The 144,179-nt window shown below is 45.3% G+C and overlaps 1 protein-coding gene across 2 annotated transcripts; it reads right to left on the reverse strand.

The window, feature by feature from the left end:
• Positions 1-7,241: 7,241 nt before the first annotated feature.
• On the reverse strand, positions 7,242-76,029 carry LOC138530914 (zinc finger protein 574-like). Of its 2 annotated transcripts, none has more exons than XM_069640951.1 (2): positions 75,947-76,029; positions 7,242-10,369 (listed from the first exon to the last, which is right to left on the reverse strand). In XM_069640951.1, exon 2 carries the CDS (start codon positions 10,291-10,293, stop codon positions 7,351-7,353), a length of 2,943 nt encoding a protein of 980 aa, XP_069497052.1. In that variant the 5' UTR covers positions 10,294-10,369; positions 75,947-76,029; the 3' UTR covers positions 7,242-7,350. The 2 variants fall into 2 exon arrangements, with proteins under 2 accessions (XP_069497052.1, XP_069497053.1); XM_069640952.1 differs by lacking the exon at positions 75,947-76,029 and adding an exon at positions 75,643-75,908.
• Between the last annotated feature and the right edge of the window lie 68,150 nt (positions 76,030-144,179).

Here is a 144,179-nt window from a genome sequence, read left to right on the forward strand (position 1 = left end):
GATAATTTGGAAAAAAATTCCGAATTGAACTAGCATTTCAGTCAATTTGAAAACATTTCAGTCAATAAGAGTGAAGGGGTTTAATCAGGATGGCTTCACTGCCGCTTGCAAATTAAGCTTGGCAGGCAGTGTTTTATAATGGATTTCTATGGAATCTGCTTGCTATTTACCAGGTGCACATGCAAAGCTTATTCAATAGGAATCCACTGGTTTTATGCCTGCACCATTCAGGCATAAAACCGATTGCTCTTCCAAGACGGAAGAAAGCAAAGCAGAGATACAAACTATGCTTTATTCCCCTCTTACACCTGGGAAAGGCATGAAAATGCAGCAGAGCAATAAATGGAGGCATAAAGGTGCAACCCCCTGACAGATATGGGGTCATTTATAGGAAGAGGCTGGCCTCATGGGGATTCCCCTACCTGGAGGAAATTAATTAGCACATGTTTAAAAAGAAAAGAAATTACTTAGCATGTATATTTTGGTGATGTTTCACAGTCATTACGGTATGTGACTACATAGTGCATGGAATGGAGATTAAATAATGCAGAGGTGTGTTATATTTATTATCTGTAGAGTATACTTTATGTACCATGTAACTGCTGGGGCAGACATTTTAGACCCCCTGAGATGAGGTCACGGATACATTCCAAGCCAGTTCTCAAAATTGTCCCTTTGTTCATGCTGTAGAATGTTCTATAAATGGAATGCTTAAGCTGTGTGGACAGAGGAGAGAAAAGAGACAGTTAGGGCGTGAAGGGGTGAAGCAGTCTTCATTTATTTACCCTCATTGTGGCTCTGCTAGAGCATCAAAATATTCCTTGCTCTGGTTTCATTAGATTTATTAATCACTAGGTCTTTGCTTCATTGACCACAAGGGATTTTTTTTAAGCCTCATGTTATGTTATATCGGTTCAAGATAATAAGGCAAAGGACATGCACATAAATGAAGATAAGGAGCGGTGGGAAGGGGCGTGTTAACTCCTTTAATTCTAGACGGCAACTGACGAAACTTTTGGCGGGAGCCCCGCCAACCCCATGTCTATGTGCCTACGTGCTCGGCATGGAGAGAGTGCTCTGTCCTAATTAAACAGAGAACAGAGAGAGGGGACGCTACATCTCCCCTTTGCTTCAACAATAAACTTGACTTTACCCCATCTCTTCTATCCATCTTGTGGGTCTCTGTAATTTTCTTTTGGGAGGGCTGCGAATCACTGGGAGGTGATCGTTCCCCTCACTATCACTATTGTCTGTGTCCACATCAGCGTCCATGAAGCCGGAGCAACTATCGGAGCCATCATCAGATGAAACACTCACTTCACTCGGCAGTGTGGCTTCACTTTCCAGTCGTTTGAAGAATGAGGAGTTACGGGTGATCGTACCTTGTGATCTTGCTGCTGTCACCATAGATCCCTTAATGTGGGTGACTATCATGTGTTGCGGGCTGAATGCTGGTGTCTCCTTGGACCCTTGTGCTTGACGGTCTAGTACTTGATGCCAAAGGCATATTTCTGGTTCCTTTGCCCTCCTCCTTGCATCCGCATACGTTTTCATTTTTTCCTTACCTTCTCTGTCCTTCTCTCTCGCCTTTCGTTCAGTGTCAGCGGATGTTTCGCTTGTACTTGGGTGCGGGATGTTGGTTCTGACAATTCTGCCGAACATGAGTTTTGATGGGCACACTCCTGTGGAGCTGTGAGGGGTGTGTTCCGATAGTTCCGAAGTAGGTTGCAGTTCGCTTGTATGAATGATCCTCTGGCGATGGAGCATATTTGTAGGATGCATTTCAGGTTCACCATAAAGCGGTCCACGATGACATTCGACTGTGGCCATAATGGGGTAATCTTCCAGTGTTGCAATCCTAGATGTTCGGCGAACATTCTGAATACTTGTCCACTGAACGGTGGACCATTCTCAGACTTTACAACTGTTGGGATGCCGTAATTAGTAAAAGTTTTGTCCAGAGCTGGAATGACAGCATGTGCTGCCGTGGAGCGTATCAAGTGTAACTCTGGGAACCGTGACATCTAATCCATGATTACCAAGACGTGCTTGCCGTTGGGAAGGGGCCCAAAGATGTCGACTGCTACTTTATTCCATACTTGAGTCAGTATGGCTGTCATCTTTAGAGGTTCTGGGAATGTGTGCAGGGAGCAACCGCCTTGCACATTGTACACTTGCCCCAGACTTCTTCCATTTTCATGTCCATTTGGGGGAACCACACCTTTGTCCGCAGTTGTCGTTTGGTGGACACTATTGTATCCGGTGCAAACTAGATCCGATGACTCGGTCCTGTAGTGTGTGTGGGATCACTATCCAGTCTTCCTTTAGCAATAGACCTTCCGGGGACAGTGACGGGGCATGCTTCAGGAGATTAAATGTCCAAAGCTGTTTCGGTACTTGCTCTGATAGGGTCGTTTCCATTTGTTTTGCGTCATGCCATCAGCCGGATGATACTCTTTTTCTGACTATGAAGACATGGTCCTTGTTTAGACTGTGCAGGAGTTCTGGAATGGCGAATGACTTGGGAAGTGCGTTGCTGATGATATAGTTGACGTATTGATCTGCCTTGCAAGACTGTGATTCATCTTTTGCGGGCAGAGTTTATCTTGATAGGAAGTCTGCCGGGTTGGTTTCTTTTCTGGATCAGTGCAGAATTTTGAAAGAATAGTCCTGGAGGTGGAGGCAATGCTTGGGGGCATTTTTGCAATATATGGTCACGAGGGCTTGATGGTCTGATGATGGTGAAGTTTTGTCCATACACAAATGGGTGGTAGTTCTCACACGCCCACACTATGGCTAAGCTCTCCTTTTCTGGCTGTAGAGTACGCGCATTCTGCCAACGATAGGCTATGGCTGGCATATGCTACGATTCGGCGTGATTCAGCCTAAGGAGAGCCGGGCTTGAATTGCATAAGGATTGCTCCTAGCCCGACTGGACTCGCATCGACAGTCGGTTCTGTTTCCAGGTGTGGGTCACAGTATGCCATGGGGTGGGGAGGCTTGTGAGGAGGAGCTGCCAACGTCCTTGTCCCGACATGCTGTGGCGTTTTCTCTGCAAGATGCACTGACTTTGGGGAATGGTGCACGCAGACCACGTGATAGAAGGAAGATGCAGACTTGGAAGCACATAGAGCATGTGCCTATGCGGCTGTAGCAGGTGGGTGCAGAAAATCCCCTGCTATGTGCGTGTTGTGAAGTGTTTGCACGGATGATCCCTCGTTGCAGAGAATGGTGTTGCGATTCCAATGCGCTGTTTATTTTTGCAGATGTGAGGTGCTGATCACTCACTTTTATTATGGCAGGCGTGCAGATGATTTCTCCGGGGTGCTGGCACTTCTCACACAGCAGCGGGACATCTGCAAGGGCTCCGCCAAGAGCGGTTAGCACCATGGCAGGCTGGAGCACAGTGCGCGTCTTCATACGATGCACCTATTTGTTCAACACCGTGTCGTCAGCGTTATATAGGTTCAAGATCATAAGGCGAAGGACACACACATAAATGAAGACAAGGAGCTGCGGGTAGTAGCGTGTCAACTTTAATTCTAGACGGCAACTGCCAAAACCTTTGGCGGTAGCCCCACCTACCCCATGTCGAGCCTAGGTGCTCGCCATGGACAGAAGACTTGGTCCTCATTAAAAACAGAACAGAGAGGGGACGCTACACCTTAGATTAAAACAAAATTCGTGAGGTGGGTCATTTCCTATGACACCACAGTGACCCGAGATGAAAACGGTTGCAATGTACTGCTGTTGCCAGCGCCTCTCAGACCGGCGTGGCTTTGGCTGAAGAAGGGTGTGGCGCTTGTCCATCTTTGGCATAGTGCCATCCCATGCTACATGGCACGTGTTGTTTCGGTTCTTTTTCACACAGAGGAGGAAGGTTGCTGCCAGTCACCCCGGTATGGTGAACCGCACCCTAGTAGTGCCGTTGCAGGCGCATAAATCTAGTGAGTGATCACACGTTTCCCTTGTTCTACGGAAGATAGGGCTGGACTGCGGCACTAGACGGTACAGAGGGACAGAACTTCAAAAAGGGGTCAATGGATACCCGGCAAGTGGCGGTATGATCTCCTAGGGAGTTGTATTTATTCATTCTTAAATAAAGTTCACCCTGCAAGCTTGATAGCCCTCATTTCAGGGTCTATAAGAAAACGGTTCATTCACTGGGAATTTTAAAAGTATAAATACTGTTTTGTCTCCACATTACCTGCAACTTGCATCTTGTTGTTCCGGATTCCATTTAGGGGTTTATTTACTTTTTTGGAGCACACACCTTTATCAGGTTCCCAGATGGAGCTGGGATGACGTCAAATTAGGCCCATTATGATCAAAAGAGGTCGCCTATCTATTAAAGGGTATTTTTCATGTTAAAAAAAAAAATCAGACTGAGGCAGGCGTCAGTTTTATTCAACTTCATATAACAGACCTAATTGGATGTCAGTTTAGACACCTCAGAGCAGCTATAAGACCATTGACTATTTGATTATAACAGTGTCACAACTATCAACTGTGGTGTGGAGTGTTCTCACCTTTGGCTTCACCCTTCCTTAAGGCGACATGGATAAAATAAAAATAAAACAGGGCCGGCTATATGGATTGCGACTGGCAATACATCAGAGTTTGATGCTTCACCCAGATACTGTTATGGTAAACTGTTTTGGTTTTCCCATCTCAGCTGTTGCCCCAGCATTGAAGACTCCTCTTCAGGAACCATTCCTCTCATCAGGGAGTGTTGTTGTCCAGGGCCATTTATGGAACACCCTCATCCCTTCTCTGCAGCAACTAACTGTAAAGTGTGCAACATTTTATTTTACTCGTGTGGGCCTCAATGAGTCTATCGAATGGCATAAAATTAAATGAACTGCATCCTCCCAATGCGAGTATTGTTTGATTTGAACACTGTAGACACATAGGAATATGTATGCTAATTAATGTGCCCGCAAACGAGGAGAAGAGTTGTGCATCTAAGGGATGTCTCTATTTACAGACGTGACGGCACCCGTATCATGTAAGTTTCCATCTGTTTTTTCGTTCGCTGTATAGAACAGCAACTGAACCGCACTATTGATCACACTGTTGTGTGTAGAACTCGAGAAGGCAAACAACAAGAAAAACGGACTACTGCTTGTAAGCAGCTTTTGAAGCTTTTAATAACAGCACTGGTAAGATGGCGGTCACAACTGCAAACACAGCATTTACTGCAGACGTTCGTAACTGCAAGTTCGAACGGGAAACTTGAATGGGCAGAAAGAAATGCACTGCGCCCATATGGATGAGGATTAACTAACGTGAAAATCCTCCCTCTGGTAAGCATCTTGATTGGGGTTTTGTCATTTTTGAGTAGCACTAAGGGGCGAGTGACTATTCTGTTAAAATAAACATATTGGGAAGTGAAGCCCACATCTCTAACTGAAGGCATTTCTTTTGCCTGTTCAGTTTTTCAGGGAATCAGTACTGTATCGCCCGTTGGAGGCCCTGTGCCCCTTTGATTTCATCTGAGTTTAGGAAGAAACCAGGAGGTTGCAGCAACATGCTTACGGTAAGCTAGAGTGCTGTGTGTGAGTATAATGTGGGAAATGCCCCCAGGGCCAATATGCAAAACGCAAAATTAATTTCCCCCCCGGGCCGGCATTCTCCAAGAGTCGTGAGATCTCCAAGCCCTTGGTTTCTGCTTTTTGAATAGTGTTTGTACATCTAACTAAGGCGGAACCTCCAATGGGTTAGTGAACTGTGGCAGGAGGTTTTATAGCAATGCGCTTGTAATGTTTGGTCGGTTTTTTTAGGTCAGTTTTTTTGGGTGATTTTTTAAATGATATGAAATTATATAAGGTGCGCCCAGCGGCAGTGTGTGTTCTTTGGGCTCTCCTTTAAATCTGACACACAATTTCTGTATTATTACAGATTAACCTGCCTAATTAAGTTTGGGACCTGATGGGACTGGCATATTTCGAAATTCCAGTACATGGTTGAGGACTTAACCACAGAGCCTTGAGGTAAATAATTAATTTTCTGCCTCCAGGTAGACGGAATAAGACTGTCTTTTCAATATAAATGTAAATGTACACAATGGGCTAATTTTCTCTCCTTTTTGTTTTTATCTCCCCACTACCAGCATACCCACCTGTGCAAAACAGTATCAAGACCACATTTTTTTTAGTGTTCTTAGAAGTTATGTCAAGGTCGAAGTGACAAATAAAGCTTTGTTCCTCCTGAAGAAAGTTCTGTACTAAATCTGTAGAACTGAAACATGCCGAGGCAAAAGACTAGTAACGATTAGTACTAGTTATATGTGTGTTTTTTCTATCTATTTGAAAACCGGCGAGGGATTATTGTCTCACCTGTATATGTTATTGTAAACTTTCAGGTGGTTTTTTCTGAAGTCAACTTGACATCGGTGTTGAATAATTGTAAAGGAATATTGTAAAATCAATCAGTTATTGTCACAAGCACTTTGTCCTTGCTTTTTTAACAAATATGTTCTGACTTTTTTTTTTTTTTTTAGACTGAATAAAATTTGATACATTTCTTGGAGTTCCGTTAAGGAGTGTGGGTCTTTCTGGTTGTGTGGGGGGAATTTTACTTTGTTCTCTATATTTTGATTTTGATACACCCTTGTATATACAAAGTATTAAAGAAGGGGGTTTCCCTTTTATATATGGATATATTTTATTTTACACCACCCTCGCACTCGAACTGATGTAAGTATGTTTTTGTCTTTGCATTTTTTTGTTCAGTTTTATTATATAGGCCAATTTTTAAAGTAACTACGAACGAAGTTAGTTAACTCTCTATGCATGCATTAAAAGGTTATTATCTGTGAAATTAAATGTATTATTAATCTAAATTAGAAAACTGGCCTCCTCGCTCCTTAACCTAGGAAGTGAGAGACTGGTTAGGAAAGCATTACACTTCACTGTTACGTCTCCATTTTACACGCTGTCCTATATAAAATGACCCCCTCAGTGCTTTTCCACATCAGGGTTTGAGTGCAAAGACCCAGGATAGTACATCTGGAAAAGAGCCTACATTCTGAACACCATTGTTCCTACCATACCATTTAGGTTAATTGCTTTCACACCTTCACAGAGAAGGCTAAGAGTAAATACATTATTGAACACAAAGACCGATCGTCAAGAAAAAAAAAAAACACAGTTCCAATTTGCTTTCCATGAAAAAGAAACAAGTGCAAACACTTCCTCCGGATGCAGAAGATTCATCAATAAACAAAGAGAACATGTACAAACAGTCCTGTGCTCTCAACTTTATTTACAATCAACGAGGAAATAACGATTAGTCTCAAACTGCTGCGTCATCTGCAATCAAAGTCATAAATAGATGTTGTGAACCTCCTCACACAAACTCATTAACCTGGATATTCTCCACTTGAACATTCTCCACTTGAAGGCTCCCATCCAGTGTGGCCTGGTAGATCTCAATGGTCTCTGCAAGTGGAATTGGCTCACTGGTTTCAATGATGGCTATGGTCTCACCAAACTCATTGCACATGATTGTCTGCTGAGGCTGTGGTAGAGGCTCCTTGTGTGTCTTTCTATGACTCCGTAGGTTAGATTGGGTTTTAAAGGCCTTGCCGCAATACTGACAACTGTGTGGCCGCTCACCAGTGTGGATGCGCCGGTGCTCTACCAAATGCATGGACTGCACAAACCGCTTGCCACACTCATCACACTTATAGGGCCGCTCCCCTGTGTGTAGGCGGCGGTGCTCTCGAAGGTGAGTAGCCTGTCGGAAAGCCTTGCCACACACGGGGCAGGGGAAAGGCCTCTCATTGGTATGCGTACGGTGATGCAGTTGCAGACCAGAAGCGGCCACAAATGTCTTGTCACACAATCCACACTGGTGGGGCCGGGCTCCCAAATGCCTCTGCTGGTGGCGGGACAGACCACTCTGGCTAGAGAATGATTTGCTACACTGGTGACACTTGAAAGGGCGCTGACCTGCATGCACCAGTTTGTGCAAAGTAAGATTGGATTGCGAGTTCATCCGCTTGCCACATATGGAGCATTCAAAGTGCATCTTTTGGCTGCAGTGATGCTCTTCCAGCTTGGCGAGGTGGACAAAGATGGCCCCACAGTGCTTGCAGTGATGTGGTTCCTTACCCAAGTGACTGAAGCGATGTAGCTCCAGTAGTCTTCTGCGGAGGAATGATTTATCACACTCTTTACACTTGAAGGGAAGCTCACCAGTATGACTGTACAGGTGTAAGGCCAGCTTGGATGCACGCGTGAATGCGAGCCCGCATTCCTTGCAGGGGAAAGGGCTGGTGCCATCATGCACAATGCGGTGCTGCTGCAGGTTAGATGATTGAGTAAATGTTTTGTTGCAGATATCACACTTGTATGGCCGTTCACCTGTATGGATCAGGTTATGCCTCATCAGGTTGGCCAGCGAAGTGAAAGTCTTGCCACACACTGTGCATTGGAAGGGCCGTTCGCCTGTGTGGATGCGCATGTGGTTTTTGACATGCACCAGCTTCTTGAACTTCTTTCCACAGAGGTGGCACTTGTGTGTCCTCTCGAGTATGTGCACAACCCTCTTATGGCGCACCATGCGGATGTGGGTGGAGAACTCTTTCTCACATTGCGGACACTTGAAATACTTGTCAGACTTGCCATTTGCCGTTTGATGGCGTAGTTCTTCATTCAAGCCAATCACCTGCACGATATTAGGTGCAATCACCTTGGAAAGAGCAGGTGTACCTTCCTCTTGAGTGGGGCTTTCAATGGCATCAATGGCTGTACTGTCAGCCTCTGCTCTAATTGGGGTAACAGGGGATGGTTGGACTGCTGCTGCAGGCACCTCAATGTGTGTTTTTGACTTCTCAGGTGGGACACCACTCTTGCCTAAGTGAGTCCTCCGATGGTATAAAAATTTGGTCATATTGCTAAATGTCTTGCCACACTCACAGCGATGCAGTGGATCAGGGGTGTGAGTTTTCCGATGCAACATGAGGGTCATCTCTGTGCCAAAGCCCAAGCCACAATCAACACAGAGGTAGAGAGCTTCCCCACTGTGTATCCTCATGTGCTGCTCCAGAGATGCAGCCTTCTTGAAAACCTTGCTACAGTTGGGGCATTCAAAAGTGCCATTAACATGTGCCTTCTGGTGTGCTTGTAGGCGGGTTGCAGATGTAAATAGTCGATTGCAATGTGTGCAGAGGAACTGTTCTGAGGCATGGCACTTTTTGTGCTTCCTCAATTCATCCAATGAACTGAAGGACGCCTTGCAATATGCGCATCTGGAGACCCGTTGTGTCAGGCTTCCATCTTCCCTTATGGTCTCCCAATGACTGCTTGAAAGTTGCAGCCTTTGCTGCGAGTTGCAGAAAAACCCTGAATATCCATTCTCACTTCTCATGGCCACATTTTGTTGTCCTTCATGGGTTGTTGACAAAAATGCCCCCAGCAGCTGAATTTCACTCTTTAGGTCAACCGCTTCATTACTTTCCGGTAGAGTACACTCCCCACTTTCTTTCTCCATCTCCAGAAAGTGGGTTCCCTGGTGGGCTAGTAACTCCTCAGGTGTTTGGAACAGGTGTGTGCACTCCGAGCACTCGTATGGATACATTGCCAGTGGTGCAGGTTCCTGTTTAAATTTGTTTATCTCACAAACATATTCCTGCGTTTCTGGGAGAATTGCCTCTCTGTTCTGCTGATCTTCACTTTGGGTTACCTTTGCGACAGCTGGAGCCTTCTCATTTTGAACATTGTACTGGTAAAGCGGAGTTGGCACAAATGAGGTTTGCTGATCTTCTACCACACCATCCGATGTACCATAGGTCTCCTGACACTTATAGGCATGGTCGCCCACAACCACATTCTGCAGATTGACCAGTCCACTGTCGATCTGAACTATGATATTTTGTGCAGGCTCTTTGGTGTGGGCTCTCTGGTGGGTTAGCCAAACCTCTGGAGATGTAAAGAGGGCTTTACACTCACAGCACTGATAATGTATCTGGCTGCTGAGGCTGTTCTTTGAGTCCTGTTGGCAGACCTGCTGGAAGCTTACTCTTGTATGCGATTCTTGGTGCTGCAGCAGCTCATTGGGAGTTACCACAAATTGCCCACATTCCAAGCACCGGTAGTGGTTTTGCTCTGCAAGACCTTTAGGCTGGATGATATTTTCAGCAGGGCTTTTCACGTCTGTGATGTGTGCAGTTTCCCCGATGTGGTCTTGCTGATGCAGGAGCACTTCTTCCAGAGTATTGTAGAGCGTGCCACATTCGGAGCACATGTACTGGTGCAAGAAAACAGGGTCCTGGGTCTCCTCTGCCATTGCTGCGCTTCTCTGCCGTCCACTGCATGCCCACAAAGGATGGTGACACTCACAAGCAGTCAAATAACATTGACCCCTGTCACAAAAAGAAAAGAAATGTGCGAATGAACAAAATATATTGCATTACACACCCAAATAAATCGACATTTGAAATTTCATGCTAAATATCTAGCTCTTGCCAAGCATTTTGCTTAGTAAAGAGTTTTGTCCCAGCATTATTTGTGTCATCCTCTCTATTCAGTGCGAGAATTTTCACAACAATGTAATTCTGCTTCCCCTGCTGCCAATCGGTTGCTAGTGAGAAACACTGCAGATCATTTAAATCTCCACTCGTCAAACACATTAGAACAGCAGTCCTTAGGGTTGTCAAATCACCATCCCAACTGCCCATGAATGCTCATTTCTGAGCACTGCAATGTCAATTGATAACCCAAACCCCCCAGGCTTATCAGACCTTCTAGTCATGAAGCAGTGTGACAATTTTGGGCAAAGCAGGTTGACAAATGGCCAGGCTGCTAAAACGAGAGTAGATGGTCCATGCATCTATTACATTTATTTGCCAGATAGGCCCATCAGTCACTTCCTGGAGAGCAAAGTGGTATTTGAAAACAAAAGTTACTTCCATGCGACTTCCAATTCTTACTTCCATGACACTGCCAGTGCATCCATTTAACACCATTCGGTCCTTATCATACCCGCAATGTTTACAGGCAAAACAGACTCATCAACAGTGGACCTTATGCATGCCTGTGTTACGTTTAAATAATTCAGCTCACGTGGTTATTTTGATCCCATTCGACAAAATGCTGCACATAAAACGTGATGACGTGACCAAACATGCAACTTCACAATATCAAGGTAAAAGAGTTACTTTCTTTTATTTATATACAAGGAAGAACAATGCTCTTTTGTTCACAAAAGAACCTACAACAGACAAGATATCAGAGTTACAATGGGATGAGTTTGAGTGACATCCTAACCAGGTTTTGGAGCAGAGGAGTAGCCAGGATTGTCTAACAAGTGGGTCCTGAAGCTAATGTAGTTGGGCCCAGCGAGTGAAAGACAGTGCTGCTGAGTGGGTATTTACAGATTTGGGCTGGGCCTTGCCGGCTCAGCCCCTACTGTATATACGCCTCTGTTGTAGAGGGGAGTAAATGGAACATTCACCGGGGACAATACTTGTGTGGACCTACGTAGATTAAGGACAATCAACATTAGAAATTTTTAAGTGCAAATAGGCAGTATCACTAGCTGTGTTAGGGATGCGACTATAGTGGAGGCAGAGAAACTGAGGTGCAAAGGCAGTTTAGAGCTTGAATGTAGATGAGAGGTAGGGAAGAGAATTCTATGCAAGTGGAGCAAGAAGAGAGAAAGAGCGGAAGCGAGTGAAGCACAGGGAGTGCGAGGTGCCAAAAGGGGTAGTCAAGGAGGCAGAGCAAAGATTACAAGATGGTTTGTAGAGTTGGAAAGATGAGGATAGATACAGTGGTGCCTTACCGTGGATAGGTTGTGAACCAGGAGAAGAAATTAAAATCTGTCCCCTTTTTGCATCTTCAGCCATTCAGCCTGGTGACAGTAAAAGGAAGTAGGTGTGAAGTGAGGGAGGAGTCCTGGTTGCAAAGTTAATGATCTTGTCAAAAGGACAGAAAGCATAGTTGGGGAGACCGAATAGGACGCTGGCATAGTAGTCCAGTTTAAAGAAGTGTTTTTAAGAAATGCTTTGCAGTGTTGAAAAGAAGGAAGTGCCTGATTTTGCTATTTGAGGCAAACTGCTGTTGCAGTTTTGGAGATAAAAGTAGAGACAGTGTTAGAAGGGTCATAGACAACACAGAGGTTTCTACCTGTAGCTGAGGAGGAGTACGGGAGAGTGTCGGCGGGAGGTAGATATGTGGGGGAAGAGTTGAGAGATAGTATTTGGCAGGGAAGAAGAGCACCTCTGTGTTGGTACAGTTTACCATCAGAGTGTGCAAAGCCATTCAATATTTAATGAAGGAGAGACAGCTGGACATTTTGACAGAGAGTTCAGGAAAAGAAAAGATTTGGGTGTCATCCACGAAGAGTTGGTATGTGAACCCAAAGGAGATAAATGCACCAAGAGCAGAGGTATGGAGTGTAAAGATGAGAGGACCCAAGACAGAGTATTGTGGAACACTAACAGTTAGAGGAGTGAGTTGAGAAAAGCCCCATCTACCTCAAATATGAATTGCATTATAATATGTGTTCCAGCATTTCCAGGATCATATGCCAACAATGGCATTTGTATAATGCTGACCTTAGATGTGACACTACTTCTTCTAAACCACTCAGAATCCATTACAAAAGACCTGTAAATGCACCCACTTCGTTAATAAAAATCTGATATCCTCCAACAATCTGATTCCCAATCACGATTATTAACCATCAAAAAGGCACTTCTCTGTGCTAAGGGTGCTCCTCTTCTGCCAATATGTTAAAGGAGACGCTTTCTATCATCCTATTTCTGGGTGATTCATGCATTTCTATGATTTTGCCAGATGCTTAACTGATCAGGTTGTCTACACTTTATTTTGCCCATGTGTAAAGTTGCATGTGTATCAAACCACAAAAGTGACTTATTGTGTATAAATCTGACATTAGGAATTGTAATGTTAAATCCCCAGTTTCTCTGCATTCAATGAAGCTCTACACCAAGGTACACATTTATGCACAGTAGTACTTGAAGTTGTGCAGCCACACTGGAGGAGACACGTTTGCTCCTCAACACCTTTGCAATGTGAAATGATTTGGCGTCAATTTTTACAGTCCGATTCTCCTAAAGTGATGAATGAATTCATTCATTGGCAGGTATCCTTTTAAATATGTACATTCATGCTTTGAACTGATGGCTCGATCGGCTGTGTGAAAAACATGAAGGTGTCTCCCTAGCTGGTCCCCGGGGATCTACCATCCAGGTGGCCAGGACACAGCCATCGCTATTCGCTATTAGATCCAGTTCCTGGGCGTGGACCAGTAAGGGAGGATCACCTGGATGGGGGGCCCTCAGGAAGTGGGAGACCGACGGGTGAGACGCGGTATCCCCCTTCCTTCAATATCCCTTCCCCATTCTACTACATAGGACATTCGAAAACACTGCCCCCCCCCCTTTCCTAACACAAACACTTTCGCACAATGGAATAACGTAAGAGCTGTTTACCTGGCATGTCCCAATACAAGGGTCAGACAATTGATGAGAATTACGCACACCTGATGGCCCTTCCCCACAGGGATAAAAGGTGGAGTAAGAAGAAGAACACAGTACGAGCAAGGCAGACCACACAACGAGACAGCTATCCAGATATGGTAGTTCAAAAGGAGGAGAAAGACGGCAAATATCGAGAGACTGACGAGGAGAGACACAACCTTGCCCTTTTTGACAAAACCCCACGAACCCTCTGCTCAAAGAAACACAAGACCGAGAACAATAGCACAAGTGTGCTGCAGCAGATGTCAATGCTACATGGAGCGTATCAACACCGATAATCAGGAGCAAGGGAGACTCCTGCTTCAGTGGTACCTGCCTTGACTCCAGTAAAGAGGAACGCCAAGCGGTTCATCACAGCTGGTAAGTCGAGGCGAGAGGCGACAAGAACCGGGCTGTGGTGAATGAAAGTCGCAAAGTGAGAGAAGTTTAAAAGAACTATAACATTGTAAAGGAGGGACCAGCTGCAAAAGGGGACTGGTACCACGTGGGTGCTGCTCCGAGAAATCATGGTCAATTCCCGTCTGAGTGAAACTACAGATACCAGAAGGCCGTAGGAGAGGTGGTCAAAGTGGTCATACAGGAGGTCAAGCAAAATCCCTGTACAGTCAAAAGCCTTTGACCAAAGAACTATAACGAAAGTAAGGGAAGGGAATCCCGTGAACATTGAAAGTATAAGTGAATGAAGTTGGCAAGAGGGAACCTGGAAGAGGGATGCGGACGAGAAGGGAGGAGAGTCTAAAGTCCCAAGAAACAATGTTTTGACAAGAGTGAACCCGGCCGAGGCATGTCCACTGGAACTGTTTAAAAAGACATCAAGATTTGTAAAGGAAGGAAAAGCCATAGTGAAACCAGTGGAGGGAGGCTGAAAGTTAAGAGGTGTCTGAGCCCAGAATAGGGGAACCCAGGGGTGAAGAATCCTCACCCTAAGTGAAACCAAGAAACAAACTTTCATTTTGCTGAAGGACCTTTTGCTTTGTTGTTTAAACACATCAGGCCCTAGAAGGCAATAGACTTTCAAGGGAAACGAGACTTGGCCATCGAGGCTCCCGATAAACTGGAACAGAACTATCGACTCGTGCTAAGGAAGCACGAGTGTGTGCAGTGCTCCAAGAACCCACCTTACCCCGTGCTCAAAACATGGGGAAGGGAGTCCCAAGCTACCGCATCCCGACATTATTTGGAAACACTTTCTTTCTTTTCTTGAGAACTATCGCATACCCCTTTTTGTATTAGTTGTAAGGTTAGACAATAGGTTTCTTAGTATAGGCCCTTTTTATTGGATCTATGTGATGACTGCGCTGCCCGTAATGCTGCCGACGAAAATGATGACTGCAATTACGGCACAGCACAGTGATCAGATAGATCATTTCTGCCTGCCTGCCCCGGCCTGCATTCCCCAAAACCACAACTCCCCCCACCACTTACCTTTACTGTGGAGCACTCCTTTGTGCGCCGATGGCATTCTTGTACCCCTGCGGCATCCGCTCCTCCCACTTACATGGGGCAGTGCTGACGGCGCAGGTCCTTTCTATTTTTCTTTTTTATCTCAGACACCGCCGCAACCCCTTGCCCCCGTTACTGAGCCCAAGGAGAGCAGGGGACACCCTTGCAACCCTGAGGGTTTGGGGGTCGGGATTTCGGTACCATGCTCCGGCGCAATTGTAGTACTGTCACCACATTGGTAGGGACAATATGGTACAATTCCTTTTTATTTGAAACAACACCACTAGGACTGCTTTATATTTCATTTGATGGTCGTCGCTTGCTCAGATCTTAGATTTAGCTTTAGTTTAGCCGTTTTTCCACCCTGCAAACATTGTTTAATAAACAACCTTGAACTGTGATCATTTGCCTCTGTTGCCACCATGAGTTCCTTACAGTTTGTACACAAAAATAAAATATTCAGCTTGCGTTCATTGTCTTTTTCCATCTATTGATTTGATGGTGGATTTGATTTGATGTTTGGTCATTGCACAGTTTCCTTTTGATATAATTGTACTTGTGGTAGTATTTCATCTATGTCTATTCGGATGTCTCATTTCTTATTTGGATATCTGTCCCTTCCAGGATATCAGGTAGTAATATCCCTATATATATGGTCGCTGTATATAATGTCGCCGGGAAAAGGTTTGGCGACAATATATAGGTGACCATATATATAGGGACAGGGGCAGGCGGGGGTTGCAGGGGTGTCCCCCGCTCCCCATGAAAAATTAAAAAGGGTTTGGGGTTGCAGGGGTGTCCCCCGCATGTTCCATTTAATAATGTCCCCACAAAAACTGCAATTTTTCGGCAATTTTTTTGCATGCCGATATTTTTGAGGGGACATTATTACATGGAACCCTTCCCGCTTTGTACTAATTTAAATGCATGTCGGTGGTTAGGTGCACCATGTTGAAAATGTGTCAGATGGGTAGTCATTGGCAAAAATGTGTTTCTCTCATCACTTTGTAGAAACTCAGAATGATTGTAATATATGCACATTTTGCTATAGTTTGTGACACATATTTTTTGTTTTTATTCAAAGCACTTGAATCAGGGATTTCCCCAAAACGTGTGATACACTTTATTGGGCTTTGAGATAATACAAAGAATTCACTGCTAACAAATGGGCCTTTATATTTTGTGTAAAATACAAACGTCCAATGTTGTCTTAAGTGCGTGTGCTACCTTTAGCGAAGAAACTGGGGTAGCTCTTTTCTAAAACGCATCTCGATCTCTGTGCTTTCCAGAGAGTAGGGGAATAACATGAAACTAGCCAGCTTTCAAGGGCTTACTTTGGTTGCCATGTGCAGAATAAAGAACAGAATGGATGTCCTGCCCTTTGCAAATGGATATGGAAAATTTTCGGCACCGGAACTCAGGTAGCATACCTGTTCAGACGGAGCCTTTCCTTCTATCTCGGAGATGCTCTGCACTGGTGCCAAAACACTGGGATGTGCACATCCTCTTTGCTGGAATCCATAAGCCATGGACTCTCTTCACAATCCAGGAGTATTCCTATGTTTTTTGTTTGCATTTTGCTGACAAGTCTTTTTACTATTCTTCAGGGGAATGCGCTAACGTTCCAGGAATATTGAACACTTTGTTGGAACCTGCGTTTCTGCAGTTTAACATAGCAGTCATCTCTCTCTCTGGCTATAGTGAAAAAGATTCCATCACTCAGCTATAGTCAGAAGGTTGTTATCAAGCATGCATACTTCATTACCCTATTCTTGCAGACTCAGTGAACGCTCAGGACGACAGCTACGGTAGAGTCATGCAGTCGTCCCATTACTCGTATTACAATTTGTGATGAATCAATGGTGTCATCGCTCCTTTCCCGGCTGTGATCTCTCCCCATGTGGCCAGGGGAGATCAACTGCTACCTGATCCTGACCCTGGGGGCGGGTTATTGAGGGAGGATCACATGGGGGTGGGAGGGTGGTGGGGAGACCGACTCCGGGGGAGTAGCAGGGTACCATTGTACGAGACATGGGATCCCCCCTTTTCTTTTGAGGATATGCTCAGTTTTCTGGTGTAACCCTCCCCCCCCTATCCCTTTCCGGACCTCGTTCCCTCCTCACTCCCGCCCCCGTCCGGATTGGTTCGTCCAACAAGCGGTATAGTCCAAGGCCCTAGGCCACTACACACACGCAAATCCAGCAATCCATTGCTGTGTCCTCCTCGAGGTAAGCATCTCGTTTCAGAGGCCCTGATATTTTACTTTGGTTTGTATTTTGCCTACCGTGTGGGATAAAGTTCCATAGAATGCGCTTGTGTAACCCTGCCTGCCTCCCTCTCCCGTTCCGGTCTCATTTCAGACGCCCTGATATTTTAATTTCGATTGATTTTTTTACGTGTGGGGTAAAGTTATACAGAAAGCGCTTGGTAAGCGTCTCATTTCAGAGGCCCTGATATTTTACTTTGGATTGTATTTTGCCTGCTGTGTGGGCTAAAGTTCTATAGAAAGCGCTTGGTGTGCCTGGTGTAACCCTCGCTCCCGCCCCCTTCCCTGATTGGTTAATCACTGCTCTTAACCCACCATCCTAGGGCAGCCCCTGCAGCTTAGGGCCCAAGGCAAAGGGCGGCTCCCACAGTAGCGGCTCCAGACAGTGTCTGCAGGCGTCAGCAGGGGAGGCCAGGTGCCAGCCACTAACACATACCAAACCAACATTACTTTCAACCAACCCCTCCTCTCAGCGGCATATAACAATGAGACAAGCGCTATAGGTCCTTTCACCTAGTGTCAGATCGCTGCACTGAGCTCTAAGAGAAGAACCAGCAACGCCCACACCAGAGTAGCCGGGTGCATCATCATACTCCAAGCACCCACCCACCCAAACAGTCAATTACGAGATGGCTGCTAAGGCACAACCCCACCAGCAAACCAGCAGCAGCAGCCGGCTGCAGTACCCTGACATGACACACAAGGAATAGACTGCCGTCAACCAGCATCAACAGATAAGGTAGGAACACAAGTTACAACCTAGACAGATAATATTCTACAATATACAGGACTCTCAAATCTAGGCGTGTTCTCTCCTGTACTCAAACTGCATTGTGAGAGCTAGGCTGCTCCCCCATTGCAAGGCATTCACAGGTGAATGTTGCCCCCTGGACCCTCTTGGACCCCATTTGTCCTTCTTGAATCCTACCAACCCCCGATCAGTGTCTGGAACCTAGGTGTTTCGGTTGCTGCCTGCCGTTCTGTGAAACCGAGGCCTCTCCCATTGTCTAGGTGCCTCGAATCTTAGTGTTGCGGTCGCTGCCTGTCATTCGTTGAAACCTAGACCTGTCTCTCATTTCTATGTGTCTCGAAATGTAGGTGTTTAACTACTGCGTGCCACTGCGTTGAAGCCTAAGCCAGTCTCCCTTCATCTAAGAGTAAGGAATCAAGGTGTTTAATAATAACTTGGTACTCACCGAATCCTAGATCACTCCTCACCCTCTGATATCCCAAATATAAGAGTACTATCTCTTTTGTAAACCACTGGTGAAACCTAGGATCCCCACTATCTTGTCATCTCAAACCTCTAGGTATTCCATAAGTACTAGCCATAACTGATTCCTATGCCCCCCCCACGCCCATGATCACCCAGCAGACACTAATAGCTAGTAATTACTACCATAGTTAACCTGCACCTCATAACTCCCCTTTACCAACCAGCCAGATGACAAACGCCTAGTACTCCCATACCTCCCTAGACAGCCCTCCCACAGAAAGAGGAACACCCCAACCCAACCGACTGAAATGGCAGCCACCCTCGGAGAGCATCCAGGATTTGCAACACAAGAGGAGAAACTCAACACTATAATAGCACAAGGCAGAGCAGGTGGGTAACTGGCCCTATAAACGCAATACCCAGACGATCTCTCACTACCGAAGACCCAAAATGCCCAGCTGCAGAATCGGACGCCGACAAAGAGTACAGGAACATGGAACAACTACTACAGACACACAAACTCATCCGCCGGCAATTGATGCTGCCTTCAATAGAAAACAAACCTCACCAAATAATAACATCAACAGAACAAACCTTGTCAGAGAAAGATCCTTATACCTTACACCGTACCACGCAACAACCGCAGAAGCTCAATATTTCAACGATATGGACCCAAGAAGAGAATGGAATGATACCGAACCATGCACTCCATATATCACAAGAACAGAAGGGCACTACCGATATCCACATCAAACCATAGGAGATGACGAAGCAGTAGAAGTCAACAATCGAACCATCAATTTAACAGACCGATTCAACGAAGAAGCAGCCTCCACAGAACCTCAACCAACCAGCATTAACACAGAAACACCCCAAAGGAACACCCACAAATCAAAAAAGGTAACAACAAATAAACAGTACCACAACAAAAGGATCCATTGCAATCTAATCAACGGAAGGTCAATATCCAAACATGCCACCAAAATCTATGACCTATGTGGCGGAGGTATCGACATCTTATTCGTAACTAAAACATGGCTAGATGAAAATTACAAGATCACTCTTAACAGCTGCCAGCCTGATAATTTCAAATGTGTCCAAGCAAACAGGAAAACCAAAAGGTGGCGGTCTGCCAATAACCCACAAGAAACAACTAGAAATTAAACTGGAAGACCCACTAAACATCAATAACTGCAAATTTCTAATCCTTCGCCTATCAACAAACCCCAGAACAAACCTTAAATTCATACTGGTCTATAGACAACCAACTTTCTGTAACACTTACCTTGGACTCTGCGGGGGTGTAATTCCTTCTCAGCCAGAGGATCTGTTATTTGGGCACTTTTGGGATTCGTTTTCTGTGAAAACTACAATAACAACAATAGAACTACTACAATTTCTATTTTGCTGGGAATTTTTCTTTTATAGCAGTGCGCCTCTGAGAATCCTTCCTTTCTCACCTGGGTTTATGTTTTTTGGAGCTCTCCATCCTGTATTCTACAGGGGCGCGTTGGTATGAATACGTTTAACTTGAAAGGCTGCAGTGTTCAAATGATTCTTGTCAGAATGATGTCCTTGCTTTTCTAGAGTTATCTTCGGAAGTATTTGTTGAAAAAATATGATAGTTCGTTAGATTCTGAGCAGTCCCTGTGTTGGAGAGATCTTTCCTTCTAATATGTTCCCTTTTAACCTGCAGGTTCTTGGTTCTCAGAAAAAGTTAATGGCTGTGGAATGGCTGCAACTATACTCGGTTTGAGGAAATGTTTAACAAACTTAAGTTCGTCTTAACTGAGTAATTGCAGCCTTCAGAGACGAGCGCGGTAATAACTTAGCGAAGAAAACTTGAAATACATTCGGACGATGCAGGGTCTGCTGAGGAAACTTCTGAATGAAGGCACTGCGACCGCAAACGAAGACTGCTGCGAAGAAGATGCTGCGGCTGAGAAGGAACTGCGGACAAAAGATGCAGAGACTACGAAATAAACAGCTGACTGAAGAAACGCTTCGGTAAGTCTTTTCAAAAACAAAGAAATTCTGTTGATTTTCTGTGGAAACTAATGTCTTTTTTTTTTTTACAGGTTCTCTCAGGGGATCGCCGGTAGCGTTACCCGCTATCCGCGGAGAAGACGCAAAGCGAGCACTCCAGCGGAGGTGGGGCTTAAGTAGCTCCCTCTGCAATAGGTATATTATGTGCTGAAAGTTAACAATGGACTTGGCGGCGGCCATGTTGAGTGTTTGAAAACCAATTTAAGCGCTATGTGAGCCTATGGGTGCAATGCTATGAATGAGACAAATGCCATTTGTGCCAGGCTTGTAGCCGCTGTTGACCCACTGACTGATGTGAAGTTCCTTGCTTCCCTGGTATGCCTGAATGGGAACTGTGCTCCTTTACTGGGATCATGACACTTACAATGCAAACTTCATAGATGCCTTCACGGAAGCAATCACCAACCTAGCCATTGAGCACAATCACCAGATTATCCTTGGTGACTGCAACATTTGGTTTGATTAAGAAACCACTAATACACAAACATCTCCAGCCAGCCAACTAGCAACAATGAAATGACATCAACTAGCCAAAGTAGCCACCCACACAGCAGGAGATACACTAGACACAATCTTCGCAAACAAAAAACTCATTACGACGATGCCACCAATTCAGATCTAGAGCGACCACCTCATCATTCCCTTCGTAATCACGCTGGCCACACCAATAATCAAACAACAGGACAAGCCACCGACCATCATGAAAAGAAACTGTAGGACTATCAAAAATTGCAACTTAAGTGAACTACTGGAAATTAGCAAATGCAAGAAACAACTATGGACAAAGCTGACCTGGACAAAATTACTTCACAACAACAATAGACGAGATTGCCAAAGAAAAATCCCATCGCGCAAAAGAGCAACGGCAAAATGGTTTAAACCAGTGAAAAGGAAAAATTGGAAACTTGAAGTAGAATGAGGATCAAATATGATTGCAGAAAGAAATTCAAACTCCAACATATCAGCTCATACAAAAAGGAAATACTACGACAACACCGAATCTTCAAAGAACCAAATACCCAAAAAGAACTCTTTAAAATCAAAAACGAAATGAAAAAAGCCACCTGGCTGCAACAATACTCAAATGCCATTGGACAAGCTATGCAATGATCTTGCAGACCATTTCAAAAACAAAATCAAGACCATACAAAGCAGACCATGCAATGATAATATGCAACCCACCCATCCCTACGAGGAACGCCCGAACAAACTTCGAAGCTTCCTCAAATAACAGTGGAGATATTCGTCAATCTGGCAAACAAAAGCAACAAACTTCGAAGCTTCCCCCAAATATCAGTGAAGAAATTCGTCAAACTGGTAAACAAAAGCAACAAATCAGTTTCCCCACAGATCCCTGCCCCCCAGACGTATACAAATCAATCCTCTCACAAGGAACACCCATGCAATACTACAGAAACATCTTCATCCAATCAATCTCAACAGGGAAAGTGCCACACTCCTTCAAAATAGCATACATCAAGCCGCTCTTCAAGGACACAGCAGGAAATGTGGAGGACCTCTCCAACTACAGACCTATCACCGACATCCTCTACCCAGCTAAATTGCTGCAAACATACATATAGAAAACTACACAATTTATAGAAGAGCACCACCTACTGGACCAAGCACAAGTAGGCTTTAGACTGATGAGAGGAACAGAAACAGCATTTCTCTCACTTTGGAATGATCTAAAGACAAACGCAGACTCAGACAAGAGTACCGCGCTGATACTTCTGGACCTCTCCACGGCATTCGACACAGTTAACCACGATATCCTCATCATGAGACTGGAAGAATTTGGAATCACGGATCGCGCCATGCTATGGATCAAATCCTTCCTAACAGAACAAAAACCATATGGATCAAACCTTTCAAATCCAGCCCAAGAGAGTTCTTGTGTGAAGTACTACAAGGATCATTCTTCTCCCCACTATTACTCAACATCTACTTGTCTCAACTAATCAGGATCATTAAAAAGACACAGCTCACCTGCTACAAATACGCTGATGACACACAAACAGTTTAGAAAATACAAAACGCACAAGAAGAAAACCCACAACATTGGAGAACTGCCTTTGTGAAATCTACAACTGGATGAACTCAAACTGCCTCAAACTCAACCCGGGAAAAACAGAAATTATGATCGTCACAAAAAACGGAGAAGACAACCACTACATCCCTGGCCAACAGAACTTGGCCCAACCCCAGCTCCATCGTCTGGGAGTCTTGATGGACAACAAACTTACCCTAGAGCCACAAGTAAATGCTGTAATCAAGTAATGCTTCTTTCTCCTGCGAGCAGTAAAAAGGATCCTACCATTCCTGTCATTCGCTAACACAACACTCACTGTCTTCACTCTCGTCATTTCCAGAGCAAACTACGCCAATAGCCTGTATCTGGGCATGCCAGAACAACTAATAAAACTCCAACAAATACAAAATGCGGCAGCTAGACTGGTAAATTTGACACCTTCGATGTCCTACTGACAGTGACACAAGCATTTACGTGTATTTATGCACGCATTTCATCATCACATTACGTCCTCCTGGACATTATCACCTGAGATATCTGCATACTTAATCGAGTGCGGGGCAAGAAGCCGGTTCTCTTCCAGCTGCTCCTGCGCCATTGCTTGGTCACATTTACTACTTTTTGGAGGTATGACTAACCCTCACCTAGTGTGGTCCTGTTTTATTGGCACTTTGGAGAATAGTTAAGATATTGACGTGAGCTCTCTTGTTTCAGAGCCAACCCCAAAGTTATGGTCAAGAGTTGGAAGAGGCTTTGAATTTCCTTTATGGAATTTTGAGTATTTCATGGGTGAGTCCTGAACAAATGTATAAGTACTCTCTTAGACATGCATATAGGTATGATTTAAATCTAAAAAGGTACTCTATGTTCTTTAGGCTTTTTATTTTTCAGAACGAAAACAACAGCTGGGTCACAATAAGGTTTTAAACCTTGAAACACCAGATTAGTAGAGCGTTATCTCTTACTTAGTTAGTTTTTGTGTTGTGTTGATTAGTAAATTAGCTAATAGATCTTATATTTATTATCGTTGGGAGGCAGTCTACAGTTGCCTGAAGATGGACATAGTTTCAAAACGCGCAGCTAAGTGATGAGATGGGGCAGTAATAATAACTGATAGCTGCTTGGAGCTATCATTCTGTACTTATCTTATATTGAGGCCTTTTTGTGCCATTTTTGATCGAATGGTTACTGTATGGATGTAACTTTCAAGATTTATAACAATTGTTTTGCATGAAGATAACTATGTGATCTTTTTTGATTGATTGATTATTTATATAGTGCCTATACACAATGTGTTTCAAAGCGCTTCAAGGAGGGAGGGAACATAGGAAAATACAGTTACATTCAGTAAAAGTCCTTGAAACAATACAGAATGTGATAAATAACTATCGTAATAGGCCTGTCGACATTTCTGATAGTGCAAGTGCATAGAACAAGTAAGGCAAGAGGTAATAGAAAAGAAGGAGAACAAAGCAAGCAGTAACATTACTATGTCTGACGACAATTGATGTAGTGCAGGAGGTATACAAGAGGAGGGGTGGGGGGGACGAGGGGATATGAGTGGGGAGAAGGAGATGAACAAGGCACGCTACTGAGCACATTTGTCAGTGACAAATTTAAAAAGCAGGGATGGGGGGAGGAGGGAGAAGAACAAGGGGGGAGGAGGGGAGACAGACAAGCTGCTATCAAAAGTCAAGGGAACAGATGATAAGAGTAAGTGCTAGGAGGGGGAATGCTGAGCTGAGGGAGAAATAGGTAGGAAGGGAAGTAGGAAGATAGTAGAAGAGGAGGGAATTATGGAGGGGGGAAGGGGTAGAAGGCAGGTAAGGGGGGCAGGGGGATACACAGAGCCAAAAGGGGGGGGCAAGGCAGGGTAGGGGCACGGGGGCACACAGACACTCACGGGGGGCATGGGGGCACACAGACACTCACGGGGGTTGGCAATCTGGTGTACAGTGGTGGACAGGGGTAGACAGGGCCTTAAGATCGGGCCTTTGGGGGAGGGCCGGCCAAGCCTGCCGGCCTCCTCATTGGCCAAGGTGTAGAGGGCCAACACCAATCCTGGGCCCCATACACACACCAGCCCTAGCACTCCGGTGCATAGCAGGCACACACGGCCATCTTGAAATGGCAAGTAAGCAAGAAAACGAAATAGCGCACACCCAAAAGGTGACAAAGCGGAGCGTTAACAGGCTTCAAAAGTAGCACAAAGTCAAATGTTGCTGAGCATCAGGTCCATTACTACAATTGTGTACCTTCATTTCGTTTTTCTGCACAGGACGTGTGCCACTGGCCGAGGACCTGGGGATGCATGCCTGCAGCATGGAGGTGCACCCAGTGCACTGCGAGGCATCAGATGGTAGGAGGGAGAAAGGAGCAGCAGCCGCTCCGGCGGTCGTTGCAAGAGAAAGAGAGCAGAGATGGGGGAACACATTGCATGGGGCCAGGATCAGGCCTTTGGGGGAGTGCCGGCCAAGCCTGCCGGCCTCCTCATTTGGCCAAGAACTATGATTTGATTTATCACGTGTGAGAGGTGAGGTCGTCCTTTTGCTGAGGACTTCCATATAAAGCCCTTCGGCGGACATTTACTGCTAGATCTTTGTTATAACTATGTTCTGTTTGCATCAAATTGGTACTCACTGTGCATTGGCATTGCTGATTTGTATTAGTGACACTATGCTGGCTGATAGTTTGCATTTTAAACAATAGAATGCTGCTTCTCGCGGTCAGTCCTCTTTCTGTGTCTGCTGGGCGTTCTCACGCCTCATTATAGCTCCTTCCCAGCATTTATGTGCCGGACTGAGCACCCGCGCAGTGGATGACCACAGTGGCGCACCGTCAGCCTGCCAAAGGCCGTGCTTAAGGCAAGCCCGTCTGTGCCCAGGCTGGGCCCTGGATGCGGTCAGGCGCCAATACTCCCTCTTATGGATGCTGTTTTTCATGGCATGAGCTTCTTGCTTTGGCCCCAACAGCTTCTGTCTTTCCCACAAATTTTAAGACACAGCCTGTTCTCGGGCCACTTCCTCTAGCACAGGCACGCCCACTCTGAATAGCCCGTTAGTGAATGTTCGTTCGCTGACAGCACATGATCAGGTTTGTAGGGATTTGTTAGAAGGCCACTGGCCGGATTTTGTTTTCATGTCTGAAACTTGGCTGGGCCCTCACTCGGAGCTCACCATTGTTTAATTCCTCCCTCACAATTATGATATACTGCGCTGTGATCGCAGCCCCCCTCATGTCGATGGGGGGTTTCTGTTTTTAAATCTAATTTTGAAGCATATCCTATTCAGCTGGAACAAGGTTTTGATATGGATGGGATTGTGATTGGGATTCCCCTGTCCGCCACAAACACTCTATACGTTCTCTTGATTTATCGCCCGCCCGGGAGTTTCCTCGGTTGGTTGCTTCACTCCACCAGAAATATTCCAATTTGGCTATTGTAGGAGACTTTGATCTTCCTACTAATAAAACCAGTTGCTGTCTGGGCAAACAATTTATGATCTCTATATCCGAGGTGGGCTTTTTCAGCTGATCACTTTCCCTACTCATCAACTTGGGAACACTCTTGACCCTATTTTTGCCCTACCCACAGCCATGTCGGTTTTCCAGGCACTGCCCATTATTTGGTCTGATCAGTGGGTGATACCTTTCTCTTTCACCACAGTGGTTTCCCCTCCTTCTCACCCTCAGCAGTTTGCTTTGAAACGAGGATGACATACTGTTTCCCTTCCCAATCTCTCCTCTTTGATCCTAAAATACTGCAGTAAAGTTCCTGGGTGCACTCTGTGACAATTTCTCAGACACGTATATTGGCGGCTGATGCTCTTGTGCCTTGCAAGCGCTGTCTGGTTAGGACCCACCGGTCTGAGCCTTGGTTCACTGCAGAATTAGAAGACCTGAGACTTCATCGCAGGCAGGCTGAAAGGAAATGGAGGTCAGCATATTTGTTGGATGACAGTGTCTCCTTTCGCTTGGTCACTCTTGAATATCATAAAGCTATTAGGGCTGCTAAATAAATACTTTAGCACTAAGGTTGAACAAGCCATTAATCACCCCGGAGACCTATTTGCATCGTTCAATCCCGATCGGTGCAGGCTAAGCCCCAGTGCAACTCTCCTTCATTGCGTTTTGATGAGAAGATAGCTACCATCCGCAAAGTTATTGATACTTCTCCTCCTTCGGATGCACAGTCTGTACCTTATTCTTGTCCATCTACTCCGGTATATACTCGAGGGTCTCAGTGGTCTTCCTTTCCAATGTCTTCTGACAAGGAAGTGTTGCGGCTCAAGTCAGCTTCACCGAATTATACTATCCCGCTTTCTGTGTTAAAGAATATCTCTAATGACATTGCCTCATGGCGGCCGTTAATGACTCTTCTCTATTTAGGACCATTCCCGATAATTTTAAGCATGCCTTTGTCATCCCGCTGCTTAAGAAGCCAGACCCGGATCCAGCAGTGCGGTCTAATTTTCAACCTACTTCTCTGCTTCCGTGCCTCATGAAATTACTTGAAGCCTTGTTGTCCCCCTCTTCTCAGCAGCTTTTTGAAGTCATCTGGCTTCTTAGACCACTTTCAATCCGGCTTTCGCCCTAGTCTCTATTGTGGACGACCCGACTCGCCTGGTTGATGGGGGGGCTGCTTTTGCTCGATCTGTCTGCAGCATTTGACACCATTGATCACCCTACTCTGATCAGCCGGCTTACCTCGGCACACCTTTCTGGTCAAGTTCTGGCCTGGTTCTCCTCTTTTTTGATGGGGCACTCTCAATCTGTTCCTCTCCCTCCTTTCTGCTCTCAGTCGATCCCTCTGCTTTGTGGTGTCCCCCAGGGTTCCTCACTGTCCTCTACCCTATTCAATCTCTATAATCGACCTCTTTTGCATATTATTCATGCCTTTGGCTTCTTGTGTTATCCTTACACCGATGCTAATCAAACCCTTATGCGGCTGGATCTGGATCTTACTCAACCTGAGACCGCCGATTGTCTGAGGAATTGCCTTCAGGCTATTGGCAATTGGATGGCGTCGAAGTGGCTCAAGCTCAATGGAGAAACAACAGAGATGTTGGTGGTGGGTACTGCATCACCCTTGTTGTTTTGGATTACTGAGTTTTGGCCTGAGAGTCTTGGTTTGTTTCCCCATCCAGTCTCTTCGGTTAATGACCTCAGCGTCAAAATCTCAGCCTCTCTATCTATGGCCGTTCAAGTCTCCCTCGCTTGTCAAAAAGCACATTTTAAACTTTGGACTCTTCTGAAAGTCCTGCCTTCCATTCCCCAGAAGTACCATGCACCAGTGGTCTCCTCCCTGGTTATCAGCAATATTGATTTTTGCAATGCTTTGTATCTTGCCCCCCTGAGACATCTGCTCCAGCATCTCCAGCTACTGCAAAATTCGAGGGCCAGGTCCATTCTCCAGCCTCCTTTTGGTGCCTGTATGACCCGCTTCTGCACAAACTTCATTGGCTCCTAGTTGAGCAGCGTATCAGATTTAAGTCATTGGGCCTCATTCCTAGTATGGCGGTAGGGGGTTAACGGCACCGGTAAGGATGCCAGTGCCGTTAACCCCCTACTGCCACATTCCGAGGTTCCTTAGCAGGTCCCACCAGGAGCGGCTGGCCTGACGAGCCGTTCTCAGCGGGACCCGTTAAGGGACCTTGGAGCTAACATTATTAGCTCCTTCCCCCATTCCCATTGAGCCCTATGGGGGCTCAAATGGGAATGGGGAATGGTTTTCTGAATGGGGACTTACCGGGTCCTCCAAGGTTGGAATGACCCGGTAAGTCCCCATTCAGAGACACCAGACCCGGTCCCGGGTTTGGAGGCAGCCATGGTGCTAACAGCACCATGGCTGCCTCCAAACTTGGAACGACCCCCATTGTGTTTGGTTCATAAGGCTCTCTATAAACTAGGAGCTGAGTTTCTCCAGGTGACATTTTGTATTTACAAACCTGCTAGGTCGCTCCGCTCACAAGCCTTAGAAGACCATTCAGCCCCCAAGGGCTAGGCTTGCCCGAGTCGGCCTTCACACCTGCTCAGTGGCGGCTTTAAAAAAGCATTTTAAAATGCTGAGAAAGCCTGGAATCTACTTCCTTTCGCCTTGCGTAACATCGAGCATCATCTGCCCTTCCGCCGGGCGCTGAAAACCTCTCTCTTTTAGTTCCGTTGCTTTGGTCTGATCGTACCTCGTTGCTCTAGCGCCAAGAGGCCTCCAGGCTTACGCTGCACTTCATAAGTGCTATTAAGATAAAATAAGATTTACATTGATAATACTTAATTAATATTTGATTTCTGAGCACAGTAAAGCTTTTATTTATACAAAATTTGGACTACCTGAAAAAGTCACTTAGCAGAGAAAGTTATAGTAGTGCTCTAGATTGAAAATGTTAGTGAGGAACATTGGAGAGAGAAGAAGAGGACATGAAGAGAGAAAGTGGTTGAAGGGGGCTGTGGGGTGTTTATGCAGCATTAATAAAAGAATCTACACATTTCAACAGCGTGCGTTACTTACTGTAAGTGGCGATGAGTGACCCCCCCTATGAATCCACACGTCCATCGACAGTCCGGGAGATGCGAGTACAATGCAGGCTCACCAAAGCAGCAAAGACAGAGGCCGAGATATAGCACAACCCAGAATTCTGCAATCATGTAAGCACAACCAACTGCAACCTTGTGCCAAACAAACAGGTTGTTTACGAAAATAATTGCTATAATTAGATTTAAGCAGTGAGGAGCGTACAGCCACTGTTCCAGACCATTGAACTTCAGAAGAAAGACCCTCCGACACGTGGGCAACATGAAGGGCAATGCCTTCAGTAACAAGCAGTTGCCAAGCTATTAGCAACAACAACCACGGCATAATGTTTGTCTTCTGTTCATCCCCAACATACACTTCCCCTCCCATCTTTTCTGTTGCTGCACTTGCATGCTCCGAATTGTCTCTTGACCTAGTAGGAATAATACTGTTGTCTTCTTTCCCTTTCCTGTTCATTCCAATCTTTCACCTCCCCTCTTCCCCCTCTCTCCTCCCTTCTGTTACTGCACTTGCACGCTCTGAATTGCCTCTTGACCTAGTAGGAAGGTTACTGTTTGTCTTATATCCTGTTCAACCCCATTCTTGACCTCCTCCCCCACCCCCTTGCCTCTGCATTCTTGTTACGGCACTTGCACAAACCGATTTTCTCAAGACCTAGTGGGAACGTTATTGTTTTTTTTTCTCCCCTGCAACTCCCTTGTCGTGATGCGCCTTGAATCACCTCTTGGGTGTATAGGTGCATTATAAATACCCAATAAATAAATTAAATAAATGTGTTATGTGCGTAACAAGTAAAGTTTAAAAGGCACTCGCAGTGTTATTAGCACCGAGTAGACAAACTACACATAAATAGGAGCACAGCATTGAAAAATGAATAGAAGCACATCATCAGCAACCATATTGAAGTAATAAGTGTAACATACTGAGGCAAAGGACAATAACATAACAAGGGTACATAACTGTCATACAGTGGAATCAGGTGACACACGAATACAGAGAAAACATGCAAAACATATCAGCATCAACATTCTTTCCTTTTTCACAAGATGAACCATCAATACCTTTGAGGAAGTGGAAGAGAAGCTTCGAGCACTATGTTCAGGCAGTATATGGATCCAACTATGCCACAGAAAGAAGACACAAAAAATCACTATTGATCCATTGTCTGGGAAACGTAGGACAAGAACAGTTTGAGAATGAACCCACTTTAAGTGAAGTTGAAGCGCATGGGTTAAAAGAATATGAAACCTTTATTTAGATGCTTGACAAGCACTATGAAAAGAAAGTGAGAGTACTTCTAGAGCGTTATCATTTTGGCAAAAGGAATCAACTGAAAAATAATTTGGAGAACGGCATAACTGCACTAAGGGGACTAGCATCCTCATGAATTTGGAGACAATTTGGAAGAGAGATTAAGAGATCAATGTATGTTAGAATGTCATGAGAGAAAAGTATGCGCTGCCTTGTGGTCCAAGGGCAACCCAACTCTCGATGAAGTCATAAGAGTTGCAAAACAAGTTGCACGCACAGAAATGTATGTAAAAGAACTAGAAAAGAAGTATACCTCAATAGTTCATCAGAATTTTAGCTGTCCAGGGAAAACAAATGTTTGATAATAAGAGAAATCCTGTAAGAAAAAACAAAATAAGAATGAAAGGCCTGAAGGAATTGAGAGGAGATGCTACAGATGTGACAGCCCCTTCCCTTTTTCAAATAAAGATCAATGTCCTGCATTGATATGATATGATTTGACATTTCTAACGCGCCTATACACAAGTGTTTCAAGGCGCGACGAGGCAAGGGAGGGGAACAAAGGAGGACGTACAACGATCTTACTAGGCCAGGTGTCATTCAGATTGCGCAAGTGCATGGGAAGGGGGCAGGGACAAGTGCCGTACATGGAAAAAGATGATAACAGGTAGTAATGGCCAACAAGTGGCAAGTGCCAGGGTAAGTGCATACATCAGGTGTCAAGGGCTGGTAGGGGGACTGTAGGGATACAGAAACAGTCCCCAAGTGCATGGGGTTGCCAGGTGGGCAGTGCAGGAGTGTGACGCTGGCAGGGGAGGGACCTGGGACCGAGATCAAAGGGTGTCCAGGTAGTCAGTGCAGTTCCGGTTACAGCCAGGGGGTCAGCAGAGGAGAGAGGGAGAAAAGGCAGAAGATTTTGAGGCGCTTCCGGAACCGGAGATGGTTCTCCTCAAGTTTAAGGGAGGCTGTTCCAGAGGGAGGCACCAGCCGAAGAAAGATATCTACCACCAACTCGTTGCTTGGAGAACCGACTGACCCTGAGGGAGTTGGAGGCGGATGAGCGAAGAGCTTGAGAAGGAAGATATTTAGGAAGCGAGAGTTGAAGGTATTCGGGCCCCAGAAGGCCTTGTGGACGATGCAGAGGGTTTTGAACTTAATCCTCGCAGCCACTGGGAGCCAGTGCAGAGATTTCAGTCCTGGAGAGATATGATCCCTGGGCTTGAGGCAAAGGACAAGTTTTGCAGTCCTGTTCTGGATAAGTTGCAGAGGGCGGAGAGTAGAAGCAGGCAGATTTAGAAAGAGGCTGTTGCAATAGTGAAGCCTAGAGAGAACCAGAGCTCTGGAGGCAGTGAGCTTCTGGGGGAAGGAGAGGAAAGGAAGAATACATCCGAGGATTGTTTTGAAAATAATATGCAAAAAATGGACCAGGAAGGGACATTTAGCCCAATGCTGTCGCACTACAACATCATCAATGAACTGCATTGAGGAACTATGTGAAGAACTAGATGAGTCGGTTTACGGAGTGGAAGACCTAATGGAAACGAGAAATGGGAATATTGATGAGAACTGTGAAAAACCTGAGGGTTTTTCTCTACCTACTTCCTGGGGATACTCCATTCAGGTGGCAAGGGCACGGCCATCGCTGTTGGATCCAGAATCTGGGGGTGGACAAGCGAGGGAGGATCACCTGGGTAGAACGTCCTCGGGGATTAGAGGATGGGAGAAATCCGAAGGTGAGACATGATATCCATCTTTTCCAACAACCCCCTGCCCGAAATTCCCTCTGGCTGCATGGGCGACTACGAGTCCTATCCCGTTACCCGCTACCCGTTTGCAACACGTACCAAGATAAAGGGGAGGCATCCGAGAACAGGGAAAACAATAAAACAGTACCCAGTTTTCTGCAACAACATGTTTATCCCCCCTTTCCGGACAGTAATTTACACGATTTACCCACAATCCTGGTGGAACACTACGGATCCCAAAACACCCCCTCCCAATTTCCAACAAACACTGGGAAGAAGAGGCGACAGAGCAGTGAGGATTGCATCTGAGAACCACATTAAGAAACAGAGGGAAGACTGCTGCCCACCACCACTAGGCTCTACCTCTAATAAGGCAAGGCACCGTCAGGCAATCAATCACAACCATGCACACCTGACTTCACTTGACTGCCCAACAAGGTATAAAAGGTGTAGTTTTACAGAGTGAGGGGAGCACGCTGGGGATGCAGACTGGACCAGGAGAGCCAACAAGCAGGGGTCTGGAGAGTCCAGAAGGAGAGCGGAGTAGCAACGCCCTGGCCAGGTGTCCAGGAGGGACTACAGCATGGCTAGGGAGCCGTGTCTCCAGAGGGCCAAAAAGGGCAGACTGCAGTCTGCTGGCCGTGTACAGCCAAGTGCTTGTTTCCCTAGGCGTATTGATAGAGCCCAGATGTCAGAGGGGGCAGTGGACGAGACCCTGACTCAACGCTGTGTGAAGCGGAACCCTAGGTGGCCAACACGCAACCGGTGAGTTTCACAAATTCAAATTGAAACTCGGTATGCGTGTTAAGTGAAAGAAAACATTGTAGCAAGTTAAAATCTCTCAAGATCACTGAAAGTAAAAGAAAAAGATGCTGCTGAGGGGGGCTAGCGAAGTGGGAGCAAAATGTCAAAATTAATGACATAAAACCCACAAACAGACAAGACAAACAGACAGACGCCAAGTAGAAGTGAGACCGAACTGCATTGTAAAACAAGGAAAAGAGGAGAAAGCTTAAAGAAAGTGAAATGCATTATGGTACTGGTAGTGAAAAGACAAATCAAGAAAACATTTAAGAAATACCTCTGAACTGTGAAACGAGCAATAAGAAAGAGTAACAGAGTGGTCCTGCGAGGCGAAGTTGCACATTCGAAAGTCTCTATAAATGTTCTGAGTTGAAGTGTATTACAGCGGGAACCAAAGGAAAGAAAGTAACTGTGATCCAGAAAGAAAGTTGAATGAGTGAAAAGTAATGCATGTGAACTCTGCAAAAGCCAAGAGGGCAAAGTGAAGAGAAAAAAATACCAAGAAATATTGCTGTTGCATATCAACTTTGAAAAAGGCCAAGAGGGCAAACTAAAGAGAATAAGAACTACAAGTACCAAGAGGCATTGGTGTTGCAAGATGAGGAAAACTGAATTGTTGAAAGAGAGGTAGAAGTGGTCATGCAGAGTCCATGTAAAATCCTTGCAGTTTCGAAAGTCTTTGACAGTGAAAAGACACCCAAGATAAAACATGGAGAAGGGATCCCTCACGAAGAGAAGGACAGGCTTGAAGCCGGCAGAGAGAAGCCTGTCCAGAACCATGAGAAATTGAGAAAGTGAATGTGAACAAAGAGACAGGCTCGAGCCCGGCAGAGGAAAGACTGCCTTGAATTTCAGGAAAGTGAAGGTCAAAACTAGAACTGTGTATCGATGAGAAGGCATACGTGGCCGAAGGAAGTGATTGAACTACTACAAGCTTGAAGGCCAAGCCTGAACTGTTGAATTGTACCAGTAAGCCAAAGTGTGCAACACTGACAGAACTTTGCCATTCACCTCTCCTTCGTTAGAAACTATCTAGACCCCGTGGTGCTGAACGTAGGGCAGAGAGTTGTTACTTAAGCCATTATGACATTTCTGTTGAGACACTATTTTCTTTTTGTATTCCCTGAACACATTTGTAATTTTGAGAGGGAGTGCAAGGTTAGTTTTATTTAGTATAGGCCTTTTTATTTTGACTAAACTGACTTAGACTTGTTTGTTATTTGTTTAATGGTCGAGACCACTCCCATTCTAGAGTTAGGGCCAGTTAGGAATTCTCCCAACCCAACCAAAACACCAAATAAAAGGTTTTTGAAACTTGTACCTATTGTGTCTGTGTGTACTGTTGATACCATGCCTTCCTTACAAGGACATAGATACCTTAAAACCCATGGCAATGATTAAAATGGCAAAGGAAAACAGAAAGATGGTCATGGCCAAATACACATTAGTCCCAAAGAAAACATATGATATATAAAGCAAAAGGAACAAAGACATTAAATTGCATACATATAAATACTGTAACTTAGGGAGGAAAAGTTATTGATATAAAAAGGATGGTTCTACGCTGAATTGGAGTTCTAAAATCCTAAAGCAGTTGGGAAGGTACCTGGATCGCTCAAAGGAATGCACCCCTGCTCAGTTGGTCTCACCAAAGAAGACTCAAAATAAAGTTAGACCCTAATGCTGTTGAATCGGAGTTCATATGTGAGTCACATACCGAAACACCAGAAAAAGGTGTAGATGCGAGGTAAATATGTGAGGTAAAAACGACAGTGCGCGAACAGAGTATATTCAGAGAAAAGTTTGAATGTCTGAAAGGATTCGCATATCACATAAGAGTAAAGCCTCATGCTATACCAGCAGTACGCCAAGTTAGGAGCGTTCCTATAACAATATGCAAAGAAGTCAAAAAGGAATTAGAGAACATGGAAAGGCAAGGCGTTATTGAAAGGATAGATTCTGTAGAATGGGCATTTCTAATAGTAGTTGTGAGTAGTTTACCGCAAAGTAAGATTGTGTATAGACCTATGATCATATAATAAATGCATAGTAGCAGACAGACACCAGTTACCTAACATAATGGAGCTAATATGGACATTGGGAAAGGCACACATATTTTCCACTTTGTACCCAAGAGTTGCCTATCATCAAAGAATGATTCTTTTGGTCCTTTTGTATGTCTGTGTAAGTGTGTACAAGTTTGTCGCAGATTACCGTTTCGCTTAACCGTTTCGCTTAAATGCGAGCATAGGTTTACAGGCTAGTGATCCCTACTGTTTGACTAGGTGGCAGTTCTTATTAACTATTTTCTTAATAGCGCTACTTATGGGGCTAAATGTAGTCATACACACACACACACCAATCTTTTATTTTCAGGTTTCAATTGTTTTGTAAGACACACATCTCAATCAGTGTGCGCTGCCCTATTGTAGTTGTCTGACAATTTTTTTAGGGTAGCCTGAATATCCAGGAGAAATCCCACGGTCTCGAGCATACATCCAGAACATACAGCTTGAGACATGTAATCATTGAGTGAATCCAAGCATGAGCATTACATGCTCCAGTATAGAATACATAGGGGTGGACAGAGCAATGTTGGTAATAGGACTTTTTTTATTTATTATCTTTTATAGATGAGGCACCAACACAATAAGGCATAGAAGTGGGGCACAGCAGGGCACCCATTTTTGTCCTGACGAAGATTGGAGACAGCTGAGGGCCAGAGCACAAAGGCCTGCATATTCCAACTGAAACACGCGTCGACAATATTTGTTGTGTAATAGAAAGACACATCTGTAGAGCTATGGGGTGTATTCGTACCAATGAATAATTGTTATCAAGTCCTGGCTTCAGGCAGGTCAATATAGAAAATGTGCATTGAATGAGAAGTATGAATGAGGGGGTGAATGATTACACCTAATCAAGTAGGTTGAATTGAGTTGGGGCTACATGTATTTTTAGAATGTTTTTGTAGATGCTTGCACAAATTGTGATATTACCAGGTTTCTTATGAATTGTGTATCGAAATAATTATGTTATTTTTTTGATTAACCCTGGTCAGATGTTTCTACAAATAGTTTGGTTCACAGCCTAGGGTCTCCGCCCATTGTTGTTTATATATCTGTAAAGAAAATGTTACAAGAACAGACTGTAGGTGAAATGGAATTATGCAACTTAAGTGTGAATCCCTTCTAAGAGTAAAGGATGAATTACACATGGAAAATAATCTTGTTCCAAAGGGCCCCTGCATAATACCACCAAAGGGTGGGAGACAAAAAGAAACAGCACATGAAGGTCATCAAGGCATGACAAAAACTAAACAAAGAATCAGGCAAGATTACTGGTGGCTTGCCTGTGATGTTGAAATTGAGTGAGTAATTGGAGAATGGATATCATGTGAACCAAGTGAGAAGGCATGCATTTCACAATGAAATCCCACGACTGTTGCGCACATACCGAACATGCCATGGGAAAGGGTAGGACTGGCCATAGTTGGACCCATTAAAGGGAAGGAGACACAGCAGTATTGTACTAATAGACATGCTCATGAGGTGGCAAAAAAGAAACATTGTGCATAATCTTTGCACAAGACATCATTACATTTCTCTGCAAAGTATTTAAAAGAGGATATCCCATGTTAATACTTACAGACAATGGAGCACAATTCAAGTCCTCAGAAATGCAGCAGTATTTAAAGAACAATGGTATAGAACATCACGCTAGTTAGATATATTACCCTGAAACCAATGGCATAGTAGAGGGATTCAATCGGGTTATTAACTAAACCATTCAAGGTGCTTTAACAGGGATTAGTAGCACAGGGGACCCCGTTGGAGGAAGCAGGGTCCTCTACAGGAAGAGCAGCAGCTAGAGCACCCACAGTAATTGTCCAACCACCAAGTAGTGTGCCATTGGCAGCCCCTGAAAGATTTTCAGGGGATCTGAAGAAATTTATGATGTTTTTAACACCGTGTAAGTTACATTTTTTGTGTAAACCTTCAGCATTTGAGACTATCCAAGCTATGACTGCATTTGTAATATCATATTTGTCAGGAGATGCGGCAGCTTGGGCTATGCCATTGGTACAGAAGGATGACCCGTTATTATATCACTGGGACAATTTTTGGGCGGAATTTGGTCGATTGTTTGATCACAGGGAAGTTTCTTTAGCACAAGACAAAGAGTTATTGGCGTTAAAACAGGGTACACAAGATTTGGTTTCTTATGAAACACAATTCAATAGGCTGGTCATTGAAACAGATTGGCCAGAAAATAAACAGACAGTTCTGTTTTATCAAGGTTTAAAGGGAAGAATTGAAAGATGCCATGGCACAGGTGGAGCCCCAACCCAGTAATTGTACGGCCATGATTGATTTGGCGTTAAGGTTGGATCATCGGATGAATGAGCGCAAAGGAGACAGGAAAAGACCAGAGGTGGTACGGTTTGTAAGATTGGATAGAGGAAAAATCAATAGAAATGGAGAAGGAGAACCAATGCAGATCGGAGGAGTTAGAGGTCCACTATCGGTAGCAGAAAGGGAGCAGCGAAAAGCTAATAATTTGTGTCTATACTGTGGGCAACCAGGGCATTATATCCGTACTTGTCCAAACACACCAAAGAAGGCTACTGGCGGAGAAAAGAACAAGGGGGAGTCGGGAAAGGGATTGAGCCGGCCTTAGGGGGAACTCAGGTGTCAGTCTCAGTTGTAGGAAGGTTCCCCACTTGGGTAGCAAATACTACACAAAAGGGTAATTCCCATTTGTATATTTTGGCAACGTTGTTTTTTGCATGTACAAAACAGAGGTGTCAGCTATAGTGGACTCTGGGACAACCTGGAATGTCATTGACATTAGTTTAGCTAAAAGGTTGGGGTTACCATTGAGAGAAAAACGCAGGTGGAAGGGGTGCAGTCGGTGGATGGTTCTCCTTTAATTTCAGGGCCCATTTGTCAGCAAACTCAACCTATAAGAATGAGATGTGAGTCAGGCCACATGGAAAAGAGTGTACTGGATTTCATAGCAGCACCCCAGTTTGGTCTTTTTTGGGCATTCCCTGGTTAACACAGCATAATCCAAGGATTGATTGGGTTACTAGAGAGGTTTTTTTGAGAATCAGGAACGTATGGGCCATATGGAAGAGGAGTTGGGCCCTGCTTTATTTTTGGCAGACCAGCCATCTGCATCTAAGGTTGTGGGGGCTGTGGGATTAACAGTTCCTGATCAATATCAAGATTTTGTGAATGTTTTTGATAAAGGTGGAGCAGAGAGATTGCCGCCCCACAGACCCTATGATTGTGTAATTGAGTTAGAACCAGGGGCTAAATTGCCTTGTAGTAGAATATATGCGTTGACAGAAACAGAAAATCAACATCTTCGTGATTACTTGGATGATATGTTGAAGAAGGGATTTATTCGTCACTCCACGTCACCAGTCTCATCCCCATAGTTTTTCGTTCCAAAAAAAGGAAGGAACTCTTGGAACATGCACTGATTACCGCACTTTGAACAAGGTGACGGTAAAGAATAGATATCCACTACCTTTAATTTGAGGACTGCTGGATCAGGTAAAGACAGCAGTGGTTTACACAAAACTTGATTTACGAGGAGCATATCATTTGATTCGTGTCAAAGAAGGGGATGGGTAGAAAACTGCATTCCAGACCAAGTTTGGTTTATTTGAGTATTTGGTTATGCCTTTTGGTTTATGTAATGCTCCTGCGGCTTTTCAGTATTTTATGCAGGAGGTATTGAGTGAGTTTTTGGACATTTTTGTTATTGTATATATTGATGACATTTTGATTTACTCCACTTCAAAAGAACTGCATGTGAGCCATGTGAGGGCTGTGCTGAAAAAAATTGCAGGACTATCAGTTATACGTAAAATTAGAAAAATGTGCCTTTCACACCACACAGGTGGAGTTTTTGGGGTTCATATTGACTCTGAAAGGAATAATCATGGACAAAAGTAAGGTACAAGCAGTTCTTGATTGGCCGACACCCCAATGCATTAAAGATATTCTGTCTTTTTTGGGTTTTGCAAACTTCCATAGACGGTTTAATACCAATTTCTCCCAGACTATGGCACCTATAACGAAATTATTAAGAAAGGCAACAAACTTTTGTTGGAATTCAGAAGCTGAAAGGGCTTTTCAAGAATTAAAGAAGGCGTTCACGTCAGCACCAGTATTACGGCATCCTGATCCTGAGAAAATGTTTTGGTGGAAACTGATGCATCAAATGTGGCGGTGGGGGCAGCGTTATCTCAAAAGGATCACAAAGGGGTTTGGCATCCAGTGGCATACTATTCAAGAAAACTCACTCAATGTGAGCAAAATTACTCCATCATCGATAAAGAACTACTCGCTATTAGAGCGGCCTTTTTGGAATGGAGACATTATTTACTGGGAGCAAAGCATCAGGTGTTGGTGATGACAGACCATAAACATTTACAGTATTTCAAGACAGCCCAAAGATTGAGTCCCAGGCAATTAAGTTGGTCTCAATATTTCAATGAGTTTAACTTTGTGGTGACCTTCAGGCTGGGGAAAAGAAATGGAAAAGCAGAAGCCTTATCCCGCCAGCAAAATCTAGAGAATATTGTGACTGAGGTAAAGCCCATAATTCCAGCAGAAAGGGTGGTTGGAGCTGTGGTGACCAAGTTATTGAATCAAGTAAAACAGGAAATGAAGAAGCAAAGAAATCGTGATTGGGGAGTGAATGAGCCTTTGGCAACTATCAGAGATAAGATTCCCTATTATGATGGACGATTATATTTGCCCACCTTGGATGTACAAAAGAAAGCACTACATTGGTGCCTTAATTCACCCTTGGCAGGTCATTCGGGCAGTAAAGACACAGACTCTGGTAGAGAGATATTTTTGGTGGCCCAATCTGAGACAGGATGTACATAAGTATGTGCAAAGATGTGAAACATGCGTACGAAGCAAGGCTGATCACACGAAGAAAGTAGGGCTACTTAAATCATTGCCTACTCCAGAGAAAGTATGGACGCATATATCCATGGATTTTATCACAGATTTACCTCCGGATGACCAATATGACACCATATGGTGCGCCTTCTGGTACACACTTTTGGTGCGCCTTCTGTCAGATGCTAGGAATCAATTGTGCCTTGTCCACGAGTTACCATCCTCAGATGGATGGGCAGACGGAAAGGGTTAACCAGACGCTTGAACAATACGTACGCTGTTATTTACTTGAAGGTATGGAGTCAGGGGTTCAGGCGTTATGGTTAGCTGAGTTCACTTACAATAATACAGAGCATGCATCATTGGGGATGGGTCCTAATGAGTGTTTGTATGGGCAGGTACAGGAAATGTTGCCTGAGCAGTTACCTGAAGTGAAGAACCTGCCAGTACTCCAGGACAGAAAACAATTGCTTATGAACATCAGACAGAAGTCTCGAGACAATCTCGAACAGGCAAAGGCACAATATAAAATATATGCAGACAGAAAAAGGAGGAAGGGGCTCAGTACAAGGTGGGGGATAAAGTATGGTTGTCCACACAGAATTTACCCTTAATTGGATCTCGCAAATTTGCCCGCAAGTTTATTGGACCCTATGAAATTGTGCATTGTGCGTCAGACGTTGCTGTGAAATTACGATTGCCTAAAACCTTAAAGATACATCCAGAATTCCATGTGCGTTTGCTTAAACCCGCAGTGCCTGGAACACCTGTGCAGAGACCTACAGCCATTCACAAGGAGGGTCAGACAGAGCATGAGGTGAAGACAATTTTGGACTCAAGGAGAAGACGGCAAGGTTTGTGGTATCTAATCCAATGGGCGGGTTATGGACTGGATGATTGTTCTTGGGAACCTGCCAGTTCGGTTAATGCTCCACGCCTGGTAAGACTGTTTCACGTACAACATCCTGAAAAGGCAGGTCCTGGGAAGAGCCGTGGGAGATGGGGAAGGAGGTTTATGGTGCATAAATGAGGTTAAAAACTACATTCCCCAGTAGGCATTGGGACAATGTGTAGTTTGAGGTGCGTGCCACTCGCCAGCTACTAGTAATCAGTAAGGCATGTATAAACGCCCATCCACCCGTGCTCCGGTGCTGATGATTAATGTTGGAGAGCACGGGCGGTGGCGGCGATGCTGGCACCGGGCTGAAGGCAAGTTCGGACAGGCAAAACGAAATGCTGGAGGAGACGTTGGAAGTAAACGTCGGGTTGCAGCGGTGATGAAGCTGGTGAAACTTTTTCCGCTCATGTCTTTCGGGTCCGGGGCAGCCGCAGGAGGCGCCCGGACAGCCAGTTAAGTGTTCATTGAATTTGGCTGATGTGTGAAATGATTCTGTTAATGTTCGGTGATTAAGGCGACTATTCCATTTCATTTACGGCTGCACATCGTTTGGGTCCGGACGTCCTCAGGAGGCGTCCAGACAAGCAGTTAAGTACATTCTAGGTTTCCTTGGGATTAGGATATTGTTTCAGAACCGGTTGGGTGTTTGCCTGCAGACTTTTCCAAAACTAGCACCCATGGGTCAGAGTTTATTTTGAGGGGCTATGCTACAAAAAATAGCTTTACATACTCACCTCATGTGAATATTCCCATGCTGTGTAATGTTACGTTTCATGTTCTGTGCTTTGGTAGCCCCATTAGGGGCATGTGTCTCAGTCCTCATCATGGCCTGCCAATTATACGTGCGTGCCATATGTTTATACAATGTTCTATGTTAAGGGTAACCAAAACTGGTTATTGAGGTTGTGCTTTCATTTCAGTAACTAATACTAAGTTCCATGTGTTATGTACTGTGTTTGTGAGTTCATAGGAGTTAGGTCATGCTCTACGAGTTAAAGTGTTATGCCAAGATTTAGGAGTACATGGTAGAATTTCAGAGGTATTAAGTCAGGAATTGTTGGGTTAGGCATAAGCTGTGTTTTAGGTTTTTTCCTTCATGTATGTATATGTTTTTTCCCTTCCTTCCCTTTGTCATTCCATCCCCTTTCCCTAACTCTGTCTTCCCCCATTGGCTGCCGCGTGGCTTCCTGTCTTGTATACATCAGGTGCCCGTGCCAACCACGGTGGGAGGGTCGATCTATTCGGCTTCTGTGGTTCGGGAGAGGGGATTGATGATCTACTCCCTAAGCATTATTGATACTCCCTTTCTTGCCAAGTACTGTCATGAGGAAGATACCTCATTTCGGAATGTGGGTCCCAGACCCTGCTTTCCCTTCCATTTCATTCTGACTAACTTGGCTCCCTCTCTCGCCAAGTACTGTGTGGGAAACCTGAAGGCGTCTCATCCGCTGGTCCCCAGAGATCTGTCGTCCAGGTGGCCAGGAAATGGCCATCGCTATTGTATCCAGTACCTGGGGGTGGGCCAGTGGGGGAGGATCACCTGGGCGAGGGGTCTTCGGCAGGAGGACACTGAGGGTTGAGACGCGGTATCCCCTTCCCTGCAACACCTTTTCCCCATCTTATCCTGCAGGACATTCAGAAGCTCTACCCCCTTTTCCCACACAAACACTTTCTTACACTGTAACAGACAACAGACTAACACCAGAGCCATTTACCTGACATGCCCCAACACACAGGTCAGGCAGAGTCAGGCAATTGACAATAAACACGCACACCTGATGGCCCTTTACCTTCACCACAGGGATAACACTTCAAGCAAGGCTGAACGCACGAGGAGACAGCTACACCAAACCAGCAGTTCAAACGGAGAAGAAAGGCAGCGAGACCTGGAAGGACGACAAAGGGGGAATTGCCCTTTTCAACTCATGTCCACGAAACCTCCGAGAAGGGAAATCATAAGACTGGGAGTTACAGCAGGTGTAAGAACAGCAGGTGTCAATGACACACAGGGGCCTCCTGCATCGAGAACGCAGGCGGTGAGGCAAGCTGGCTACCGTGGTACTATCCTTCACTCCAGAGATCAGAGAAGCCAACGGGTTCAGTACAGCCGCTAACTCGGAGGAAACAGATTGGAAACCAAACTGTGTTGAGCCCAAGATTGCAAGTAGCAACATTTTTGAATGCCAGGAATTCACAAAGCAAAGTACTTGTGTGTATGTTTGAACTTTAAAGAAAGTACAGTTGAGGTCCAGGTGCAGAGAGGTCCGGCGCCACGTGGGCGCTCATTCAAAAGTCTGTTTCGAAATTACAAGAACCAGAAGGCCCTAGGAAAGGGTGGCATAAGGCGTCACAATCGTCCTACAAGGGTTACATCAAATTCCTTGCACAATCGAGAGTCTCTGACCTGTTGCCAAAGGAAAGCTAGGGGAAGGGAACCCCGCCTTCCAATAAAGTTGTGAACTGTAAATTGTGGCAAGTGTGAACCCGACAGAGGGATGCCGAGAGAAAGCCAGGAGAAGGAAAACCTTGCATTCTGATGAAAATGAGCAATGCATGAACTGTGTTAAAAATACATAAACTGTGTTAAAAATACATAAACTGTGTTAAAGAAAGGCCATAGTGAACCGACAGAGGGAGGCCCAAACTGCGAGAAGGATACCAGCCCGATGGAGGGAGATCCTGGGGGCGAAGAGCAATCGCCACAGGTGCAAGATCACTGAGAGAACTTTTTGTTTGTCATTGTGAAAAACCAGAGGCCTTCTAAGCAAGAGACTTTTGCAAGGAGTCTTAGCCTCTGAAGGTTTTTGATTTGTATTTTGTTTATTTGTATAGCGCACAAGGCCCGAGGGCAACCGGGCGCATTATTTAGTTACAGTCAGCTTACATAGAAGTATTTACATTTAGAATATACAAAATATACATGTGACATAATGAAAGGTATACAATTTACAATATACAAGTGACATAATCAAAGGTATAAAATTTACAGGATACGGCAGAATGCAATGGCAAAGACATAAAAACAGCCTGTGGTGTCATAGAATATTGTTACAGTTTATAGTCATCCTTAGTCGCGGGTGGATAGCCAAGCTTTGGCATTACGCTTGAAGGCAGTGAAGGAAGGTTCAGCTGTGAGTGGGTTGGATAGTGTGTTCCACAGCTTGGCTGCTAGGACAGGGAAACTGCGACCTCCAGATTTTTGGAGGTTGAACCGTGGGATGACAAGGCAATTAGTGTGTGTGCGCTTCTGAGAGGTCTCGCAGCTGAGTGCGAGGTGAACCTGTTGGAAAGGTAGCTGGGGGCTAGGTTAGCGATACTTTTATGTGTGCGTGCCAAGGCTTTAAGAGAGACTCTTTCGGTAACTGAGAGCCAGCGAAGGCTCCGTCTGTATTCGGAGATATGTGCAGTTCTAGGAAAGTTCAGGGCCGCTCTAATAGCGTTGTTTTGGATGATTTGAAGTTTTCTGATATTACATTGGTTAGTGCCCAGATAGAGGGCATTGCAGTAATCGATTTTGGAGAGGACAAGAGTCCTGGCTAGAGTTGTGCAATTGGCAGGAGACAGAAAAGGGTGGCAAGCTGTGATAAGCTTGCATGTGTAAGATGCGGCTGAAGAGACTGCATTACTTTGTCTGGATAGGGAGAGGGAGGAATCAAGATAAATACCTAATGTCTTGGTGGGCTTGGCCACTTTGATGGAGTTACCATTGATGCCGAAGGACTTGAATGAGGAGTCAAGTTTACTGAGTTTTTGGGGTGAACCTAAGATGAGGAGCTCAGTCTTCTCGTCATTTAAACACAGTTCATGCTGCGACATCCAGACCTGGATGACTTGATAAATGGTGTTGATAGCTAGGGAGTCCATTTTGTGGTCACCCGTGATGGGAATAACTATTTGGGAATCGTCAGTGCAGTTGGAGTACGTGACGCCCATACGGTCCAGTATGTCAAATAGAGGTTTTGTGAAAACGTTGTAGAGTGTCGGGGACATACATGACCCTTGGGGGACACCACATGTGACTGGGGAAGGTTCAGCAGTGGCAGAGGGGGAGAAGACCCTCATAGATCTATTGTCCAGGAATGATGTAATCCAAGCTGTGGCTTTCTCTGAGAAGTTAGCCGCTGATTTAGGTGGTGGCAGAGGATTCGATGATTGACTAAATCGAATGCTGCGGAGAGGCCTAGAAGGAGTAAGAGAGCCAGTTTTCCCTTATCTTTTAAGTCTTCTATTTGTGTTTTTAAATCTAGTAACAGAGTTTCTGTGCCATGGCGAGGGCGGAAGCCTGGATGCCTAAGACCCAGAAGGTTGTTGGAGTCAAGATAATCTTGGATCTGCAGGTATGCCGCTCGATCGAGAATTTTTAAAAGAAATGGCACTGTGGTGATAGGTCTGTAGTTGGTAGGAGTGTTAGCGTCCAAGGTAGGTTTTTTCAGTAAGGGAATAACCCAGGCGTCCTTGAGGTTGTCATGGACGATCCCCGACTTGAAGGAGGAGTTTATGAGTGTAGTGGTGAAAGGCGCCAGGTGCTGTGAGGCCTCCTTGATAATAGTGGCAGGGCAGGAGTCACCCTGACAGTTAGAGGGCTTAAGACTGTTAATGATGTGTTCAACTTCAGAAATAGAGAGGGGCGAGAAGCAGAAGGGTTGCTGAGGTGCAGTATTCGGTTTGTAGTTAGCCTGTGCTATAAAGGAGTGTAGACTGGTTTTTTTTTCTCATTGATTTTGGTTTGGAGCATAGTAATTTTTCCCAAGAGAGCCTCTTGAATGTTTGTGCACCAAGCGCTGTCTTTGGAGCAGGTGTCTGGAGGAGTAGCAGGGGATTCCAGTTCCTTTCAAATTTTGAATAGCTCCTTGGTGTTGGATTGGGCCTGTTCAATACGTTTATTGTACGTTTCCTTTTTAGCAGCCAGTATGGCTTCTTTGTAATTTAAAGTGGCTAGAGCCATGCTTGCTTTATTGGATTCTGTGGGGTGGCTTCTCCAACGAGTTTCAAGCGTCCTTTTCCTTACGTAGGGTTCTCAGCTGAGGCGTGACCAGGTGTTAAGGTGAGCCCAGGGTTTAGGTTTCCGTATCTTTGAGGGGGCGATAAAATCAAGTGCCTTTAGCATAGTCTGATTGTAAGCGTCGACCAGGAAAGTAGGGTCCGAACATGCAGAGGCAAGATCATTGAGGGTGGGGAGGATGAGTGGGATAAGTTTAGCACCCGTTATGTTGCGCTTGTTCCTAGTGGACGTGGCAGGTGCTATGTTAGGGATGCGGTGAGTGATTTTGGTGGGGATGCTAAATGTGATAAGGTGATGGTCAGTCCAGGCACATGGTAAATTGGAGTTGACCTTAGAATCACAGTTAAGGTCAGCTATCCAATCTAGGATTCTGCCCTTAGCATGAGAAGGTGCGGTGACACGTTGTGTGAAGCCTAGATTGAGTAGTAAGCTGTTGACATCATGGGCCAATGCATCGTTAGGGTCAGAGGCCTAAATTGAAATCACCTAGTACGATGATTTGTGAGGTAGTCTTGGTGTTTTCAGACAGGGTGTGGGCGAGATCCTCAGTAAAGGTAGATATGGGGCCAGGGGGCCTGTATATGATGTGGATGGTGATGGTCTGGTTAGGAGAGATGGCGAGCTTCGCTGTGAGGGATTCTGCTGATTTGAATTGGCAAGGAGTGGAAAGCCGGAGATTCAGCACGGTTTTGTGGATAATAGCTATACCTCCGCCTTTAGTTTGAGCAGTGTTACGGTAATTTCTGATGATTGTGTATCCTTCAGGGAGTGCAAGGGATAGAAGGGGTCCTGAGGCAGCATGGAGCCAAGTTTCAGTAACAGCTATGAGGTTGAGGTCATGAGTAGTGACAAGATCCGCCATGTCAAGGGCATGGGCCGTGAGAGACCTGGAATTGATCAATAATGCATGTTGAGGGTTGTGTATTAACCGGTGAGGTGCATGCATCAGGGGTGGGTACTAGCGAAGGTGTGTTCGAGGAAGGTGTGTTCGAGGAAGGGATGTCCATGGAGGGGATAGGCGTATGGTGATAGGTAACAGCTGTATGCTTGATGTCAGATAGTTTGGCAGGTTGGGCCCTGCTAGAGCGGTGGTAAAAGGTGTGGGGAAGTCTGGACCGTAGTCTAGAATTTCTCAATGAGACAGAACAAGGTTGGTTGGGTGTAGGTTTCCTGGCGAAGTCATGTAGGCAAAGAGCTGGGTCGTTGATGTAAGGGTTGGTCAGAGGGCCGTCCATGGTTGAGTGAAAAGGGAGTTGTTGGTGTAAGTTGACAATATTACCCCTAGGGTGTTGTATGTGCATAGTAGGGTACGTGTACAATATGTGTTGGGAGGCACAGAAGGGTGACAAAAGGACGTGTGTGTAGTTCTGTAGTGGAGCTGCTATGGGGGTGTTGCGGCTGGGTAATGCTGAGTCTGTATGTGCAATAATAGTGAACAAGAGGCAAAAGCCAAATTAACACAGAATAAATGCTGCCCTCTGGGGATGCATAATAGCAGGGGAGAGGGCAAGAGGGTTATCAGTTACTCAGTAAACGTGCACCCGGCAAATGAAGCGTGTGGTGCCGTGTCCGTTTCAAAAAGACAATGTAATGGGCACATAGCAGTTCAGGACAGTGGGAATATGTTCAGCAGGCAAATAAGAATTCAATAAGGCAGTGCATTGGGCACATAGCAGTTCAGGGCAGTGGGAATATGTTCAGCAGGCAGATAAGAATTCAACAAGGCAGTGCAGTAGGCATCAAAGCAGGTCTAGGCGACAGGCTAAATCACGCTATTTATGATCTGCATGCACATGGGCATACGCCACAGTCAAGGTGTTCACACGGGACGATATTGTTGAACTGAACTGTGAACCTTGTGCTGATGAGGCCAAGGAGTGTGCTGTGCTCGAGAGACACGCCTTGTCCCATGCTTCAAATGTGGGGAAAGGAGACACAGCCATACCATCCCGACTTGGTGAACACTTCTTTCTTTTCTGGTGAACATTATCCCACACTCTTTTTGTAATTAAGTGGTAAGGATTGGCAATAGGTTTTTTAGTATAGGCCCTTTTTATTTGACAAGACGCCAATAGGACTGCCTTATTATTTGATGGTGGTAGCTTGCTCCCATTTTAGGTTTAGGATTAGATTAGGTGTTTTTCTCAACCAGTATAAAGTTCAATAAACAACCTTGAACTGTGATCACTTGTGTCCGACTTTACTGTTGCCACGCTGAGTTCCTTAGATATGGTGTCAGGAGCGGGATGTGACTTAATTGAAACACATTGGCGAACCCTGCAATTTCAAAAACATAGTCATCGAGCTTCTAGCCCTTCGTTTGCCACAAAAGAATGGATAGGTTTCGATATTTGTAGCAGTAGGGAAGCTATCATTCCTCCTGGGAAAAGAGGAATGGTTCCAACCAATTTGGTTCCGATAGCCCCTCCAGGGTGTTACATCAGGTTAGCCCCAAAATCTTGCCTAGCATGGAAGTTCGGTATAGACGTTTTAGCAGGCGTCATGGACCCGGACTTCCGAGGAGACGTAAAGGTTCTCTTACAGAATCTTGGCAAAGTCCCATTTGAGGTACATCGTGGGGATAAGATTGTTCAGGGAATTTTGGAAAAGGCATTATTTCCTCACTTTCAAGAAAAGTGAACCAGATAAAATGGCAAGAGGCACATTAGGCTTTGGGGAAGCAGATAAACCTTCTGATACTGAAGGCACGAAGTGAAAGGAACCCATCACCTATCCCGATCTAGCCTTTGTCCAGCGAACGATCCTGCTCTGGCTGAAGCCTTCTTGCAGGCTATTCCGGAAGAAGAAGGTACAGAAAAAAGGAGCCCCTTTTTCTTCTTAAAGCTGGGATTGCTGTATAGGAGGGAAATTCCAACCGAAGGATTGATAAAGATGCAGTTGGTGATCCCCAGGACACACCGAAAGGTTGTACTGGAAATCGCACATTTGCATCTTACCGGGGGTCACTTAGGACAAACAAAAACCCAAGCGCACATCAGTGGGAAATTTTATTGGCCAGATGTCTATGCCGATATAAAGACCTTTATCCAGACGTGTGAAATATGTAAATGAAAAACTGGCACACATGTCCACTTACCTGCCCCTTTGAATCCGTTACCAATCATAGAAGTCCCTTTTTCCAGAATCGGAGTGGACACTATTGGACCTCTAGAAACATCCAGATTAGGCAAGAAGTATGTCCTAGTAATTGTTGATTATGCCACTAGATAACCAGAAGCATTCACAATGCTAAATAATACCACGCAACAAATCCTTAAACACCTCCCACCATATTTTTCCTGGGGTGGCTTTCCCAAGGAAATATTGACTGATCAAGGTTCAAATTTTATGAGCACTCTCATGGCAGAGGTCAAAGAGCTACTCCACATTATCACCCTAAGGACTTCTGTGTACCACCCCCAAACCAATGGCTTGGTAGAAATATACAATAAAACTTTCAAATTAATCCTGCAGAAATTAGTAGCTAAAGACGGGAAAGATTGGGACTGAATGATCCCATGGGCACTTTTTCACAGTGAGGAAAACCCCACAAGCCTCTACAGGATGTTCACCTTTTGAATTACTTTATGGCAGAGAGACCAGAGATGTCCTGGACATGCTCTGGGAAATCTGTGAGGAGCAAGAAGAGGCACCCATTCCCATCTTGCAGACCGCTACACGAACGCGAGAACATATGAGACTTGTCTGAGATCTAGTTAGCACTCATATGAAAAAAGCCCAAAGTCAACAAAAATCCAACTACTATGAGAATGTGAGCTTAAGATCATTTTCTATAGGACAATAAGCATTGGTCCCATTACCCACCTCAGAAAACAAGCTTGTTTCTAAATGGCATGGGGCCTATGAAATAGAACAAACAGGAATTTGCACTTCTAAAGTAGCCCAACCGGACCAAAAACAAAAAGGTCCATTTATATCACGTGAATCTCATAAAAGAGTGGAAAGAGAACCAGTCAGCCACCCATGCAAAAGTACTATCTTGTTTGGTTCCAGAAGATATAGACAACTTTGGAGTAATACTTCGTGAGTGGTCTACCCAAAAACAAAAAGATCTAAAAGATGTAATCACATCCTCCCCTGATGTATTTTCAGACAAACCAGGAAGAATCAAAGGCACTTAACCACTTTATCCTAACGCCTAAGGGAAAAGAGGTCAACTTAAAACCTTATAGACTCCCGGAGGCCTGTAAACAGATAGTGGTCGAGGAAGTAAACAAAATGCTGCAAGCTAATATCATTGAACCCTCGTCGAGCCCATGGCCCTCCCCTATCGTGTTTGTCAATAAACTTGACCGTTCCTGGAGGTTCTGTATAGATTTCCGTCAAGTCAACGCGATATCCGATTTCAATACCCATCCCATGCCATGCCATGCCATGCCATGCATCTGTGACGTAATCGATAAACTCGGAGCAGCCATCTTTCTATCCACCAAAGAATTATCAAAAGGGTACTAGCAGGTACCAGTGTATGGGCCAGATAAAAGAAAAGGCAGCATTTTCTACACCTTTAGGGCTGTTTCAATTTAAAGTCCTCCTTTTTGGCTTAAACAGCGCACCAGCCAATTTCCAATGCCAAATGAATAAAATCTTACGCTCCTATTCCGACTTCTGTGGAGCTTACATTAAGGATATTCTAAAGTAAAATCTGCGAAGACAATCTTTTCCACCTTCACGCTATTATGAAAATGCTCAGACAAGCCGGCTGAACTGCTAATCCATCTAAATGCAGATTGGCACAATCGGCCGTAAAATATCTGTTTTTTTGTTGTTGTAGGGAACAGGAACGTATAGCCCCAATGTGAGAAAGTGAGAGCCGTCCGAGATACACCTACACCCAAAACTAAAAGGGATCTGCGAGCATTTCTATGGTTTATAGGATATTACTGTAGGGTTATCCCTAATTTTTCAGACGAAACAGTGAGGCTGACCGATAAACTTTAAGAACACCGAACCTCAGAATCTTCAGTGGACTGAAGAGGATGATAACACCTTAAAGAAAACTCGGTGCTAAAACCCAATCCTAAAAGGTAGTAGACTCCTCCAAAAACGTGATATTGCAGACGGACACCTCCCTTACTGGATTAGGAGCAGTCCTATCTCAAGTTTGCGATGGATAAACATCCTATTCTCTTTACGAGCCACAAACTTCTTCCCTCTGTGCTTGAATTAGAGGTCCTGGCCATCAAGTGGGCCATTATCCATCTGAGATACAACCTCTTAGGAAGAACGTTTACATTAGTCACCGATCATTCTGCACTAGTTTGGATTAGCCAATGCAAAGACTCAAACCCACGTATAATGCAATGGTTTCTATACCTGCAGCCCTACTGCTTCACGGTGGAACACTGGAAAGGAAAAGCCCAGGGGAATGTAGATTTCCTGTCCCGGTTCCCCTGAGAAGCAGATGCGGCCACAAAGCATGGAGGAAGAGTATGTGAGAAACCTGAAGGTGTTTTGCCCGCTGGTCCCCGGAGATCTGTCGTCCAGGTGGACACGGCCATCGCTATTGGATCCAGTTCCTGGGGGTGGACCAGTGGGGTAGGATCACCTGGGCGAGTGGTCTTGGGGAGTGCAAGTGGGACACTGAGGGTTTAGATGTGGTATCCCCTTCCCTGCAACGCCTTTTCCCCATCCTACCCTGTAGGATATTTAGAAGCTCCACCCCCCTTTTCCCACACAAACACTTTCTTACACTGTAACAGACAACAGACTAACACCAGAGCCGTTTACCTGACATGTCCCAACACACTTGTCAGGTAGAGTCAGGCAATTGACAATAAACATGCACACCTGACGGCCCTTTAGGTTCCCCACAAGGACAAAAGGCAGAGCACGAAAGCACACTTCGAGCAAGGCCGAACGCACGAGGAGACAGCTACACCAAACCAGCAGTTCAAACGGAGAAGAAAGGCGGTCAAACCTGGAAGGACGACGAAGGGGGAATTGGCCTTGCCCTTTTCAACTCATGTCTGCGAAACCTCAGAAAGGGAAATCATAACACCAGTAGTTACAGCTGGCGTATGGAGAAGCAGATGTCAACGGTACACGGGGGCCTCCCGCATTGATAACGCAGATGGAGAAGCAAGCTTGCTACCTTGGTACTATCCTTGACTCCAGAGATCAGAGAAGCCAACTGGTTCAGCACAGCCAGTGAGTCAGAGGAAACCGAACTGTGTTTAGCCCAAGGTTGCAAATAGCAACATTTCTGAATGCCAGGAATTCCCAAGACAAAGAACTTGTGTGTATGTTTGAACTTTAAAGAAAGCACAGTTGAGGTCCAGGTGCAGAGGGGTCTGGCACCACGCGGGCGCTCATTCGAAAGGCTCTGACCTAGACCCGTTTTGAAACTACAAAAACCAGAAGGCCCTAGGAAAGGGTGGCGCAAGGCATCAGAGTGGTCGTACAAGAGTTACGTCAAATCCCTTGTACAATCGAATGTCTGTGACCCGTTGCCAAAGGAAAGCTAGGGGAAGGGAACCACCCTTTCCAATAAAGTTGTGAACTGTAAATTGTGGCAAGTGTGAACCCGATCACAGTTAAAGGGTGTTTATTAAACTGTCTAATGGGTGAGAAAAAAGCCTAATGTAAACTTAAAGCTAAGATGGAAGCAAGCTAGGACCATCAAATAATAAGGCAGTCCTAGTGGCGCCTTGTCAAACAAAAAAGGGCCTATACTAAAAAAAGAATATTGCCAATCCTTAACACAAAGCTACAAAAAGAGTGTGGGATAATGTTCACCAGAAAAGAAAGAAGTGTTCACAAAACAAAGTCAGGATAGTATGGCTGGGTCTCCCTTCCCCACGTTTTAAGCATGGGACAAAGCGGGACTTCTGAGCACAGCACACGCCTGGCCTCTCCAGCACGAGGTTCACTATTCCATTCAACGATACCAGGACTAGGGGTGTCACGGTATTAGTTTTATGACGGTACGATAACCTTCTTGCCAAATGACGGTATATTATGGTTATCGCGGTATAGCAGGTGGAGTTAACTAATCTTAACAAATATTTTCTAAAAGGTCATAAATTGTCAGATTTATCAACACAAACAAAACCAGCCACCCAGGGCCAGAATTGGGCTTTTCAACATTCTTTCCACTTAAATGCCACCCCTTGCTTCCACCAAACACACGTGTGGAGAGGAGGGGAAGGGGGGGGGGGGGTGGGAAGCCCTGCTGCAACTGGCAAAGCAAACTGAATAGCTTTTCTTAAGTGGTCATTTAGGCTTATAGCTCCCCCACTGGATACTGGTGAAGATGAACATGTTGCCATTTTGATAGCCTGCATGCCACAGATGAATGGAGGCTGATGGTAGTATAAGCTTGCGTGTACGTGTACACACACACACACACACACAAACACACACACACACACACACACACACACACACACACACACACACCCCCCCCGTTACAGCCTTTAGTTTACTTGCGGGCCAAAGGGTGTTCAGTAATCACGGACATGTTACCCTTTGGTATAGCAACAGGGAATACCCACAGAGAGAATTTCGCAGTGTGATTTATTATATGTAAATTCAATGATAGAACCAAGGAAATCCCCCCATTGTCATATGTTTACCAAACATTATCCATTATAAATATATAAACCCCAAAGCCACCAACCCAAAGTAAACCCTTTTCCTTCTTGGCACTGTATTTATTCTTCCTATTGCTAACATTGATTTTGTGTCAGGCATGTGTTGTTTATGGAATGGCATTAAAAACTGCTCCAACGGAAACTACTTGGCAGACGGCACACCCAACAGTGCAAGACCAAGACTGCGCAGCACTTGCTTGCTGCAGCCTTTACAAATCAGATTGAAAACAACACTTAACGGTATAAGCAGTATACCGGTATAAACAATGTGGCGGTTATTATTGTTCAATTAAGTGGTTCACGGTATCTTTAACGGTATACCATTATACCGTTACATCCCTAACCAGGACCTTCAGGGGCCAAGTCTCTTGCCTTACAAGGCCTACTGGACCAAAATAACAAACAAACAAAAGTTCCCTCTGTAATATTGCACCGTGGGTGATTGCTCTTCGCCCCTTGGATCTCCCTCCGCCAGCCTTGGATCCTGCTTGCAACTTGGGCCACTCTCCGTCTGGTTCACTACGGCCTTTCACTCTTAACACAATCTTCTCAGGTGTATCAGATCTCATCCCAATCCGCAGACATCCCTCAAACGGGTTCACATTTGCCAATTTCACAGTTCGCTTTGTTTTTATCGCATTCAGGATTTACTTTCTTAGCTTTTCCCCTTGCCTTCCCCCTGTCGGGTTCACTTGGCCATTGTTAACACAGTTCATAGGTTTCTAAACACAGTTCATGTTTTACTTCCTATTTTCAGAAAAGCGTGGCTTCAATTTCCCTATTTTCTCTTGGCATCCCTCCATTGGGTTCACACTTGCCTTAATTCGCAACCTTCTTTCGGAAAGCAGAGGTTCCCTTCCCCTAGCTTTTTCTCTGGTGTCCCTCCATTGGGTTCACACTCACCTTAGACTCTCGTTCAGTATTTTCTCAGGAAACAAGGAGGGTATCCCTTCCCCTAGCTTTTCTCTCGTTGACGGGTCAGAGACTTTCGATTGTACAAAGGATTTTTATGTGAACTTTTTAGGACCACTCTGACCCTCACAACACCCTCTCCTGGGGCCTTCTGGTACTTGTAGTTTCACCACAAAACAAAGGGGCCAGCCAGAGTCCTTCGAATGAGCATTTCTGCAGTGCCAGACCACTCTGTAGCTGGCCCTTCTTTCACGGTTCTCAGAAGTTCAAAACACGTGTTCTTTGTTCACATATGTTGCCACTTGCAACCTTGGGCTCAACACAGTTGGGTTTGCCATCAGCTTTCTCCAACTCACCGGCTGTGTTGAACCCGCTGGTCTGTTCCGTCTCCGGAGTCAAGGACGGTACCACAGTAGCCAGCATGCCTCCCCACCTGTGTTATCTGTGCAGGAGGCCCCCGTGCACTGTTGACGCCTGTCATACCACACGCCAGCTGTAATCCCCGGTCTTGTAGTTGATTTGATTTATTATTATTTATACCGCGCACAGTGTACCCGCAGGTTTATAGGCGCAACAAAAAACAGAGCAATATTACATGATACATACGGATAGACATACTAGCATAAGATCCAAACAGCACAACGATTAACAAGAAACACAGAACAAAAGCATGAAAATACAGGAGCAATCGGCGTACCAGGAAAGAACACGGTCAACGGATTCCATCTGGGGAAAGGCCAAACCCTATGGCAGTAAAAAGCAGATACTTAACAAGGACGATTGTGAAACATACATTAGACAGCAGAATAACAATAAAAGGGAAGGACTATAGAATTTATAGAATCAAATTACATTTTGTGGCACCTTTGGGCAGATATTTACAGCATTTAAGAAAGGTAGGTAGGGTGCTATCCCCACAGCCAACTAAGATACAGTCACTATTAGATTGTCAGCACCAATCGCTCCAATCTATCCTGCGGGTGACGATTAAGTCCAAGCGTCTAACCACCCCTGGTCCTGTTCTCTGACGTAACCAGGCTAAAACCTTGTTACGCAAAGCTTTTTTGGACTCTTTACATTCAATCTTATGGACATTGGTTATAATAAAGTTTCTTTGATCCATTACAAAATCCTATTAATTCGCGTCCTTTATTTTTGCCATTTGTAACTTATTCTGTTGTAGATTCCGAGAAGGAGATTTCTTCAATTTAGAGTTCAGGTTTAATGGCTGACTTTCCTCTTTGTGTGCAGTGTTCGACTCACTTCGCCATACCAGGGGAAAACTTTCCAATGGACCAACTATATTGGGAATAGGGGCCTTTTCCTTAAAGTCAACAATTGATCCAATAAGTTTGGGTGTGTCCATACTGCCCCAATCAGTTTGGGTCCCTTGGTCTACTGTTTCCTTTAGAATAATGGCTTGGCAGGAGGCATTCAAAAAAGAAGACTGTGGCAGAACGCCTGTGCAGGTGGGCCAGTATGTCTGGGAGGCTGTATTCACCATAGGTAGCCGTGGGCTTGAGGCCCAGTTATTCAGAGCCTCTGCCAGTATGCGGAGGTCGAATGGGTCTTTACATGCAAGAAGTTCTTTGGCAATGTTAGCCATATGCTCAGACCATTGGGAAGGACGAGTGGAAGGGCCTATGGGTTCCGATTGAAATGGGCTAGACATAGCTCTCTCTTGAAGGGTGGAGAATTGTGTAATTATAGGTTTCTCCACTGTTGCTAAGAGTGGAGCATCAGTGGACAATGGTGGCGTCAGATGGACTTTAGAGCCAGTTTTTTTCATATTGGCTTGGGGTACATATACTGTTTTTTAGCAGGGGGTTTGCTCTGCTTGCTAAGCACTCGCAATCTCCTGCGCTCACTGAGAGCTGCGACCTCCAACACCCGATCCCCATTAATAATTGGGGATAAGGCCATGGTGTCTGCTGAGCCCCTCAGGGCTTGTTTGGATATGAAGTTAGCCCCCATGTTCTTGAGGTCTGTCATCCTGACGCTCTTGTTAGGCTAAAATGCAAGTTTGGAGGTAATTGGCAAAAGGACAATAATCGACCCTCATTGAGGGAAGAACTATCGCCCAGCTGGTATCAAAACATCTGAGTAGGCATGACTCTTACAGCATCAAGAGGTGCCCTGCAACCTCTTGTTCCTGGTCCGCACTCTTCCACATCCTCTCCGACAGTGCAAGGATTTGCTGCAGCCGGCCAACAGAGCTGCCCACAATGCCCGAGATGTGATGGTGGGAAGACCGGGTGCGGGGCAAGGGTGCTGCTCCACAGGAAAGCAAACCCCCACCAAAGCCGCCGCCGGCCCTGTAGCGCATGCAGCAAAGCCACCGCCGAAAGAGGAGTGGGAGATTAGAGGAAGGAGCCTAGCGGAACCTAACGGAAGCAGGAAGACGAGTCAAGCCGCACAGTCTGCCTACCGCCGCTTCCGACTACAGCTACATCCAGTTCCTTTATTTGAGGCTTTGCGGTTCTGAGTTGAAAAGGGCACAGGCAACTCCCTCCTCGTCATGCCCCCAGGTGTCGCCGCCTGTCTCGTCCCGATGAACTGCCGGTCTGTAATAGCTGTACCTTTGTGCATTCAGCCTTGCTCGTCATGTGCTTTTGTGCTCCGCATTTTATCCCGGTGGGGAAGGTAAAGGGTCATCAGGTGTGCGTGGTTAATGTCAATTGCCTGACTCTGCCTGATCCTTGTGTCGGGACATGTCAGGTAAATGGTTTTGTTTTTAGTCTGTCACGGTGTGAGAAAGTGTTTGTATCAAAAGGGGTGGGAGGGTAGAGTTTCCAAGTATCCTACGGGGTAGGATGGGTAAAAGGTTTTATATGGAATTATAGCCCTCATACTACGGGTGTTTGTAATCTCAGAAGGGTTAGACTGGTAGGATTTGTGAGACAAACGGGAATGACTGGGATTATTATTGTGAAATTAACAGGGGGAATTGTAGCAACGGTAGTACTTTGTCAGAGCAGACTGGGAGTTCCGGAAAGAATAATAAGAGAGACTTGGATAAGAATGATTGGGAGTATTCGGGTAGGAAACACGAAAACAGGGATTTTGGGAGCTGTGGTTTTTGAGTGAAACAAGGTTTGGGCTCCAAGGAGACTTCTCAGATACGCTGGGGTAGTTGGATTTGGATAAAGGAGATTCTTTGAGTGGAAGGGAGGTAAATGTGGAACAACCTACAAACGTCTGAGAGCGCAAGCCCTTCCCTGCCCACCTGAATAAAGGGATTCTCAAGGTCTATTTGGGAGAATACCCTCAGGTTTCTCACACAATTCTTACAACTAAATTACAAAGTAGTGTGGGGTAATGTTCACAAGAAAGGAAAGAGGTGTTCGCCAAATGATGAATCAGGATGGTAGAGCTGGGGTCTCCCTTCGCCATGTTTTTAGCAGGGGACAAGGCAGGGCCTTTGAGCACAGCACACTCCTGGGCCCCACCAGCACGAGGTTACAGTTCCTTTCAATGATGCCTGGGCCTTCTGGGGCCAAGTCTCTTTCCTGTAAAGTCTCTTACCTTAGAAGGCGGGCTGAACCAAAACAATAAACAAATGTTCATTTGGTAATCTTTCACATTGGGCGATTACTATTCACCCCTTTGGTTCCCCCTCTGCCAGGCTCCTATAACTCTTACAATGTTGGCCTCCCTCAATCGGGTTCACTACAGCGTTTTACTAAAAAACGTTTCATTCAGAAGTATCAATGTCTTTTCAAACAGCTATCCATTGAGGACATCCCTCAGCCGGTAGCACCCTTCTTGTCACAATGTTCACGGGTACATCAATAGTTCCCCAAAATTCGCAGGCATCCCCCTGTCAAATTCACATTTTCTAGTTCCAGAGTTCATTCACCTTTCTCCAATATGTCAAAGTCTTTTGAGTGTACAAGGGATTTTGCTCAACCCTCGTAGGACCACGTTGACACTTCTCTCAGTCCTCTCTTAAGGCCTCTTAGCTTTTGTAGTTTCAACAAAACAAAAAAGGCTTCAGTTAGAGTCTTTCGAATGAGCGCCCGTGAAGCCTGACTAGTCTGCTTCTGAACCTTTTACTAGTGTTTCTTTAAAGTTCATTTACACAGGTTCTTTGTTCAACAAGGTCACCGCCTGCAATCTTGGGCCCAGTACAGTTTAGTTTTACTATCCATCTTCTTTAACTCACTGGCTGTGCTAAATTGAGTTTTCTTGTCTTGTGAGTCAAGGACGGCACCACAGCGGCAATCGCTTCCTCCCGCTTTGGCCATCAGTGCGTGGGAGCCCTGTGTGCCGTTGACACCACACGCCAGCTGGACTTACCGGTCTTAGGATTTCCCTTTCGGAGACTTCATGGGTCTAAATTGAAAAGGGCAAGGGCAGTTCATCATCCCTCCAGGTTTCGTCGACTTTCTCCTCTGTTTGAACTGCCGGTCCGGTGTAGCGGTTTCCTCGTGCGTTCGGCTTTGCTCAAAGTGTGCTCCCGTGCTCAGCCTTTTGTCGCTGTGCGGAAGGGAAAGGTCTGTAAGGTGTGCGTAGTTATTGCCAATTGCCTGACTCTGCCTGACCCTGGTGTTGGGGCATGTCAGGTAAACAACTCTGGTGTTAGTCCGTTGTCTTTCACAGTGTAAGAAAGTGTGTGTCTGAAAAAAGGGGGGGGGGGTAGAACTTTTGAACATCCTACAGGGTAGGATGGGGAAAAGGTGTTATAGGGAAGGGGGTACCGCATTTTACCCGTCTGTGTCCCACTTCCACTCCCCGAGGACCCCCCCAATCCAGGTGATCCTCTTGCACTTGTCCCCCCAGGAACTGGATCCAATAGCGATGGCCATGTCCTGGCCACCTGGATGACAGATGCCCAGGGACTAGCAAGTGAGACACCTTCAGGTTTCTCACATACAGCAATGAACTAATCCCCGAGATGGGTTTCACAAAGACCTTAAAAATAACCAACCAGAAAGTGTCTTGAAAGAACCGCCTCAAACCTAGGTGTAGTGTGGAAATGCCAATAGGGAAGGGAACCCTGGTGTAGGAAGATGTGCAAGCAAATTTAGGAGACTAGAGGTTTTTGACCTATATTTTTGTCTTGGACCTTACTGCAACGGCCCTCTTCAAAACACTGCCTACACTACAGTATTCAATGTGCAGTAGGTCCCTTGTTTTCCACTATTCAACCAGCTATTGACCACAAGCGCATGTCATTTTTTCAATTAAATTTCGACATACTACAAAAGATTTTGTATCAAAAAAGATATCACAATTTTATTTTCATATAAAAATATATATAGCAGCTTCATTTCACTTATAAAAAACATACACGTTTCATTATAGTTTAAGACAAAAAAATGCAATTTTTTCTTATCATTTTGTAAGTTGTTGCATATATAAATGATTAACTTTATAATTCAACAAACCTTTTCAATAATACATCTCACAAAGGCAATTCAACTTGGATCTAATGTGTTGTTGCTTATAATTATATAAATACTGTAGGAAGATGTGCAGCATACAACTCCCTTGATTCAAGAGGAAACTGGAGAGTAGACACCTCCCTGAAAGAATGCAAAATGTTGGAACACCATAAAGTCTTAAAGAAGATCTCAGGGAGTTGCAAGTACCTGGGGACCCAGGAAGGGGCATTTGCCCAGAGATAAATTGGCACCCCAGACACTAGGTGAATTGGTTAGCCATGTTAAAGGCTAGGATTGGTAGGACAGGCTTTTTTTTCTCCACATCAGAGGAAAAGGGGAGTTCCAATTGTTATCCATAAACGTCCAAGTCTATCAGCTATAGATATCCATAGAGACTGAAAATCGACTTCTTGTGGTCCAAGCACTGCGTATCACCACCTCTCTCTTGCATTAATATATATATGAGCAGAGATTTTCATTTGGACATGCCCCCCAACACATTATAGGTGGCCTGCTGTCCCATTCCATCAATACCCAATCAAAAGCACATAAGTGCCTAAAGAATTTAAGGATATTCCCTAAATAGATGTCTGGCGATTGCTTACCTTGTTAAGAGGGACTTTATCTTTTCCTCCCACCAACACAACAGCTATTCAGTACTTGATATGTGTCCCACTCATCCTCTCCTGAAGCGTACAAGATTAAACAGTGTCCAAATGAGTTTCTTGCAAGCAGCATTTACAGACTCCTATGGAATCTGCCTGCTTTTACCAGGTGGATTCCATAGTAATCTATTGCATTAACGCTTTCATGAAAATCCATGCTCGTGCTAACGCACCCATATTTGTATGGCAGAGTGGAAAATGGAGGTGGATATTTTACGTCTGCTCTGCTCCCCATCTCCGCCATACAAATTTTGCAAAATGAGGCAGATCGTAACAAATGGTGGTAAAGACATTTTCTGCTTCTTTTGTGATCTGCTTCACCTGGTACATAACCCACAAGGGTTTGTTCTGGCTCTTTGATGGATGCCGTTGAACTGGACCATACCACTATCAGCATTGAGAACTGATTATCACGTCTCGAACAAAATTGGATTTTACATTTGCATAGTCATGAACACGGGCTAAAAGTATGGTTCAAATCGCTAACCTTTATAACTAGTCTTTAATTGTTCTTTGTGGACTGTTGATTTCACCACCAGCTAGTGCTTTCAATATGGGGCATTTTTAGTCGAGGACCTGGACACACACTCACCGATTGAGAGGTTATTTGCTGGCTGTCTCTATGTAAAAATCTGTTCTCATCTACCCATCCCAACATGGCGTCCATTTACGTTAGGGCTGGACTATGCTTTCACACATCGAGGAGTTATTATTTAATTTTTATTATGTGCCACATGCCCATGGGCCTCAGGGTACACACATAACGAAGAGGAACAGGAATCCTACCAGTCAAACAGTAGAGAACAGCAGGAAAGGGATCTAGCTCTTCAGCCTGGTTTTATGTTAAACAGACAGGTTTTAATGGATCTCTTCAATTCTACCAGAGACAAGGATGTCCTCAAAGAGAGAGGAAGTGCATTCCACTCGTTGGGTGCTTGAGCATCAAAGCTTGCTCCACCACATTTAATACCTTTAAAACATGGCTGCACCAGTTTGTGGTCGTCACTAGAGCGCAACTTGCACTTGGGCTGATCGACAATCAAGCTATCAGTCCGATATTGGGGAAGGATTGCGGTTCAGCATTTATATAATCGGCATCTAGGTATAACCGGAGGGTCTTCACACATCCAGCCACAGAGATCATATTACCTACAATGGTAAAACATTTATACAGAGGGTCTAGTTCCTTTAACCGAGGGTCAGAGGCCACAATGAGCAACTTCTGTCTTTTCATTATTAAGGGCAAGGATGTTTAAAGCCACCCAAGATTGGATTGAGGTATACACCTCATCCAGGGCCTTAGTCTTCTTACCCGACAACTGAAGCAGAACCTGGGTGTTTTCAGTGCAGTATGTATATTGTACACCCAGTTGCATCATGCCGGCAGTTGCAACACTATATTTGGTGCCGGGCCAGTGGAGCTGCCATCATCCACAGTGTGAGAGTCCCTGACAATCGCAGAATGGTGTGCAGGATTGGCTCCTCGCTCTTCATAGATACGAGAGAATGTCCATGCGCACCACACATTTTTCACTCATTATTAAATACTGAAAGAACAGTTAGCATAGTTGTCTTCCTTTGTCCAGTTATCTAGATTGCAGAACATTCTTAGGATAATTGTTTCCCCATGACACTCTATTTTTCTATTAGTAAATGGATGAATGATGTTGGAGCATGTCTGTGTCAAGTGGCTTTCTACAGGTAGCTCTGAGTTTATGCTTCACTTTGCATGGGATGCATACATTTATTTAGTTTGAGGTTCCCATAATTAGGTTGATCTAATCTTTTTTAGTGAATGTAAACTTTGAGTTTGGTGGAAGATTGAAACGTTGGTGCCTTGTTGATACACACATTGTGATAACCCGAAAGCGTCTGGCATCATACTGAAAGGATTTGGAATTCAACTGCAATTAAACTATCAATTATCTAGGAAAATGTACTGTTCATGCACACTAGCTAGTTTTAACTTTTGGTTATTTAAGCTCTGACCTGAGATTCCTTACTATTCAGACAGTGGGCCCATTTACATGTTTGGTGGCATTCCGGTGGTAAATCCGCCTGAATACTGCCGAACAGATTTACTGTTACTGTCACTTGGTCCGGCGGAATTACCGCTGAATCGTAAGGCGTGGTATGCCGGTGTTCATTCCCATTTATGGAGTCTAGACTCCATGGGAATTTCAGCAGAATTACCACCGGTGGTAATTCTGCCAATTTGGCTGATTTTTGCCAGATACTGGGGGTTTTTCCTCCACCTCACCACCAAACCTATAGTATGGCGGTTCAGCAATGCGGCTGTAACAGAGTTTCCTCAGTTTTACAGCTGTTTTTTACCATGTCGCCGTTAGTCTGAGGTCTAGGGTCTTTGATTATGTAGCCTGTCAAGTGGTATTACTAGAAACGCTCCTGTTCCTGAAGAATTTGACTTTGGACAATTGGCAATAACAACCAAAACTATAGTTAGCTATCGAAGATCATTTAGCTCAACGAACAAACATACATTTACCCTCCACCTCCACAGCCTCCAAGGGTACTGATACACCAGAGAGGTCATATATTATAGCAAACAATGCAAATTATGCTGTTTAGGTTTTGGTCGAAATCATTTTTAGACCACTTATTTATTTTATTTGTTACACGCCCAGACCCTCAGGTGTCACGACATGGAAATAAGACAGCTTGGTAATTAGTAAAAAGTCAACAATACAATAGTTACATTAGTGGGCATTTGGTGCAGAGATACAATTTACAAATATTCACAACAATATACAGTTGAATGAGATCCCATCTATAGATGCTAATATTGGTTGAATAACCAGGTTTTCAGCAGTTTCTTGTAAGCCGTGAAGGAGGATTCTTTCTTGATATTAATGGGTAGGGTGTTCCAGTGTTTGGGGGCTAGAGAGGTGAAGCTACTACCCCCAGCTCTGGTGGTTTTGAATCGAGGGGGGTCCAGGAGGAATTTGTCATTAGATCTTAGGGATCTCGTCAACTTTGGGGTGTAGAGTATTGTTGAGATAGATAGGTCCTTTTTTGGTCAGGCATTTGTATGTGATGCATAATGTTTTGAAGATAATTCTGGTTTTGATGGAGAGCCAGTGGGCGTCTTTCTTAATCTTGGAGATATGGTCTGATTTTTTTATGCCTAGAGCTGCCCTCAAGACTTTGTTTTGCAAGAGTTGCATTTTGGCTAGATTAGTGTTGGAGGTGCCGAGTAGTAATACATTACAATAATCCAGTTTCGATAGGACCAGTGCTCTGGCTAGGTTGAGGCAATTTGCTGGGGTCAGAAATTGTCGGCTGAGAGCAATTAGTTTGGAGGTGTAAGCCGTGGAGGAGGCGAGCGCGTTGATCTGTTTAGTCATGGTCAGGCTGGCGCCAATGTACACGCCCAATGTTTTAACTTGCTTCAGCACTGGAATGTTGGTGCCATCGATGTTGATGGTTGAGTAATTTGGGTGGAGGGTTGCTATTTTGGCTGGAGATCCTACGATGAGGACTTCTGTCTTCTCATCGTTAAGACATAGGGCCTCATTACACGGAAGGCGGTAATCCAGGGTGCTATTAGCACCCTGGACCATGCCGGTAAATTACCGGCACCGCCTTGGTGGAAAGGGGAATTACTGCCCTATTCCAAGGTTGGCGGGGCGGTAATTCCCCCTTCCACCATTGCCCTTCCCCATTCCCATTTTTGCCCCATAGGGCATAATGGGAATGGGGAAGGAGCCAATTACGGCACCGCAATTTTGCGGTGCCGTAATTAGCACCAAGGTCCCTTAGCGGGTTGGTTTTTAACGCCTGCAAAAAGCAGGGACCTCGTATTAAGGCGGTAATGGTTAACGGTCACCGTTACCATTACCGGTGGCCGTTAACCATTACCGCCTTCCGTGTAATGAGGCCCATAGACTGTTTAGCGCCATCCAGTTTTGTATGATGACGTACATTTTATTGATTGTTACGGTGTCCTGGTCATAGTTTCCTGTAAGAGGTATAAGGATCTGGGTGTCATCCGCAAAATGTGTGTATATGACACCCATATCGTCGAGTGCTGAGAACAGGAGTTTGGTATACGCGCTGTACAGCGTAGGAGAGAGGCAAGAGCCTTGGGGCACTCCTATAGGGACTGGGATGGGGTTGGCTGCTTCTTTACCTATGGACACTCTGGAGGTATGGTTGGTTAAGAAGGATTTCACCCAAGCAGTGGCTTCATTAGAGAAGTTAAACTCACGGGCAAGTGAGATGCAAAGTTTGTCATGGTCCACCAGGTCGAACGCGGCTGAGAGATCCAATAACAGGAGAATGCAGAGTTTCCCAGAATCTCTGATGGCATCCATCTGGATTTTGAGGTCCAAGAGAGCTGTTTCAGTGCTGTGGTTTGGCCTGAATCCTGATTATCTGGTGCTGAGGCGCTGGTTAGTTTCCAGGTGGGTTTGAATTTTGATGTAGGCTAGTTTGTCAATGATTTTGAGTAAAAAAGGAACCGTGGTTATGGGGCGATAGATAGTTGGTCGGAATGGTGGGGTCTAGATTTGGTTTTTTGAGAAGCGGGGTGACCCAAGCTTCATTAATGCAGGTCGGAACTGGGTTGGAGTTAAATGAGGCATTGACAAATTTAGTAATGACGGGGGTCAGGGTAGCGGCACAGGCTTTGACTAATTTGGCTGGGACAGTGTCTCTTTTGCAGTTGGACGCTTTTAGTTTGAAAATGGTGTCAAATACGAGATCTTGGGTGACGGGTGTGAATTGGAATGGGGGGTTATCCAAATTTGTCAGGTTCGTTTTCATGCTAGTTTTTACAAATGTCTGATATGTTTTTGTGCTATTTGGAAACAACCTGTCTGATCATCTACGCATTGCTACGATAAAATGAAAGATATTTATTTGCATTGGTGTTACATTTTGGAATTGATTTGTGTGTGTGAGTCATTTCTGTCGATCACTTTTATTGGTATTCTGTGTGGCTGATTGCACGTTCGACATTGTATGGATTATATCATTAGTGCCTAGTGAATAGACTAAATATATTATTTTATTGAATACCTCCTAGTTTTGGGAATTTTTGTACTATTATTTTTACTGAACAAACCTATAATCAGTAGCAGAACAGGCCTTTTGGACAACCCCAGCATGAATGTGTACTTACAGTGGCAGTGTTGGCCAGTACTGGGATTATTGGGCAAAGCCACTATGAAGGTGTACTTAAAGTGGCAATGGTGGCGTATAACGTGAGCTAAGACATCCTGACAATTCATTGGAAAATGCTCGTGTGTACTTGGATTTTTTCATGTTTTACCCCACAGAATTAACTGTAAATTGTATGGCTTTTTTCAATTTTTTCACAGAAGTTGCACCGTAAAACGCATGTTCCCTCTGTACGCTTGGTCACTCCTGCTCATTAATGGGATATATTTACGTCCCTTCATTGAAGACATTCATCAGCCACCACATAGCGCAGGTTCTGCTATATCCATTGCCTGCAACGCTGGCAAATAAAACATTTCAAAACCACATCAGAAATAAAGTGTGCTTTCTGTCCTTGTCTGCTCAAACAATAATGCACTGCTATCATGCCCACACCAAAGTGTCACCTACCTCACTCCCTCTGTGTCTCCAATCCCCTCCCTGAGCAGGATCTGCTCACACCGCATCATGAAATGTGCCATGTCAATGGTAGACACGGGTAGAGGGCTGCACTCACTGTTTTGGTCTCTAAAACTTTCATTATATCCTCGACAAGCTTCCCCAACACTTTGCTCAGCCAGGGAACACCCTTCTTTCCGCCACTGCTCCTTCTTGTTAACCCCCACAGACTTTCCTCTTTGCTTCTGCCCTTTAGTAAAGCCTTCTGCTTGAAGAAAGTGTAAGACTATATGATGGTTCAGTATGTTAAAGCATCCACTGCGCTGCACTGATATAAAATATTCAAGTTGCTATTACTTGCCAGCCATAAAAAGTCACTTGCCACCTTCATTCTTCACAACCCCACCGCACACCATTTCTTATTACCAAGAGTTCATTATCACTAGCCAACGGCTAGTGGCAAGTACACATTTTGAGCCCTGAATATGTTTGACCTACAGTTCACTTGGTCATATGATTTCATCCACATCTGGCTCTTTCATCCTTTAGAAATCCGTATAATGAGCACATTTATTTATTTAGGTATGAACTTAGAAGAGGAATTCTGTGTGAAGCACTATATACAAATATCTATTATGTGTAACTAAAAATACCACTAAAATGTAATTGTGATTTTTTATGTGTGGGCTATATATACCCTCAGGATTTCAAATGATCCTGCGCCTTGCGACATCAAAAGTACCCATTAGTAAGTTATCACAATTGAGTACTTAGATCACACTGACACAGTGCGTTAAAGCATCTCCCCGAGAACGAACGGAAACGCTACCAAACCTTTTGCCAATACGGAGCTTTCTTTTTCCACAGATGCTCTGAATTGGAACTATTTCTCTGACAGTACACATTCGCTAAATAAACCAGCATAGCCCTGGGTTTAGCGTTGAAGTTCATCACAGGAGAGAGGCAAGCTATCCCCAATGTAGCACTTTAACGAAAGTCTACTGCGTCATGCAAAGGGATTTGTCTATATGTTTTAAAATGCTTAAAGCACACATTTTCCAAGCATACCATTCTTTATCAAATGCAACTCATTAAGGTGCATAGCGTGCTTCATTGTTTTAGAAGGCTAATCCATCTCTGGCCGCTTTGTGGCCACAGGGAGCCCCATCCTCTGGCCTTTTGGTCTCATTCCCCTCTTTTTTTTATAGTTAAAGTAATCTAAAACGGCTATTGGTTTGTGCCTTGCAAACACTGCCACATTCGGTCTCCTTTAACTTACACCCAAGTACTCCTCTCCTTCTCCTTTCTGATGTTCTTCTCTCACTACTCTCCTCTTTCCAACTCCACCCACTTTACTACTTGCGTTTTCTTCATCTGCCCCTCCAATGTCGCTCTCTCCTAAGCCTCCCCTTCCCACATTTATGTTACTACTTCCTCCACAACACTACTACTTCCCCCTTCGCACTACTACTCCCTCTTCCCCAGCGTGAAATTAAATACCCTCCTTTCACTCACACAATCACTTCACATTTACTCCCTACACTTCCAATCTCAAACACCCTTGCCACTCTTACACGCACAGCACAGTACCGCTTGCACTCACTAACCAATGCTTCACTTGCTTCAAATATCACCTCCACCATCCTTTCTCCTGCTGGTGTCTTGCCACCTCCACCTCCTCTGAGCTCACCCAAACAATCCACAACCGTCTGCTTCTTGCTACCCCCTTTAACTCCCTCCCTATCTCTGGATTGGTTTCGCTGACCCTGGCCAATCTGGCCCTGTCTTCGCTGCTTGGGAGAGCAGAGAGTTACAGAACGTTTCAAATTGCGGGTTAAGCACCACCCTTTTTCTCTGTGTGGTGCTGCCATGCTGCAGAAATGGCAGCCTGTGCTGCAAAGTGTCAATGTCTGTGTTAGAGGACCAAGTGGCGTTTCCTGTTGGAGCGGCTACCTCCCAGTTTCAAGTCTCTGGTGGTCTATGGGGGCCTCTCTGCCCACCTTCTCTAGCGTCCGGAGACTGGCATGCAGTGCGTGGCTTTATAGACTGCTGGTTAGGTGCTCCAGCTCTGGTCTCTGTTGTGTCAACTCCTGCAGCACTGGTTTCATATTGTGCGCGTTGAGGGGGAAACTGGGTTTCTCTCCTTCACTCTCTCTCTTGGACGCAGAAGACTGGTACATGGGGATGCTATAGGAATTGGGGCCCTTCCAACTGCCACCATCCACCTGCGGTGTAGGACCGGCTTGGGCAGAGAGGGGTTCCCATTGCCACTGAACAAGGTCAGCGTAATTACCTTGTCACATCTATTGCAATACACCTATTTTCCTGTCTTTCTGTCGACTATTCCAGTGTTGCTTCCAATAAATAGTGTGCTATGGAGGAAATTTCTAAGCCTGTACTTCATCCAAGAGCTCATTAGTGTCTTGCTTGAGATTCTTAGAATCTTGTTCCGCCAAACGATTTTGATGACTTTTTGATCAATCAAGTGAATAATTTTACCTGGTAAAAAAATTGGTAGATTGAAATATATGTAACAACCAGGAAAGGATGATCAACAAAACCCAAAGAGCTCTTCCATACAAGATATCTCTAATTTTCCCCATTTCTACACTTCTTGAAAAAGGGAAGTTCACATTTTTGGAATGGTATGTTGGTATATAGAATTGTGTAAGGAATTTGCCAAAATCACTGATTTTAGCCTGTTTCCATTGGAACTGATATGTGGACTGTAGAGTCCGAATTGCGGCTTTTGATTTCGAAATACTAGTAGGGTTAATTTTAAATAATGAAAACGAATTAGGAGACGATAATTCTCAAATTATCTCAGCAAGGATTTTAATTGAGTCAGGCATTGTAAAAAATAAATTGTCTGCATCACCATTACCGATTTATTTGGATATTGATTTGACGACTGTTTTGTGCCAAAGGTTCCAATCATGAGTGCCATGGAACCTCCTCATGGCGTACGCTAAACACCATGAGGATGTATCATGAGAAACAGGCACAATGAGGCGCAATAAGCTAACACAATCTAGAAATCAAACAAAAAAATTGCATTATAGACCGAAACAAGTGGAACACCTTACGTTTGCAAAGCATTAACCTATATGAAGCAATATGAATGGACTTCCATTCATAGTTGATCTACTATTCCAGACCACAATTATAAAACATTGAAAGATTGCGGATAAACTAGAAGATGCTGCACCCAAACGCCTAATGCAAAGTGAAATTATTTGTTTTTACATCTAACGGACAAAAAGGTATCAATCATTTAATAAAAATAGGATGTGTTATAGGGCCTGGTGAAGCTCTGAATTAAGAGGGATACGTGCCAGCCAAATCTTGCATAATGAACTGGTATACAATTGTTTTTTATTTGCTCACTATGAAACACAAAGAGCTATTTGCATAAACAAAAACATGAATTAATGATGTCAATGTTAAACTTTATGATTTCTGAATACTTTTAAAATTGGCAGTCTGTGAACATTCCATTAATATTTTCTAAACCATAGCTTTCTCAGTGGGGAAGGTTAGTCTAGACAGATGCATGTTTATACAGGAACAACTGTATAGGGCGAGAAATTGCCCACAAAAATGTTATTAAATATCGAGTAGTTGGTAAAATACTAGATAAGGCAAATATTTTCCAGTGTTCTATACATATTCATACAGGGAACAACGTTATTTGTATGGATTGGTGAGATGAAGGGTTTTGGTGCCGTTTTGCTATATAATATTACATGTATGTCCAATTGCAACTACTTATTGTGAACCTTTGTTTTGTATCTGAACATTGTGATGCATGGAACATTGTGATATTTGCAAATCAATAGTGTTATCAGAGCAGGGGGCTTCATGTTGCACTTCTAATATTTGAATATCTTCCTCAAGATTGTTTATGGATATGCTCTTGCTTTATGCCTAGGTGATGCCAGGCTCATAAACGCCCCATTGGCCACTGCTTTTTATACCTGTCAAATTGCTTTTTCTGACGAATCAGGGAGACTGGAGTCCTTGTGGCAATTTTTCACGTCCAAGTCAATCTTGGCTAAACAAAAGGGCTAGAGGGAAGCAGATCATTCATCCTCCAGGATACAGCAGAACTTGTAATGGGTACAGAAGGACCTAGTATCATGGGAATTGGACAGTGATCAGAACAAACTTATTTTCGATACTAGCTATTTAGATGTGTGGGGTTAGAGAACCATAAAATAGTCCACTCTGGAGTAGCTTTTTTGTACAATGAATTAAAGAGTAGCGGGGGTAGTCCCTCAGTGTCGGATTTGAATGATTCTAGATGCCATTTAGGTCTAAAAGGTTAATTGCCTCTTTTAAGGCTATGGAAATAGGAAGGTTAACCAAGAGCTTAGTTGGGGATCAGTTCAACTCTTGATCTGGGATTGCATTCCAATCACCCCAATGGGCAACTCCCTTTTTTGAAATTGGGTTATCTTCTGGAACAAATGTTTTTCTATCCCATAAATAAAGAAGATTGTCAGTTGTTGTTCTTTCAATCAAATTTGTAAAACCAACCATCTAAGGAGAGAATCTCTATGGATAATTCAGATTGATAAATTCAGGTCTCTATGCAGCAATATTTAAACTCCTCTCATATTAGCTTCCGTGGATGAAAATAATTGATGGGGGTACATTTTTTATTTCAGCTTATGTGTGCCCTCATATAACAAATGTGTTTCTTGTACTAGTATTAGATCTGCCTTTAAGTCATTGAAGCAAACCAATATATTCTTTCTTTTGGTGGGCGAGTTAAGACATTGGGCATTTATAGAGAATACATGATGGTCATTGAATGAAGTGACAATGTCATGTTTTTCTTGCTCCATGGCATAAAACACGTTATTAGCATTTGTACCGGGCACCTCTGCCATTTGCATGGGCTCCAGGCGTCTTGCCGATCTGGAAGTGTGGGTTGGTTAGTTAGTAGAAGTGGGAAAAAGCAAGATTGCAGTGCTTTGTAATGATGATGCAGATCGAAAATACCCTGAGCTCTGTGCATGCAACAGCTTTCTGGTTGTGATGTGTTAGGAGCATTAAAAGGTTTGTGTCCAGAAAGGCAAAGTAATGGTTGCAGTGTGGGTGTGCATTGTTTGGGGGATGGGTGCATCACTTGGTGTTAGAGGTGTACAGTTGTGTCAGGAGACTTGGTAGAGGGTCTTTTAAAAGCCATGCTTGGGTAGCTAGTTTGAGTTTGCGTGTGATGGCTAACGTGGAGAAATTGAGTGTTAGTCAATAGGGTGGATGATTAGTCCTGCAGGATTTCCTTATTGGGTGCAAGCGCATAAATATCACTTTTTGTTGCATTGTGGTGAAAGGTGTTGAACTTCTCCATGGTTGTAGCGGGTTGATGTCCTGTGTTGTGTTTTTGATAGAAGAAGGGGGTGGACGGTGTATCTTAGAGCTTTTGTTGTAACCGAAGAAATGTACATACTCTTGTCATTGGCATCTTTGAAGGACTGTAATTAGTTGGGTTGAAAAAGGGAAGCTGTGAACGGGTATGATATTAGCTTTGGGTGTGCATTTCCCTGTGTAGCTTGTTCCAAACTCTGACCAACATAGTGGAAAACACAGAGTCTCAGTGTGTATTTCCATTTTGAATTTATTTTAAGAACAGGGATGTTAATTTCGATTAGAAAGACTTATAATAGCCCATTTACAGATAGCGGAAGCATTCCCACGAAGGGTGCATGCACAATAGTATACAAATGAGAACAAGTAGTGAGGCAATTTATGAGAGTGTTCAAAATTAGGACATATACCAGGGACAAAAAAGACAAACAAAATGCATATAAGAACATAGGTGACTTGCAAAGACAACATTAGCATAAGAGGCAAGTGCTTCAAGCTAAAGAGGGGGGCTATTTAAATATACAACATGACATTACACGCATCAGTGGAGGCATACATGGGGGTCAGGTGGGAAGGATGGGGGAAGAGGGTATGAGGTGCTTCCTCTTCAGCAAACAAGTGAAGTTTAAGCCAAGGCTTGACGAGATCCACATTTGGGGTGGCTTGGATTGTTATGGGCAGCAGGTTCCAGTGGAGGGTGGCGAGTAGGCAGAAAGAGCGGTAGTGAGAGGAAGCACGGGGAGGGAATGGGACAGTGAGGTTGAGTGAAGAGGAGGATCGGAAGGAAAGAGATGGTTAGTAAACTGAGGTACAATCAGACAGTAGGTGAGGATCAACATCTTTGATAGCTTTGTAAACAAAAAGAAGACACTTGAAAAGAGAGCAGTGGTTCAAGGAGCGCCAACCAGCATGATGTCAGTAATTAGAAGTGGGAGAGGATCAAGGCAGGTTGAGAGAATGCAAGGTAGCAAGGATGAGGACTTTGCCTAGAGGGGAGTAGTAGAGAGGAAGGCAAAGGAGTAGGGTTGAGCAGAAGTACACTTTGATGAGAACAAAAGCAGAGACTAGAGTTTTTGTGGAGGTGTTAGTGAAAAAAGGATGAATTTAATAGCAGCATCAGAGGAAGTGGTAGTGATGAATTGTTGTAGACATAGGTTGCTATCTAAGTTCAGCGTGGGGCAGTAGCGAGTGTGAGGAACCTGAAGGTGTCTCACCTGCTACTCCCCAGTGATCTGTCATCCAGGTGGCCAGGACATGGCCATAACTATTGGATCCAGTCCCTGGGGTGGACCAGTGCAGGAGGATCACTCACCAGGATGGGGTGGGGGGTCTTCAGGTAGTGGAGGTGGGACACCAAAGGGTGAAACGCCGTATCCCCTTACTTAGGATACCTTTTCCCTTGCCTAGTAGGATACTTACACACTCTACCCCTCCCTTTTCCAACACAAACACTTTCTCACACCATGAGGGACAACAGACTAATGCCAGAGCCGTTTACCTGACGGGTCCTAACACAAGGGTCAGGCAGAGTCAGGCAATTGCTGACAACTACACGCACTTGACTGCCCTTTCCCTACACCATTGGTATAAAAGGCAGAGCACGAGAGCACACTTTGAGCAAGGCCGAATGCACGAGGAAATCGCGATTCCAGGGTGGCAGTTCAAATGGAGGAGAAAGGCAGCAAGACCTGAAAGGACGTCAAGGAGGGAGTTGCCCTTGCCCTTTTCAACCCAGACCCGCAAAGCCTCCGATGAAAGAAACATAAGACCGGGAATCACAGCTGGCGAGTGGTGTGATGGATGTCAGCGGTAGATGGAACCCACCCACACTGATAGCGGTTGTAATGAAAGATGCGGTTGCCATCATGGTACCGTCCTTGACTCTAGCGGCAAAAGAAACACTGAGTTCAGCACAGCCGGTGAGTCGGACGAACCCGATAGTGGGCCGATCTGCGTTAGACTCAGGGTTGCAGTGGCAACATTAAGATTGGAAGACAGATGTCTTTTGTGAATTAAATTGGTACCCGTCTCCTGAGCGAAGAGACTGATGAACAAAAAGTAGTAAAGGAACTACAATTACCAAGAGGCCTTAGGGAAGGCCAACATGAGGTGTCAAGGTGGTCATACACGAGTCATGCAAAACGCCTTGTACAATTGAAAGTCCTTGAAACATTGTAAAAGTTGTGACGGTGGTAGAATTGTCAAACTGACGTTTGCACCCGGCTGAGGGGAACGCCATAAGAACTGTGATTTTGCAAAGCCTGCACTTGCCATAGGCTAACGGAGTGACTGAGCAAGATGAGATCGCCCTTCGGAAGTCTCTGTTTAAATTGGCAAGTGCTTTCAGAGGTTGGCGGTGAAAGAAGGATCAGAGCCCAGCTGAGGGGGATCCAAGGGTGAAGAGTCATTGCCCTACGTGAAGGTTATCAGAAGGAACCTTTGTTATCAGGCCTCTGAAGCAAGAGACTACATGAGAAGAGACTTGGGTACAGAAGGCCCCGATATAGAGAAAAGGAATGGTGAGCTCGTTCCAGAAAGGCCCAGCAGTGTGCTGTGCTCAAGAGTACTACCTTGTCCCGTGCTAAAAACGGGGGAAGGGAGAACCCGGCCATAAAATCCTGACTTATCATTTTGTGAACACTTCTTTCTTTTCTTGTGAACATTGTCCCCCACTATTTTGTAACATAGGGGTAAGGATTGGCAATAGGTTTTCTTAGTATAAGCACTTTTTAGGACTGTAGTCTTATTCTTTGATGATCGTAGTTTGCTCTCATTTTAGGTTTAGATTAGGCGTTTATCTCACCCACTTTACAGTTTAATAAACACTCTTGAACTGTGATCACTTGTGTGGGTCTTGCTCTGATACCATGCCTTCCTTACAAGAGCCACCCAGTGACGAACTGCAGCGAAACAGTCTGTAATCTGTTCCAAGATGGCTGGGATGAAGAAGGGAAAGGAGAAACATATTTGAATGTCATCAGCAAAAAGGTGAAAGTGAATGCCAAAGGATGAGATAAGTCTTCCGAATGCAGCAGTATAGGGGGTGAAAAGCAGAGGTCCAAAGACTGATCATTGGAGGACGCTGACAGGAAGAAGGGTGAGATCAGAGATATGCGAGATGCTAAAAGACTTTTAGAGACTTCCAGGTAGGAGGCGAACCAGGCAAGAGCAGATTTGTGAAACCCAAGGTCCTGGAAAGTAATGAGGCGAGGTGTGTGGTTGACAGTGTTAAAAGCAGCAGAAAGGTGCAAAAGGATGAGTATAGAAGAGAGTTTGGAGTAGTGAGCATTAGAGAGAAAGTTGGAGACATGCAGGAGTATTTACTATGGAAGCGACATTGAAGTGCATCTCCAATACCATTATCTACAGGATACTTGGTGATCTGGTTGAAGACCAACCACTCAAGGACTTAGAAACTTGGTGATAGTTTGCTGGGACATGTAGGTCAACAGTGTTTCTTCATTAGGCGTAAGACAGTTGCAGAGTTGAAGGAGGCATGGAAGAGTCCAGCTGATAGAGAGGTTTCAGAGACAAGGGTAAATGTGCTTTGAACGTGCCTTTGTGTCTTGATCTAATATGGTGATTTTCTTAACAAGCTGTGTGGGAAAATCGTAATTTTAATTAAGACAACAGAAGGGTAGATTTTCCCTCCTTGCACCCTACCCTACTCAGATGTTCTCATTTTAGGAAACTTTTAAACAAACGCAGTTGCCTTCCGTCAAATGTTACACAAGACCGGATTCTATGCCTTTTGGTTGTTGGAGAATACAGCATTATGGCAAAAAAGAGGCCGTTCCCTGCACGTGTTGACATTTATAGACTTGTTAATGAGGGGCAGCTGCACCTGGGCCACGTTACAGAGTGTTTTACGTTTTTCCTAATGTTAATTCATGTGTTTTCTTTGCTGCTGGCAGAACAGTAAAGAGTTTAACTGCAAAATCTGCGTCCCTATTGCCTTTATTAAAATTACAACACAGCTTGCTGAGAAAATTAACCTATAAGGTTTTTGACTTTTTTTTTCAACAAAGCACCACATATTTAACCACCCATCAAGCCATCTGTCCACCCATACAACTATCTGCACGCACTCATCCCTCCATAAAGCAATATTCTCCCACTGATCCATCCGTTCAACCATATTCACTATCACATTCATGAACATGCACAACCATATTCACCCACATCCCTCCACCTATACAATCTATCTTACCTCACTCAAACATCTACCCAGTCATCTTCACCCACTCATCTATCCGTCCATACAACCATATTCTCCCACATCGATCACCCATTCAACCATATTCTTGCACATCAATACACATTGGTGCAAAGTTTACAAAATTACTGGGTGGGGGGCAGTGCCCAAATCATTACTGGTGAGACCAGGTCAAAGGATCAAAACTATAATATAGAGTGAAAGCTGCGATGCAAGTACCTTCAGGGCTGTTTTTGTGCATCCCCTGCGTGCAATGTAATACTTTTCTCTGATGGCCGGCATACTTTGTCATTTTCTGGGCTGTCTGCTCAAGTGGGCCGAACTGAGAACCGCAAGTTGCAGCTTGCATGATGCAGGCTGGCTTCCCCTGCCTTTCGCACCCCAACATATTTATTATTGGTGTGGCTCATGCCCCATGGAACCATAGTCTTCCACTCATTCATACATCTTTATAGCCATATTCAACAACCCATTAGCAGAGAAACATTTTCACCCATTCTGTCATCCACTTTAATTCACTCACGGTAATGTCTAGTTCCCATCCGAGAAACGGACCATAGCAACGCCCCGCCTACTCTTCTTCACGTGACTTTGGCACGTTGCGACGTGTCGGGGAAGTCACGACCCTCACGTCACCATAGGGCCCAATCCGAGTAACGCTCCGCCTACTCTTCTTCACGTGACTTTGACACGTTCCAGCGTGTTTGGGAAGTGACAAGCATCATGCCACACATGACATGAGTTGACTAGGGAGGTAAAGCGGGGTGGAATGCAAAAAAAGAAAACGGAATGGAACTAGGCGAAACATCCCGAGGGACGGGGATACGGGGATACGGGGATACGGGGGGGGCGTTTGAGGCTCGCGCCTGTTGCGATTTGATGGTGGTGAGGGCAGTGTTGCGAAGCGCCATGTATTGACTCGGTTTGTGATTGCCTGAGACGGGTGAGTGGAGTGGTGGCGCTACTGGGCATGGAGGTATACTGGGAACTATGGGCGCTGTAGCCGGTGTTCTGACGCACGTGAGTAGTCTGTTAGGGGTCGTTGGGTGGGTAGAGTGTGAGTTCCTTCCAATGGAGAACGCCTCGGGCTCTAGTGATTCTGGATCCGAGTGGCAGTTGCATACATGCCAACCCTGAGCCCTGCCGATTTTTTTGTGAAAAATAATGCTATTTTTCACGTTCTCCCAGCGCTATACAAATGTGAATAAATAAATAAATAAAATAATTATTTTCCCAATGCATTCCTATGGGGAAATTGTTGTCTCCCGATTTCTGTGTAGAAATCTCCCTCCCAGGCTCGTCAGAATGTTGGCATGTATGCAGTTGGTTCCTCTTAAGAAGAAGTGTAAGATGTACGTTGTCTTATTAACAGAGCTTCTATGGATAGAGTAGGCGTTGATGTCTGTGGTATCTCTGAGTTGGAGCATGTGGAGGCGGTGCCAATTTGTTCTGAGGTGGAGGGAGGTTCGGGCGGTTGTGTAGTGGGGGATGTCTGGCATTGGGTCTTGTGTGCTGCAAAAGGGGGGTGTTGGTACCCCGGAAGAGATGGATTTTGTGGCAAGTCCTGTTTAGGGTCAGGATTTCAGGCTGGTGTGCCCGGTTGATATGGTGCTTTCTTTAAAGGATTTGGCTCGTTTGCCTCGGTATATCCGTGTGGTGGGTGGGGGTACGTTTTGGTTTGCTGTGAGTCTTTTGCTGAGTGGGAGATAGTGTTGCGCTTGCACAAAGTGGTGGGTATTCCAGTGGTGTATTTTGTACCACCTGTTCGTGTGGCTAGAGGTAAGGGGGTCATATATGGTGTTCTGGCCAATACAGTCTTGGGCTTTTTGGTGACTGTGCTTAAGGACGTTGGTGTGGTTGGGTTGCGATGGGTGGCTCCTAGGAATGGGAATAGGGTAGTGCTTTTGACAGCTGTTTTGGTGTTTCTGTGGGTTGGTTATTAGAGGTTCTGGGTGGCAAAGTATGTGCCCCTCCTTTGCAGTGTTTTCAGTGTCAGAGGTTTGGCCATGTGGCCAGTGTCTGCAGAGGTGTGGCAGTGGCCACGATGTCAAGGTGTGTTTAAGCAATGTGGTGTCTGTTTGTAGGTACTGTGGTAGGGATCACTGTGTTATGTTGAAATGTTCTGTGTATGAGGGTCCAGGTGCAGTCTAGTCTGCGAGTGTCTCAAAACTTGTCATATGCTGAGGCAGTTGCGCAGCTGCTAGTGTGGATCAGGTTGGGGTGGTTTGTCCAGCTGGGAGTGGGCTCTTGTTCCTGAGGCTAGTGTTGTGCAGCCACTAGTTGTAGGGGATTTTTTAATGATGACAACGTTTTTGCTGTTAGTCCAGGCGGCCAAGAAGTTTTTGAGAATTGTTGGTTGTACAGGGGAGCATTTGAATGAGTTGTTGAGTGGGGGATTGTGTGAGCGTGGTTGACGTATTGTGGTGTGGGACTCCTGGTAGTGAAGGTTTGTTATTTTGTTTGGGTGGTTGGTCTGTGCCTGCATTTGTGGGAACTTTGGCGGGCATCATCTATTCAGATGGAAATCACTAGCTCCTGGTTCCAAATACACAGGAGCTCTTGTTCATTGAAAGTGTAATTTTGCGGTACAGAGCAGTTTCGTGTTTATTCATGCAGGCAGCCCGCACCGCCACATTTTCTTCATTTGCACGACAGGGGAAAGGTGGCATACACGTGTGTACATTACCCCTTACCCTGCGCTTTTGAACTTCGCTGTGCAACGCAAGTAAATGCTGAGCAGCTTAATTTTTAGTTGCTGGCATATTCAGCACAGATTAATTGTACATCTTCTGCCTTCCAGGACAGGCAGAATGTACACTAGGTCCCTATGTTGTCCACCTGCTTTTTGCTCTGCATAAAACTGACGGATCCCATAGGGATCTCCAGCATGAGTGTATACTGGATCATTTTTATGGTGGAGAGGGAGGGGGCGTTTGAAATGATCTCTTTGCGCCCCTCCTCATTGTGATACGATTGATGGTTGGCAAAAGTCATCCAAAAGGGACGAATCCTACTCCAAGGAACGGAAGTTAGAGAATGTTTCTTCCATGGTGTGTACCAGGAACGTTTTGAATATCCTTATGCAAGCATGTGGCATTTATCCTGGCCCTTATGGGTTGCTGTGTGAATTGGATACCAGGGGATGACGGCATGCTCTGACCTGTCTTGGCGGATTGGGTCAGCACTCTGACCTGTCCAGGTTGATGGGGTCAGCACACTTTAGGAGGCAGGCGGATAAGGGGATTAGAACTAGTGTATTTCCCTAAACATAAGTGGGGGAGAGCACATGTTGAAGTAGGTCTACCAGGATAAGAGAGCTTCACTTTTGGTTGGGTGGGTCCAAGGGAGATCTGAGCATCCGTAAAAGAAGATTGACACTGTCAAGATAACGTCTGTGATCTGCTCTCTGAATGTACTACACCTGCAATGTGGTGTGCAGGAAAGGTGGATGGTTGCTCTTTTTGTAAAATGGGGAATTTGTTCGTAATGGTTTCCATTATGGTCGGCTTTGAACCAAACATGACCATTCACTTTTGTATGAGACTGCCACCATTCCTGTTTCCTTGATCAGACCACATGTTGAATGCTATAACCAAGTGGTACAAGGACATTGAAGGTATAGGAGGAGGCTGGAGTAGACAAGTTCTGGTGATGAAGATTGCGGCAACTTTGGTAGATGATGAGGGTTTCATGTGCTACGGCTCATTTGGTGTTGATCAGCATGGTGCACATGAGCTTAGAGAGTTTGTGGGCGTTGGTGTGACGAGAGGTATTTTTGAGTTCTGTTTACCAACAGTTATTATTTAAAAAAAAAAAAGAAGCATTATACAAACAAAACACAACCCGAATGTTTGTGCTTTCATATTAATGTAATTAATCACACTTCCAAGTCAGCCTGCATTGATGCAGTGTACGGTAGAATTTGGTTTTACTCATACTTATATTTTTACCCAAATATTTTAACTAGTGGGAAAGCCTGTGTACATGGGCCAAAGTGGTGAGGAGAGAAATGTTCAGTGTTGATATTACATCTGGCCTTATATTTTTAAGGCAACAGCTCCCTCTAGCGGTGAAAGCCTGTTTGCATGGGCCATAGGGGTGGGAAGATGCATTTTCAGTGTTGATATTACATCTGCCCATATATATTTCTATGGCAACTGTTCCCCCTAGCAGTGACAAAAGGCGAAGCAGGCCATCTCTACTGCGCAAGACTGCTTCAGACAAGCTGGCTTTTTATTATATTGTTTTTTTTTGTAGAACAATTGACATGAAAACCTCTAAAAGAATGTTGCCATGCCCCAGATTGCAATTAGTTATCTGATTCAATGGGAAGAAATAGAAGATTCAGCATTGCAGATCAAGCGGGTATTTACATTTACCCTGTATAACAGTGTAATCTTAGTTGAGACTAGGGAAGGGGGACGACTTAGGAGCTCCATGGGTCAGGGGAAGCCACCAAGTACATGATACGACTTATGAAGTTGATATATTGAAGATCCAACAATTTCTCCCTCGCCCCAACTTGCATACTTCTTTGAGATTTCCCTAATATGCCTGCCCAACAGCAATGTACTCTTGGCAAGTGAGACTGTAGTCCTCCCAATTATGACATCTTCTGCCTTTTTGCAGTGTCTGAGGTCATTGCCCTGTGATGCCATCCATGGTACCCTTAGATTTATGCAGGAGACTTAGTCACAAGATAGGTGACTTGTATGCCGCCTGTTAGCTAGAAACCTGTGCAGTTCCCTCTGGGACCACTGCAAAAGATTTAAGACTACAGGTGTTTGGCAGTAAACCCACTTGGTAGCAGTCTCTACCACACAGATTCACTTGGTAGCTGTGGCTGAGCAGTCAGACTTCCCTCAAGAAGAGTTAGGCAATATACAGAGTATTCACAATAGGTCAAAAGAACACAGTGGAACAAGCCAACACTGACTAGAGCTTGGTGTAAAATAGATATAATTATTTATTTAAAACCACATCTAATAAAACACACAGGCACTAATATTAAGCAGTTCAAAAACACGGTCACTAAAAGATATACACTCCCTTAAAAGAACATTAGACAAGTCTTAAGTAAAGCCCTAGCGCGGTGAGCGCTTAACGTAGATGGCACTCTAATAATTTGGTTTAAAAGGGAGAGAAAGGCAGAGCATAATTTGAAACCGATCCCAACATTTTCAAAAGAACACAGCAAGAGAGGAAGGCAGAGTCAAACCGTGAAGTTAGAGTTCAGAAAGCCGAATCCACTTTCAGAGGATCAGAACGAAATGTGTCCAAGGTCACACGGTTGAAAAGTGCACAAAAGTCTCGAAAAGGTTCAGAAAGAGTTGGACCAAAAAAAAGGGACCAGTTAGATGGTCAAGGCGGCCAGCCCAGTCCAGAAGTTTAAGGGATTATTATTACCTTGTAGCAATCTTTAGAAAGGGAGGCCTCGCGGACACGGTACCTTAAAGTGGTGAGAATACTCCAGCAGGGGCAGTTGTTCCTGGCAGCGGATGCAAGTCGGTGCTTCGTCCGGGGAAAGAGAGGATCTCGTCGGGGAGGAAGACAGGAGTCTGTTGCACTGCCGGGGAAGAAACCAGCCACGGAGTTCTCAGGTCAAAAAGGAGCAGTCCTTTTATTCGCGGTCCAGTGGTAAGTGGCTATCCGGTTGCCGGGGTGCTTGGCACTGGCAATTCGACAACAAGGCGTCCTGGGATGTGAGGAAAAGAAGGTAAACTGGTTGTGCCCACCAGTTAGGGGAAGAAGACTCTCCAGCCGGGAGATTTTCTCTGTCGTTGGGAAGAGGTGAGTCGGTTCCGCAGGGCTCCACCGGTGGTGTCGTCGTAGCAGGTCGGCTCAGCTTCTCCCTCGTCGGATTCTCAGGTCCTGTGGCGACTTCTGAAGTTCCAGTCCCCAAAGCCCTGCTTTTATGCAGCACACCCCCATTCACTCAGCCTAGCTGTCAATCAAACATGCTAAGTGGTGAGCCACTTGGGCCAATCACACAAGAGTGCGACTTGAGTTACCAAGGTAACTTAGTCCAGGGTGCCTAAACCCCCTCCCACACCCCCTGTGGTACCCAGACAGAATGGCACCACTTTTGGAGGCTTCTGTGGAGAAGCCCGCCAAAAAGTGGAACAAAGGGTTTGACTTGGGTTGGAGTCACAGAAGAGAACACAAACGCCATTTTAGAATCGAGTCCTGGCAAAAAATACCAACCGGCGAATTAATATTAAATAAACCGGCGGTATGTTCGAGGCTATGAGAATTAAATAATTAAAGTTGGTAGCCTCGAACAATGGGAAAATCCCATAGGGATATATTCGCGGTCGAATATAAAAAGTAGTATCCACTGCCACCAGCCACAACTCGATCAGGGGGGACGGAGACGTGCCCCCTCGACTAACAGACCCCGGGGCAATTGAATTGCCCCGACCAGTACGTCCACAATATGATGGTTTGTACTGGTTTCTGTTCATAATTTGGGACTAGTAAAGCCACTGGTGACTTTACATGCCCTGGGAGACAGTAGTCAGTCCCAGGGTATGGAGTCTATGGTAGGGTGTCACTATGACACCCCTGTGTCACTGCACGGAGGGTGCTGTGTAACACACATAGTAAAAACACATGAGAACCTATGGAGTAAAGGACCCCATAGCCCATAAAACACATTAACAGTCAAAGGAACACCATAAATCATGTCCAAGAGTGGGAGAAAAAGAGTCTCACTCTTGGCAGGAGAAAAAAACAAACTCCAGAAATCCAGCAAAGCTGCTGTGGCACTCACTAGGTTAGGAAATGCAGCCTAAACAGAGAATACTCCCTAACACCGCCTTGAAGTATTCAACTTCAAATACTTACCGCTGCTATACCACAGGGTTCGAAGTTGAGAGGAGCTATTTAGCTTCTGCTTCTAGCATCGTACAGCCTGGTTAGCTTGACACCAACAGCGACCAGGAGCTACTTTTGGCTCCCAGGGCCAACTGGTGCCTTCAAAACATGTAAATGTGACATTAACTTTGAGTATTTGCCCATAACCTCCTAGTTGACACCTTCAACAATTCCATGGCTACCGCCATCGATACCATTGCCCCTTTGAAACTACGCAAAAGTAAACCAATAAACCACTTGAATTTGTGGTACACTCCCGAACTCAAACTACTCAGGAAAAAGAAAGCTAAACTAGAACTACTATGGAAAACCAACCCATCACCTGAAAACAAATCCAATTTCAATAACACCTCCGCACTATACAAAAGTGAGATAATTTGCACCAAAAAAGATGCCTACAACGTCAGGATTAACCAGGCAGGCTCTTCTACCAAAGAATTATTTAAAATTCTAAGGAGCTAGAAAACCCTAATCCCCTCCCAGACAACTGCTCAAAAGATAAACCCTGCTGCACTAGCATCCAGAATGCCCTCAACAATAAAATTACAGGGCTCCAGACCAAAATTCAGGACAAACGTCAACAACTCTTCAGCAACAAAACCACTAACCCTAGCTTAAGCCCACCAACACCAATGAAACCCAATATAGGCTTCACATTTAAGAAAGTAACCATCTTAGAAGTCCAAAAAATCATCACAGCTGCCCCGCCCAAATAATAAAAGATGCTGCTAGAGACCTCTCCCCTTTTATCACTAAGCTAATCAACCTGTCATTTGCTAACAATTCTGTCCCCAACAACATAAAACAATCTTGGGTGCTCCCTCTCCTAAAAAAACAATCCCTAGACCCAGCCATACCAACCAATTACAGACCCATCACCACTGTCCCTTTTCTGCTTAAAAATTCTGGACAGAGTTGCCTACATCCAGATTCAGGAGTACCTGGAATCTAATCAGCCGTAACCATACCTGTATTGTGTGTAAATTACTGTACTATGTAAAACTCTTCTTGTAATTTGAGATACTCTGTAACTGTAAATGCTTTTTGTAATTTGATGTACTCTGTAACTGTAAATGCTTATCTTATGCCTGTAACCGATTCCTTAAGCGCCCTTCTAGCCACGGGTCCGGAGCGCTCTACAAATAAACTAAATAAACAAACAAACAAACAATGTTAATAAAGACAAATTCGAACACATATAATGCATATTTAAACACAGTAGTTCATACAAAATGGAGAGAAAGTTAAAGGAGCTTCTCTGGTAGCTCCTGGTTCCCCTGCTGTAGCTCCTGCCTACTGGGTGATGCCCAACACACAGGAGCTGGTTTTAGCCCTGGCTCAATGAATCTCAATTTAGAACCCTGTACCATATTGGGTTAAGCACTTCATTTTTTTCTATGCTTCTTTAACTAGGTGGCAAGTATGCTGTGCAAGCACACACTGTGCTTTGCATGCCTACTGGAGCACCGTTTTCAGCTTACATTATCTTTGCAGGATGCACATTTTGCACTCTCCACTTGGCATTGGATAATGAAAGCTGATTCCTGGCAATTGAGATGACAAGTGAATTTTTACGTCCTGCTGGTAGCTTGCAATTTGAAATGTGTGTCCTTGCTCTATGCACAGATGGGTGTGTAGGTGGTTAATGAGTCTCACTGTGGGTGAATACGATTACTGTGACTTGTAGCTGAAGATAGGAACAGTCACTCTCCCTCTGCCCCCCTCTTGTTAAGCCAAGATCCACAGGACATGGCATGGCAGCGAAGTGCCCTTTCATGTCGGAAGGCAGCGTTATGCAGATAGTTAGATATGCCATGTAGCTGGCTGAGAAGAACAAGCAAAAGAAAACGTATACCTTATAATGCCCCTCCCCCTCCCATGCTTCACCCTGAAACATGGATGCACTGCAGTAGACCGTACACCCGATTATTTATTTTCAAGGGGCAGGGCTCTTTGGTGATCAACTCGAGAATATAGGCCATATGGAGCTACGTATGACATCGACATATTTTATATTCCTGATGGTGACCCCATGCTATAATTCTGACTCCACCTCATTACAGTTTTACATTCACTTATGTAGAATCCCTGAAGTACTACATGCATTATTTTTTTTAGTTTGCATGGATTGAGTACACTAGTTAATTAAACGTGTTAAAAATAAAAAATAAAAAGCACAGTGGAATTGTTGACTTGTATATACCGTACATGTCAAAAGTGTAGAAAAGATGCACATCAGCGATATCCTCCTTATTTTAATGTCTAAATTGAACTTTTTTCCTGCATTTTGGCGGTTAAAAACAATTATATATTTGACTCCATAATATTGTGGTCCGGTGCAACAATTTTGGAAGCTACTAGCCAGCCATAAAAGTTCACTTGTCATCAATTCGACAGACAGCACACCATTTTAGTAATCACTATTAGTAAATTATTACGAGCTAATGGTGAGCGCAGGTTTTGTGCCCAGATTTGGTAATAACTGCATGCAGCAATTCCACTCGATCTATGATTAGGCAGGCAGTTCTCTCAAATACCATTATCGCTATATCCATAAGGAGCATGCAAGTGGGCAAATGGGTCTTCTTTTTCTCTAGGATTGACTTAAGACTTGTTTTTAACCTATTAGCATGAATGTTTCCTTTGTGGGTGGTGGCATCATTAGTAAGGGGACAGAGGAGGAACAGTAAGATTAACATTAACAGGTTTTATCCAGAAGTAATCTCGGAATTATTGCTAGATATCAGTTTTTGCTTTTTAAAATGCACTGCAATACTATTTGTTACTATTCACAATTTCTGTTAATTCGATCACCCTTGGAAAACTGTTACAGTCCATTCTGACTGCAAAAATACGTACTTGTGAACATCCGGTTGTACACATCTTGCATTGAGTGCACTTTACTCGCTGAGCGTTGGTACAACGTGTACATTCATGCGTAGTATGCACGTTCATCCATACATATCACGTGGAATATTTATTGTTTTGGTATTTTTCCTCCCCAACCATGAATTCTGTTAAATGTACAGTTGTAGAACGTTTTTGGCCGAACTATATATTTCTTGTTAATGAGTTAAAAAAAAATAGTAATTAGACAATACAATGCAAATACTTCCTAAGAAACATTCTTTTGTGTATAGGGTTTTCATGCCATGGAAACTATAGCACTTCCGAATACTGAATGTTTGTGAACCGCCAACAGTACAGGGGTATTGGGCGTTTCAACACTCGCAAAAAGACATTTTCGAACTTGAAGAGAATACCAATTCAAATGTAATCACTTATTAAAAAAGAACTTTGACAAAGAGGGTGAGTAGATGTATGTAACATAAAAGGTTAAAGTTGATTTCTACAGTTGTGGTGCGTTGGAGAACCTTTCCATCCTTTTGTGTGAGGAGGGCCAAGCCATAGGGGACTGGTCTTGCTGCTACCAGATGACCATATCAGCGGGCGGATGGAGTGGTATTACCTGGTCTCAACATCCCATAAGGTGCACAGTTATTGTCAAATAAAGAAAGCTTCATCTCAAACTGAAAAGATTAACCTGGGCTACATGTTCCAGCATAACCCAAACCAGAAATAAGAGTACTCCAGTTTTGGGCAATGAAACTTTTCAGAAAGCTGTTTTAAAGAGCATCCCTATATTAGGAAAAAAACATACCCCATATGCCAGGCTTCAACGTGTCTATCAACAATCCAATCATATTGATCTTGACATGATGACACAGAACATATTTGAGTGCCCCCAAGTTGAAGACCGGATGAACGGGACCTGTCTTCCAAACAAGAAAGATATTGCATAAGGAAACAGTACTATGCACAGTATTGTTGCCCTATTGCAACAGTTGTGAGACCAGGTGGGCCACAATCCTTTGGGCTGGATTGAGCCTAAGAGGAGGAGTGGTGCAGGGGGAGATTCTGGGAAGGCTCCCCTAGAAACTCTGATAGCACCATATCATACCTAGCACATAATGAAGAAATCTTGAATCGGTCCCCCACAGTAACATGTGCTAGCGGAACAGGGAGAATACCTACCATCGTATGAAGACTGAGCAGATCCTCCTCGACAACGTCTGCTGCCACCCTGTGGCAAAAGTGTTCCTGTCTTGTGTATGATGGAAAGAACCCCAGGACACATCATAGCAGGCCTACTGATTTAGGAAGCAAGATTTATGAGAAAGAAATGGATGAAAAAAGAGCCTCTCAGAAGTGATGAGGGGAGATGGGCAAGAGCGAACGTTATAGAGTCGGTGGATACATGAGAGAAAAATGAACCAAAAAAGGGGTAGACCAAGGGTGCAAACAAATTATGAAATAGAAAATGCTGGGGAACAGAGGTGTAAGCAATGACGGATCAGAGAGAAAGGGCTAATTTGTTTAGTGCTATCCTGCATCCCTCCCAATATTTACAGTGGAAGACGGACAAGCTCCCACACAGTCACCCTGATCTGCAGTTTCCATCAGCCAAGGGCTCATTAAAAATCATCTCTGGGGTCAGCGTGCAACCTGGATCTCTGCTTTCCTTTGTATAGGCCCTCTACTGTCCTGGAGCTTAATACAAAGAATAATAAACATGCTCACCTTCTCTGAAATTACATCGCAGTTAGTGCAACATGGTTTAAAAAATGAAAAGCAGTTAATCATTCTTGCCTAGTGAAATGCGATGCGATACCAGTTATTTTATGCCTTGACCTACAAACCACTCTTTCACTGATGAAGTGCTACAATATTCCTGTGTTTCTGGACCCTTCATGGAAATCAAAAGCAATTGCTCAATGGTGCTGGTGTTTAGATTAGCTCTCCAATCAGAAAAGATTCTCTTTGTGCATGAGAAAGCTCTCTTGAGTGTTTCATTAGATAAATGGTAGACCAAAGTGACTGCAATGATATGCAAAATATTTGGAACAAGTTAGATTTCCTTTGGAATTGTAGATGCCACGTTTCAAGGAATAGGATTTTGATGTGGTGCTTATATACATTTACTTTGAGCAGCTTCCATTCTTGAATTGCATCGTTATGTCACAGCCATTCTCTACGATTACAGGAGACAAATGGTTCAGGAGAAACGCAACCTCATTACCTTAGGAAGAGAGGCTGGATTTATTTTCCGGCTAATTAGCTGTGTCCAATACACAGCTCTTTTCTAGCAAAGGGTCTTCTGTGAAGCCAGAGAAACGCTGATTGTGGCAAGCCATCACCACTGGGATTATCTCCTCCCTTTCTTTTTGTAGGGCTGCCAATGCAATGTCCACTTTGGTAAGTTGCACATCATGAACATAAGCATAACCTCCTCCAGTAATTGCTTGTTTTAGGAATGCAGCAAGTGTGGTGCCATTTGTTTTTGTGTAAGTTTCTATCTCAACAAGAGCATGTTTTACTAGATCCTTCAGGAATGGGATTGAGAGGCCATCTTGCTGAAGAGCACGGGAGATATTGGACAGTTGAACTACTACATCCAGATAGAAGTGAGGGAATAAAAGAAACTTTAAGTCAATTAACTTCTTCTTACAGCCCATCATCTTTGCCTTATCTGCTTGTGGAATGTCCCGTCTGCTTTCACTGGTGGCTTCACCCCAGTGGCCAAGAATGGACCCACAATTATGCAAAACAGCTTGAAGGGCATCCCTCTTATTTGTAAGTCAGCGAGTGCCATGTGATTGTTAGAATTTTTAAATTTTTAAAGGAAGAATTTCATGCTTCAGCAACTCTGAGTTCTCTTTAGCGCTTTGGAGACTTTTCCAGAGTAGGATTTCATGATTTCATCAATCATTTCAAAGTATGTTTTTTTTTTTTTTGGTTGTTTTTCAAACATTTTTTAATGCATCCTTTGCACACAACTCTAATCTATGGGAGACACAGTGGACAGCTATTAGCGATGGGCAGTGCTCCTTGAGCAAAGTCATCATTCCTTTTTTGTGGCCAAAATTGACTGATGCACGAGCAGCAATGCAGCACAGCAGATCTGTAAGCTTTAAGCATTGCACATTTGAGACGCTGTGCGTTGCCTGACAGAACATTAATTAAACTCAATAACTTCATTTTTGGTTGACCATTTTCCAAGATTTTAACATACACTATCTCCTTCTCAGTTACTGTTCAGTCTCTTGTTCCGTCCATAAAGACTGAATAATATCTGAATGTTGACTCACGGAAATGATGAATAAGTGGATCCTTCAAATTGTTTGCAATTAAACTAATAAATGTGGCACATACTTTGTCATTACTGTATGCTGTGCCAAGATCGCAGCCATGTCGCTTTTCTAGATCTGAGTTTAGGATATTTTTTTAAATGGTAATTCGTCCATGGCTATATATTATGCAATGTCAAATAATTTCTCTATGCGATCTATAGATTTCCTCTTCATTTTTATAATTCTTTTCTGAATTGGGCCAGCTATCACAGATGTCTCTGCTAAGACAGCAGCAGTGGCTTGTCTATGTCCCTCTGATATGGCATGGATTTCAAATAAAAAAAAAAATCCTGCCTTTTGGGAGCACTGCCTGTGGATATATCTGGTTTTAATATGCAAAATGTACACCATAACTTGGTCACTTGCACATCCTCAGACTCCAATTCAATCCAAGTTAAATAACAATGTTGTTTTTGTGTTTGCCATCCTTACAGTAGAATCCCGGGTAGCATGCATTTTTCCTGGATTTTTTTTTGCTTGTTTAGGGACATTTTCACTCATTTCACCAACTGGATTGTCATCAAGCTTGCATTTCCCTTGAACAGTGAAGCCAAATCGTGTTATCTTGGACATTGCTAAACCTACTTTGGTGCACTGAGAATTATACTGTGGGAGGTGGCATGTAAACAATATGGCATGGGAAGAACGGTGGGTCACTTGTAGGACTGAGGTGATGGGCAGAAGAACAACAAAATTAAGGTGCTGTTCAAATGTTGTATTTTGAAAGCTTTACCCCTGAGCGAGAAAAGAAAGGGGCTTACAATATAATGGAGACAGATTCCTAGAAAATCTATACAAGCTGCTTTAGTGGTCACCATAAGGTTTCCACAGCTTGATATAGTTCTAGTGACTGACTTACCAGAGATGATCTTAAACGCTATTCCAAAGGCTCTGGTCACCTATCTGGTCTCTGAAATCATTTTATTCCGATGCAGGAGTCTTATGGGATGCCCAGGCTTCAGGGAATAGCTGCGCTGCTAATGATGTCGTCTGAGGTGATCAGGTCTTGGGAAAACCACCATGGGCTGCTGCTGGTGTATTCTGTGGTGTGCAGACCTCTGGAATAGTATTGACCTGCTGTAGGACTTCGTTTTGGTGCGCATGGAGTTGGCTGTAGCAACATATTAAAATATGATATAAGGAAGGAAGCCCCGCCTGTGTTGGTTCTGGATTCCAAAAGTTTTCACTAAATGCAGTAGTGCGTCTCGCATATGCAAATCATGAGTCTTGAGACTAGGTTGTACGTTTAGTATTGGTTTAATTGGCAACGGTTGCCACAGTCTTGAGAGCACTTTTAATGGCATTCACATGGAGAAAAGACAACACGTGTTTCGACCATGGGTCTTTATCAACGTTATGATGTTGTGGGTGTCGTGTTAGTGATGTGGTGAGTTGCCGCGAGAAGTGATGTGATTGGTGAAAAAGTGCATTGTCAAGTGACATGAGGATACACATTTGTCCTATGTATAGTAAGGTGATGCAAAGTGAATGTGGTGTATATACATGTACATGGTTAAACAGCAGTAATAATAGCATTTAATAGATGGACCAGTTGGCTACATGTTATAGTAAACAGTGATTGCCCCAAGGGGCGAGAAGAAAGAGTAACATAGTTTGATGGGGTGGGTTTATGCCGGGAGTCAAAGTTATTGGGTGTGGAGGTTCTTACCGATTTGGTATTGTAGGTTATAGTCCTTGGGGTTATATTCCTTGGATAAGAAAGCTGGATAGCAACCAAGGAGAATGAACCGAGGTGTAAACATTATTATGGCATCAGTGAGTTGCTAAGTGGTGTGGGCTGGGTAGCAGCTGGTATACGAGAATGGCATAGTAGGGTGGAAGAACTGGATATGGTGTGCAGGGTACCTAGTGCGTAGTGCAGAGCCAGGAAGTGCGGTGTGCTTTGTGGGGCAATGATCTATTAATGATGCATTGATGGTTCCCGAGTGGGGGTGCTCATCTGGAGTGTGGGTGAGTGTGTAACGGGGCTGGGCCCGTACAGTGTGGTGTGCGGGTGCTGGAGGATGGCACACGGGGGTGGGGGGAGTGGTGGCGCAAGGCGTGAGATGGATTGCTGGAGGAGTTAAGATGGGGAGAAGTGCCCTGCAATTGGAGTGGCCCATCCGGATGGAGGTGAGGTGTGCCCTTGTTGGAAGGGATCCTTGTCAGACAAGTAGTAGTGAGTATCAGCGGGGTCTGCCCAATAGTTGCGGGAAGACGCTAAGTATTTGTAATTGTCCAAGCAATTGATGGCCTCTCTGAGTGGATGGGCACGCGGGTCCCCAGAGCCCGAGCGTGGGCTATGCGCTGGCCAGACTGGAGCAGCATGGGGGAAGTACAGTAAAGCGGCGTGGGGAAACTGCGTTGTCTGTGACTTGTTTGCGGTGCTCGAGTGGGCACAGAGGGAAGGCGTGATGGTGGTGAGGTGTGCGCCGTGTGGTGCACGAGTGTGGTGTGGCTGGTGTGGATGGGCTAGTGGTGGCCATCAGATTACAAGGTGAGAGAAGCGTTGCCATGGGGAGGGGACTTACATGCATGGCCACGGAGGCCACTGGAAACAAGATGAGCGGCCAAGGCAATCTTACTATCCCGCCCGCCATCTTGTTTCCCTTTAATATACAATAGCATGCTGCCGATTGGCTGGTCAACCAGTTGTGAGAGAGGCTCTGATAGGCCATGAAGTAGTGGCCATATTGTCACTGGGTTTACAATTGCAGCACGGAAGAGGCTTTATCTGTTGCACAATAGATTCTCAGAAAGAGTATATACAAAAAGGGCGATTGGAACAGCAATCACCATAGCAACCAACCGGACTCGCAAAACGCTACTGACTCCAAAAGCCAGAACAACCACAGGAACAGGATATGTGGCCAGGTTTCACCTGGGGCAGAAAGTACTCAGCAAACACTGCACCTCCCAAGTATTGATACCGACATCCAACAATGGATACCTGCCATGCGTCAACGGTCATACAACAAAGCACCCTCCCTAAGCACCATGCTCAGCCCATCCTATATGGCAACCTCTGCAACAAAGAACCTGAACTGGCTCTCATCAACAAAGCAGCAGGTTTCCACAAATGTGGAGCTTGCACCATGTGCCCTCATGCAATGTATGCCAAGTTGATCAACTTTAATGAAACTCACAACCACCAAGTCACCTAATTAATTAATTGCAAATCTAAATTTGTCATTTATTTGATTATTTGCACCTGTAACCTGAAATATATTGGCAGTACAATCAGGGAATTAAGAACCAGGATCAGAGAACGCCTGGGTCCGCTGAATTCACAAGATGCAAGATATCCTTTGGCGTTGCACTGGCAGGAGAAACCTCACCTGGACAAGGAAGAGGATAACAGATGCGGCCCAAGAGGTGGTGACAGGGAACTCTCCGACAATGGGAGGCCAAGATAATCTGTAATACAGAAGTGTCAGCTTAGTCCTTAACTCTGATCACGAGCTCAATGTCTTCCTCTGAAACTTACGATTGTAACTACATGTGATAAACCTCATGGCCCCACTTTACTTGACAGACGAACCATGTCTACCTCCCACCCGTCCTTTGGAAACCTCATGTGGCCACTGGCCATCTCTCCTCCTCCAGACCTCCCACGCCGCAGCACTGCTCAGACAATTACAACAAATGCTTCCAGATGAGGCTTCACAGTCACAATCGCCACACGACAGGCCCCCGAAACAGATGCCAAAGTCCATTTCTGTGAACGCAACCTAATTGGGGAAGTCCTTGGGTTCTGGTGACCAACAGTCCCTACTAAAAATCCCAAAATTAGTGATTTTAATTAAACGCTCCTGACACCCTGCTCAAGGCAAAGACATTGAACAAATCAAAGTCCTCAACGCCCCAAGCCTCAGAATCAAGGCATAGGGATTATTCTACCGCAAAAGACACCCTGTCTGGGGCAATGCATCACAAACAGCCCTCTGCCTACACCTTTCGCCTCAGTGTTGCCATACTCCTCCCAGTGGACCCCGGAACAGTTTTTAATAGGGTCATGGGGAGAACTCGTTTTGTAAATTGCTTTCATCAATGCCAGATCAACTTACCAGCCTCCAGGGAGCCCCCTCAGAGCGATGCAGCTAACAAACAGCCTGTGCACAACACAAACTAATCCACTATCAAGACATGGCTCGGGACACATATTACTACGACACTCGATGCTCCCAGGACCCTGGCTCATTTACAGACCCAGAAGACGAAGGGTACATGGATAAATACTATGACAACAATGAGGTATACAAACCAGTGACTGATTCCCCGTTGGACAACCAGCTGCAGTACAATGACTTGCTCCTAAAGGCTGCAGAACACTTTAAGATAGATACCCAGGAAGCTCAAGTCGATGAAGACTTTGTGCAGGACCTCCCACTGCTTCAATCTGTTGAGGCATATCCAGCCTTCTCAAACTAACCCCAATCTGACATGGGCAGTCAGCCCACGCACTGAAAAGATTTTTAGACCAGTCCCATCAGACACATTGTACATTAGAGAGCAGCTAAATGCTGACTCTCTAGTAGTCACCACCGCAAGGAAGAGAGTAGGAACACCGTTAGCCTCTGCCGAAGCCCCTCCTTACGAGGAGAGCAAAAAGATATAAACCCTGGGCACGAAAGTAGCTTCCTCTGCACCTATCAAGTGAGGAGAACTAACACTACGTTATTGTCCAGCTATCATTGCCACACGTGGGACAAGGTCACGCAACAAATGGACTCGGTCCCAGGACCCCTCAAAACACAGCAATTACAAACTATTGCTGAAGAGAGAACAGTAGCAAGCTGCATTCCTAAAAATAGCAGACAATGCGGGGCGAATTGTGGCAGAAGGTACCTCCCTGAAACGGCATGTATGGCTTTGTCAATCGTGTTTCTAATTGGAGATCCAAGCTACCCTTTTAAACATGCCCATCGAGTCCAAGGCATTATTCAGCAAAGCGGCCGAGGACGCACTGGAGTGCGAAGGAGGAATATGATGCCCTCAAATCCCTGGGACAACTCACAAACAAACCCTTTGTGCAGAGAGGAGGTTCAAATACATGCCGGTTTAGAGGACAGAACTCCCAGTGGTCCTCCAGTTACACCCAGGGTTCGTCTTGGGGTTCCTCACAAGGGCAGTATTCCAAACAGAACTTTCAGAGGGGCCACAGAAGGTCCAGAAGTAGGGGCAGATCCTCCCCAAGAGGGGGCTCCACCGCTCCTAAGCAATGACCACCCACTACAGGTCCCCTCTCATGCCTGCCCAGTGGGTCGTATTTCACATTTTACCCACGCATGGGAGGGAATCACGCCGGACAAGTGGGTTCTTTCCACCGTGGCAGGGTGGTGAGGGGGTATTGCATAAAGGTAATGCAAACACCAACCAACCACCTGCCAAGACAAACTACACAGGGAGAACAACTCATCCTGCTAGAAGGTCAAGGCGCTGCTACTAAAGGATGCCATAGAAATCGTCCTGGCAAACAAGGTTATTTATTCAATGTACTTCCTTGTGTCAAATAAAGACCTAACAATGCACCTTGCGAAAACTTTTGTCAAGTCACAGAAAATCTGCATGACAACGCTACAGGAAGTAATCCCACTGTTTAAACCAGGGGAACTACATGGCAACCATGGACATGAAAGATGCTTACTTTCATATTTCAATGTTCCCAGTGCACAGTAGATTCCTGCGCTTCAAAATGGTGAATAATTCAAGGTGCTTACCTTTGGCATGACCTCTGCTCCAGTGTACTAGGGGTAGTGGCAGCGCACCAACGCAGAGAATCAATCCCAGTGTACCCTTATCTGGACGACTGGCTGCTCACAGTGGAATCCCCTCGAATTTGCAAGCAAAATACCCAAATAACAATCAATCTTATGTTCCAATTGGGATTCTCAATCAACAAGAAAAAATCAAGTCTCGCTCCAAACAAAACGGTTCTTAGGAGCTATCATAAAGACGGAAGAGGGACTAGTCTTCCCGTCAAACGAAAGAGTGCAAAACATACTCCTGCAAATACCTCCGTATCTAGCCAGTCGGCAATTACCGTACGTAAAGCAATGCGCTTGCTCGGGATGGTGGCTTCATGCATTTACCTTGTTCGCACCCAATGCAAGAGTGTTTAGTGAAAGTGGTCTCAGGGAAGTGGCCAGTGGGATGATTTTTTTTTTTGCTAACCCTAGTTCAAGCACTGTGATGTTAGGCAAGGGGAAATCTGTTGAAGGAAAAACCTTTTCACAACCCAACAGTGCAAGCTGTTGTCACAGCAGATGCATCACTCACCCGGTGGGGAGCTACATGCAGCTATATACATACTTTTACTCAGCACTACTGTATTGTCACACATTCTAAAGCAGATTCACAAGTTGGCCAATCGGTGCTAAAACATCTATTTTCCGCAGTACCTTCTCACAACCCACCACCTTCCCCAGACACTGCTCGCTAATCTGTGCATAGCATGTGATCTAAGACGATTCATAAGCCTCAGAAGGGATATATTACTCGCCGTAATCTTTTTTTCTAATGCTTGTGTCTGCTTAGATTCACATGCGCCCACCCTTCCTCCCCTGTGGAATAGAAGGTGCATAGATGTTTTCTGGCTTTATCTACTCTTACCTGCTTTATTACATCTGTGCTCTCACTACACTTCATGCTACCTCATGTCAGAAATGCAACAATCTGAGGGACCTCGATGCGTGACGGACCATGGGTACAGTGGACGTTATACTAGGGATAGGATTATTGGCACACCGTGTCGACGTCCCTTTTCGAGTTTCGAAAACAAAAATGTGACACTCCGCGGCTACCACTAGATGTCGGCCTATGCATAGGATGTGAGTCTAAGCACATAAAAGCATCAGAACTATGAATACGGTGAGTAATGTATCCCGTATTGACAGTACAGGAAGGAGGGGCGCACTCTGGTTCTCTGCACAGTAAACCTGCGTAACACTGATGTTCTCCTCCTACTGGTTTCTGTGCTCCACTTTGTGTATAACATATATATTATATGAAAAAAGAACACTCCCTGCTCTGTTTTTTCTACAGTAGAAGAAAGGCACAGTCACACAGGTGCTGTTTTCCCCCAAAATATTTTATTTATTTAGTGATTCCCATAGCGTATAATAAAAACACAACTGACGCATTTTCCAAATGGCTTCTTCTGAGTTATATATTTCTGAGGCTTGTGGATCTGCTTAGAATCTCATGCTAACAAACTACAAAAAAAGAGGTCCGGCCAGTTTACTTACAAAACACGAAGGGCAAATGGCAAGCGCTGAGCAACACCAAAAAGGGGGGAACACCCTATTGTAATTCAAACACACTATAAAAAAACATATTTAATTATACTCCAATGTATGTTTAATCTGTTTCATCTTTTTAATTAAAACATTGATGTGATAACCCTACATACATTTGCAATAAATAATTCAAAGTGACCGTTCATACCCAAAAAGGCAATTTGTAAACTTTAAGATCCGTGTGCATATGCCCTGAAATGTGACCATAAAACCGCACAATAACCGCAACATTCACATAGAAATCAGCATTTGGGGAGGATGCACGGCTCGGGGGCAACGCGTTTGTCTTGGATACAAGACAACACAGCACAGCACATCACATGTTTGCATCTCGATTCCGCTCTTAGAAACCACTCAATATATAAAAATAATTATAATGATAATCATTCACAACCCTCTAAAATTGACCAAATTAGCATAATGATACAGTGGCGTAAACCAGCTAATAGACCTCAAACCCTGCTGTTAATCCAAAAGCATGCATCTTTCTTTCCCCGCTGTTCATGCCGCTCTGGCCTTGCATTTCTTCAACTCGAATTTTCGTCTAGAGGTTCTCCTGCTTACTAAGATCCAGCCTTCATCGGGACAAAAATGCTTTGTCACAGGGGTATGCATTTTACAATCCTATTTAAAAAAGTTGCACGCTCAACAATGTCACACCGGCCAGCATTGGCACAACATCAATCCACCAACTTTGTGAAAAGCAATTTTTACCCTGTAAAGAACTTTGTACCCGCATGGTGCACTGTCCTGGTCAGAATCAATGATATGGTGTGATATTTTGCTTGTTTGCTTTGTTTCCTGTTTGTTTGCTTCCTTACAGCGAGCTTCATTTGGACGCTGAATCGCATGCTATGCATAGACTGACTTCTAGTTGTAGGTGCATCTTGTTTTCGATGTTCGGGTGTCGACTGGGCATGTTTGTAATGCTATCCCTAGTGTGACGTGTACTATACCATCACACATTGTTTTTTTTAATTATATTTTTTTTTTGCCATCATTTTCGGTCGCTTCATGCAGAGTTTGTAGCTTGTTACTTTTAATATGTCAAATGATTCATTGGCTACCGTCCAAAGTGCTTGGTGAACCTTGACTTCTCAACGGCTGGCTGCGGCCATCAACATACTTTGGCCTTTGCAGTAGGGAGGAGGGTTTGGGCGTTCTTTTTAAATATAACTTTTTGTTTTCAAATGAAACACATAGCAAAACAAACGATTGCCATAGTTTGGTTACACATTGTCAGAAGTTTAGCATTGAAATACAAATGTAAGATTGTGGCGGCAACGGAAATGCCCCAAAACAATTGACGGTTGAACATTGTACCTGGTGGCCAGTAGAACGGTAAATGATAAGACCATCTTCACCCCTCTCCATCCCACCTTTTGATATTTCTATGGACAACCCCTGGCAGTATAGGTGCGCCTCTCGAGGGATGCAATCTGTCGACCTTAGTGGACCAGCGACTGAGTCTTGGTTGCGCCACAGAGTCCCACACTGCAGCAGTGACCCTCCTCAGAACCCCAGTGCTATTGAAAAAAACGTTTTTGTACCTGTGTTCAGTCCCATAGCGTGAGAAAGAAGGTGCACTCCACTCCCTCAAACACATGTCGCTGTCCACTCACCCCCCCCACCGAGCCATAGCTGCCTGAGTAATCTGTACTGTGCAATATTTTGTATTGGATTAAGCGGAGCCTGGCGACTATTCCAATTTCCTGTGAGAACATAAGTGTTTCTACCCATTCCTCTGAGACACCCCCCCCCCCATCTTTCCCTGAGTCTGGACAGTGCCTGTACCCCGAACGCTATCATTACGTGGTATAACATACCATCATGCTGCCTAATGGAGTCCCTGTGTAACCAGGAACACACAAAGATGGCCGCCGGTGCCCCTCCACCACAAACCATCACCAGCAGCTTCCTGGTGGCTCAAGTATGGAACCCCACATTTGGCCACTACTCGGTACAACTAACAGCAGCTCTTGGAGCCGGCCAACTGTAAAGGCCAAGCGTTGAGGCCAGATACATCAGCCTCAGCCAGTCTGCCTGCAAGTCCTGCAATCCCGCTACTGTCACAAGTCCTGCTAGCTCCTGTTACCTTCCGACATCAAGATAAGCCTTTGTTCCGGCCTCCTGCTCACGCATCGGCTATTACTTGAAAGTCTGTACCCCCGTAACAACACCCCACTGTTCTTACCTCCTTTTGCCATTTATCAACTATGCTGACCGCGCTATGTGCATCTTTCACCCCCATCCACAATGCTTTTGCATCACTCAGACCGAGTAATCCAATCCCCATATCACCAGCATGGTCTGTGAGCACGATGCTACCCCACTCTTTGTCCACATTTCCTATCTGTTCGCGCTGTCTGCTAAACTCGTACATTCTTCAAGCGTGCCCGTACTGTCGTTAACAATGAAAACTTGTATGGAAGCACCCTCTTTGAAGCCAACAAGCTGTGTCTGCATGCTCACAGCCTGTGACAAACCTGCGCTTGGTGTGCCCCTATGCCACGTCCGCCTCTCAACGTAACTTCACATGCTGGACCGCAAATAACCATGCATACCATGATTCTGCCTGCTGATTATGTACAATCTGTGCTGTATGCTCCATTTGCTCTGCCCACATCTTGGATTCAAACTGTGCCAACACTGCCCCCCCACAGGCCATGCCTCCCCCTGCTGTGCCCGTGCACATACAAACTGTGCCTTCTGCTATGCCCATATCTACTCCGAATGCTGTGCCTCCACAAACCCCCCTGGCCACCTTTGCCGTGTCCACACTACTTAAGTGCTTTCTCTCCCCCTAGTGTGCTGGAGATGCACCAAAAATCTTAATTTACTGCAGCCCTGCCTGCATTGCATGGTAAGCGCATACCCTACTCTGCTGCACCTGCTCTCTGCAAGAGCACTGCCCCCACCAGTTGTGCCCACACTGCCTACCTTAGAAGTGCGGGAATCCTTCACTCCTTTTCCCTCCACCACCGCCAGCAGTCAGTCACTCACTGCACCCCATTGCACCACTGTACTGCGGCTGAGCACCACCAACCCCAGCAGGCTCCTTCATCCATCCTAGACTGCCACCCGCAGGACCTCACACCACTGCCGGTGACATCCCCAATCCAGTCAGTTCCCCCTCCCAGCACCACACCAGGTCTTGGCGTTAAGCGCACCTACCACCTTGCATCTCCTACGCATCTCCAACAATCTGAACATTCTGGCCATCGCCGAAACTTGGCTCACCCTCACAGCTGGCCCCCTCCCTAGCAACCTCCCCCGCCCTCCGACTATGCCCTACTGCACCAAGACAGACCAAACAAAAAGGGGGGCAGTGTCACCCTAGTCTACAAACACTCTCACGCTACGTGCCTTGACCCCATCCTTCTCCCAATGTGAAACCCTCTCTGCATAACTAAGCTGCTCACCCAACTCTGCCATCACCATCCACCTAATCTACCGCCTCCACAACCTTTGAAAAAGAGCTCACCCAGCTCATCTCCTTCAATCTCCAATCCACATCCAAAATGATCCTCTTGGGCAACCTTACCTTGGCTATAACGACCCCACTGGCACCAACGCCTCATCCCTAGCAAACGCCACTGCTGCCCTAGGTTTCAGCCAGTGCATCACGAACCCCACCCACCTGCATTGTCTCACCCTGGACTGGTTTCTGGATCACAACTGCAGCATCTCTATCTCTTCTAACACACCCTGCCTTTGGTCCGACCGCAACATCCTCTTTCTTGATTACCCCCCACCCTCCTGTCCAATCAAACCTCAAAGAAACAGCAGCTCCTTGCCTCCCACACTAGCCTGGAGCATGTGTAACCTTACCAGCACCAATACCTTACCAGCACCAATCCCAATCCTCTAGTCAATCACCTGCTTCCAACGCTCTAGGACACTGAACCATTACAACACCCTGCTCAACAACGGAAGCAACATAATGGCCCCATGCAAAGCCAAATAATCCAGAAATGTCAACTCCTGCTTCACCGCTGACCTCCCCCACCGCCTAATGTGTGCCAGAAAACAAGCTGCAAGTTTGGAAAAAAGACCCCACTAGTACCAACAGACCTCCTCTGACATATCCCGAACCTACAGGCAAGCCATCCTCTCCTCTAAAGCAGCTACTTGCAACGAGAGAATCTCCACTGTATCGTCCAGCCCCCGAGAGCTATTCACAATATTGCATGATCTGGAATCTCCGGACTAACCCTGCCCATCCCTACAACACCCCCCCCCTACCAACTACTGTGGTACTGTGGTGAAAGATCCTGTCTGGTGCAATAATGTCGAAAACGCCATCATTGGCAAAATCATGCTACAATCGAAACACAAGACTAAGACTCTGAAAAGCCCCTGCCCCCCAACCACCCACCCACGTCCCACCTTTCCACTTCCAACCTCTCTCCCAGACACCATAATAAGAGGCCTGAAACGGTCCTGCTGCAAGGGTGACGCCTGCCCAGCCCCTCTAATAAAATAATGCATTGAGCCCTTAATACTGCTCATCGCCGCTATTGTCAACAAATCCTTTACTTCTTTCCACATACCACCTGCGCTCAAAGAATCTTGGATCTCACCCCTTCTGAAAAAAGCACCATTGGACCCAGCTGTCCCAACCAACTACTGACCTATAACAGCTGTGCAATTCCTGTTAAAAATTGACATGGTGGCATATCCCCAAATCCAAATCCAAGAATTTCTGGAAACCTACAATGTCCTCGGCTCACGACATTTGGTTTTCTGCCCGAGATATGGGACAGAAACAGCCCTCCTTGACTTAAAAAATCAACTTGACGATTCCAACGACACAGGCAAACTCTCACTCCTCCTTCTCCTTGACCTGTCTGTGGCCTTTGACCTTGTCGCCCACCACACCCTCTGTTGCCACATCACTGCTTCAGCACACCACTTTGCTGAAGCTGCTAAATGGATCGCCTCCTTCCTGGCTGACAGAACCTCAAGAGTCTTCGCTGGTCAAGACGCTGCACCACCCACACCAATCTCCTGTGTCTCCCCCATCCTGTACAACTTCTACACCGAACCCCTTTTCGACCACCTCGACAAACTGGCCATCTACTACACAAACTATGTAAACGATACCCAAGTCATTGTCAACCCTCTCGGGTAACTATACCCAGGACTGCCTCAAGGTCAAGAAAATGATGAAATAATCCAACCCTGGATGGCCGCGTATTTCCTATGTCAATCACCTTGCCTGTGCTTCTGCCACCAAATGTATACAGGCGGGCAAACCCTTCTCCTCCTGACAATCGCCTCCTTATCGCCCAAGCCCTTATCGGCTCAAAGAATGCTGTAATGCTCTTATCTGTGGCACCACCAAAAAAACTGTACAGAACAATGCCATCTGTGCAACCTGAGAAACCTGAAGGTGTTTTCCGCTAGTCCCCGGAGATCTGTCGTCCAGGTGGCTAGCACACAACCATTGCTATTGGGTCCTCCTGGGGGTGGACCATTGGGGGAGGATCACCTGGATGGGGGGGTGTTCGCGGAGTAAAGGTGGGAACAAGGCGAGGGTGGTACCTCATTCCCTGTAACACCTTTTCCCCATCCTACCCTATAGGAGATTTAGAAGCACTACCCCACCCGCTTTGCCTACACAAACACTTCCTTACACAGTGAAAGAGGAGACTAACACCCGAGCAGTTCTGACCTATCCCAACACAAGGGTCAGGCAAAGTCCGGCAATTGACAGCAACCACACACACTCGACAGCCTTTTACCTGCCCCACAGGGATAAAAGGCAGGGCATGAGAGCACCCTAGAAGCAAAGGCCGAATGCATGAAGAGGCAGCTATTCCGGACCAGCAATTCAAGCGGAGGAGAAAGGCGGCAAGACCTGAAAGGACAACTAGGAGGGAATTGCCCTTGCCCTTTTCAACTCAGACCCGCAAAGCCTCCGACAGGGGAATCACAAGACCGTGAAGTGCAGCTGGAGTGTTGTGTGACAGGTGTCAACGCACACAGGGCCCTAACGTGCTGATAGCCAAATCGGGGTGAAGCGCTGGGTACCGTGGTGCCGTCCTTGACTCCCAAGACAAGAAACTACAGCAAGTTCAACACAGCCGGTGAGTCAGAGGGAACTGATAGTAAGCCAGACTTGTTGAGCGAAAGTTGCAAGCGGCAACATTTGAACAAAGAATTTGTAGAAGTTGAACTTTAAAGAAAGCCCAGTTGAGGTCCAGATGCAGAGTGGTCTGACGCCATGTGGGCGCTCATTTGAAAGACTCTGATCGGGACCAGTTTGTTGAAGCTGCATATACCAGAAGGCCCTAGGAGGGCCAATGCAAGAGGTCAAAGTGGTCATACAAAGGTCTAGTAAAACCCCTTGTACAATCGAAAGTCTTTGACACATTGAGAAGCAAATGAAACTGTGTAGGTAAACTGTGTGTAGCGTGCTGGGGGCTGAGGTCCGGTCTTGGGTAGAGGGAAGTACCTAAGGGGTCTAAAGAGACTGTTCTGTGAACTGTGGCAAGTGTAAACCCTACAGATGGATGCCGAAAGAAAGGTAGGAGAAGGGAACCCCGCTTTCTGATGTGCTGAGCAAATCGTGGCCTGTGTGTCTGGCAAATGTGAACCTGGCTGAGGGATGCATGCGAATCAGGGTGAAGCATAATGCATCCGAGAACATTGTGTTGACAAGAATGAACATGACCGAGGAGAGTCCACAGTGAATGATTGTTGAAAGACATTGAGATTCTTGAATGTTACTTTGTGAATGAAAGGCCATAGTGAACCCGACAGAGGGAGGCTAACTTTGCAGTAGGATCTGATTCCGGAAGAGGGCGTTCCCAGGGTGAAGTCAATTGCCGAACGTGCTTGCAGAAAGACATTTTGTTATTTTGATACATCAGGCCCTCTGGGCAAGAGACTTTGGGCCTCATTACGACCCTGGCGGTACGGAGTGAACGGCGCCGTAAAAGGTGCTGGCGCCGTTCATTCCGTACCGCCGCATTACGAGTTCCCCTCGCGGGACACGGTAAGCACGCCTGGGAAAACCAGGCATGCTTACCGGGTCCCACGAGGGGAAGAGGGAGCAAACAACGGGCCATCTCATAATGGCCCGTTGTTTGCTCCCTCTCCCATTCAGCCCTATGGGGGCTGAAATGGGAATGTGGAAGGACCGTGTCCGGGTCCTCGGAGGGAGGAATTACCGGGCCTTCCGAACTCGGAATGGCCCGGTAAGTCCTCATTCCGAGGACCTGGACCCCGACGCCAATAGCGGCATGGTTACCGCCGAACTCGTAATGAGGGCCTTTGTGTGAAAGTGTCATGATTCCTGCCCCTCATGTCCCCAGTCCTCCAAGATGTCAGGCTGGAGCCAGGCCACGATCACCTACATGGCCCTCAAGGGCCTCTCCATCCCTCCAAAGACTCACTTGGAGTCAGACTTGGTGCCTGTGGCACCAGACTCACTCACTCACTCCCATAGGATAACATTGGGGATTGGACTTGTAGTGCATTGATGGGGACAAGATGGATGCCCCCACATGTGCAGTCTAGTCTTTTGGGTGTGGTTCAGCCCAGAGACACCTGGGATACCCAGAGACTATTTAAGCCACGCCCAGGCTGAGAAACATGCTTTGTGTTTTCTGCACCTGCAGCGTGACACTCACCGTGTTCGGATCGGTCTCCAGTAGGCCTGCATCTTTCTTCTGCGCTCAGCTCCTGCAAACAACAAGAACACTGTTAGGAGCAGCCTTATCTTGAGGCGCTTCTGCCCATCATTCATCGCTCCTTCTGTTCTGCGGGCATCTTCGGCGGTGTCATTCCTATCCCGGCACGCCGCTTCCTAAGGAAAAGGGAAAAGAACTGAAAAAAGGCATCAGTAAGCATTCAGCAAATCTTTGCTTATTTTTTAAAGACTGTACGAGCTTCAAACGCTTACCTGAATCCCAGCCTCTCTGGGGGAACTCTGTCTCCGGAACTTCTCATCCATCTGCAAGAGGGAAAAGACACTCTAGGTTAGCGTGGAAACATCTAGAGGTGCTGCCTACCGCGCTTACTGACCGCATTTCTTCTTCATAACCGGCATCCACGCTGAAAACGTCACGGCACCTAAAAGACACAGAAAAATAAATCAGTTCACTACAAATACAAAAGGGTCACATCGCGCTCTCACTCACCTTCAGCGCTACTAATCTCAGCAGCACGTCGCCATCCCCGGACGCCGGCCATCATTTTAGGAAGGAAAGGAACGAAGTTAGAGAACTGTTCAAAAGACTCATTATACTTACCTGTCGGACTCTTGCCAGTGAAGTAACTAGGCAGCAACGAGCCTGCATCAATCAACGCGCCCCTGCGCTGAAAGCAGGATGGAGAGAACACTTTCCAAGAAAACGAGGCCCAGACTCCAGTCGAGTAGACTCCAAGGAAGGGTTCGAGGTCGTAAGAGGTCAGAACAGGCTGAGTGACTTCCCCGTGGATACCAGGTGAGCGTTACAGAAAGAGACTTGGCCACAGAAAGCACTGATATTTTGGAAACTAACTGTAACCTCGTCCTGGCGAGTTCCAGGAGTGTGCTATGCTCAGGAGTCCTGCCTTGTCCTGTGCTAAAAACATGGGGAAGGGAGACCCTGCCATACCATCCTGACTTATTTTGAGAACACTTCTTTCTTTTCTGGTGAACATTATACCACACTCTTTTTTGTAACTTAGTGTTAAGGATTGGCATTTTTAGTATAGGCCCTTTTTATTTGACAAGACGCCACTAGGACTGCCTTATTATTTGATGGTCCTAGCTTGCTCCCATCCTAGATTTAGGATTACATTGGGCCTTTTTCTCACCCATTATACAGTTTAATAAACACCCTTGAAATGTGATCACTTGTGCCTGTCTTTACTGTTGCCACCAGAGTCCCTTACATTTGGAATTCCTATTTGGCGTCATTATCTTATCAGCCCAAGCTCTGCATTAGCTAATCACCTGATAAAGTAGTAATGGTCAGTGTGGCGAATCCTTGGATGTCATCACTTCTCCCAAAGGTGGAGTCCCTTCCTATGAGGCCTGGGAGGTGAGGCTGCTACCCAATAGTCTCTGTGGGCATGGTACTCAGCAGGAGGATCTCATGGGGAGAGACTCCTCTAGGGACAAGGACGATCATCTAAGAGAAACGCTGTATTTCGACCCTTTACCCACCTCCCATACATCCTATCCCTCACACCCATCCTCCATGTTACCCAACCACCCCATGTATGTGTGTAGGGCCATAAGGCTGACCTCTACTGAGACGAGGTAGAGGACAGATGACTCAAATAAAACCTATAGAACTCCAACTGAGATAAAGAAGAGGCTTGGAGCAATGAAGAATACCTGGTGGAATGGTAATCTCCATTCTAGCTACCTACAGAGGCCGGACTGGGAGGTTAGGATAAAAACGGACTACGGACTTCAAGAACTGTCTGAGAAGCCAGAGGAACTGCCTTGGGGAGAGCTGCAGCCGCACCAGCAGCCGAAGAAGGACCGCCCACCGGGAGATTCTAAGAAGATGTGGAGAAGAAGAAATCCCTTGGAGGTAAGGATTGGCAATCGTTTTATTTTATTTTTTTTTAATTTTAATTAGATTTTTTAGTATAGGCCATTTTTATTTGACAAGACTCCACTAGGACTGCCTTATTATTTGATGGACGTAGCTTGCTCCCATCTTAGATTGGGCGTTCTTTCTCACCCATTTATACAGTTAAATAAACACCCTGGTTTCCCACCTTTGCCTCCCGAACAATGCACCCTCATTTATGTATTGTTTGCCTGTTGGGCGCTTATACAATAGGAATATACTGTTTCAAAGCGCCCACGGGGCAGGGAAGGAGCGAGGGTGGGGAAATAAATTGCAACACAATAATTAAGAGGAGAGGGACAAACCTACTATGCCTTGTGAGTATTCAGAACGTGCAAGTGTAAGACGGAAAAGGGGTGATAAGTCCTGGGAAGTCTGGGCTCATGGTAGAGCTATAGACTAAGTCCCGGGAATGTTGAGTGATACACGGCCTGAGCCGCGGGAAATGTTAGTGCAAGTCTCCAGGGCAGAGGGTGTGCAGATGCAAAGTGCTGTGGATAGACAGGAGCTAGTTAGAATTGGTGTGGGAGGGCAAGGTCACGAAGATGCATAAGGGCCACGGACATTGATTCTGCAACTGTGGGATTAGCAGAGCAGAGGAGGAGGGGAAGAGAAAAATCTTAAAAAGCTTCTGGAATTTGAGAAGATCCTGCTGCAGGCACAGGGGGAGGCTATTCCGAAGGATGGAGCCTGCAGAGGTAAGTGAGAAACCCCCTACCCTCTGACAAAATGCTTTACACACAAAGAGTTGGTGCCAGAGGAGTGAAGTGGTCTAGAGGGTATTTGGTGAGCTAGAGTTGAAGATAGTGTGGTCCCCGGGCCCAGACAGCCTTGTGGATGGTGCAGAGGGATTTGACTTTAATGCATGCAGCAACCATGTGCCAGTGAAGAATTTTTAGTGCAGGAGAGATGTGGTCCCTTGGCTTGAGGCCAAGGTTAAGTCTCTCTGCCCTATTCTAGATAAGCTGAAGGGGTTGCAGAGTGGAAGAAGGAAGATTCAGGAGGAGGTTGTTACAGTAGTCAAGTCTAGAGAACGAGGGCTTGAGTCACATTGAACTTCTGAGGGAAAGTGAGAAAAGATCAAATTCCTTTTGAGAAGGAAGAGCTGATAGTTGGACTTCTTGGCAATGTCCTGAGTGTGAGGGCAGAAGGAGAGAGAGAGGGGAGTGGAAGATGACTCCAAGGTTTCTGCTTTCAGCTGAAGGCAGAAGGGGAGAGCCCAAGGAGGAAGGCCAGAGTGAGGGAAAGGAGGAGGCAGCAGGGGTCCCTTTATATAGGTGTTGAGGCAGAGATCATTGGAGGCGCACCAGGCCTGGATGGCAGATGGGCAGTAAGGGATGATGGGTCAGCAGTAAGTCTGAAGAAGAGCTGTGTGTCGGCTGCGTAACACTGGAAGTTGGAGGAGAAAGAGGATAGGCATGCAAGGAGAGAAAGATGTTAAAAAGCCAGGGGAGAGTATAGAGCCTTGGAGGACACCACAGATGGAGATGGAAGTAAGAGAGAAGGGGCCCAGGATGACTTGGCTAGAGCGGTTAGTGAGGAAAACAACCAATCCAGTGCCGTTCTGAGATACCAAGTGTATCGTGGAGCCTTTGTATGAGGATGGAATGGTTAACTGTGTGAAATGCAGAGAAGAGATCAAGAAGGATAAGGACAGCTGTGGAGTTGGAGTCACGGGTGTTCAGAAGAGCAGTTCGTGCCTCTGGATGCTCGGAATCCAGATTGATGGCTGTGGAAGGCACCAACAAGTTCAATATGAGAGTTGAGTTGGGGCAAGGCCATCTTCTCAAGTAGCTTCACCAGGAAGGGGGTGATGGAGATGGGGCAATAGCTGGCAGGGAAGGTAGGGTCAGAGGATGGCTTTTTCAGGAGGGGGCATGCAAGGTAGGGCTTGGGGGGGAGGGGAAAGATCGAGTGACAAAAGAGTGATTGCAGAAATCGGCGAGAGTAGGGGCAAGAGAGCCAATGTTATCCTTGATGGTCCGGGATGAGCAAGGGGAGACCTGTTTAGAAGAGACCTTCGTGGAGCGTACAACACTGGTAACTTCTTCAGGTGTGACAGGAGAGAAGGAGGGGGGTACTGTGGTGGGGGTGTACTGTGGTCAGGGCAGGGGGGTGGGATGGGTTGTCAGGAAGTGAAGAAAGGGTGGTCAGAATGTCCTGAGTTTTGGTGGCAAAGTGTGAGGCCAGTGCATTGCAGAGGGCCTGGGAATGAGAAGTGGAGGCTGCAGGGAGGTTGGCTAGTTCCCTGCAGATTTTGAAAAGTTCTGCAGAGTTACTGGATGTGCCGGAGGCCGTGCCTGAATGTGGGCTCTTTTCGGTGTCGTACCAAGTGTTCTACTTTGAGGTAGGTTTCAGACGTATCCTTATGACTGGGGCAAGAATGTCCGGAGTGCTGGTGATGGAAAGATGTAGGTTACTGAGGGTAGAGCCAGAGGTTGAGGGACGGGGGGTTCAGGGTGTGAAGGTGGAGGCAAAGGCAGCCGCAATCACTTGTTTGATTGGGCGGTTGTTATTAGATTGAGTCGGAGAGAATATAAAAATGAAACCCAGAAGGAATAGAATTACATTGGAAGAGTGGCACAGAGATGTCAAAACTACAACACAAAATAGATTTAAAAAAACTGAGGCAGCAAACGATGCAATGCAGATGGTTTCCAAGTAATGGTAGACACAAATGAGAGGAACAAATGCAGTGAAGGAATGATGTTAGTTAAGGTGAGCATGGAGGAGGAAAAAAACAATGAAGACTCCTCAGGAGAGTTAGTAATGGAGGTCAGCCAAACTCACTTTAATGAATGCAGGGGTCGTGGGTGGCCTTTGAACCAGTAGCACTGGAGCAGTCCAGGAATTAGACCGGGGGATGGGTGATAGTTAAAGATGTGAATCTGTGGCTCTCCAGGCCCTCCTCGGACCAGACAGGCATAGACAGGGCTTCGATGTGGGCCTTTGTTGCTGGAGCCAGCTCCTGCCTCCCGGTGGCCGTGATTGGCCGAAAACAGGTCTGTAGCCAATCACAGGTGGCCAGGCTGAGGACCAAGGACGGCTCAACAGGTCGACGCAGGAGGTGCCATCTTGGAGATTGGTACGATCCCAGGAGAAGATGGGAAATTAATGAAAAAGCACTATTTCCTCTTCAGAGGCAGAACGGATATGACTGTGCTGCACAAAGACTTTCTGAGAAAACCACTCCAATTACAGTCCGTGGCGCGCACACAGTGAAAAAAGCACTGAAACATGCATAATGTTTTCTCAATAAGGCCCCCACTCCAAAATAATTCAGGGTGATGTTGAAAAAGATTTTTGTCAGAAGCCTGGAGGTGGCAGAGGGGCTGGAAGCAGCACATACCTCAGCTGCTGTCTTGTGGATGATGGAGGGACAGCCATACTTGTCCCAATGATTAAAACAAGGGAGGAAGGATAGCTCGGGGGCGTGCTTCCTCAGACACGTTTAATGCATAGCTCCAAGAAAAAGAAATGCAAGTTGCCACGCCTAAACTCTCAGCAGATGCTGTTTCCAAATCATCGAAACGGCCGCTGAAACACTATTCCCAGTCCAAACCTAAGGAAAACCCTAGTAACCACTTCAGGTTACTCTACGGCAACTGAGACACTCTCCCAGTCCCTGCAAAGTAAAAGGAAATTTTAACCCAGATGAGATTGTTTCCCCTCCAGATACTCCTAGGTCGGGTACATGAACTAGGGACCAATTTGAACAAACCATGGACAGTATCAGTTTGTCACAATTATGGGGAAAATATCCTACTAAACAGAAGACTCTTCGTTCAGAAGAGGGCAAACCACTTGCAAAATCCCCTAGACTTCAAATATCCCCTTCACACTCATTGATTGATGTTACAGACCAAACATCCAATATATTTCAAGATGCCAGGACGATACTGATCAGGGTACATGGCAGGGGATACCAATCGGGGTACGTGGTCAACTTCTCCCAATCGTGATGATGCAGATGAGCCAGACATAATCTTTACTGACTCTGATCCCACAGATCAGCCTGGTGACTCATCTCCTATAGATGATCAGCTTCTTCTTAACAGCCTGCTTAAAAGAAGAGATGCACACTTCAAAATTCAGACTCGGGAGTCGGTTCCAGACCTCAATTTTGTGAAATATATTTTAAAAGAAAAGCAGGCTTCTAACCAATCTATTCCCTTGTTAAACTGTTAAAAGAGAATTGCACCATCCCTGCTTACACCATCCCTTACACGGGCAGTTAACCCTCAAATAGAGAAGATGTTTAAACCTCTTTACATCCAGAGCCATGTTACTCCTGACTCTCTTGTAGTTACAACTACTAGAAAACATGTTGGGAGTTCCGTTATCCAATGTAGAAACACCTCCAGATAAGGAATGCAAGAAGCTTTACACTTTATGGAAAAGAGTAACTACTTTTGCTGCCTATCCTACGTGCATTGTGACTAATACCATTCTTTTGGCTAGTTAAAATGTTGTTCACTGGGGGTTGCTTCAAGACAATTTTAGATAATGTCCCTGAGCCTATAAGGTCTCCATTACAAAAAATTGGCTGAGAAGGTAGATCGGTAACACATAACATTTTAAAAAATACACTTGATTCTGTGGAAGCAGTGAGCAGGATCCTTGCAGAGGATACTTTAAAAAAAAAAGACTTTCATGGGTTCCTGGATTTAAACTAGTGCATATTAAATGAGTAGTCAAATAAGTCGCTCAAGAAACTAAAACCACTTTTAACAATAAGCCCATTGAAGTATCAGTCTTATTTGCTGGAAACGGCAAAGAAGGAACATGATTAAAAATCTTGATTCAAATCTCCAATAAGCTGTATGTTCAATGCAAAGTGTTCCTGTAGTTCCCAAAACATTCCGGACACACACAATTGGGGTTCTCCTCGGGTTCTTCTCCTATCTTTTTTCCAAAATCCTACAAACTCTGCAGAGAGAAGCCACCATACACTAGGTGTAAGGATAGCTGTGATGTATTACCTCGATAAAACAAAACCACTTTGGAAAACTGACCAATTATTTGTTTCCATAGTCACTGGAAGACCAGGGTGGGATCCTGTCTCGAAGTTGGCTATTTCAAAATGGATTGATGAGAACTTTATCTTTCACGCTTACAGCACACTCTACTAGAGGTACAGGGACTAATTTAGCTTTCATTGCAAATGTTCCTTTAGACGCCCTTTGCAAGGTAGCTACTTGGAGTTCCAGTCACACATTTACACAACATTACTGCTTCGAAACACATTCTAAGGGTGATTCACTGGTGGGACAGGAGGTGTCAAAGACACAACCTGCCACCTTCTCCTGGTACTGCTTGCTAGTCTTTGCAAAGCATGTCCACAAGCCTTACATTACTTACTGTAATCCTATTTCTGATGCTTGTATTTGCTTTGATTCACATGTGCCCACTTTTCCTCCCCTCTTGGAGTTAAAGGTACATAGACCTCTTACACTTTTTTAATTCCTGTATCCGCGCATTCACTTCATGCTCCTTCATGTCCGAAACAAAACAATGGGGGGGACCTAGCCGCAAGAAGGATCATGGGTATAGTACACGTCAAGCTAGGAATAGTATTACAAACCCGTCCAGTCGACTCATCTTTTCGAACAATGAAAACAAGCTGCATTACTTTGCACCTACCACTAGATGTCAGCCTATGCACGGCATGTGAATCTAAGCAGAAACCAGCATCAGAAATACAGTTATGGTAAGTAATGTATGTCCTATACATGTGCAATCATTTCCTGTGTATGGGCAACACGTTTTATTTAATCTGTGATTTTCAAACCGAAAGCTCTTAATACTGCTCTTGATTTGGAGTAGATCTAATCTCTCCTCATGTGTTTTTAGCATCCTTTCATTATGTGTAACTTGTACATGGTATGATTTAGTTTTATTTATTCATATTTTACAAACCTCAATGGGCTCATGTCTAGAGATCAGGTGTCTTGCTGATTGGCATGAACCCAAAAAATTGTCTGGAACGTCAAAATGAGACTCAAGTATACATACCTGGCTGGTTACAAAAAATGCAAGCTCAGCAAAACGATTTCTGTTCTTCATTCCTGGTTATTTTCCAGACACCTACAAAAAGTAAGAATTGCAATTCTTCTACATACAGAATACTAGAGCATCCCCACAAGTTTATGAAGTATTCAAAAATGATGGTGTTATCCACATCAACACACTGCATTTCTGTTTACATGATTGAATAGGCACTGCACACTGCCACTAGTTTAATTTTAATGAATAGTGTTACATTAATGCAAATGTGGTCTCCACACACAGTGGTTCTTGAGGTCTGCAGTATGTTTAATCAACAATTGTTGAAATGATGCTTATGATGTTGTCACCTGTAGCCTTAAGAATCTGAAGTGTCTATAGATAAAGGGTTTTTATTGAGTCATTTTAAATGGTTTTTTCAAACCTCTCCAGACTGGTGGTGGACTTGGCCAATGGGCCAGTCTGGCTGGTCCCTCCTCCACCCTGACTCTTGGGCTCCCTTCAACCTAAACCAGACCTCCCTTAAACACACGGTTACCTATTGTGTATTTGTATAGCACTTTATATACCATTAGTGTGATCTCAAAGCACTTGTGGGTTGAACGCCCTTGGGGACTGCAGTCCAGATCAGTGGAGAGAGTTGATGTAGTCTGTAGTGCAAACATGCTATAGCTTGGTTGCTCCTGGTTAAGCTACTCTGCATTCAGAGGGCCTAAATTATAAGGCCTTCAATGTTCTCGCTCTGGGGCTTCTCAAGGTTCACCTATTCTAATTCATTAGTGTCCTGAATGCTGCCTTTTATATTCTCAGACACTTTTCTTGATCACCCTCTTGATCACCCTTTCGCTCCTTTCCCTAATCTTATGCTCATCTTCTCACTACTCTACTTTCCTCCTACTTCCTCTCATATCCTCTTCCTTCTCTCCACCAGTCTCCTTACTTCCTCACTTCTGTGTTCCCACTCCTTTCTCTCCTTCGTTTTCTTGCCCCCCTCCTGCCACCCCTTTCCTGTGATCTCCCTCCAATCTTCTTGCACTAGTCTTTCTGACTCTACTACCCTTTACAAGGCACGTTTTCTTTCGCTATTTCTTCTCACTCATCCTCAAAATCCCCCTTCATGTCTTCAGTCTTCACCATGGAAGAATTGTATGTGTCTGCTCCCAGGCCAATCACATCAGTAATCCTAAACAAGAAGGCTTTCACATCCTTCTTTTTCTGAATTGGAAATCTGAGCACCGTGTTCAAGTTAGTATTTTGGGAGGTGCATTGAGTTTAATCAAAGTAGGTATAGACCTTTCGCCTTCATGAAGCATACGTGAGTTGAGAAATCCTGTCATTGATTATGGCAAGGCACGTTTGATGACATCACCTCAACACTGCATGGGGACAGTTTTTGTGACTTGCGAGAATCTTATTGTTACTGCATTATAGGTGAGAATACTTCTATTAAATTAGTAGAGAGTGGTGGTACTATTATTATTGTGTTCACAAATTTTAAAGGGCAACTAAAGACAACTTATTTAACTACTCTTTTAATATGCACTGTTGTAATATTTCAAGCATAATCGCTGTTTAACGCATTTATATTTATGTTTTATCTAGAAATGTGGAATTGAAATTACGAAGGTCTGAGCAGTAGAGGAAGTACACTGAAGATGTGCCTACGTTTCTAAAAAAACGAATCCCCTGAAAGAATTTGTCACACACACGATCAAGAGATTATGCAGCAACCTGTACTAAGAAGATGTTAATGTCGTGGATAATCGGAAGCCAACTTTTGATGGAAACCTTGAATCAGAAAAGGGAAAACAGTACCTTGTGAATTTTGGAATTGGCAGTTAACTATCATGCTCTTGTAATGATTGATTGGCAAACATGGCTTCTACCTTGTAAGCATATGTGCTGCATTTTATGACCTATACTTGACTGGGGTTGGGTAAAATGCCCTTTAACTTTTTCTCAGAATCCATGATTTGTTTTGAACCGTGAATATTTCTCTGTAAGCGGAGATGATACGAAGTGGGAAATAGCCTGTTAGGAAAGATTTCTCTTTACTATACCTTTCCTTCCATCTTTATACAACCCACAAAAGGTTTGCTTTTATTTTGGATACTGACCTGCTCTTTTTGCAGTGCACTAAAGCCTTAAGCTTCACTACACTGGCTTTTGCTCATATGTTATGGGGAAACTGATATGTCCTTCAGGCTGTCAGTACTGGGAAACAGTGTTTCCCTTAGTCATGTTACTACTGTTGATTACTTTGTAGCACTTGTGGTAACTTTTCATCATTGTACATGGCAGCATACAGTACACTCAGGTACACCTTTTGTGTTACCCTAGTCCTAGTCTAACACTCGGAGGATTTTTGGTTACTCTAGGTTTGCTAAAAGGATAAGCTGATGGCAGCAGTGACTTTTTCCCACCTTTTGGGACTTTTCGTTTTAGCCTTACCATGATTGGTACTAACTATGGCTAGTGTCCAAACATGGCTGTGCCACATGGTTGTTTGCTCATCCTTTGGCCAGCTTGTTCTTTAGCCTTCTTCCTGGCCTGTGAGGCCAGGAACATCCTTATGAGGACTTCTAGTGCCCGGGAAAGCTGAAGCTTTCGGCGGGCTGTGTGTATTTGCTGGCAGGATGTGGAATGGCGCTGTCCTGAGAGGGGTTCTGCATCGAGTTTTGCTGCATTCTTCATTCGAGAGTCCTTGCACAAGTGAAAGACACCAACCGGAGATCAGTTAGAACCTGCAACCCCTGCGAATTGAGGACTGCGACTAACTGCAGGAAAAGCAACCTCAGACCCCTTTCCAACAACCTGCCAAGTCTTGGGAAGAATCAGAGTATGGGGGAATCGTTAAGTGGTTCTTACCTAACCCTAAACTAAGTCTATGGGCTTATAATAAACTTTATTCTAACAATATTGGCTTTGCCATTGCTTGCTCGCGCAAGCCTTCTGAAAGTTGGGGCTACTTCCGTTAGCTAGTTTAACTTGTACTCACAATTGGAATCCTTCACTGGACCCTTGAGACCCTACCTGCATTTTTTTCCTGCCTTACAGAATCTGTGGAACTTTACCTGAACCTTTGGGCAAAAGGTCCCCAGACAACTTGGAGCTGGACTTTTTTTAGTTGGGGATCATTCTCTGTGGACTTAAAGTGCATAATATAACCTTACCTTTCCTTTGCAGGAGTCTGTGAAGTATATTATGCCCTCTAATAAGTGAATGTATATATCTATTTTGCTAGTGTTGCGTGGTAACTCTACTTGCCAGTAGTCATTTTTCTATAGTGTTTCGCCAATAAATGATAATTGTATTTGTATACATCCTGTCTAAGTGTAATCTGTGATTCCCATTGTGTGAACTTATTGTGGACCCTTAACAAGCTCACCACCTCTCAAGAACTTAGCCTAGACTGCCTGTCGCTGCTACCTGAACTGGTTTGGCTACAGCTCCCCAGAGTTGTACTTGTCACAATCTAGGTTGGCCTTCTATACATCTGTCCACCAGGCCAGTATAGAAAATCAGTCCTAACATGGCTAGTCACAATGAAGCAGCTTAGGGAAATGGACTTCCAACATGGGGAAGCAGAAAGGTCCTCTCATCTAATGGGAACTAGCCTATTCACAAAGCAGCTATTTTGAAATAGACCTCCAACCTGGGTCAACCACAAGAACTTGTTGTCTAATGGGAACTAATCTACTCTGCAAAAAAGAAATTGGCCACATTTATGAAAGCGCAGAAGCATCCTTTTCTGCAACAGGGAGTGGTATTTATCTTTAAATGCTTATATAAGAGACGACTTAAGCTGTAGTGCGGGGGAAAAGGACAAGTGTGTCGCTCCCATAATGAAAGTTAGTTTTCTCAGTGAAATTAGTTATTTCCCATTAGTACATTTTACTTGGTGCTTTTCTCTGATGGGATTTGACATTCTCAGTGAGAATAATCCAAAACCCATTATTATGTAGGACATGATCACGAGGCAAGCAAAATAGTCCTTTACGCTAATGGGAACTAGCATTCTCAGTGAGAATAATCTAAAACCTTTGTTATGCAGGACTTGAACTATAGGGGGTAACAAGGACCATTTCTCTAATGGGAACTGGCCTACTCAAAATGAAGGAGCTATTGAGAAATGGCCCTAGCAACCAAAGGTCAGTTTCTCAGATGGGAACTAATACCAACCATTCATTAGCACATAACAAATGTTTATGTCTGTGACAGAAGTTGCTAAAAGATGACCATAGAGAAGGGACAAGTTGCAGTTTGCATAACTCCTGATGGCTGGTGTTGTCCTGACTGTGCTCCCCTCCCTCGCCCCACCCCCCGCAACAGGCGCTACTCTCCTGAACACTCCTGGGTTCTCAGTCCCACTCCTTGGCGTGAGAGCCACCCCCCCCCCTCCCCACCTCGATGTCTTCCTGGACTGCCGTGCGCGCTTCTGAGGCTGCCGCGTGAGTGTGCAGATACTCGCCATACTAAGTCAGTCGACACATCTCGATCTTTCCCAGCAACAGGTCAAGTCCTAAAAATTAAAGTGGGGGGACTCCTCAACAAATGCAATGGGATGCGATGTCGCCAGAAATGAGCATATCAAGGTGAAATATGCACATTTCATTAAATTGGCTTAACATAACCACCCAAATTGCAAAGGACGAATGGCATTTGCCTTTCATATATATATATATTTTTTTAAAATTTTTTATTACTTGTATATAATCAAAAATAGATTTTTACAAGAGCAAATTCCACTCTCAGTAAATCTCGTTGACAGTATAGTTAGTATGGACCGCAGTCTCGAGGTTATGTAGGCGAGAGACCGACGTCCGTGCTCGCTTTTGTCCTTTCCATTGCCAGTTCCAGAAGTTTAGCAGCTGCCGTGTGCCATCGAGTCTTTTCGCCTGTAATAAGGCGGTTCCACCAGATGTCTTCATTGCCCGCAAATGAGGTTACTGTCAGAGGACTGAAATAGGCAATTCTGGCTTGGTGCAGGGCGGGGCAGCGCATCAGCAGGTGTCTTACAGATCCAGTCTCTTCAGGATTTTGGCAGAGTCTGCAGGTTTTTTCCTTTGATCTTGCTCTCATCGCTAGAATTTCTTGCGTCGGTAGAGCGTTTAGACGGGCTTTCAAAAAGGTTCTCAGAGATTTACTGGGGTATCTTTTACAGTATGCCATTGGTTCTTTCAGCTTGTTTATGTTCATGGGGAGATGGATTGAAAGTTTATTAGAGGTTGCTTTATCAGTAGTAGTGATCCAGTCCCAACATTCCAATTTTGTTTTAATCATAGTCGGATTATTCCTCAGTTCTTCTTCGGTACAGGCGATCGTCTGCAGTTTCTGTTTTTGTTCCGTGGCCCACTGGTTCATAGAGCGGTTGTTGCCTTTTTCAATCTCTTCAGCTATCATGTGGTAGATTTTCAGACTATCTGGATGGATGACTTTCCTATATAACTGTGGAGTACTGTGGTCCACCACTGCTTTCAGGGATACAAGGCCGAGTTCTCGTCTAATCGGCGCTACCGCTGTAGAGTTAGGTAGCCCTAGCACTGCTCTCCAAATGAGACCTTCGAGTTTTTGCCAGAGTTGAGAAGGAATTGAAGGTATAGCATCCATACCATAAGTCAGGGAAGGAATAATTTTTGCCTTGTAGAAACTGATCGCCGGTTCAAGTGAAAATTTGCCATATTTTCGATCAACTGCTCTTAGTTGTGCGGCTAGATTCTTTGCCTTGGCCCAAAGGATAGCTTGCATGGTCCGGGATTTCTTGGTGGTGTCCAGTTGCACACCGAGATATTTGAATGAGTCAACCACTTCGATTTGTGTCTCATTGAGGTGCCATTGAAAGCGGTCTTTCTTTTTGCTACCTGGTGTTTGCAAGATCATTATTTTTGTTTTAGCTTTGTTGATCTCGAGGTTATTTTCGGTGATTTGAGTAGAAAGATTATCGAGTTGACGTTGCAGACCGACCTGAGTAAGGTCAAGTAAAATCAGGTTGTCCGCATACAGAAGTCTCGGAACCCTTGTAGAGCCTATTTTTGGTGGGAAGGACCTTATCTTTTCTTGGGTGTCTTTGAAATCTCAGAGAAAGGATATAAACAGGGCAGGTGCCAGAGGGCAACCTTGCTTCACTCCGTGGAAGGTCGGTATAGAGTTCGAAATTAGACCTTGATTGTTTAGACGGACCTTTATGCTGGTATTGGTGTGGAGACTGATTATGGGTTCCAAAATGCTTTCTGGGCAATGCGAGCACCAGTGCCAACATAATGTGCCTGAACCTATTGAAGGAAAGAGTCCTAACAGGAGCACCTCAGATTTTCCTAGCATTTGTTGACTTGTCCCAAGCTTTCGACAGAGTGGACAGGTCGAAACTGTGGTCTAAACGTAGGACATGGCATTGCCCAGAAAGCATTTTGTTTTCCCTGTGGCTTGCAGTAGTGAAATGGTACCTTTCACCCTTAGTTGTTAGTTATTTATCATCCGGTTTTAGTGTTGTGGTGAAGTATCCGGTCTACAAACCAGATGACTGTGGTTCAATCCCTGTGGTCGGCTTTATCTTCAAAGAAGATATTCAATGTTTCTCATTTTAGCTGGAGGGGGGGAGCGGTACGTGTACCCTCGACTTGAGCCCTGAGCAACATCCCCCACAACCGTAATTGGCTGACTGTAAATGGCCAATGAGCGGATAGGAGTGAATGGCAGAAGGATCATGGAAATACAAAGCGAACCAGAGCGAATTAAAGGAGTCACCATTTTGAAATGGTTTGGGAGTTTACTAGGTCTATGTGGGTAAAGTGGCAACTTTCTTGAAATGCTATTAGCACATCAGCTGAAGCTAATGCGATTTAACTGCCGGCCCGACGCCACCATAAAATGCTTAAGGGCTTTTCATTGATATGGTGACTTTGTCCCAGTATCTCCACGTATTGTATTTTTTTTCTTTAAGCTCCATTGAAGTGGTGGGGTTACATGGCAAAAAGAATGTAAACTTTGCGTTGGCTTGGGGGAAAGACCATTGAGTGGCTCTTTCATATAAGTGGAGTTTGGGCCACTCCGAGCCAATGTTTGGTTCTGGTTCGACTCCAATTTCAGACCACTGCCTGGCAAACAAACACAGGCCGACTGCTTACTTGCCAATGCTGCTTTGAAGCTCTGTTTGAGAGTTCCATGCGTGAGAAAGCCATACAGCAATTTAACATTTGTTTTTTTTAAACCAGGGCTTTGTCAAACGAAATTTAAAATGGTAACGGCAAGACTACAAGTCCAAGAATTCTTAGAGGAAAAGGGGACTAGGTGGCTTTCCCATGCATGGAACTGGGGAACATGATCTGCACCGTGCGTCCCTGCCTTCTGTGAATCCCAGGCTCTTTGCAATTCCTGTCTCATCACCCGTACCCTCCTTAATGTGCTCCGTCCTTCACTGCACACACATTTCTTCCCCACTCAGCTTTCCTCTACTGCATGTTTTCCTAGTGTGCTTCTCGGCCTCTGCCTTCTATGGTCCTCTCCACTGCACTGACACACATCTGTGTCGAACCATACCATTCAACCTTTTTAATTAGCCAGGGCGGGTGAAAATTGAGAATTTTGTTTTTAGGCGGGTGAACCACTTAAACTGAATGGACGGATAGGTGGCTTGGTGGATGGGTGAATTAATTCATTCTAAGGCGGGTGAGTTGAGGTATGGTCGAACCTTCACTGCAGACCTGTCTTTATTTGAAAATCAAACACGTTTTTTTTATTGTGCATGCAGTTTAATTAAAAACTTTAAGCACATTTCTTTATAAAAAAATAAAGCAATTTTGAAAAATGTATACAATATCCTGAAATAAAATTTAAGTTCAAAAACAGATCTTCAAACATATATTAAAATACATCTCATTGGCAGTACTTCATTTTGCACAATAACTACATTAGAAATAAAATTAGCATTATACCAACAGCTCAATTTTCTTTAAAACTAGATTTCATATTGTGAAAACCGCGGCATTCATTACTATAGATTGGGCCCCAAATTGGGTCGACCAAGTACATTTATGTTGCCAGTGGAGTGTGCACACCACATTCCGCCAATTATTAAAAACGTTGCCTTCTCCCCACCGCCAATTAATCAAGGGGAACTTTCTTGTATTTATGACTATCAGAGCTGCCAACGGACGTGACCACAATTTTAATCAAAACACGCAAGGCCCATAGGGTCACATAAAACCCACACACAGTGCAGCCAATGTTGCACACAGAACTGAAAAGGCACTGAGCTGCAGCACTTTACACTTGTCCTCTTGCTAACATCAGCCCCTCTTTTGGTCTTTCTCACCACTTCTACGCGGACACCACCCAACTCTTTCTATCTTCTCATCCCAGATTCACACTACCATTTCTTCCTGTCTTTGGCCATTCAATCCTGGATGGCATATCATTACTGATTTAAAATTTCTCCAAAACCGAGGTTCTTTTCTTTCCTGCTGCCTCTATCTCTCCCTCACCCCCAGTTTCTATTTCCTTTCCTTCCTCTCACCTGCCAATCTCCTCTGCTGCTCGTAATCTTGGTGTTTACTAGGACTCTTTCCTTTATTTACCACATCTCTCTTTTGCTGCAGAGCACACCTTTTTAATATTTGTACAGCGAGACCTTTCCTTTCATGCTACCAAACTCATAATTTCCTCCTTCATTTTCTCCCAATTTTTCTATTACTCCTCCTTTGCCTTTTTGGTCTTCCTGCCTCCCGCCTATATCCACTCAAATCTATAACTCTTCGATCCATCTTTTATTTTCTTTGCCTGCCCGTGACTCACTCCTGCTCTGCCCTCTCTGCGCTGGCTTTCTTTTCACTCTTGGCTCAAGTTTAATTTCCTGTGCCTCATCTTCAAATCCCTCTATACCCTCCTAACCCTCCAATCTCTCCTGACTTGAATCTTTCTACTCTCCTTGGTCACAATCTCAATTTCTTCTTACTGTCCCACGCGCCCAGTTGCACTTCCAATTATTTACTCTCCTAGCCCCCCACCACTGCAATGCACTCCCATTGGCTCTTGGCTCTCCCCCCCCCCCCACCCCACCTCCTACACTCTGTTCTGACCTTGCCTCAAAGAATATCTTGTATCTTCCTAGGCTTTATTGGTTTACTTCCATGCTGACATTTAATGTTGTACAGTGCTTTGGTGTAAAGCGCTATGTAAATAGAAAATACACTTACCTGGCAGTGATTCAATGCTGAAGCACTACTCCTCTTTTTCTTTTTGGTCTTCCTACCTCCCGCCTATATCCACTCAAATCTATAACTCTTAGATCCATCTTTTATTTTCTTTGCCTGCCCGTGACTCACTCCTGCTCTGCCCTCTCTGCGCTGGCTTTCTTTTCACTCTTGGCTCAAGTTTAATTTCATGTGCCTTATCTTCAAATCCCTCTATACCCTCCTAACCCTCCAATCTCTCCTCACTTGAATCTTTCTACTCTCCTTGGTCACAATCTCAATTTCTTCTTACTGTCCCACGTGCCCAGTTGCACTTCCAATTATTTACTTTCCTAGCCCCCCCACCACAGCAATGCACTCCCATTGGCTCTTGGCTCTCCCCCCCCCCCACCCGACCTCCTACACTCTGTTCTGAACTTGCCTCAAAGAATATCTTGTATCTTCCTAGGCTTTATTGGTTTACTTCCATGGTGACATTTAATGTTGTACAGTGCTTTGGTGTAAAGCGCTATGTAAATAGAAAATACACTTACCTGGCAGTGATTCAATGCTGAAGCACCTGATGTAAAGAACAATGTTTCTGGCAGTGGTTTAAACTCTTAATTTTCTTTTCAACAAATCATCAGTACATTACAAAAATTAATATACATGCTTTAGGTTATCAACTTTAACATTTTAGAGTTATAACCAAGTAATATATCAACCAAAACTAACAAGTCTACCTAATATCCAGAAACCTGGCCCAAGGTATGATGCACGCTACACAGAAGACAAACATACAAACAAGACGTAAAGCAGAACAGATGCACATCCCCATGACTGACCACCCTCCCCATCACAATACTTCTAAGTTTTATACCCAAAACTCTAATCTATTTTCACCCATAAAGTTAATTGAAAGGTCCCCACAATTCCACATACATTTCCTTCCTATGTTGTCTATGAAACATAATTTTTTCAAAATCTGAGAGTATTTACATATCAAGTAGCCAGCCCTCAACAAGTGGCTTTTTCCTCGTTTTCTACACTTTCAGTATTTGTTTAGTTGCCACCAAAAGGGCTTTGTTGATCCAACATAATGTTTCACAATCACTATTCTGTCCACTTCTTGGTGACTGTAGAATCACTGCTGATGACTTCGGTGGGAATGGTATGTTCCAGATTGTGTCAATTATGCCCAACACGTCCTTCCAACGTGTAACAATGTACCTTTCTGACAACCCCAACATTGTTCGCTATCAGTCAATCCCAAATCATTAATTCACACAGGGGTCCAGTAAAGGCGTCCCAATGTTCTTTGATGAATGTAGCACAAATTTAAATCAATCTTTGCCCTAACATGAACTTTCCAAAGATTATCCCAAGCCTTTACAGAGATATCCCTGCCCAACTCCTCAGACCAGGCCTGCCTTAACTTCTCCCATGAGACCAACAAGTGACTCTCCATTGGCGTACGTTTTAAAATGCTTGACACTTTCTGTGGCATTGCAGCAAATAGATTACAAATCTCTGGTTTCTGCATCAAAGGCATATCCAACATCTGCTGTCTATCAGATATCAAGATCTCCATAACTCTGTCTTCCAAGCTCCCTCTTATTCAGTCCATACTTTTCCATCAAACTCTCAAAGGATACCACTCCCACATCGCGCCAGATGTCCCCAGTTACCAAGATACCTTTATTGATCCACCTCATCCAATTAAAAATGTTATTACCTACCTGCAACCCTGGGTTGTGTCAAATAGATGCATCTTTGTACATAAACAATCCTTGCCCGCTAACTAATATCAATGATGTCAATGCATCTTTTGTGACCACAATTGGCTGTAGGTTTGTTGTCCGTTTGGGTAATTTCCCAAATGAGTATGGGCTCCCTACATGATACAGTTTAAACCTTCACATTTCTATTTGTGGCCACAATGGTATTGAATACCCTTCTTCATCAAAGTAGCTCATTGATTTATTTTTTTAACAAAAATCCTCTATAGTAATTCTCAAGTATAGGATATCCAATTCCCCATTCCTGGACACTCCGAACAATGACGTATTGAGGTATTTTAGGCCTTTTCACCACACCCCACAAAAATTCCTGAAATACCTGGACTATACGTCCAAGGGCCTTTTTTGTAAACCGTAATGGGAGCGACTGTATAAAATATTAAACCTTTGGCAACAGCATCATTTTGATTGCGTTTATCTTTGCCCAGACACTCAGTGTAATACGTCCCCATTTTTTAATATCCCTCTGAAGAACTTCTATTATTTTATCCACATTGTATTCTACAATTCTCTTTATATCTCGAACAAGATAGATCCCTAAATATTTCACATGTACATTTTCCCACTTACAACCCAACAAATGATTATGTGTCAGGGTGTCCCTAACAGGAAATTCCACTGTTTCTCCCCAATTAATTGTATAATCTGACAACACTCCCACCTCTTCAATCATACTCTTTAAAATGGGGCCTCCTTCTCCTGGATTACTGAAGATAATTGTGACGTCATCTGCATAAGCCAGAACCTTAATTTCGAATGAATTGTGTCCTCCCACGTAGTCCTCATTTTTGATATACGTATCTCGCCAGCTTCGCTGCTTCAGAAAACATTTTCTCAGCAGATGGCGCTGTGCACGATTTCATGGCATTGATGTCACTCGAGGGCTGCCGTGGCGACGTCACCAGTAGTATAAGTAGCTCGTGCCGCGCCCGTTGGCTTCAGTTCCATTTGTCTAATAGCTGTGCTTCCAGTAAAAACGGCGCACTTTGGTTTTCCTCAGAAAAATGTCCTCTACTTCGACCCCCTTCTACCCATATTTCGAGACAAAAAAAAAAATGTCACGACTGCGGGGCGAAAATGTCGATAACAGATCCTCACTGTGTCAGCCTTTTATTGTTTGGGTTCCGGCCACCAGACTGACGACTGCAGGTCCTGTCAGTCTATGACTGAAAAAGCTCTCTGGGAAAGCAGAGGTAAATTTGTGGTGGGGGAGACAATCTTAGTCTTCTTCAAAGAAGAGACACCATAGATCTCCCTCTTTGTCATCAGATACCTCTAAAGAGATTCTAAGATGCCCGACTAGGTCAGATTCCCCGAATAAATGGAATGCTTTTAGGGTAGAGATGATGCAGATCTTTGAGAATGCAGCCTCAACCCCCTCCAGAGTCACGCAGGAGCCAGACCCTGGTCACTCCTTTCAACAACTGGGGAAGGTCAAAAAACGACTTCGGCGAAAGACAAGTAGTAAATCGGAGACTTGAGATACTCGTCCAGACAAAAAGGTGTCGAAGGTATCAACTCATGAGTCGAGTCCATCTCTGATACCGGCAAAGAAGCAAAAAAGTCATTTTTATCGACATTAATTGCTTCAATGCCAAAAATCAAGCAATAAATCTACCCCTTTATCGAAGACGTCTTCATTGACAGTAGCTTCGATTCCATTGAAGCACATACCGGTTCAGGAGAAAATATTCAAACCTGTACCGAAGAAAGACTTTTTTAAGTCAATGTCTTCAATTTATGAAGAGGAAAGTGCTTCAGATGAGGATATTTCACCGTTAGGAGTGATGTTTGGCACTAGAGAGGTGCCTGAAGAGCTAATTGACCCTGAGTCAAAAATGAAAGATCTGTGACTCCCTCCACTCTGCCAGTGGTCTTGATACATCACCAGAGTTGGATTTTGGTTAACCTGACCCATCCGACCATGCTGATTCAGGGTATAGAAATCTTATGAACAGGGTCACTGAATACATGGGTCAGAATAGGGCTTCACCAACTTTCGAACAGAATGACATGACGAACATCCTGGACCAAGGTTCCCAAAAAGACCCAATTTTACCTTTTCATAAGGCCCCTCAGAGAAATGTGGTAGCTAACTGGGAAGCTCCAGAATCTGGTCCTGCTCTCAACAGGAACTTCACTAGGAAATATAGACCCTCAAACAGTGACCCTGACTATCTCAGCAAACATCCTACGCCTGAGAGTTTGGTTGTCCAGGCTGCGACGTCAACCAGGCAGTCTGCCTATCAATCTATTCTCCCGGATAGAGACGATAAAGTGGACGCATGGGTTTGCAAGGTTTTTACCTCGGGCTGCATGGCCCTAAAGTCCACTAATGTTACCTGTACCCTGGCTAGGTATACTTATACACTGTGGGATTGGGTTAGTTTGGCGGCTGATCATATTCCAGAAGGCAAGAAAAGGGATGGCTTTCTGAACTTGGTTAAGGATGGCAATGAGGTGATGGGAGAGTGTCTCCAATCAGGACTGGATACTGCTGACAGCATTAGCAGATCCATGGCTGCAAGCACTGTGCTACGCAGATTTGCGTGGTTGAGAAAGTCTGGGTTTGCACCGGATGTGCAGGCCGGGCTGCTCAACATGCCCTTCGACGGCTCAAGGTTTTTCGGCAGCAAGGCAGATGAGTCTGGAGAAGCTGCAGACCTCCAGGGCGGCGGCTAAGTCCCTTACCGCCTCCATTCAGCAACCTCAACAACCTTATTTGGGCTCATCTTCCTGGAGAGGTCATTCTTTTTGCTTCTATTCCTCAGTTGATAGAGGAAGAGGACAGGGCGCACAAAAAACGGCAAAAGGAGATTCCCTCGCAGTGAACGAGGGAGGGGTGCTAAAGCATCCCCAGCAGTGGCATCATTACCCTCAGCCGCTGCTGCAGCCACCTCTAAGCCACTTTGAGGCCTTGACACACAAGTCCCTGGTGGGAGGCAGAATCTCTTGGCATCTGAATGAATGGCTGGGCATTACTTCAGATGCTTGGGCACTGCAAACAGTAGCTCAAGGTTACTGCCTTCCTTTTCTAAAAAGGCCTCATGATCATCCTCCGGGAACCAACTCTGTCAAAATTCCTAATCCGCTCCTTGTGCAGGAAATCTTAACCCTGCTAGAGAAAGGTGCAATAGAACACGTACCTGTAGCGGAGAGGAACAGGGGTTGGTATTCCCCTTATTTTCTGATTCCCAAGAAGGCTGGAGGATTGAGACCCATCTTGAACTCCAGAAACTTGAACAAGTTCCTCAGGAAGGACAAGTTCAAGATGGTTACCTTTTCTCAGATCTTTAGGGTCTCCAACTCCAAGATTGGTTGGTATCATTGGGCCTTCAGGATGCTTACTTTCATGTGCCAATTCATCTCAAGCACAGAAAGTACCTGAGGTTCGCGGTTGAAGGTTCTCATTATCTGTTTCAACTTCTGCCATTCGGGCTCCAAACTGATGCCGGTAGTGGCAGCAAGTCTCAGGAGAACGGGGATTCACGTCTGGACGACTGGTTGATCAGGGCTCGTTCACCCGAGCAAGCTCAGGAACATCTCTGTATCACCTGCCACTCCCTCCACAGACTGAGCTTCTCTCTCAATTTCAAGAAGTGCCATATGATACCATTCCAGAGATTCCAGTTCATCGGAGCAGTCTTGGGGGAAAGACTTCCTTGGGGAAAGCCTCACCTCCCGAGGTGAGAGCTCAATACATTCAGCAGATGGTAGTAAAATTCCAGAATGCCCACCATCTTCCGGCCTTCGATATCTTTTTTTGAGGTTGCCCGGTCTCATGGCGTCCTGCATTTTCCTGGTACCAGAGGCCCGATTGAGAATGAGATCCCTTCAATGGGCTCTCAGAAATCAGTGGTCCCAATTTTCAGGGAACATGTTGGATCTTCTGCAAGTTCCGAGCAGAGTTTCCCAAGACCCAATTTGGTGGACAACATTCTCAAGGGACAATCTTTTTGGCAACCATGGCCGGAGATAACTGTAGTGACGGGAAGCCTCACTCACGGGGTGGGGAGCCCACACCAACAAACTGACAATCACTGGTCATTGATCCAAACTACACATCAACCTTTTAAAGCTGAGGGCAATCAGGCTAGCGCTGAAGGCCTTTCTGCCCTCTGTATGTGGAAAGAATGTCCTGATAATGACTGACAACACAGTGCCCTTGTACTTCCTCAACAAGAGATGAGGCGTAGGGTCACTACCACTGTGCAGAGAGGCAATGCAGCTCTGGTTCTGGGCAATACAAGAAGGATCTCTGTCTGCAGTTCACCTAGCCGGAGAGCAGAACACAGTGGCGGACGCTCTAAGCAGGCAGAGCACAGTCTCCCACAAGTGAGAACTAGCTCAGGAAGTCCTTCAAGAGATCTTCACCCTTTGGGGAACCCCTCGCGTGGGTCTGTTCGTGACCGGTGTCAACCGGAAGTGCGACCAGTACTGCTCAAGGGAATTTCCCCCAAGATGGAGCTCTAGGGGACGCATTCGTAGTGGACTGGGAATCTCCACTCCTGTACACGTTTCCTCCAGTCCTCATGTAATCAGGCGGTTGAGAAAGTTCAGGAAAACCATGATCCTAATTGCTCCGGATTGGACCAGGAGGACGTGGTACCCGGACCTTCTGGACATGCCCATCTGCCCTCCAATACGTCTTCCACAAAGAGAGGATCTTCTCTCGCAAGAGGAAGGTCGGGTTCTCCATCCAGAGGTCATGACACTTAGCGTTCACTCATGGTTTCTGAGAGGCTGAGATATAAGGCTTGGGACCTCCCAGATGACGTAATGGAGATTTAGCTTTCGGCCAGAAGGCCAGCAACCAAATCCTTATACCGGTGTCTATAATTCAGTAACTGGTGCAAGGACAAGAATGTGGGACCTTCTCAATGTGGCACTCCTATGGTGCTTTCTTTTTTGTTGCATCTGGCCAATTTGGGGCTCCAGATTGGAAAAATAAAGGGATACCTGGCGGCACTTTCCATCTTTAAGCGCTCCTCTGAGGAGGTTTCTTATTGCAAGATGCCATTAATTGTCCAATTTCTGAAGGGACTCCCTAATGTGTACCCTCCAGTACCATTTCATGTCCATGCTTGGGATTTAAACCTTGTGTTAAAGTTTCTAACATGTATACCCTTTGAGCCTTTACATTTCTGCCCATTAAGGCTCGTAACCCTGCAAACTGCTCTTCTTGTAGCACTAACTTCAGCCCGCAAGGTAAGTGAGTTGCAGGTTCTTTCATGCCAACCTCCTTATACTGTGTTTCGAAGTCCTTAGAGTTAAACCATCATTCTTGCTGAAAGTAGTTTCTGACTTTCATTTGTCGCAAAAAATAACACTCCCAACTTTCTACCCTCCTCCTCATTTGGGCAAAGAGGAAGAGATGTTGCATAGACTAGACCCAAAAAGGGCTCTGAGTTTTTACATTGCGAGAATGGAAACATTTCACCATAGTAACCAACGTTTTGTGGGTTATACCGGTCCTAAATTGGGACTAGTGGTAACAAAATAAACTATCCTTGTGGATTACACTGGCTATTAGAGAGTGTTACAGACTTGTTGGAAAGGACCCGTCAGAAGGGATTCGAGCTCATTCCACGAGGGGCATGGCAACTAGCGTGACTCTTCAAAGGTGTGTCCCCGTAATTGACATTTGCTCAGCAGCAACTTGGGCGTCCATTGATACCTTTTGTTAAGCATTACTGCTTAGACTCCGCTTTGTCTCAAGAAGGTCTTTTTGCCATGGCAGTCCTTTTTTCCATTCATGATGAATCTAAATAGTACTCCCTCCTCCAAATTGTGACTGCTTTGGGAGTCTATCAAAGTTGAGGAACATGTGGGAGGACTCAATCCATTTGAAGAACAAGTTTCTTACCAACTGGTAACGTTCTTTCGACTGGCTGTTCCTCCCACGTATTCCTCATGGCCCCTCCTAGCCTACCCCGCCGTACAATTTACGGGAATTACACTGGGTGTTTCCTGAGAGCTTGCAGTCTGGGGTACGCCTGGTTAGTTCCTCTAGTTATGGAGAAAAAAAACAGAACTGAAGCCAATGGGCGCAGCATTACAACTGGTGATGTTGACATGCCACGGTGGCCCTCGAGGGACATCGACGCCAGAACATTGTGCACACCGCCCTCTGTCTTGAACCTTTTTTCCGAAGCAGCAAAGCTGGCGCGATACGTATATCAAAGATAAGGAATACGTGGGAGGAACATCCAGTCGATAGAACGTTACCAGTTGGTAAGTAATTTGTTCTTATCCATCTCCCACACAGAAACCTTTAAGATTTTGTTTCTGCCGAATATAGGCTAACAGGTTCTAACGCTAAATTGAAAAGAAAAGGGCATAATGGGCAGCCTTGCCTTGTACCCCTAAATGAATAGAACAGCGCCAGCATGTCCTCATTCACCCTGACTCTAGCAGTTATTTCTGATTGTAGTGGCCCGATAGCATTAATGAGCAGCTGCCCAAATCCCATTTCCAGCAATGTGTAATTAAAAAATGTCCAGTGTACCCGATCAAAAGCTTTTTCAGCATCTAAAAAAATAAACAGCATTTCCCCAACCTTGGAATCGGGTAGGCCCCAAAAAATCCAAAAGCGTTCTGATATCATAGCCATGTCGTTGTCTCATAAACCCTGCCTGCGTTCTGTCAATCAGTTCCCCCATATATTTATCCAATCTATCAAACAAAATCTTAGTAAAAACCTTCACATCCACATTGAGCAATGATATAGGACGGTAATTACAACATTTAGATGCGTCCCTCCCTAACTTCGCGATTATTGTAATCATAGCCTCCTTCATTGAGGGACATAGAACCCCTTCTACTAGAAAACGGTTATACAAATCACAGTTCTGGTGCCAATTGTATGTCAAATAACTTATTCAACTGGCAATCCGTCTATACCTGGAGATTTTCAGATATTCAGTTGACTTATTTCCAATAAAATTTCCGAGGTGACAATTGGGGCATCTAAGGAATTCCTACTTTCGTCAGATAGTCAAGGAATATCAATTTTCTCAAATAAGTTAGCTAATTCTTGTACCTGTGGGGTAAAGTTCTTCAGTATACAAATCAGCATAGAAAGAACAAAAACACTCATATCTTAAGTACTACACCTCCCAAGCCATTATCAATCTTATGAATATATGATCTTTCTGAGAAACCCTTCAATTTGGTTGCTAACAACCTCCCTCCTTCTTCCCAATATATTTGCTTCATGTAGAATATACCCTTTTAAACCTGTGTCCATCTCACACTTCAAAGCCCCTTTTACTTCATCCAATCTAATTGTATTCTCTCTGGCTCTTGACAAGGCATAGTTTCTCTGTAAATCTCCTAATTCCAGTTCAAGTTCTTTCAACCTTGCCCCTTCCACTCTCCTAGCTCTAGTAGTCGAGTTCATCAATCCCCCCCCGAGTAGAAGCTTTAAATGAGCCCCAAACCACCAAGCTATCAGCCAATCCTTTATTTTCCCTAAAATAGTTTATGAAATTATTAAAAGCCTTTGAAGCAGTTTCTTTTTTTTTTAGAATAAAAGGCTTAAGTCGCCATTTATAAATGCTATGTCTACAAGGATGAGTTTCAACTTTATCGCTACCATTGAGTGGTCTGAGAGATTCCGCTCTCCCATATTTGCCTCCACCACTGCCTCAACTAGTAACTAGTCTGTCTGACACTAGAATGTAATCTATTCTAGAATCGTGTAATTGTGTGTCGAAGTAAGAATCATGTGCCAGGGGATAAAATGAGAAATCCCTTTCCCGTAGATACAAGGTTCTCCAAGTGTCAACTAAGTCAAATACATCCATAAATCCCTGAAATTCTTTACTTGATTTTTGTCCTGTGAAACTACATGCTGAAGACCTTTCCATTTTGTAATCCAGTACACAGTTAAAGTCACCCCTAAGATCACAGACTCACCTCTCATATCACGTAACAACTTAACTAAGGTTTCAAAGACGTTTCCCCCCTCCAACGCACTCTATATATAGAACCTAATGTAATTATTCTGCCCTCATATTTCAAAATATGTCCATCATACATGATCACTCTATCAATACACATGCCAAATCCCCTTCAAAACAAAATCCGTACTCCCCTTGACTCCAAAGATTGACAATTCAACAATGTTTTGTGTATTTTGAATTAGTACGTTCGTTCCCTGAACCTCCTATCAGGTGTGTCTCCTGTAAAAAAGCCACATTGATCTTTTCCCTCCAAAGTTTAGACAACACTCTCTTCCTTTTCTTTGGACAATTCAGTCCTTTCACGTTCCAAGTACTCAATGACAACAACCCCATTGTACATTACTTTTCAAATCTTCTCAGCATCCATTTTAAGACTTCACTTACAATCGGGTTTAATCTCATCATATATTTGGTGATAGTGCACAAGCATCTGCAGCACATTGACATTTCCATCAACAAATTCAGACCCTTCATTGTTATAGCAAATTAGAATGTAGCTTAGTTTATCCTTCCCCATAAAGACCAACATGAAAACACCACAAAGACATAAATAATAGTTTTGATTGAAAGGAATCCAACAAGTATTGGACTCAATTAAAAGTCTATTATATACTTTACAAATGCTATTCCTAAATATTTTTGTAAAAAAACAGAGGGTGGGTGAGGCGCGCACTTTGGTTCCCAGTGTTAGATGCCTGCTGCATTTCAAGATGCTGTTCTACTCCAAGCGCTTTCTAACAATCATCAGGGAGGCTGTCTTTTCAGGTGTTTCAAATTTGTCTCAATAGGTCTCAAGGAATTGTGGTAGCTGTAGTCTATTTAAGGTAACCAGGAACCAACTCCCCTCCAAAAGCACCATTGTTTCTTGGTGTGGGGAGGGGGAAAACCAATGATGTGGCTCTCCTAGGTAGGGCATGGTGACCCCGGTGCCGCTGCTTCTAACCGCTGCCTCTAAAGCCCGGGTCTTCTGAACCAATTTTGTAAAAAACAGAGGGTGGGTGAGGCGCGCACTCTGGTTCCCAGTGTTAGATGCCTGCTGCATTTCAAGTTGCTGTTCTCCTCCAAGCGCTTTCATGTCTCTAACAATCATCAGGGAGGCTGTCTTTTCAGGTGTTTCAAATTTGTCTCAATAGGTCTCAAGGAATGGTGGTTGCTGTAGTCTATTTAAGGTAACCAGGAGCCAACTCCCCTCCAAAAGCACAATTTCTTTCCTGGTGTGGGGAGGGGGAAAACCAATGATGTGGCTCTCCTAGGTAGGGCATGGTGACCCCGGTGCCGCTGATTCTAACCGCTGCCTCTAAAGCCTGGGACTTCTGAACCAATTTTGTAAAAAACAGAGGGTGGGTGAGGCGCGCACTCTGGTTCCCAGTGTTAGATGCCTGCTGCATTTCAAGTTGCTGTTCTCCTCCAAGCGCTTTCATGTCTCTAACAATCACCAGGGAGCCTGTCTTTTCAGGTGTTTCAAATTTGTCTCAATAGGTCTCAAGGAATTGTGGTAGCTGTAGTCTATTTAAGGTAACCAGGAACCAACTCCCCTCCAAAAGCACAATACCTCCAGGACCATGTGCTCTTTATCTAGTTTATTCTATTCTTCCTCTCATCATTGCCTATGATATATGACTTTACCAGTATACCAATATAGAGTTCCCACAAACCCTATTGTTGTCCATTTAATAGTTTACATTAGATTTCATATAACCCTTAAATTATTAGATAGCTCCATTATACTTGTTGATTCTCACATGAAACTCAACTGCATATATATCTTTATCTAATGACCTGCCCAAATTAGCAAAGAAAGCTGCTTTACCGAACACAAACCCTACACTTGACACATTCATGAACTATGACAATCAAAAGAACTCCCCATGTCCCTTTCTTCTGCTGCAATTTATCAATCATTTTCTCAAGACAACAAACAAACACCTTTGTAGCCTAACAACTCGGTTCCCCTTCAAAAGTTATATTGCCAGGCCATCTTTTCGCACCAGACAGCAGGTAGTAAATATTTTAACATAGATGAATCTCATCCCATAGGCCTCTTCATATAACCTGTCTACAATTTACCAACATTAAGCCTATCCTGCTTTAGCATTAAGGTACATTAAATCTATACTATCCATTTTAAAGTTTGTCTACCTTTAGCACAACACATAACTTGTGACCTCTTTATACCCTGATGACTATGGCCTGTAAACTAATAGCCATGACTGACCATTGCAAACCTTATGTGATCAATCTCCCTTAAATCGCACATATCCCAGATACATCTGGCATTCTTATATTTGTTATTAATATTGGGTTTTTTTTGGTCTACGCAACCCCGATTGGAGGGGGCAGAGGGAAGAAAAGGGTGTGAGGAAAAAGTCTTTGGGCCTTGTGTTTGTTTATGGAAAAGGTATTTTTACCACGCACCGTCACCACCGGAGTGGTCCCCAGGCGTATGTGGTAACTTCAATGAAGCACTGGTAATACAAATATTTCTACAAACCATTACCAATGGTAAATCAAGGCATACTGCTTGTTTTTCTTTGATGCAGTTGTGGATTTGTGGGAAGGGAAAGAAACATCTATTTCATATGGTGTTTTTTGTCAAGTGTAAAGGTTATCTTGCCCTGCTTTGAGGGAGCAGCTCCATAATATGCCCTCTTAGGGCGGTGGGTGGAGCTATGTAAATTTCCTGCATACACATATTTTTGATATGGGGGTAGTGGGTGAGAGTGTAACACAAGTGGACCTCAAGCCCAGTGTGAAAAGCTTCCATCATTATAATATATGATATTGCTTGCTCTCTGTGTCTCTGATAATAAAATCACCTTTCTGGTGCCAAAACAGGACTTGGGTAGTTTTCATTAAAATGCCTGCAGATAAGGCATCGTGAGATAATGCAATTTGCTTCGGATCGCACGTTTTAAATAAGTAGTGACGCCAGGATTTGAGACCAGCATACAATGTAAAAGCACTTGACCACATACCTGCTCAGGTTTAGTTGGTCATAGTATTTGTTAATGTTTGGCTTTAAAGAATACTCCATTACATAAAAATGAAATAACAGCACACAAACTGTAGTAAAACTGCTTGACAAATGTAAAATATGTTAAGTACAAAGGGTATAATTGTAGCGTTATTTCCCCCTTGTATCCATCTTGAATGGAAGAACACAAGTTGCAGAAAGCAAAGTAATGTGAGCCTAACATATGTCCTTATGGTTGTGCAAATGTACTTTCAAGACTTAATGACACACAACAAAAGATATTGGGATAACATTTCCTGTTACTTGATTAACCTAGGCAATCTGCTTGTTATATATATAGTGTGAAGGAAATGTTAAATTCATCATAAATATAGACCCTCCTTTTTTGTGTGTCCAATAAGAACACATTATGAAATCGAGTTTAACTTTTTTTGTGTGCGTCTCACAGTTTAATTGATGTGAAATAAGGCACCAATTTGGATATCTAGCTCACGCATTATTTTAGTTCTCCGAAGCCAAGTAGCCAATGCCCTCATCAATTATTATCATCCAAGCATTAACAAAGAGGTCTTGGGTGTTTAGACCCCAAGCTCCTCGTCCTATTGGGAGCCCTGTGCAATTTTCTGGCAGAGCTCTGTTCTGTAACCTGTCTATCAGAGATATTTCTCTGATCACTGCTGCTCTGGTGACCAGCGAAGTCAGCAGCTGCAGTCCTGTGTACGTGTTTTGCGGGTCCTGATAATCGTAGAGTTTTCCATCTTTTTCCTTGGAGAAGGGCATGAAAATCCCGAAACTCTGGTCCAGTCCCAAATGGTAGGCCGGTCTCCTTCACTGCCAGTCTCGCAGGAATTGACACAGATCCGAAAGGGGGAGGGTGCAGTGAAGCAGATTCATGGCTGTGGCTCAGAATGTCCAACATTTGAAAATAGTTGAGCGAGATGTTGCCACCAAATGTGGACATTGACTTTCATTGGCGAAAAGTGCATTTTCAGAAGGATACGATTAAACAAATATTGTGAAATATCAAGATTGTGGGCTGGAAAATTGAGTCTCCCACAAAAATCTTGAGTGTTGTGGTAATGATACGCCCATCTTTAAGCATGTGAATTTGGAGGGTGGAATGATGGGTTACTATGGGGGTACAATAGGCATGAACAAAAATTACTACTAGAACTGCATGGGAATATCTTTGTCGGGAGGCAGCATTGTGCCTCTATTAAACATCCCTTAATTTTTCTGGACTGTGCATACCTACTCTGTGTATTCCTGCATTTTTGTCCCACTGTAATGCCCGCAAGCTGACTTGGTGACAAGGACATTCTTATTTCCATGGCAGCCTGCCACAGTCTGACCTGTGTATCTGTATATTGCGGAACGGATTCATTCGCCCAACAGACGGAGGCCAAAAACTTCTTTCACCAATGCATTTATGAGCAGGCGCTTCTCCCAAGAGGATGTATTGTTTGTGTGTACTTCTGGAGACATGGGGCCTCATTACACGGTAGTCGGTAGGGCATTACTGGCACCGGTAAGGGCACTGGTGCCGGTAATCCCCTACCGCCCTACTACGAGGTCCCTCAGCGGGTCCCGTCCTTAACATGTAGTCAGACCACACGTTAAGGAAGGGACCGGCTGAGGGACTTCAGAGGAAATAACGGTACCGCTAATAGTGTACAGTTATTAGCTCTGTCCCCATTCCCATTGAGCCCTATGGCGGCTCAATGGGAATGGGGAATGGTAATTGGCATGGGGACTTACCGGGTCCTCAAGGGTCTGAATGACCTGGTAAGTCCCCATACCGCCTATCCGGACCCAGAAGGCGGTAGCCATGGCGCTAATTGCGCCATGGTTACCTCTTACCGTGTAATGAGGCCCACGGTGTACATGAAGGTGCTAGAGATGGTTTCATTTTGTGGCCCGAGCGTATTCAGCAGGTAGATATGTATTGTGTATATGCATATGTCCTGTCCCCTTTCCTTCACCTTTGTGGGTGTCTTCCAACATGGGGAGGGAACTGGAACCTTGGAAATGAAAAATTGAGCTTCACCATTAAATTTAGATCAGCATGTAGGGGCACGGCCCTGGCTGTGGGAACGCCCCTTGAGGCCCTGCCCTCTGGTGCCTCACCTCAGTCACTTTTTCCGCACAGACAATGTCAAAGCTGGCAGCAAGGTGAGGAGACTTTTAATGTCTGCACGCTCCCTGTTTGTTTTAAAAAAATCTTTGGTGCCTCGCCTCCACCGGCGAATGTTGGCTGCAGGAGGCTTAACGAGATGCGCATCCTGTGATCGATTGTTCCTGGCCTCAGACCCCCATGTGCTCTGTCTTGAGTGGATGGGGCCCGACCACTGTTGGGACGTGAGCCTGGCTTGCAATGTTCTTGGTCACCAAGCCTTGAAGAATCGCCTTTCATGCTGGAGGGATATCTTCCATGCTTCTTCTCCAGGGCATCTTAAAGAGTTTGTCTCCAGGACAAGACAAGGTAGGCCCTTGGTTTAGTTTGGCTCCTCAGTGCAGAGACTCCTTCCCAGGGGCTTCCACGGGAAAGGGTACCTTGGGTTCTGGTTCTGGCAGACCTGGGGCCGGCAAGGGAACCAGCTCCCAAGGCAAGGGGCCCAGAGGCTCTTTCAGCCACTCCATTGACAGACCTGAGGCCGTGAAGGCTACCGGCTCCCAACCCAAGGGCCCCAGGGGCTCTTCCAGGCGGTCCTTGGAGGGGCAATCAAATTCCTCCTCTTTGGCCCCAGTGGGCAAGGGATCGTCATATTCTACTTCCAAGAGTCCTTCTGTAGCACAATCCAACACAACTACCAACTCAGTAGCTGAGGGCACCCAATCTACCAGATCCACCTCTGAGGTCGTAGTACAGGGCGAATCGACTACCAGCCAGCATGCTGAGAGCTCTGAGCCTACTGGACCCATCTCTGCGGTCGATGCTTCGGATTTAGGTTTCAGGGCCAAGGAGCATCCTTGCATGTCTGATCCAGTACTGGACCTTCATGCCCTCTCGCCCAGGGTGTGGCGCAAGGCCCCCAGGATGGCGGACAAGCACGTGGCTGAGCCTGCTAGGCCGGTGGCCATCTTTGATTAAGATTAGAGTCTCTCCAGCCCTTTGCCCACAGAGTGGGCCATACAAGAAGCTTCCAGTCCCCTTCCCTCGGGAAGCGGCCCTGAGCTTTACGGTACAGGCAGTTGGCCTCCGCAGGGTTACATCTACCCCTCGCAGGTTTATGGCTACTTGCCACGGGTGCTTCGATCAGGAAAGGAGGCCTAGCGTTGCAGAGGGCTGGGCCCCTCGGGATCCGGCCGTTTGCGAAGACTGCTTCTTTGAACGCTTGCGCATCCTCATGTGCTCCCCGCAGATGATGGGGCACCTCAAGGGTATAGTCAAGGTAGTGATCCCACAGGTTGTGCCTCCTAGACCTCTTCCTCTGGTCTCTCCGGTGCTTCTAGTGCCGTTGCCTGTTCTTCCTCCGGTACAGGCCCTGCCAGTGCTTCAGACCCCCTGCCTCACTCTGTATGGATCTATGTGATCTCTGCGCCGACCAAAATTTTGACACCAATCGGATAGATCACTTCTGCCATGGGCCCGCAATCCTGAAAACCTCACCCCCCACATCCCCACTTACCTTTACTGCAGCACTTACCTTTACTGCAGCACACTCCTGTATGTGCCGCTGACATCCTTGTACCCCAGGGTTGTCAGTTCCTCCCACTTATGTTGGACAGCCGGTTCAGGCTTTCGGATGGGGAGCCAGACCTCCTGGCCTCCCACCCCCAGCCACACACTTCAGTAGTGGCAGCGGCCCCCTTGTGTTCTAAACCATCGTCTTCGTCCTCCTCTGCAGGGGCTGCCCTGCCTCCAGTTGTCTATCCAAAGAGGGCAAAGCCCTTGAGTCTTTCAGCAAGTGTTTCCACCTCAACTCAGGACTGCATTTGCAGCAGGCTAATGCTGACGCCCTCCTAGCCACGGCGAACTAGAAGCTGTGGCAGTAGCTGGGGGATCGGGGGGGGGACTTTTCTGCCTGACCTTCCTTGGGAGAGGCAGGCCTCCTTTAAGGCCAGCCTTGGTGGTTGACATAGCTCTCAACTCACACGCTTTTAGCGGGTGTCACCCGCCCTGTAAAGGGTTGACTCACCCGCCAAGCCTCCTGCACCCCCAATAATTCCAATGGGCGTCTCACCCGCCAAAAATAAAATCGGGTGATTTCACCCGCCTTTGTAACAGAAATGGTTGAGAGGTATGGGTTGCACAGGATCTCATGTAGTCTTTGGTCTTCCACATCAATACAGCCAGCAGAGGGCTGTGCCTGGGGGAGGGCATGGGTGCATGCCACTAAATTCTCTTCTGATGTGCAAGAGAGAATCCTGGATCTTCCTTTTGAGTGTTCAGATCTTTTTCATTCATGCACCAATGACGAGTTGACAAAGAAGAAAAAGTCCTTGGCCATCCTGACTAAGCCAGGGCAGAAGTCTTTCCCTCGGTCTCAGGGCAGGACCGATTTCAAACCCTGCGCTTTCACCAGATTCAAGGAGTTTCGAGACAGTGGTGCACAGAGGCCTGACAGGTCACCCAGTGACCACCTGAGGTAGCAGCAGAGTACTTTGCACTTTTTCTACTCTCTCTCTCCTCCGCTCCTGCCTCAGGTGCCAAAAAGCATGGACGTAGTGGTCAGGGAACACAGCTCACCTGTAGAGGGTCAGCTGACTCTCTTTCAGGACAGCTTGAAGCGTTGTTTTCGAGAGTCCTTGTATCCCTTCTATAGTCTCTGTGGGCTTCAGTCTTCCTCTACCATGCTCTCCTCCTCTGCTTCAGATAGGGTCCCCAGCCCTTTTACGAGAGCTCCTTTCTCTTTGGGAGATGGAGCCAGTTCCTCAGTAAGACACGGCCTCTGGCTTCTACTCCAGGATTTCTGCGGTACCCAAGAACAACTATGGCTGGCCTGAGAGCAGTCCTGGACCTGTCATTTCTCAACCTGTCTTTACCGCTTATACGCTTCAAGATGATTACTACCACACACATAGCGGCGTCTCTGTGCACAGGGGACTGCATGTGTTACCTAGACCCTAAGGATGCGTACCTTCATGTCCCCATCTATCAGCCGCATCAGAAATGTCTGCAGTTTGTGATTGTCGTACCACTTCCAGAACAGGATGTTGCCTTTCAACCTCAATTTGGCTCCTCGTGTGTTCACAAAGTTGATTGATGCAGTGGCTGGTCTCCGCCTGGAGGGTCATCACTTATACCCTTATCTGGATGACTGGCTGGTCATGGCCGGATCACTCGCGGGGACGTTGTACTCGTGGCAACAGCTGGCAGATGTTCTTCATCAGCTGGGCTTTTCCCTCAACTGGCAGAAGTTGTAGCTGACCACTGCACAGGATCTGGTGTTCCTTGAAATGCGCTGGGACACGGCTGTGCAACAGGTTTTCCCAACACCTGATATGCTACTCTCCCTCCACAAGGCGATAGGGCATTTTCTGGCCAACTCGACAACCTCTGCATGGTGGTTCAAGGACATTCTGTGACTGATGGGATCTTGCATGCTCATGCTCCAGCACGCCCGCCTACCTCTAGATGAGGTGCCTCCAGCGCCACCTGGCAGCCAATTGGGAGCAGGAAACGGGGTTGCAGTCGAACAGTGATAGCCCGCTTTAACTGGCCAGAGCCCACTCTACCTGGCCGGAGCCCACTCTAGTGGTGACGACAGATTCCTTGCTTTCAGGATGGGGGGCTACTCTGGAGGGCTACTCCATTCATGATGCATGGTCCAGGGCACAGGCCCTCCTGCATATCAATCTGCTCGAAAGCAGGTTGGTGGGCCTCATCAGGGAAACACCGGTTCTGGTGAGGACTATCAACTCCACGACAATGGCACTCACCCCACCCCCACAGGTGCTATACGTGTCCTCCTCCACCATTGCTCCAGCAGAGCTTCTGCACGTTCTGGGTGTCGGTGAGCTCCAGCCTCCTCCTGATATCCCTGCACTGGCCGTATAGGGCATAGTCCTCAGATCTACTGAAGTTGTGCTCCTAGGGACCAGTCCGTATTCCGATTTCCCTAGCAGGGGCTTCCTGACGCAGCAGGGTGGGGGCTGTGGAGCAGCTCGACCCATCCAGGCTGGCACCAGCGGCCTGGTTCCTGACCACCTGAGACTCCACCATGCTCGGTTTTCTGGGGACAACTGGGACATCATTCAGGAAGCAGTCTATGCTGGCTCAGTACAAGAGCAAGTGGTCAAGGTTTAGCCACTGGGCTCGTGATAAGGGGCTTGACCCTCCTTACCTGCGACCTTGGACGACATGCTGGCTCTTTCTGCACATCTGCCTCGTCGATACCTGCCCCACTATCTGGTGTCCATTGGGGCCTGCAAGAATTGCCCAAAGGCCCCCTCCACAGCCCCCCGGCCCAGAGTTTTTTCAGCAGGATATTCGGTGGTTAATGCCCACCTCAAGGGGTTGGCCAGTCCTCTTCCTGTCTGGGACCTTAATGGGGTTCTTGTGGCCTTGCAAGGCAAGCCCTTTTAGCTGATGGCTTTAGTGGACATCAGGCTGATGACACAGATGACAGTATTGCTGGTGGCGCTCACTTCGTCGTGCAGGGTCAGCGAGCTGCGGGCTTCGTCATCGTGCAAGCCCTTCACCACCTTTCATAATGATACGGTCATCTCGCACTCATCTGAACTTTTTGCCAAGGTGGTCACTCCACTCCATTCGAATCAGGAGATCTGCCTGCAGGTTTTCTTCCCGAACCCACAGTCGGATGCCGAAAGGGCTTTGCGTTCCTTCAACCTCGAGAGAGTCCTCAAGTTCTACCTCTATGGGACAAAATCCTTTAGGAACTCTGAGACATTGTTCATCACGTTGGGGGGGCATGGCTCCCGGCACCCAGGCTTCCCAAGCTTCTATTGCCTGTTGGATGGTCCAGAACATTTTGGAGGTGTACAGCCATGGGGTAACTGGTTCCTCAGGGGTATTCATGCCAGGCCGTGCCCCCTGGTGCTAGGCTAAATTTAATGGGGAAGCCCAATTTTTCACTGCCAAAGGTTCCAGTACTGTCCCCTTGTTGGGGGACGCCCACAATGATGGAGGTACTACAGCCACTACAGTGAGTAACTTTAATGCAGAATAATTGCTTTTTCTCGTTTCCCATTAAAGCAGAGCAATGCAAGTAAAGGAGTTGGTGGTTTGGGCGAGGGGTTTGGTGGAATATACCTTTTGTCTAGTGCAATCATGATTTTCAAGTGGGTCCCTTGACCAAAGTGACTATTGCATTCATGTTCCTTCTGGCTAAATCAAGTGGTTCAACGCAACAGAAGAGGTGCTGCAAACCTTTGCTCCGAGAGTCAAATCGTTACTTTACGTTTTCCCCTCAGTGTGCGTGAAGTTGAGTTGAAAGGGTGAGAGATGAAACCTGGCATGGAGTAGTATCTCTGATCAAAGGAACTATCAAGATGAAGGCAAGAAACAAAATATGGTTGGAGTTTAGTTAACTTTAGAAAGGTCTTTTTTCAGCATTTAAATAAATTACGAAAACTGCAACCGGCCTTCTCAGTTACAACCGGAGAAAAGCTGGGAGTGTTTCACTAGCACCTGTCTCAGTTGTTTTTCAAATGTGACTGCAGAAGTTGAATTATAGATGTAAAAACTGAGTTAAATTAGTAAGCAAGGCAGCTCAGTGGAGTATGAACCTGCTTCAAGGCCACTGGATCATGGAGTGTAATACTAGGAGACAACTTTTCAAGGTTGAACAACTGAGTGTAATGAAAGTGAGAAATACGGCCCTCATCTTCCAGGTGTCTGGAAAATTTTGTTTGGTGATAACCCTGTATATTTAAGTATTGTTTTGACCGGGCAGGGGTGAACAGCATGGATGTGATTGGGTGCGCGCCAATGTGAGCCCTAGTTAAAATCTGTCCTTTAAATCCTGTTTCCATTTACAAGGGTACCAGAGATTGGCTGAACCTGTCTATGACCCAGACTTGGAGGCAGGCAGGTTTGGAAGGCGAGCCCAGCAGCTGCGAAGGAAGGGGCAGCAGCAGGCCGCGGCTGCCATCTTGCTGGCAGAGAGTGGAGGTGTGCGGCTACGATGGCTGTGATAGTGTCGGTCAGCTCCAGGGAGAAAGGAGGCCGCTCCAGGCTTTGCAACATATGGATTCAGGGGGTGGCCGAGGCCGAGCAGGGCCATTGCACCGAGCTGTATGTGGAGAAGCTTATCACTGAGACTTTGGCTACCAAGGGACTGTCGAAATGGTTCTCCATTGAGTGTGCCCACAGGGAACCTGTCAGGAAGCCCCCAGTAGGGGCACCGCCCATTACAATAATTGCCAAGCTTTTTCAACTTTCGAGGCAGGGATGTGGTACTCTAGGATGCAAGGAGGCGGTTATCCTACATGGTCGCAGGAGCCAAACTTCTTTTGTTCCCCGATTTCACACAGGAAGTCCTGCAGCAACAGAGGATGTACAAGGCAGTTCATAAGCGGTTGCGGGAGATGCAACTCAAATATGATGTTTTACCCTGCTAAGTTGAAGATTCTGGTTCAGGAGAAGTCCTTCAACAGGCGTGAGGAGGTGTGGGACAGGATTGAGGCACCGAGGGGGTGGGGGGGTCACTGGAAGATTTCGTGGTGGCGGTTTCTCAGTCATCCGGGAGGGGAAATTCTAATTCCTCCTCTTCAGGGACAGCCACAGGACGGAGGAGAAAAGGCTGGATCATGGTAAACCATGACTGCACCCTGTCATTTAGAAATGCTGGGCAGGACTCCGATGGAGGAGAGGCCAAGGATGCGGCTCGACATGCTTTAGCGAACGGCTGAAGAACGGCTGCTGGGATAGACTGGGAGTAGTGTGTTAGACGCTGCCATGAGGGAAGAAGTTGGATGCAAGGACTGTGTGGACCTTTCTGGAGGATTGAGGGGGCTGCAGAGAAGGGTTTGGGGGGTGGGATGGTGCCATAAGCATTTGAAGTTTTTTGGGGAGGGAGTGGGTTAGCATCGGGGCTCAAAAGCGGAGACACCTGGTGGTGGTCAGATGGGGAGGTTTACTGTGTTTGAGTCCTCCCGGAGGAAGGGGGATCCCTGTGGGATTCGTTTGAGGTTTTTTGCAAGTTATCATCCGGTTGACAGTTTGTTTGCTTTCTAGATTAAGAGTAACATCGACTTATGCTTCTTAGGGTAGGACTTTGGGGGAAGGGTGAGGGAGGGGGGATTGCAGGGCATCCATCAAGGGGAGAAAGGAAGGGGAGGACACTAACAATGGTTCAATATGATCCCCAAGGGAATAGGGAGGGTGGTACGTAACACAAAGGATGTAGAATGGGGGAGATAGCAGTGGAAAATATGTCATGGAATGTGAATGGGCTGGGAGATAAGATCAAAAAGAGGGGCGTTTTTTTCAGTTCCTCTGGATGCAAGGCCTAGAGGTGGTAATGCTTCAGGAAATGCATTTACAGGGGAACAACTGCCACTTCCTGGGGAGAAACCTGTAGTCCAGAGTGCTTCATGCAGGTTACGCAAGGGGCTCGAGAGGAGTAGCGGTCTTGATTAAAAGGTTTGTATGATAGAGCCCACGTGAGTGGTGGCAGATGAGGGAGGACATTATCTGTGTATCACAAGCAAGATGGGCTGGAGAGGGTCACCCGGGTCAATGTTTATGCGTCCCCCTTGGGGAAGGACAAGTTGATGAGGAAGGTGTACGAGGTGATCCCCGAGACAGATATGGAGCTGTTGGTGGTGGGCGTTGATTTCAAAGACACAATGAGTAATGAGGAGGATCGTCACACCAGGGCCACAGCCTGCCATGGGAAGGCCACGAAGTTGCAGGAATGGGCAAGGGTGATGGGGCTGAGGGATGTATGGAGGGACGAAAATCCATGAGGGAGGAGTTTCTCATTTCACTACAGGGCTCAGGGTTCATGGTTCACTATCACCTATTGATTGCTTCTTTACATACAGGGAAGGAGTTTACAGGGTCAAGAGGTGTATCGCCGAAGGTGGCTCTCTGACAACTCCCCTTTGGTGATGAGTGGAGATTAGACAAGGACAGGTAATAAGGAGTGTGGTGGCTAAATGCATACCAGTTGTTGGCGGCCGAGCTGAGCGCTACCTTGGGTGAGAACACAGAGAACTATTTCACCAATGAGGGATCAGTGGAGAGCCTGCGGCGATGTTATGGGAAGTGTACAAAGCGGTAATAACGGGCAAGGCCATGGCAGAGGTCAGGGAAAGGGAGAAGTTTAGGCAACAGACAGAAGTGGAGAACAAGGTTAGAGAGCTTATGGAGAGATGCAGGATGAGATATGGGCTTTGGCTCTAGGTGAGGCATTCAAGCTGATTGACTAGGGTTAGGGTGTATTACGAAGAGGACAAAAGTGGGGAAATGTTAGCATGGTTAATTAGGCAGACAGTACAAGACAGGTGGGTAGCAGCAGTGAGAGCTGAGCAGGGAATTCATAGGATACAGGAACAAGAGATTGCAGATGTCTTTGCAGAGTTTTATGCTAAACGTTACGCTGAGCCACCTGGTTGAGATGTCGGAGGAGGTGGCAACATACTTGGAGGCTATTCCGCTAAGGAGGATCACAGAGGCACAGAGGGAGACACTGGAGGAGGAGCTGACGTCTGCAGAAATAGAGCACAGTATTGTTCTGCTACAATCTGGAAAAAACCCTGGTCCAAGTGGTCAGCCCACAGAGCCATGGAAGAAGTTGGGATAAAGTGAGCAACCATATGTTGAAAATGTTCAGAGAAAGTAGAGCAGTGGGTAAATTACCCACAGTTCACTGTGCATCAGTGATCATAGTTAACACAAAAAGGGGAGGGACAAGGACCAGTTTGACTCGTATAGACCCATCTCACTTCTCAACACAGAGGTCAAAATATTAGCAAAGGCACTTGC

The sequence above is a fragment of the Ambystoma mexicanum genome, chromosome 1q, assembly GCF_040938575.1.
Source record: "Ambystoma mexicanum isolate Mex_15411 chromosome 1q, UKY_AmexF1_1, whole genome shotgun sequence".
NCBI lineage: Eukaryota > Metazoa > Chordata > Amphibia > Caudata > Ambystomatidae > Ambystoma > Ambystoma mexicanum.

What these genes read in the sequence shown, in the direction of transcription:
- LOC138530914 (XM_069640951.1), bottom strand. Translation starts at nt 10,293, where the DNA reads ATGGCAGAGGAGACCCAGGACCCTGTTTTCTTGCACCAGTACATGTGC.